The sequence below is a fragment of the Phyllostomus hastatus genome, unplaced genomic scaffold, assembly GCF_019186645.2.
Source record: "Phyllostomus hastatus isolate PE091 unplaced genomic scaffold, TTU_PhHast_1.1 phas_contig_40, whole genome shotgun sequence".
Classification (NCBI taxonomy): Eukaryota; Metazoa; Chordata; class Mammalia; order Chiroptera; family Phyllostomidae; genus Phyllostomus; species Phyllostomus hastatus.
Window position 1 is genome coordinate 74,744,577 of NW_025333872.1, and position 122,117 is coordinate 74,866,693.

Below are 122,117 nucleotides of genomic sequence, written 5' to 3' on the forward strand. Positions count from 1 at the left end.
AAAAAGAAAACTTGTCAAATTATGAACATTGTAAAGTGCAAGTACTTTACATTTGGGGGTGATGAGAGGCAACCACACATTGATGCTTCTCTCCCTCTCTTTCTCTATCCCTCCCCTTGTTTCTAAAAATAAATAAGTAAAATCTTTAAAAAAATAAGAAAATGAGGAGAGTATACATTTAACATTTGACACAAATGTTAAACACCCATGGGTGTAGCAGAGCTGGAATTACTACTATGGTGAAAGCACATTTTTAATGTTAATTTTCCACTATGACATAAAGTGTATGTAAATATTAAAACTCCCTGGAATTTCTGTAAGGAGGCCCTTTGTTTTGTGTCTTTAGTATAAACCAAAAGGAGAGAAAGCATAGTTATCTACAATGTACCGGACATAAGCTTTCATATCTCTACAGTGTTGTTACTACACCTTGTTTCTTCTCTCTTGATTGTCCAATCACTAAAGGTCTGTGATCCTCCCAAAGAGTTAAAAGTCAGTCAGTGTAACTCCTACAGTTACTCCTTGCCAGACTAGAGAAAGGAAGGAGTTATCTGTCTCTGCTAAAATAGGTTTATGCAGCTGAAACCCAATGGATTCTCTGATGACTTTACAAGTGGAAGAAACTGTTAGGAAGACCACTGTTAAGAAATACAAAATAATTTGTATTGTAAGTACAGTTTATTTTTTATTTAACTTTATTGTAGCTTTGTGTCAAATGTTAAATGTATACTCTCCTCATATTTGTTTGTATTACTATTTAAATGTAAAGTTTTAAGTAATTGTGTTCAGTTTTATGACAACTCTAAGGCATTTAATAGTTTTATTCATATTTTACAAGTAAAAACATTTGAGAAACAACAGATGAATATTTGATCAAACTGAAAGTCAGGGTCTGTGCCAGAATACTTTGCAACATTTCTTTTCGTATGCCTATAATTACTTCCCAAGTCACATTTTTATTGCATGAATATTTTAAGACCAGAAACAGAAATTAAAACACTGTATCTTATATCCTTTGTTGGACTATTGATTTTATTCTGTTTTATTTCCCTCCTATAATTAATCTCTTTTGCCTGTTTTTTCTTCCTTATTCTTTCCTGTCCTAAAAACAAAACAAACAAACAAAAAACAACTACAAAAAAATCTTTTTCTTGATTTTATTACACTCTCTCTTTTGTTTCTACCATCAAACTTTCAGAGAGAGGGGAACACTTTCTATTGCTTTGGTTTTCTCACCATTCAGCCATTCCCTGTTGTCTAGTTCTGTTTTCACTGTACTCAAGTCACCCTTCAAAGCCAGTCCTCCCCCGTCCTGCTCCGGAGTCTCTATGACAATATATAGATGTTGCTCAGTATTTTCTCATTTTGAATTATTCTCTCTGTTTGCTTCTACAATGGCAATAAAATTCCCATTTTTATGACTTTTCTTCTTATTTGTATTCTCGGTTGATATCTTCTCAATTCACAGCAGTCTTTCATAGAGCCCCACCCAAAGATCTTCAGACAATCTCATCTTTTATCCTTTAAAGAGTCATATTCTGAACCAACAGTCCCATGTCCCTAGCTCTGACCTCTCCCTGAGTTTCTGCCACACAATTTCAAGTGCCTCCTCACTGGCTTCTCACCTAGTACCTCAAGCCAAAACGTACTGCATAATTTCCCCACACCTATCCTGCTGCTGTTTTCTCCCACATTCCTCACCTGAGTTAATGTTCCACCATTCTCTGTCACTCAAGCATCGTTTCTAGGAATAAATTAAACAATGTGTGTGAGCATTGAACCCAGTGATGATAGTGAAGTAAATCCTCAATATATTTTACTTGCTTATTATCCTTCTGGAACTTTGCAACAACGCTTTTAGCTCATATGCCATTCATTATATTTATCATATCTGATAAACTCAGGAGATTATAAACTTGGGAGCAAAACTTATGCATTGTTTATATACCTTTGTATCCTTCTAGTGGCTTATTAGTACATATAATAGAAGCTCAATGCTTTATAATCATAGTTGCAAAGGTACCCTAATGTTTCCAAATGTTAATATTTCATTAAAAAATTTTAAGGTATCTGTTGTGTTTCCAGCACTCTTTATTAAGCCAAGCCACAGCCCAGTGTTGGACTCTCAGTGAATGTTGGAGGCCCTTCTCCACTTTGTAGATAGCATGAGGTAGTTTGACATAAAGGCATCTCAGTATCAGGGTGCTTATTCAGAATTCCATATTTAGAGTAAATAATTACATGAGATTAAAAACTAACCTTCTTGCTCTCGAGGAACTTACAGAAGAATGCAGAGGGGAAGCCATAAATATATAGAGCAAGTACGAAGTCAGCTAGCTGTTGCTTATTTCTCCAGCAAGTTTGACCTGCCCAGGACTAAAGATGTTCACTGAAATATATCAACTTGTAAATCTGTGATGCATGAGGTTTACCATAGGAAAGTTTCCCAGTGTTTTATTTCTTTGTAGTATTCCTAGTCTTGTCACCAACGGCTTTTGAGTATCATAACAATGGACTAAGTGCTAATAATGTTATTAAATAAATGTTTCTGTTCACCTTTTCTCTCCATCCTTTGTACTAAATGACCACCTGCCAGAAGGTTACTGAACCTTGGGTGAACTTGAAGATTTCATATGAGAATTGTCTTCAGTAGACGCATTGTCTTCAGTAGACGTATTAATTTGTCGGTTGATTTTGATGTTGTGGGGTGTTTTTTCTTTCTTTTTTTTTCACGAAAGTGATTTGTAAAAGAAAAAAACTACAGCCAAGGTTACAGGAATTGTAAGGTACTTCCTACATGATCTGTGTATCCACTGCATTCATATTCCTTATGGCAATATACAGTATTCAGACTCTATCATCTAGTTTGCTTATCATTAGACTTGATGGATGGGGAAGAGGTGAGAGGGAAGAATTTTCTTTAATTATATCACAGCCTAACACTAGTCATAACGTAAAGTCCACTACGTTGAGGAGCTTTGTCAGCAGCGGTGATAATGAATGCTATACACAATCTTTGGTCACACAGCTTCCAAATTATGCTACATAATTTTTGTTATGCTAAATCAAAGCAGATTATATACCATCTTATTATGTGAACACTACATTTTTACTTATGTTAAATATTCTCATTGTCCTCTGATGGACAAAATGAGGTGGAGGGAGAACCTGCCCATAGGAATGAGGTTGTTAACGACTTCACAGTTTTAGAAGGTTTTTTTGTTTGCTTGTTTTTTAAGATAAATGGCCTTCAAACAGTTGTCTAGTTAAGAAAGAAAAATGAAGAAAAATGGGCAAAGGTTTCATGGTTTAATTCACTTAGTTTCATGTGTTTAATTCACTTTAGGGTTAAGTTAATGGGGCCGAATGTATTTAAATTTAAAGATTTGTAATAAATGTTATTTCTTCCCCAAACTTTCTTATTGTCTGGCATTAAATACAGTTATGTACTTCTGCCATTGTTGGGTCTGGTAATATGCATAACCAGAACACTGTGTGCCCTTAGAATTCACTGAGGGAAGCAGTTATCTGGATCTTTGTATATATAGTTTTAAATTGTAAAGGTCACTTTTCATTTTTTGTGGTAGGTTCTTCTCATTTTGTTGGTGGTTGTGACGCTTGGATTAGGCCTGGCACTTGGACTCAGGAAACCAGATGGGCAAGGTATATACCACTCAGCGTTTTCTCAAAACATTTCTTTGTTTCTTCTTTCTCCTCACTTTCACCTGTCCAAACGTGTACCACTTCTCACCCGAGTTTCCTCTCCTACAGGTGGCACCTTCCTTCTAGGTTCTCCTCCTAACTTCTCTTATCAGGAGACCAACCGGTGATTAGCATTGTTTACAGTCAGGCTGGACTTTCCTCTTCACCCTCGCCCCTCTGCTCCTTTGAGAGTCTTACACGTCACTCCAGTATTTTATCCTCACTTTTCCTTACCTTCCTAGAGAACTTTGATAACTGGATTAAAGATTCCTGACCCAACTCCTACTATAATCCTGAATATCTGATAATAAACTTGACCTCAGGTCTTTGTTGCTCCCTTCCCAGGACCTCCTGCTACCTCTCCTGCATCTTGACTTTGCCTGCGTATTGCGCTTTCCCTGAAATCTCGAGATTTGTTGGTTAGGCAGTGCCACATTCCTGAAATGTAGTGCAGAATAAAAGCTTCACAGTTTTTTTTTTTCCATAAGAAGCAAAGAAAAAAAAGGCGATACACTCCCAAAATATCAAAACAGCTCACATCTCTTTTGCCAGATCTCATTAGTAAGAACAGTAAATAACCCATTTACAAGTGGCTATGCATTGTTTTGGTACTTTTACTAACGGGAAGCATGAAGTCAAATGTTAGATAATTTATCCCCTTTTTAATTTTAATCTGGTTGATTAACTTCTACTATGACTCCTGTAGGGCAAGTCTTAGCACTTCTTTATGACCGAGATTCTTAGTGAGGTAAGCTGGCAATTTTCCACTTGTTTCCACTTGACAATGAACAGACACTCAGCACCCCTAGGGTAACATGAAAACACAGTGGAACTGAACAGGTGGACTTTGCCTGCCAAATTATTGGTTTTTTCTGGGTCACTTTCCTGTTGTGTTTCTGAACTACAATGCCAGTGTTCGATCTAACGAGTGTTGGCTGGCCATTTTGGTAGTTAATTCTGATGTGGGTGCACTCATGTGGGCATCATTTCTGCATGATTTTATCCCACAAAGCAGGAGGCACATACTAGTCTCTGAAGAAAACCTCCGGTTCTTTGACTTCCTTCTGATAGTGCTACACCTACTGGCTGGCTTCCAAAAGTAATTGTTCTGTATTCATTTCCTCCTCTCTCAGTCTGTCAGCCCTTACGTGGCATCATTTCCCCTCCCACCCCACCCCCCCCCAACCCCAGGGCACGGACATTCAACTTCAGCCCCTCTTCACCAGTGGGCTGACGATACCTATCCCCTCATTCACCCTCCACAACTGTCTCCTAGCCCTCAACCCTGGACCACTCTCACCATTCGTTGCTCCAATTAGCCCACTTTTTATGGGCAATATATTTTTTCCTGTGAATTTTTAAAGCAGTTTTTCTACTTTGCATTTGTTTGTGTTCTTACAAATTTAATGTTTTATGTGCATGTATTTTTTTTATTTATTCTTTAACAATTGAGCACTGACTATGGGCTAGATATTATTCTAATTAATATAATTCTAGATACTATTCTAATTAATATACCTCTAATACAGTCATAAAGAAATAAAAATCCTTCAGAGAGTTTATATTCTAGCAGGGAAGACAGACAATAAAAATATAAATAGGCAAAATATATATAATACTGTAGGAAAAGTGCTAAGGAATAATTCAAACTCTAAAAAGGAATATGGATTATTGAGTTAGGGTGAGATGGGGTGTATACGTGAAATAACTTTTGAGTAAACAGCTGAAGGAAATGAGCAAGAATAAGGATATTTTATATTTTATATAAGAGCATTCCAGGCAAAAGAAAATAACAAGGGCAAAGGCCTAAAGCTGGAGCTTGCCTGGCAAGTTTAACTTCAAGAACAGCAAGGAGAACATTGAACTAGAACTTGGGAGGATTTGAAGAAGGGTAGCCCAAATGAGATCAACCAAAGAGCAGCCAGGACAAAGAAAGATTGGTAGGTCAAAGTGTGGTCTTAGGTTTTCATTCTGAGTGTGATGGGAAGTGATCAGAGGTTTTAGGCAGAGGAATGACATGCTGTTCTTGCTTTTCAATATTACTACTTAGGCTGCTACATTATTAACAAATGGCAGAGTGAAACAATGAGAAGAGAGACCAATTAGGAAGTAAATGCAGTAACACAGATAAGTTTTGTGTCTCAGACTGGGATGATAGTGTGTAACTGGTGAGATATAGTTAGATTCTGATTATCTTTTGATGTGGTTGATTTTATTGACTGACTGGATATAGGGTGAGAAAGAGAGGACTCAGAAATGACTTTAACCCTGGCTGGTATGGCTCAGTTGGTTGGAGCACTGTCCCATACACCAAAAAATTGTGGGTTTGATTCCTGGTCAGGGCACATGTGAGGGGGGAACCCGCCAAAAGCGAGAATTTATTTATAAAAAATTGTGTACTTATTCTAACATGTTTAAACTTAAGTCACCTTCAAAGTAGTCTCCATTTGATACAATACATCCATCTAGATGTTTTTCCCACTGCTCAAAACAGTTTTTGAACTCGTTTATTTTGATGCCTTTTAGTGCTTCTTAAGTTTTTTGTTTCATCTCTTCCACATCGGCAAAACATTTCCCTTTGAGGTCTTTTTTTTTTAATCCAGGGAAACAAACAAAAAAAAAACAAATGAAAAGGTGGCTCAGGGTGAGATCCGGTGAATAGGGAGGTTGGGGCTCAGGGGTCAAACTGTTTTTAGTCAAAAACCGCTGAACACTCAGTAAAGTGTAGGCAGGTGCGCTCGTAAACCACTCGTCAGGAAAAGGGCAAACACATTGAAAGAGTCTTCAAAAAAAATCACTGAAGCCTGTTGTGGACTCTCACAACGCCAGTTGGTGCACTGATACAGATGGACTCCTAGAACGCTTGCCTAGTGGGAGAAGCCAGTACTACAAAGGGCCTGCCCTCCAGAAGATAACTCTATTTTTTGGCTCTGCCCTAGTACCTAGGTTGTAGGTTCAGTTTAGGTTCAGTCTCCCATGAGGGCGCTTATGGAAGGCAACTGATTGACATTTCTCTCTCTCTCTCTCTCTCTCTCTCTCTCTCTCTCTCTCTCTCTCCCTCTTTCTCCCCCCAACCCCCTTCCTGTCTCTCTAAAATCAATGAACACATTTAAAAAAATTTTTTTAAAGAATGGCCTCAAGATTTTTGGCATGAATGTCTGAAAATAATGGCACTTTCATAATTAGATTGGGGAAGATTGTAGAAGAAGCTGGTTTGGGGAGAATAATTAGGAGCTCAGTTTTGGATATGTTAAATTTGAAACATGTAGTAGATGTTCAGGTTGAGAAGTCAAGAAGATAGTTGGATATATGGGGCTGGCTTTAGGGGGGACGTCCTGGATGGATATACGCTGAAGGCCTTTTGTGTAAATGGTATATAAAGTTTTTTTCTTACTTTTTCGCTGAATGTTTTTAAACATTCATTTAAATTGCTATGCATGCATCTATTCATATGTATCTATCTGCTTACTACTTAGTATTCTTTGACTTATACCCAGCATGCCATTTGACCTATGCCCTCTCCCAGTGCTGGACACCCAGATTGGCTTTAATTTCTTAATATTACTTAAATTCTGCAGGTTCTCTATTGGACCTCTGTGAGGTTTGCTTTTTCATGAATTCTCAAGAATGGAATTCCGGGGCCTTAAGGTTTATATGTTAACTTGGGTAAATAGTCCCAGATGATTGCTTTCTAGCCTACCTTACCTTCACCATGCATCCCAGCCAACCCTCGGAATTATCTGGCTCTCTCATTTTGGGCAATGTAAAGGTGGACATAGAGTGATATTTTTTATTTTGATTTTTGTTTCTTTGTCTTGCTGCTCCAATCTGTGTTGGTTGCTCTCTCGGTTTGTGGTGTATTATGAGTGGTGTTTCCATATCCTCTCCATTGTACTGGATCTTATAATTTTTTGATCCCTCTCTCTTTTAACTTCCTCATTTTGCTGAAGAACACCCATCAGTAGCTTCCTAAATAGAATGCATACAACCTGTAACTTGAGTTCTTGCTGATCTCAAGACATTGTCATCATCCTAACCTAGCACTTGACTATTTGGCTCGATATTGAACTCTCAGATGAAAATAACTCCCCTCCAGAAACTTGAAGACATTAGTTTCCTGTCTTCTGGCTTTCAGTGTTGCTTTTAAGCAATTTGAAACTATACTGACTTGTGATCCTTTATAAATTATTCATGAACTTTCTTAGGAGATTTCAATATCTCTTTATTCCTATTGACCCCTTGGTGTGAGTTTTGCCCTGGGAAATTTGGTGGGCAATTTTGAAGTAATAGTTTATAATTTTCCATTCTGAGATTTTTAAAATAAAATATGATTTTTTAAAATAATATCATCTCCATATTCTTCATTTTCACTTTTTGGCACCACCTCATTTTATGGTCAACTAAGTAGTAGCCTTAATTACATCTGCAAAGTCGCTTTTGCCGTCTAAGGCAACATACTCATTGTCTCAGGAATTGGGGCATGGAATCTTTTTAGGGACCATAATTCTGCCTGCCACACTTTTCTATTCAAGTTTTTCTGTGACTGTCCCCATGTTTTTATTTCCAAGACCACCCTGAATGTTATTTCTTGTTTTTAAAACTGTATCTTTCTTTCTTATTTCCTGGTTGCAATATCTTCTCTTTTCTGAGGATCTCAATATTAGCTGTGCATGTGTGTGTATGAGTGTGTTTAACTCTTATGCTCCCTGCATTGTTTTCTTTCAACCAAGATTTTTCTTTTCCTCTATTTTTCTTGTTTGTTTTGGTCTTTGTCTTTTATGGTCTTTTTTTTTTTGGTCTTTGTCTTTTTATGCTCAAATATCTGGTAACTATCTATTCACATTGAAGAGTAAAGTTTGTTCATCTTTTCTCATCATAGCCATCCTCTATGTTTACTGTCTCTGTGACAAAATCTCCTCTTCCTAAATTGCTCCAGATGAGGACCCTTCTATTCTGCCTGGGCAGGTGGGGTGGATGTAGTCACTGATCCATATCCAGATTTTCAATCAGTTCCACTATATTTAGCTTTGGACTGTCGCTCTTACCCCCACCTAATAGTACCTGCTGTCTCCAAGTCTAGAACCTATCTGGGGTCTTGGAAAAAAATCGTTCATGACTTATCACTCATTACTTACCATTGCACCAAGAGATAATACAATAAAAATTCTCTATTTGTCTGTCTGATGTGCTACTAATGTGCTTCTGCCATCTAGCCGCGAGATTCCAAGAATTGGTTTCCTTATTTTCTTTACAGGCAGCTGCAGGAAAAAATGCTTTGATTCCTCATATACAGCACTGGATGGCTGCAGGTGTGATGTGGGATGTAAAGACCGAGGTGACTGCTGCTGGGATTTTGAAGACAACTGTGTGGAATCAAGTATGAATCCTGAGAATAAGTTTATTATCATGTTGGTTGTATTATCATTAATGCATGTCCAAATGCTCACCATACACCTTGTATACTTGTTTGCTAGGGCCACTGTAATGAAGCACCACAAACCGGGTGGCTTAAACAACAGAAATTCATTTTCTCACAGTTCTGGAGACTGAAAGTCCAAGATCTAGTGGTTGACATGGTTGGTTCATTAGTCATACTAGATTAGGGCCCACCCTAATGACTTCATGTTAACTGGATTATCTGCAAAGATTCTTTTCAAATAAGATCACATTCATAGTCATGGAGGCCAGAGCTTGGACTTTTGGGGGGTGATTGTCACAATTCAACCCATAACACCTTGTATAGAGGGTCTATTATTATCCTTTCTCCATTTGTAGTGATAAACACAGAGTCCAAACTTTAGTTAATGGAGGTTGAGGAATACATTTTCAGCAGATGAAATGCTGTATAGTTATATAAATTCCCATGGAGTTTTGCTGTGACTTAAGTTAATCATCATACTTAGTTTCATTTGCTGTCATTTTCAGATTTTAGTGTGCATAAGACTTACATGGAAAGCTGATGATTCTTGGTTATTCCATTGCCAGTGCTCCACAGAACACAACTTGAGAAAAACACTGTTCTCTAGGTAGAAGATGCAATTGCAATGTTTAATTTCCTAAGAAATCAGGGAAGGTGGAGGGGGGGTCTAGTGCTTCCAGGAGAGGGAGGATTAGAATCATGGAGCACCTGCCCTGGCTGGTGTGGCTCAGTGGATTGAGCACTGGTCTGTGAACTGAAAGGTAGCCTGTTTCATTCCCAGTCAGGGCACATGCCTGGGTTGTGGGCCAGGTCCCCAGCTAGGGGTGTGTGCGAGGCAACTGATCAGTGTCTCTCTCACACATTGATGTTTCCTTCCCTTTCTCCCTTCCTTCCCCCTCTTTGAAAGTAAGTGAATAAAATCTTAAAACAAAACAAAAATGATAGACCTCTTTATGTTTTCCTCTCTGAAAAAGAAGGGGAGGAATAACCTAGTATAGATTAGATTTGTATTCCTTTCACTTAATTCCCAAAGATCTTTTCTTTCTATGCAATAGGGAGTGGAGAACTCCGTGCTTAAGGAAGCACACAGCAATCACCTATTCAACATATTTGTCTAAGCTCAGGGCTGATGTTGATTTTAGCTATTGTTTCCTACCAGGTGTCACTAGGAAGCAGCCCCAGTCCAGCTTCATGTTGTTTTTAGCATTGACATATATTCATACTATCTCATATGTTAGTGCTTAGCCTGGGAGAACACTGGCAGTGTGATGAGGTGCTGATCTACCACTTCTGTCACTCTCAGCTTGGGAGGTCCCCTGACCTGTGTACGTTCTCACAGACCTGAGTATGTTCCTGTTACTTCTGTTGTCCCTGGCTCTTCCTTGCTGCCTGTCCTTAGACAAGGCTGGGAAAAGTTGCTCTCGGGTGCAACAGTCACTCAAGTGTTGCTAGTTCTTCATCATTGGTAGCTCCTATCTTTGGGTGCAGGTAGGGCCAGTGTTCAGATTTTCTCCAAACTCAGGTGTGCATGCTATGTAGGACCAGAGCTATGGCTTTTAAAGCTGCAGTTCTCTCTGCCACCCATGCCAAATGAAGAAAAGTGGTAGATTTCTTCTCATTTGTATTATGTATTTTCATATATTAATGCAGGTAAACCAAGAATTTGATTGTACAGTAGTACAAGGAGAAATGCAGGGAATTTATGAATTTTGGTATTGGATACTTAACATAAGTTAAATGTTCAAAACCGAATCATATAATTTTACAGCTCGAATATGGACATGCAGTAAATTTCGTTGTGGGGAGAAGAGACTAGAATCCAGCCTTTGCTCTTGCTCAGATGACTGTTTGCAGAGGAAGGACTGCTGTGTGGACTACAAGAGTGTTTGCCGAGGTAAGTGGAGGATGCCGATCCATTTCACCTCTTTAAGTTTAGTGACCCTAGAGCTGGTCTCGGCTACAAAAATTAAAACCAGACAGAGAAGGACCCCATATAGGACAAAAGACAAAATGTGTTTACTGTGGGAAGAAATGTGGTTTGTGCACTACAGAGGAAGCAAGCTCATAACATAATTCAAGCTCATAGGTATTGCAGGAGAGAAGAGAAAGATTCGAATTTCCTGTTTGTCTGAAAGGCAAAGTCTTTTTCCGTCCCATGACCATGCAAGACATACTTGTGGTTTGAGACACCAGCGGGAAGATCCAATGGATAAAACATCATGAAAGGTCATTTGGCCTAAATATCAGTTTGTCAAACCAATTTCATTGTTGAAACAACTGGGTCCTGAGTGGTTAAATTCCTTATTGAGGAGCCTCTGGAGCCAATGCAAAGTCAAGATTAGACTCCAGGTTATTCAGCTTCTGATTCCACTTGCATGCCACATTATAAATGATGTCAACTTAAAAAAAATCGCCAATCCCTTTGAACAGCTGGTAGGATTTACAAAAATGCGCATATACACATAACAAAAAATTGCCTCAAGCTACAAACCCTCTTTTCATAACACCAAACCCAACTCAGCTAACTAACTTACACTTTTGATATTTTTAGGCATAAAAAGAGTTTAGGTTGAATTCTGATTTTTTAAATAGGAGGAAAATGTTGAAGTAGAAACATTAACTATATAATCTCTTTAAAGAAAATAGGTACTAATAGATGAATCTGTTTTTACATAAAATGTAATTGAAAATTAGTTAAAAGGAGCAATCAGAAAGAAAAATATAATTGTTTGATATTTTGATAGAGTGAATATTGTACCATTAAAAATTCCTCTAAGTTTCCAAACGCAACTGTAGTTTCTGGTTTGCTTGTTTTTCTTCTAAGTTCAGTGACCACGTTGCCTCTGGGCTCTGTGTGCTCCCGCCTTCAACTCCAGTCTCGGAAATCTTAGCTTTTATCTCAAGACTATCCTCAGACCATATGGTAAATGTTTCCACTGAGTTCCTTGCACAACATTACATAATTTCAGAGAAACAAAAGTAATTGTCATCAGCAGTATTAAAGTTTACCATTACCACTAATTGGGTGCTTTGATAGTTACTAATTTTAATTTATTTTTAAAACAAAAGTAAGTGTTCTTCACTCTAAGGATTAACACATTATATTAAAAGATTTTAAATTATTTTTGCCAAAATTAGACCTTCAAACAATGACCTGAGGGGATTTTAATAATTTTTGTACATGAAACCAGCTGGTCAATTTTTTAAGTTTAGAAATTTAAAAAACCTTGTGATAAATTTCTAACGAACATGGAGAGAATAGAATGATGGTTTCCCATATGTTCATCACCTCATTTCAGCAATGATTAATTCCTGGCTGATCTTGTCTCATTGACACAGCATAATCTTCAAAAAGATAAAAACATGAATCTCATGGGAATGTCAAGTAAACATGTCAAAGATTTATAAACACATTAGTAAGATAACTGACTGGGATGTTCAGCTGCTCAGAGAGAATCATGGAGATGAAGTATATATGAGACTGCAAGAAGGTTGGCACAGAATGACTGAAACTAACTTTCTTTTTAAAAAATTTTATTTACTTATTTTTAGAGAGGGAAGGGAGGGAGAAAGAGAGAGAGAGAGAAACATCAATGTGCAGTTGTTGGGGGCTGTGGCCTGCAACCCAGGCATGTGCCCTGACTGGGAATCGAACCTGCGATGCTTTGGTTCGCAGCCCACGCTCAATCCACTGAGCTACGCCAGCCAGGGCTAAAAGTAACTTTTGATGGGACAGAATTGATCTGCATTTCTATAGGACAATTTATTTGTTATGAAACTATAATCAGTTATATTGCTATTAGTTTTCTACCAGTTAACTGCTACCCTTATTGAGTTGTAAAATGAATGGTAAAGGATAAGCAAGATAATGGTATATACTCCTAGGTAATTGGATAATCCATATATGGGCTTTTTTTAAGCCCATATATGGGACATTTCATTTCAATGTCCCAGTGTGACATTGAAATGAAATCTAGTGATCAGTTCTCTTTTTGCTTATTTTCAAGTTTTGAATCTTTTCTTAACAAAGCATACTTTTATTTCTCCCAACATCTCCCAAAATTTTAGATTATATTGAAGTAAATTCTAGAGTTTATATAATTCATCCATAAATATTTTCAGCATGCATATAAAAAACATGAGGATTTAACAAAATTACAACACCATCAACATATCTAAAATATAGTTAAAATCATGTCATCAAATATTCATTGTGTTCAATATTATGTTTTATAATATTTATTTAAAAGATTTTTGAAGTATGATCCAAATAGATTCCACCCATAGCAACTGGCTGATATATTTCAAGTCCTTTAAAAGTATGTTTGCACTTCTTTTTTTCCCGTAACAATGTACATTTTAGAGAAATGGGATTAGTTGTCTTGCAGAGGTTTGCAATCTGGGTGTGCAGATTGCATCCTCTCTGATATGTAGTTTGTCATCACCTACATCCCCTGAAAATTGGTAGTTCGAACCTGAGGACTGTTCAGATTCAGGTACAGTTTGTTTATTTTGCAAGTAGATGGGGGTGTTACTTTCATCAAGAGTCACATGTTGTCCACTTGTCTCTTTTGGGGGAGATATTAGCTATTGATGATCATTGCCTAGATCTATTAGGGTTTGCAAATGATGATGTTCATATTCTATCATTTATACTTTATTAATTAACTGGAGTGTTCTATAAACAGAAACATTTATGGATAAGAATTTTTTAGTTAAGATCTTAGAAATATGTTCAATTTTCCCCAATATATATCAATTATTATCATTAGCTGTTTCTTTTTTAAAAATGTCATCTTTCCTCTTTTTTAGATGGTATAGCTGTATTTGTTAAACTCCTTTTCTTCTAACAGAAAAATATTGTCCTTGAGGGTAAAAAAAATTATTAGTAAAAAATAAAGAAATTCTCCCTTTCCTAAAGCTAAAGGAATTCCATTTGTTTTTCTTGGTAAAGATGAGTTTCCTGGCATTCAGTTAGTGTAGATTATTGATCTATGCAAATCACCAGAGGCACTGAGCTTGCCAATATGTAAAATAGCACATAGCATGTTCTGGAAGAATCTTCTCATTGCAGTAACATGAACCGTAGTTTGGGAAGATCTTGCCCATTGAACATGTGTTTCTCCTCGTCTGTGGCGCCGCAGTCTAAAGATTCTGGTCTTCTGCTTTCCAGGAGAAACGCCCTGGGTCAAAGAAAACTGCAGCACACACCAGCAGCCTCAGTGTCCAGAAGGGTGAGAACGATATAGGAAATTTTATTCCTCTTGAACAGGTGGCACGTGAGAACGTGGGAAGTAGCTAAGAGGCAAGATGGAATTTCCTTCACTGTTTATATTCCAAAACAAAAAGGTTAACAAAAGATTAGATTCCTGGTGACTCAAACTATTAAGTGATTTCTGTTTGCTTTGCTGTTTACAAAGCACTTTTATATTAATTTATTATATTCGTGTCTTAAAAAAATGCCTTCAAAATTGGTTGAAGTATTTATATTAACATTTCCAAGGTCCTGCCTTAAAAGTATTTATACTAACATTTCCAAGGTCCTATGGTCAACACAGGAATTCAGATCTAAATGATCCCAGCCAGAACTCTTTTCTAATAACATCCTGACATGTCAGACTTATTCTTACCAAGGGAAGGGGAAGAGATTGTCCATGGAAGGCCTCACAGTGAAAGGTGGACATTGAAGAAGAGCTGAGGGGGACTTATTCTGGTGGGCATGGGTGATGAACCTGTGAGGTAACACCCTTCACTCCCACTCCTCCCACGCATCTCCTCCGTACAGTTAGGATGGCCGCTTCTCCAGCTGCCCAGGCCTGGCAACAACCTCCCCCTGCCCTCTCCCTGCCCTCTCCCCCGCATCATCTCCCAGGCAGGGTGTATTTCCCCTGTCCTCCAGTTGCCCCTTCTGCCTTTGACTACTGCACTCTTCTGGCCCAAGCAGTGGAAGGATGTCAGTGGGGTAGAAGAGGGAGAAAGGAATTTGGCAACAGGAAGACTTGGTGGAGGCATTTTAGATAGTTTTATCTCATTTTTAAAAAATGGATGTGGATACCACATTTTTGTACCATGCTACTTCTGTCTAGCCCAACCCTCAGATTCAGCTGCCCTCTTCAGCAGCTCCTGGGTGGAAGAGCAACACATTTAGAATAAAAAAGAGACTTGAGTTTAAGTCCTAAAATTTTTGTCTGTGGGAATTTGCGCTAGCCATTTTTCTGAGCTTCATCTATAAAATTGAAACAATAATAGTATAATAAAGTTCAGGTGATTTCATGGGAAAATTGTCAAGAAAATAATGTCCAGCCTATAAAAAAGTTGTATAAGTTTTTTGAGCCAAAAGTTTGAGGGTATGTCAGGAAGCAAAATTTCAATGGATTGAGAAAATGCTCTGGAGAAGGGTAATTTTGCAGCTTATTTTATACATTAGGATTGAAAGAGAAGCTGTAAGAAGAGTTCCATGAAATCCATGGGTGGTAGATTAAGAAGACAAGAGGTTTGGACAAAAAGCAGAATAAAGAAACACATACCTCTTTTACATTGGTGGGTACAGGGTGGTTGATAATTAGCATTTATGGCATAGAGTCGTGGTTTAATGGAACTAATAAGCCATGGAATAAGCCATAGTTTGGTTGCCTTGTGCTCTGGGGCCTGCGGTTGTGTCTTCAAAGAGTCTAGAAAAGAAAATTACTCTGAGAGGGTTCACTTAAGGTAAAGGCTGACCCTTGCTAAAGGCCTGCAGTGTGACTAGCTGGTTAGACCTGCCCAGCTGGGAATTAGTGATCAGCCCACCCCGTGTGGTCGCTTTGGTCACTGAGCTTGTCCGTCTGCCATATGCCCCGCCCCAACCCCCGTAGCTTGTCAGGTTTATTACATAGCTCCTTTTTTTGTTCGTAGAATGGATCAACATCTTGATCTCACAGGTGTTTGATCCTGTTTTTAAGCTGCAAGGTGATTTTGATGGCATCTTTCTAAATAAAATTTTTTTAATTAGCATTACACCAATGTACATATGCCACTGTAATCTCTTGATGAATTTTCTACACATTGTAATTGAAACAGTCCCAATTTTTAATTTTTACTTTTGAAGTATAATTCATAGTTATTGAAATGCACACATCTATGTGTACAGTATAATGAGATTTAGAAATTTAGAAACTTGTGAAACCCACAAATATAGAATATTTCCAAGATATAGAATAATTTTTTTACCCAGAAAGATGTTTTATGTTTTAATTTCTATTGCCATAGATTCCTATTCTTAAACTTCATATCAATGGAAATATATATTTTCTTGTGTTTTGTGTGTGTGTGTGTGTTTTTCTTAACCCAGTATTGTTGAGATTCCTAAACAGTGTTGCATGTGTCATGTCTCTTACATGAGCCTCTGCACAGCATCTTTTCCTTGATTCAGACATTGCTCCCATGCTCTTTCTTTCCCAGAGATTTTATTTGTTTGTTTTTAGAGAGAGGGAAAGAGAGGGAGAAAGATCGGTTGCCTCTCACATGCCCCCACCAGGGCCCTGGCCCGCTAGTCGGGCATGTGCCCCGACCTGGTAGGCAACTGGCAACCTTTCGGTTTGTGGGATGATGCCCAACCCACTGAGCCACACCAGTCAGGGTAGTCCCACGTTCTTTTCATATTCTTTCTGTTTGTTCTTTAGGGCTTGGTTCACATATCATACCCCTGGAGAGCCTATTCTCACCTTATACAGCTTAAATTTGACACCCTTTTATGTAGTAGAATAGCTCTTTGTACTCAAATCTAGTCCCTAGCCACTCCTGTTTACTTATCAGTTTCATTCCCTAGATGAGAGCTGTAACTCCTTTGTACCTTTATTCTTAGTCTAAATGAATTATTCTACAATAAATCATATTCTGGTAAAGCAAATGGACAGACTTGTCCTCCAGACTCTTTCCCACAGTTTCTTTTACAATGTGAAATTAGATGGCAATGCTGATATTTTTTCCTAGGTTTACTCAAGCACATTAAAAGAAACTGAAATTCTTTTGCTTTCTTTTGTTTTTTTTTTTATATACTTTAAATTTTACCCACTTAACTATCCCTAGGGATGGACAAAAGATAGGTAGCAATGTTTTCCAACCTCTCACTGAAAAAAAAAAAAAAGTGGACATTTCAGTGATGAGCGTGGAGCGCCCCTCTGTGGGACAGCGTGAGCACTACAATTTATTTCTCAACAGGCAGGTCCATTGCTGTTGCTCCTTTGAAAACCTTGTAGTTTTTTGCCTTTGGTCATTTTTAGGTCGGATGCTACTTTTTCATTGACTTCTGGGATTTGCATCTCATTTCTTTCCTGTCAATTATCTGGGTTTCAGGGAGTCTCATTTGGTTGCCACAACTTTTCTTGTCACAACAGCACATGCACATGATTTCATGTATGAGGAAAATGTGGCACATTGCTGGGTTCTTGTTTTGGCCTTCACAGACTATGGCCCTGTGAAGGTTCAACCCAAGTTGAGTGGAAAAGGCTGTTTCTCTCTGGCCTGCCAACTACCTTATTAAGACACACAGCTTTGTGTTGTTGTTGAAATGATTTTTTCTTATTTTTAGCTGGTATCAGCATTCAGAATTTTCTTTATGATAGTATTGGGTGTTTGTCAGAATATTTAAAGACTTATTCCAACAAAATTTCTTGAAAAAGTATGTTTTGTTCAAAATTTCAAACTCTGAATCCAGAGTTGAAAATTACTTCCACTTACTCACTTGTATGCATTTTATTTGCAATTTTAAACAAGTTTACTGTGTTCATAATTGCTATTCATAAGAGCCTTGACTTGGAAAGCACTTAAAGTCCCATTAATAGTAGAGTGAATAAGTTGTTTATGCATTCATTGCAATACTAGATAGCCATGAGAAAAACTACATGCAACAAGATGGATAAATCTCAAACATAATGTTAAGTAAAAAAAGCCAGACACAACAAAATACATACTAAATGATTTTGTTTGTATGTAAGTATTGTATATAAACAGGTACAACTAATATAAGCTGTTGGAATTTAAGATACTGATCACTTACCCTTGGTGGAGGGGTAGTCTGTGACTAGAAGAGAATAGAAAGGAAGAATTCTAGGGTGCTGGTAATATTCAGTTTCTTGTTCTAAGTGATGGCTGCACAGTGGAGTTCAGTTTGAAAAAAATTTATGAAACTATACATCTGTAAAATGTTTTTGTGACTTATGGTCAAGATAGAGGCATAGGCAAAGATGGCTTGCCTCTTCGCACAACCACAACAAAATTACAACTACATATAGAAAATCATTGCTCAGAATGGACAGAAATTGAGTTAAATGGAAGTTTGATAACTACAGAATTAAAGAAACCACATCCATCCAGACTGGTAGGAGGGGCATCGATGTGGAACAGGCTGGTCCCACACCCACATGTGGTGGATAAAGATTCAGGAGGGATATTTCGGGAGCAAGGAGTTCCAGGCCCACACCAGGACCTCCAACCCAGGGTTCCAGTGCTAGGAAGATTAGTCCCCACAATTTATGCCTGCAAAAACCAGTGAGGATTGAGTTGGTAGAAGAAACTTCTATACCCCCAAACAGTTCCTTGTAAAGAACCCACATATGGACTTACCTACTCAGACTTACTCCCTTTGGGCTGCGGCACAAGGGAAGCAGCTTGAGGGGCACCAGTGGTGTGTAGGAGGAGGCTGAGGTGTCTGGCATCAAAGCAAGGAGAGGCCATTGTCTCTTTTCTAGGCCCTCCCCTCACAGAGCTGGCAAACTGATGCCATGTCTAAGATACTATCAACCTGGCTAATACTCTTTGACCTGCCTTGGAGGTCCCCAGAGACTCTGTCCCACCCAAATTACTGGTCCACTCAAGCTGCTTTTCCATATGAACAAACAAGCAGCAGCTGACCTCAGTGAGCCCCAGGCCCAGAACTAGTAGTCGAGATTCACAGCTTGGCTTCATCTGGATGTCTCCAAGCCCAGTGCAAGTAGCAGCCATCTCAGATGGCTTTATAACTCAGGCAGGGTGGCCCCAGGCAAAACACAGGTGGAGGCTGACCTTGAGGTTTCCTGCACCACTCAGGAAACTCCAGTGCCAATGTACCCAATGGATAGCTACAGACCTTGTTGGAGCACCAAGACCCTGTTCCTGCACAGCCAATCCTCCACAGAGGGTAGAAGTTGGTGGTAAGTGGTCACAGCCAATCCTTGTAGCTGACTAGCCTGGATAAACCCCTCCCATTGATCTGCCAACAACAATTAAGCCTCCACTATGAGAGGAAGGTATACTCAGCCCACACGAAGGGCACGCCTCGAGTAACCAGCTTGGTTGATAGGGGAGGCTATGCCACTGGACTCTACAGGACACCTACTATATTAGGCCATACTACCAAGGCACAGAGTCAAAGCAGCTCTACCTAATACATAGAAACAAACACAGGGAGGCTGCCAAAATGAGGAGACAAAGAAACATGGCCCAGATGAAAGGACAGATGAAAACTCCAGAAAGAGCTAAATGAAATGGAGATAAGCAATCTATTAGATGCAGAGTTCAAAACACTGGGTATAAGAAAGCTCAAGGAACTTAGTGAGGATATTAACAGCATAAAAAAGATCCAGTTAGAAATGAAGGGTATACTAATTGAATCAAGAACAATTTAGAGGGAAGTAACAATAGAGTGGATGAAGCCGGGATTCAAGTCAATGATACGGAACATACGGAAACAAAAAACAGCCAATCAGAGGAAGAAGAAAAGAGAATCCAAGAAAAAAGCTAGGATAGTATAAGCAGACAGTGGGACAACTTTAAGTAATCCAGTATTTGCTTCAAGGGGGTGCCAGAAAGAGAAGAGAAAGAGCAAGAAATTGGAAATCTATTTGAAAAAATAATGAAAGAAAACTTCCCTAATTTGGTGAAGGAAATAGACATGCAAGTCCAGGAAGTACAGAGAGTCCCAAACTAGATGGATGCAAAGAGGCCCACCCCAAGACACATCATAATTAAAGTGCCAAAGGTTAAAGATAAAGAGAGGAGGGGGATGTGGGAGAAAGGGTGGAAGGTGAGGGGATTAAGAAGTACAAATAAGTAGTTATAGAAAGCCATGGGGGGGTGCTGAATGGAGGGGAACAAAGGGAGAAAAATCTGGACAACTATAATAGCATAATCAGTACAACATAATTTTAAAAGTGTGTATATGAAATAGAAGAAAATTTTAAAAGTAAACAATACTGAATTAAAAAAAGAGACTGTGTTTGGATCTAATGCAAAAGTTATCTTCTATCATTTTAACTTAAATGCCTAAGAAGAGATTGCAATGTTTTTGAGGTTAATATCAATCTCTTGAGATATTAGAATAGTCAAAATGTAGAACTTTAGAATAAAATAAAACACTTCATAAACTACCATTTTTAAATTTCATATCATAATTATATACAAAAGACAGTAGACTGCTTGGAACTTTTATATTTTTTATAATTTTTGAGTTTGAGCATTACATTCAGTAATCATTGCTTTTGTCTCCTTAGCCAAAGCCAGGACCATGAAAGGTCTGCAATGTAGACCCCGTTTCTGGTCAGGGTTTGTTAATGCTTTGCTTGCATGTTGGTGACCTCTCTTATAAAACTACATTTAGTTAGTTCCATGTATATCTACCATTGTAAAATACTAAATATATTTGAGGTAATGCAATGCATCAATGTCAATGAGCTATGTTGTAATGATTTTGAAGTATTGGATGAGTGGGTTGGCATCAAGTTTTGGGAGATTAACTACTTAAGATTAAATAAATAGTAAGGAATAAAGCTGGGAATTGAACTTAAGTCTTTCTGAGGCCAACACCCTTCCCTTTTCTTCATAACACACTTCCTTGTCATAATCTTTCCAGGCTAGAGAAATTTCATACATGGTATACCTGGGTGTCATAGACAGACAATGCCAAGGACTAAGTAGTAGAAATAAAGAAAGTTAGCCAAACTTATTTAAACTCAAGAACTCAAAGGGTAGTAGATGTCAGAATTGAAAGGCCCAGATAATTATTTAATACTTGTGTTTTTTTTTAAAATTGTCCATTTTATTAGATTACTAAAATACTGGAAGTACTGATTGTTGTGGGGAATAACCATTTTAAAAATAGAAAGGAAAACTTGACCTAAAACTAATTTTTCTTTGAATTTTTTTTTAATTTAGAGAATTGTAAATAGTATATACACAATATATAATTTTTTACAAGCAAAATAATGAACTAATGTTTTGTTTTCATTTTTAGATTTGACCTGCCACCAGTTATTTTGTTTTCCATGGATGGATTTAGAGCTGAATATTTACAGACATGGAGTACTCTGATGCCTCACATTAATAAGATGAGTAAGTCTCCTACAACCAGAGGCATGCAGATGGTAATGACACCTAGTTAGTCAGTCTCTAGATGGTGCACCTCTCTTTCCTGACCTTTAGTGTTGGCGTATCATCTTAGCCTATGCTCTTTCAAGATCCCGATGACTTTACTAGATGATATCTATTTTCATACTTGTTGTCTCCTCCTTCCTATCTGTAGCATGTTCGTCTCTCTCTCTTTCTCTCTCTCTCTCGACTTGTTTTGTATTTGAATATATCCTCTACTTGAAGGAAACTTGTTTACGTATATTGTCTCAACAGTGGCATTTGTCAGACCTGGGTTCTGGGTCTTGGCAAGGTAGATATGACCTACCTGGGACAGGCTCCTGAAGAGGCCTGAGTAGACTGGATGGGGCCTGCACATACCAGTACTCCAGCAGGTGAACAGTCCAGTATCTATGTCCAGTTCTGGAGTCAAAGTACCTGGAACCTGGCTCTACCACTTACGAGTTGTGAGACCATGGGCATGTTTGTCTCACCTGTTGGTGCCTTCGTGTCTTCATCTGTAAAACGGTCACTTCCTACCTGATAGCAAGACTGTGAGAATATATACATAGTGTTCACTGGATGATTTTAAGTTATCATTATAATTATTTTATTATCATCTTTATTATGATAGTTTACTTCCTTGTTAGGGCACTTGGCCTTCATACAATTTATAAAGTTAATAGTAAAAAGAAATTGAGTACGAAAGACACAGGAACTAAGAAGTTTTAGAGTGTTGGCTCCAGAGGCCATGCTTTTCACTGCTCTCCAATAACTGTCTTTCTTTTCCCTTCTATAAGCCTCCCGTCCTCCCTTTTTTTCACTTTTAAAGTCCTCAAGTTTTTTTTTTTTTAAGATTTTATTTATTTATTTTTAGAGAGGGAAGGGAGGGAGATAGAGAGAGAGAAACATCAATGTGTGGTTGCTGGGGGTTATGGCCTGCAACCCAGGCATGTGCCCTGACTGGGAATCGAACCTGTGACACTTTGGTTCGCAGCCCACACTCAATCCACTGAGCTATGCCAGCCAGGAAAAGTCCTCAAGTTTTATGACAGTTTTACTGGTTTCCTGTTTTATGTTTCTCCAAATTAAAAAATTGGATGTAAGAAAGGTCTGACCCTGAGTAAATCAGTTACTCTTTCTAGGCCTCAGTTTCCTCATTTGTAAAATGAGGAATTAGATATAATGATTTCTGTTGCTAATTGCAGCTCCAAAATTTCATAACTGTAGACACATAAACTTCTAACCCTATAACACAAGGTGCTTTGTCTCTTCAGGTTCTCACTCTCTGAGGCAGATCTTTAGCAAAGTGATTGAGTTTGGGGCTCTGGTAGAACTGGCTCAAAGTTCAGGACTGGTCACATATTACTGTGTTACTTTGGCCTGGAAACTTAACTAATACTTCTCAGTTTCTATTTTCTTATCTGAATTTCCCTTAGTGATCTAGACATCAAATTCTTTGTCCAAAAGGGAATTTAACTAGCCAGTCTGAACTGAGCCCCTTTGCAGTGGAATTATTTTATTTTCTCATGCCACTGACAATTAGAAATAAGGCCAATGAAATGCTGAGCCATTGAGAGCTTTGCCCTAAGGTCTAAAATATTTTTTTTAAGTCATCCGGACAACATCATGTGTGAATACATCACTCATTAGGTATACCAAGGCAAAATGTACTGTTAGTTTCTTGGAGGCCCAATTAAGAGTGAGATTAGGACCTCCCCAGAATGGTAGGCTTGAGGTGAAGTATGTGACAGCAGGTATCGCTTTAAGTCTAGAATCTCACCTCTAGTGTCCCATTAAGCTGCCTGGATCAGGCGGGGCTACAGCGGTTGTGGAAACTGAGCATGAAGTAACAGCATGGCTCAGTGAGTCAGATCACTGAGCTGTGGTATGAGATTACAAAGGGGACACTCAGGACTCAGCTTTAGTGAGGTGAGGCCATTGTCTCGTCTCACTGTGAGTGGAAACAAAAGGCCAGGCCCAAAATCAGAATGTCAAGTGATTTGGCTTGAACTGGAAGTCAGACTTCCTGGAAAGGTAGGTAGGAAACCAGGGCTAGAGAAGACTATTAGTAACAAGTAGATCTGGCAGGTAACATGGGTTTTGAAGATTAGGATTAACACCGTTGACATTCATAAATAGTAGAACACAAACTCTCCACAATGGATGCCCTTTTCTGTCTGCCTTCTGCCTTCCTCTTATTCTTATTTTAAATTTTTTATTGTGATAAGAACATTTATAGTATAGTTTAATATCAGGTAACTTGAGTCCCCAACTTTGTTCTTCTTTCTCTGTTGCTGTGCAGGGCCTTCTGTGGTTCCATATAATTTTTTGAAATATTTGTTCTAGTTCTGTGAAATATGACATTGGAATCTTGATAGGAGTTGCACTGAATCTATAGATTGCTTTGGTAGAATGGGTGCTTAATGATGTTAATTCTTCCTGTCCATGAATAAGGTACATGCTTCCACTTATTTGTATCTTCTTCAATTTCTTTCTCCAGTGTCTTATAATTTTCCAAGCACAGGTCTTTTACATTCTTGGTTAGGGGTATTTTGAGGTATTTTATTCTTTTTGAGAAATTGTGAATGGGCTTGTTTTCTTAATTTCTCTTTCTGTTAGTTCACTATTGACATATAATAATGCAACTGATTTTTGAATATTACTTTTGTATCCTGCTATTTCACTGAATTCATTTATCAGTTCTAGTAGTTTCTTGGTGGAATCTTTGGTGTTCTCTATGTACAGTATCATGTCATTTGCAAATAAAGACAGTTTTAATTCTTCTTTTCCAATTTGGATGCCTTTTCTTCTTCTTCTCTTATTGCTATGGCTAGGGTTTCCAGTACCCTGTTGAATAAGAAGGGTGAAAGCAGGCATCCCTGTCTTTTTCCTGATCTTAAGGGGAATGCTTTTAGTTTTTGCATATTAAGTATGATGCTTGTAGTGGGTTTTTCATATATGGCATTTTTAACATCGAGGTATCTTCTTTCTATTCCCACTTTGCTGTGTGTTTTTATAAATGGATGCTCGATGTTATTAAATGACTTTTAGCATCTATTGATATGATCATGTGGTTTTTATCTTTCATATCTTTTGTTTTTGTGGTGAATCACACTTACTGATTTGAGAATGTTGTACCAACATTGCATTCCTAGAATAAATCCCACTTGATCATGGTATATGATCTTCTTCATGTATTGCTGTATTTGGTTTGCTAATATTTTGTTGAGGATTTTAGCATTTATGGTCATCTACAATATTGACTTGTATTTTTCTTTTTTGGTATTATCTTTATCTGGTTTTGGAATTAGGATAATGCTGGCCTTGTAAAATAAGCTTGGCAGCTTCCTCTCCTCTTAAAATTTTGGAAATAGTTTGAGAAGGAGAGTCATTAGTTCTTTCTGGAATGTTTGGTAAAATTCAACTGTGAAGCCATCTATACGGTCCTGGGCTTTTGTTTTTTGGGAGTTTTTTTATTACTATTTCAATTTCACTTGATGTAATCTGTCTATTCAGATTATCTGATTCTTCCTGACTTAATTTTGGAAGATTATGTGTTTCTAGGAATTTATCCATTTTGTCCAGGTTGTCCAATGTGTTGCATATAGCTGTTCATAATGTTTTCTTACTATCCTTTGTATTTCTTTGGTGTCAGTTGTTATTTCTTGTCTTTCATTTCAAGCAACCCAAGTGTCCATCAGTAGATGAATGAATAAAACAACTATGGAACATTCACACAATGGAATACTACTCAGCCATATAAAAGGAGAAAAATTTACCCTTTTCAACTGCATGGATGGATGTAGAAAACATTATGCTAAGTGACATAAGGCAGTCAGAGAATGACAGATACATGATTTCAATTATATGTGGAATCTAATGAAAAAACTAAAATAACTAGCAAAATAGAGACAGACTCATAGACAGAGAGCAGGGTAACAGCTAAGGGTCAGGGGAAGGTTAGGATGTGGAGGGATTAAGCAAAAAAGAAAAAGGACTCATGGACATGGACAACAGTGTGGTGATTGCAGGGGGCAGGGAGCATAAGGGGATTAAATGGTAATGGAAAAAACAATAAAAATTTAAAAAGAATAAAGTATAAAAGGCAATAAATGCAAAAAAGAATATTTAATATGAAATCTACCCTCTTAACAGATTTCAAGTGTCTAGTGCAGTATTGTTATATATAGGCACAGCATTATACAGCAGGTCTTTGGAATTTATTCATCTCGTGTAACCAAAAGTTTATACTTGCTGGTTAGCAGCTCTCCATTTGTTGTCCCCGCCAACCCAGCCCCTGACAATCTTCATTCTGTTCTTTGCTTCTATGAGTTTGACTATTTTAGGTACCTCATATAAGTGGTATCATGCAGTATTTTCCTGTGACAGATTTATTTCACTCAAATGTCCTCAAGTTTCATATATGTGGTTGCATATTGTCGGATTTTCTTTCTAAAATAATAAAATTCTGTTGTTATATATATAGTAATATATATGTTATATATATATATATCCCACTTTATACAAGTGGTGTATATAATATACTACTTTCTTAAAAAATCCATTTTTTTGTTTGTTTTGTAATCCATATTTTAGTTGATAAACATTTAGGGTGTTTCCATCTTAGCTTTTATAAATAGTGCTGCATTGAACATGGGAGTGTCAATATTTTTTTGAGATTCTGATCTCAGTTCTTTTTAATAAATACCCAGAATTGGGATTGCTGGATCATGTGGTAGCTGCATTTTTAATTATTAGGGGAAATTTCATACTTTTCCCACAGAGACTGCACTATTTTGCATTCTTATCAACAGTACGCAAAGTTTGCAATTTCTCCACATCCTCATCAAAATTCTCTACATTTATCCAAAAACACTCTTTCAAAAAAATAATAGCTATCTTAACAGGCATGACGTAATATCTCTCTGTGGTACTGATTTGTGTTTCCCTGATGTTCAGTGACATTGATCATTGACCATCTTTTTTTTCACCTTAGGCCATTTGGATGCCTTTGCAAAAATACCTATTCATGTCTTAGCCTATATTTAAAAAAATATTTTATTTATTTATTTTGAGAGAGAGGAGAAGGGAAGGAGAAAGAGAGGTAGAGAAACAGCAATGTATGGCCTCTTGTGTGCCCCCTACTGGGGATCTGGCCTACAACCCAGACATGTGCCCTGACTGGGAATAGAACTGGTGACCCTTTGGTTCGCAGGCCCGTGATCTCTCCACTGAGCTACACCAGCCAGGGTTGATAAACTTTTAAAAATGCATTAAAAGCTGTATAGTAAAAAACAACCAACCAACCAACCAAGCAAAAAATTTGTCTTTTTCGTATCTTCCTAGATTTTCTCTGGAGAGGCAACTACTCTCATTCATGTATTGTGTCCTTCCAGAATTATTCTATTCAGTCATAATTTAGATCTCTAACATCTGGAAGAAACAGTGGTAGATCCTGTTTTCTGTGAGTTGTGCTCTAACAGCTCCAGTTCAAAGGCAGGTGGTCCGAAATGGTAGTCTGAGCCTGCAGAGTCAGCAGGGCTGTCTTGTGTGAGACATGTGATTAGGGAGGTGTCATGTTTTCACATTACTAGTAGCTTAGTTTGCATTATGTTTAATACTCTGTTCCTTTAGGCATTTAAGAATTTGACTGTGTCACTCATGTCTCAAGGAAATAAAAACAGAAACTGACTTTATCTTTCTGTTTATTGTTTGATTTTTTCCCACTTCTTTTACTTATATAAATGGATTTTTAAAATTTCATTTCCTTATTATGTGATTTCTTAACAATATTAAATGTGTCTTGACTGGGGGCAAGATTTATTTATTGGCAGTATTAACTAAGAAAACAAAAACAAAATGTATTTTAATCTTTAGTGAGACTTTATGTGTCAGTTCCTGGACCAGGCCTCCGACTTACATGCCTCAGAACCACTTGGGGTGCTTGTTAAAAATGCAGATTTGTTTGAGCTCTCTTTTCCTCACTTTCCACGCAGCCCCTCATCCCCACCAGTCCTATATGATAGACTTGATAGAGATCCCAAGAAGGTTCTGAAGGAAGAAACTCCTGGATCATAATGAAAACACTGAACTCGAGGCTGGGAGGGAGAATAACTCCAAACGTATTTGAGAAAACATTTGTTATTTCAGACTTAAAGTTTGTTACTTTCTGGACAACAGTCATTTTCACTTTTCGTTTTAACCTAAATAGAATTGGTAATGGTGAAGCTTTTGTTTAGAGTTCATGTCAACAGGAATAGTATGAAAAACTTCTTGTACTCCACTGCTGCAGAGGAAATAGCAATGTTCTGATGGGTCTGACTTCCTTAAACAAGGATATTGCACAGGCAGAAAACAGCACAACAATTGAAAACCAAATTAACGCCATGCTTTGTGGAAAACGGATTACAGGAAACTTCATTCATCAAATGGAAACTGGGCTGAAAATGATAAACAGCAAAATTAGCTCATTTTGCAAACATTCCTACATGACACAGGCTTATGCATTTGTACCAGTCCAGTTTCTTTTTAGTTACCTTGTAGTTGTGGTGACTTCTGTTATAGTGGATACTTTATGTACAAGAACTATTACCTGAGATACAAAGGTTATATAAAAATTCTAATGCAATGGCCTGGGTTAGAAAGAGGGGAGCAACAAAAGCACACAACGCTGACTGTGGCTGCTTTAGGGTATGTTAAACGCTCAGGGGTTAGTAAACCGTGGCCCGTGGCCCAAATCCAGCCTACCCTGCTCCTTTTTGTATGACTTGCTAAGTGCTAAGAATTGTTTTACATTCCTAAATAGGAAAAAAGAAGAGAATACTTTTTGACACATAACAATTGTGTTTAGTTTAAATTTGAAAAACCGTAAGTAAAGTTTTACTGGAACACAGCCGTGCTCATCTGTTCATGTGTTGTACGGGGCTGCTTTGGGTTTCTGAGGCAGAGTGTGAGCTGTTGCAACAGAGATTGCAGGGACTTGCAGAGCCTAACATATTTATTATCTGGCTCTTTCTGGAAAAATTACTTTGCGGACACTTACCTTAGCTCATTCTTCTCCTAAAAACTGACATTCCTTAGAGTTGAGGAATTCTAGGTGTCAGAATTTTAACCTCTTTTCATCTTCAATCCACTCTTTAGTTAGTTTTCTATTTCTCTGGGAAAGTTTTATGTTCAGATTTTTAGTTACCCAAAAAACTTTGGAGGCAGTAAAAACTTTAATTCCTCACTATATTTTGTTGCAGAAACATGTGGAATTCATTCAAAATACCTGAGACCTATGTATCCAACCAAGACCTTCCCGAATCATTACACCGTTGTCACGGTAGGTACTTGGCTCAGGGAAAGAGTGACAGGCCACAGACAGGCAGCTGGCCATGCCCCCAGACATGCTTAAGGCAGGGACTGGCGGAGCCCCATGGCACACGTTTTACCAGCACATGTGGCAGTAGTTCGTGGCTTAATTCAAGTTAGGGGGTGTCAGTGTGAGGCCCATGCAGTGCTGGGAGGTGACAGCAATGGATGATGTTCAGACATCACCAGGTTAATTCACCTTTGTCATAGGCCATTATGAGGTCTTTGCTTCGTAAATGAACTGATGCTGGCTATTTCTCTTTAGATTAAGCATGTAAAGCAAATAAATTCTCCTTAATGTATGAAAAGTTATAAGTGGAATGATCAGAATAAACTCAAAGGAAAATTAAGTTATGTAACCTTCGTAGGTTTAGAACACTTCTTAAGGAGGTCTCTGCCTCAGCCTTTATTGACAAAGGCCTAGCTGTGCCTTTATTACTTTGCATTTAGTCTTCTATTGCTGTAGAACAGTAGCTATAACTCATTTAAATTTTAACCCTTAACTAATTGTATATGTATATATGTGCGTGTGTATATAAATAGATATACACATTTATACATACATGTATTTGCAGAACCTGTGTTTGTAGATTCACCTACTTGCTAAAATTTGTTTGCAGCCCCAAAGCCAATACTTGTGATACAGTCACAGTCACTTGAGAACATTCACAGAGCAGAAAACACTGGAGTCGCGCGGCTCACATGTTCCCAGCTGAGGTCTCACAAGGGGACACTCTGCCTTCTGGTTTGAGCTCTCAAACTGTAAATGAGGTTTTCATAGTCTGCTGTTTATTAAGTGCTGTGTTTTCTGCATGTTTGTGCTGTTTGTTGGTGATTTTGCTGTTTAAAATGTCCTTCAGGTGTAGTGCTGGAATGCTGTCCAGGGTTCCTAAGAATAAGAAGGCCGTGATTCATCTTACAGGGAAACCATATATGTTACATGAGCTTCTTTCAGGCCTGAGTTATCATGAACCAATAATATATATTAAATAATGTACCTTTAAACAGAAATACACATAAAACAAGATTCTGTATCGAAGAGTAGACCAGAGTCTCACAGGCACCGAACCCTGTGTCTGCCCGAGAGCGATGGTAGAGCTGTGCGGTGGTGGCAACAACTTTATAGAACTTAACTACCATGATAACAAGAACTGACTGTGTGTGTACATAAAAACATAAGTATGCACACGTAAGATGTAATACATGCACACGTCTGTATAGAAGGGAAGATGGATAGAGACCTGGCAGGCTCTCACTTGCTGTGCTACTAACACACCTGAACCCATTTCACCAGGAAATTTGATACTTAAATGTTTCTATGTAGTAAATTTCTTGATATTATTGCTAACATAACCAGTGCCCAATCTTTATTATAATATAGGAAACCTCAGTTAACAAAGAGTTATAATCACACAAGGGTTATTTTAACACCATCAGCACAAGCCATCTATGTAATATTCATTAGCTGCTGTGTGCCATGGTGGAACTCAATACACATACACACACACATGTATTTGGGTTCAGATTCAGGGGTTTTATACTGAAATGTGTATGACATTCTTCCAGGATATGTTGTAGATCTATGCTATTTCTTTTTTATTTATTTATTTATTTATTTATTTTTAGAGAGGGAAGGGAGGGGGAGAGAGAGAGAGAGAGAGAGAGAGAAACATCAATGTGCGGTTGCTGGGGGTTCTGGCCTGCAACCCAGGAATGTACCCTGGCTGGGAATCGAACCTGGGACACTTTGGTTCCCAGCCCGCGCTCAATCCACTGAGCTACACCAGCCAGGGCTGATTTATGCTATTTCAATTTAATGTTTTAGTAATATATTTTTTTACCTTAAATCCTTTTTTTTGAAATTATTATTTTAGGGCTTATATCCAGAATCACATGGCATCATCGACAATAATATGTATGATGTAAACCTCAACAAGAATTTTTCACTCTCTTCAGCGGAGAAAAATAACCCAGCGTGGTGGCAAGGGCAGCCGGTATGTAGCATTCCGCTTATGGTGCCTAAGTAAGGGCATTTCCCAGCGTGGCAGTGGGTCCCTCTTTTCTCTGCCCTGAGTTTTTCATTATCTTTCTAAGTCTAAGCACTGGGGGTAGGAAGGCATTTAACCACTATTTATGATCTTTTAAATATTTACGATTGTTCAAGTAATGACCTGTTGAATGTTGGATGTTGTATTATAAACATAGCAATCTGGAAGTTACTTGGAAAGATTATCTGTTATTTTTTTTCCTTATTCTGTTTTGTAATTTTTTAAAAGGGAACGAGAAGCTATTATTTACCAAGTTGAAAAAAAATGATCTTCTTTCTTACCACCTTACTACAATTTTAATTTTTCAGGTGGATCCCTGGATAATTATATTTTTTAACTGCTATAAAGACACATTTTTAAAAATTTAAATACATTTTAATACTTAAATAAATTGTGAAACTGTTAATATCATTTACTTTCTAATAAGTGGCACTGTTTCTACCCAAACTGATTATTCCCTTGGCTTCTACTTAAATTTCCTCTCCTTGTAGATCTGGCTGACCGCAATGTATCAAGGCTTAAAAGCTGCCACCTACTTCTGGCCAGGATCAGACGTGGCTATAAATGGCTCTTTTCCTGCCAAACATGTGCCTTACAACAGGTAGTGAAGCACTTACAGATCTGACCCCATCACAACAAGAATGATTAGGACTTTTTTCTTTTTTGCTTTAATCTTGATGGTAATTCTATTCTTTCAGTTTTGGGGCCCAAACTCTTGAAGTCGTTATTGATCCCTCCTCTTGCACCCCTCCTCCATCTTTCAGTAGTGCTTGTAGCTCTAATTCCAAGTATGTGCTGAGAACTTCCTATTACCTCCAGCATTAACACCTGGTTTGAGCTATTATTGCCTTTCGCCTGAATGACTTTGGTCACCTCTTCATATGTCTCCCTGCTTTTATATTTGTCCCCTAGAACCTATTCTCAATCTACCACCTTGAATGATTCCTTAAAAAAAAAAAAAGAAAATAATCAGGTCCAATTATAACTGTCCTTTGCATCCAAAACTTCAATGACCCTTGTTTCACTCAGAGTAAAATCCTGCAAGGCCCTGTGTGGTATGACCCTCTTTGTCCCCCACCCTGCCTCCCAGGCCTCCTCTCTCACTGCTTCCTTGGGCACTTACTCCACACGCCGACCTTTGCAGGGGGCCTAATTCACCAGGCTTGCTTCTGCTGCTGGGCTTCTGACCTGGCTGTTCCCTCTGTCCCAGACAATCTCACTCCTTGCATTGGTGTAGCCTGTTCCCTCACCTCCTTTGGGCCATTGCTCTAAAATTACCTTCTCAATTTTGTCTTAGCCTGTTCACACTAAGATTTTAAATTCCAAACCACCCCACCCAACTTTCTCAGGGTCTCTTTCTCTGCTCATCTCTCTCTCTTTTGAATAACATTTTATTTTTAGTATATAATGTAATTCATATATTAGGTTTATTATTTATTATTTGTCTTTCAAGAGAATATAATCCCTAGGTAGAACAGCATTCTTGTTTGCTCACTGATAAATTCTGTTCAAAATGAACAAATAGTGTTTGTTCACTAGAAGCATCATATATAAGTGCACAAATGAATAAAATAAATAAAATAAAGAAATTACATGAATAGATAATAATTATTGGTTTTTTATTTTAGTTGGGGAAAATTGAAGGAGACAGATGAGAAGGAAAGGAAACTATATTTCATTTATAGTGAAGCAAGTGTATCTCTACTCAAGTGTTAAAATCAGGAATCCCTTTAAGTACTACTGAACTCTTTTCAGTATTTTGGCAATGTTTAAACACAGAAAGGATATCTGAAAATACCCACCTGCCTTTCTGAGTAAGAATCTAATGGAATTATTTTCAATTTGATTAATTAAAAATGTGATCTATTCTGCTTTGCAGTAGCGTACCATATGAACAGAGGATCTCCACCTTGTTGGGATGGCTGGACCTGCCCAAAGCTGAAAGGTAACGTCAGAGAAGTGCAGGCACAGTGGGCTATTCGTGGGCATAAAAGGAAATTATTTCTTTACTTGAGGTGATCATTTTGGACAAAGAAATTTGACATTTCCTCTTAATCGGTACTTTTTACAAATTATTCCTGAGTGCAGTGGAGTTTTTGCTCTTGAGCGTGTGGTTGCCACGACGGGACCATGGAGACAGAGCAGAGGCCAATGTTACAGAACCAGATGTGGGCGGAGAGCGGAGCTGAGAGTAGATCTGAGACTCAGGGGTGAGGACGGGCTCGAGGAGCCCGCGGCACCAGAGCAAGGTCATGGCAGCAGGCTGGAGTCAGAGCATCCTGGAAGAGAGTGCCAGGTCAACAAGAGTGTCAGAAACCAGACACTTAAAGGCAAAACGAGAGTGGTAGAACAGAGCCAGCCAAAAGGAAGAATCCTGGAAATATAAAGGGCTAAGGCACACCAAGGGAGGTCTGAATGGCAAGAACAAAACAATTTTTGTTACTGAGCCAGTTAAATAAGAACACTTATTTTACTGCCGTTTAAATGGGGACTATCTCTGCTGGGGCCAAGAGGAATCTCTGGGTCTGGTTAAATAGGAGGAGGCCAGGGAAAAAGAGAAGAAACTGCCACAAGGTTCTAGATTTACATACTTCCTGAATCCAACTTACAGGTTTCTTCCAAATCAACAATGTCTTTCTCTGTTTCAATTTTACCCCCAGACCCAGTTTTTATACACTATATGTGGAAGAGCCTGATTCTTCAGGACATAAATTTGGACCAGTTAGTGCCCAAGTAAGTTTTTAAAAAATATATAAATATCAAATCATCCAGCCTCAACCCATAAAATAAAATGGTATCACTGTTATTTCATGTCATAAAAACATCAAGGCTAGATGCTGCATGTGCCGATCCAATGTGTCAGTGTAGCCCATTTCTCGTTAGGTCACCTGCAAGTCCATCGTGGGGAGCCCAGCTGTGTGTTCTTGCCCACCTTCATTTATAAGCTCCTTGTAATTGGACTTAATATATTGCCTCAGGCAGAGTTATTACCCTCCTGAACTCCCATTGTAATTGAAGGAGAGTGTTTAACATTAGTTTCTTCATTATCTAAACCATTCTGTAATGGTTTTACTACAGAAAATACAGTTCTTCAATGTTACTTAAAAAAAAAAATCTCTCTTCTAAAACCCACTGATGTAAAGCTGCGAAGGCCCTCATGAGTATGGCATTTCCCCACCCCATGGGAACTCACTTAATTATCTTCAACTGTCCTCAACTGGAACGCAAACATATTTATTCTGGCATCATGACTGGTTATTCATCAGAAATGCCTTTTCTTTTCCTTTCCATCAAACCAAAATGATTTCTAAATAAAGCCTGGCTCATTCTTTCCACCTTAACCCTTCCGTCTTTGTCCAATACCGCTCTAAACTGTAACACAGCATTTAAAACTTAATCAGGTTATTCTGACAGGGAATGGCTCACTCGTATGAGTGTCCAGTGTTTTGGCATTTCTGGGCCACACATTAAATACACAAACACTAACAAAAACTGATGAGCAAAAAAACGGTTTTAAGTAAATTTGCAGTTTTGTGTTGAGTTGCATTCATAGCCATCCTGGGCCGCATGTGGCCCATGGGCTGTGGGTTGGACACCCTGATGCATATTCACAATTTCCCCTTTCCTGTTTCAATTGTTATCCATATTTGTTATGATTAATCCCTTGACAGAGTATGCTATACATTTGTCTGATCACTATAGTTGATTCAGTATTAGGCACCATATCTTTTTCTTTTAATCAATGCTCTAATTTAGCACCCAAATAAATTTTAAGTGTATTTATGGAAAGTGATATAAAGAAAAAAACCAGGGTGCCTGGAGAGAACTTCGAGGGGGTTCTAAACTAGTTGGGTCAGATGAGGGCTGGGGCTGGTTAGAAAGTTCTCTGAATAACAAAAAGAAAAAAGTTCACAAGCAGCTGCATCAAGGGTGGAGGCTGAGCACATCAAAGGATCACACAGAATGAACAAAGGGACAGACAGATGCAAGGACAGATGGCTAGACAAGTAGACACAATGACAATGGTGAGAATAATAACAGCAGCTAGCCCCATTGGGCTAGAGCTGGGTTGGCTGGAGAGTTCATGTTCGGTAAGGTGTGCCGTCCGTGGTGTGTATTTTCTGTGAAGACTCTGTGCTTAGGGAGCCTGTGATGAGTTTGGTTGCCCAGTCCCTCCCCTGCAGGAGCACACGCTGTCCTGGGGAGGCAGTCACGTGCCCAGATGATTTCAAAACTGTGGGGAGTCCGACAGTAACAGAATGCCCAGGTGCTGAGAGAGTACAGAGGTGGAGGGCCCTTGGTGTACAAGGGAGTGAGCAGGGTGACTCTGTGAAAGGGGACATAATTATGCTATGACAACTAACGGAAACTGTGACTCTCACTGGCGAACCAGAGTGTACGGTGAACCCTAAGAATGAGGGTCAGGAAAACATCTTGGAAGTTGGTAGATTTAGCAGTAGATAAGGATGGTTTCAGTTCAAGTGCTGCACTGTCCTTTATTAGTGGTGGAGCCATGAACATATTCCTGAACTTCTTTAAACTTCCAACATCCTGGCCTCCACCACTGGAAGTTCTGAGAGCACCGCCCATGAATGTTTGCTGTGAGGATTTCATGAGATAAAGCACTAGGGCTCTTAACAGAAATTGGCTAGTAGAATTCTTTCTCGAAAAAGAAAAAAAGGTAATCATTGTTATAATAGTACTAAGAAAGATTAAACATTTCCCCCTCTTCATGAGGGCTGGTATACTTTCTTATCCACTGAAAAAAATTTAAAAAGGGATGCCAGTTAAAATTTATTCATTTAAAACTTAAGTCAGTTTCATGTGCTATATTGCTAAAATGTAGACAAATTTAAAAGCACTAAAGGATATTGACAATGAAATAAAAATAAACTCCAGTTCACTATTCAAGACAACCACTGTTAATAACATATAATTTGATATATTTCCTTCTCCTTTTCTGTTCGTGTGTGCTTACTAAGGAATGCTAAATATATTTAAAAACGAAGTCGGGCTTATGCAATATATATGCAATATATATTGCAATATATATGCAATATATGCAATATTATGCAATATATATTAGTGTGTATACAGTTTGGTTTTACTTTTTTATGTTTGACATTGTGTTGCAAGCCTCTTCTTATGCCACTGTTCTTTTAAAAGTGTTTTTTAATGGCTGTCAAGTATGCCTTCTCAAAGATGCGGCAAAACTTACGTTTTTGTATTTAAATTCTAAATAAATATTATGATGAACGTCTTTGTATGTAAATTGTACTCAAAGTGTTTATTTAGGACAAGTGCCCAGAAGTGGAATTATTAAGTTATTGGATGTGCTCCTTTTAACTCTCTGATTAACTCATGGTCTTGTTGTTACACAGCCCTGCGGAAGGAGGGTGAGCATTTTAGTTCCCATAGGAATTTCTGTGGATTCCCCTCCCCAACACTGGGCACTACCATGAAAACTCTGCAACTGAGTAATGTTTGCTGAGGCTGAACATTCTTCTCAGATATTTACTGGACAGTAGTTTATCTTTCTTCTTAGGAAGATACCACATTTTGCCGTGTATAATGCACATTTTTCTGCCCAATTTTTGAGGGAAAAATAAGGCTATGCATTCATTATACATGGGTAGTACCTGAAATACCTTGTATCTGTTCTCATGTTTTATAATTATTTGTTACATAAAATTTCTTGTACCATAATATGTTCAAAAATAAATGCTAAAGTTCCTTTGTAATACAAAAAACGAGTATCTGTAAATAAATAAAAATAGAATTAAAAAATTAAAATGAAAGATATTTTTCCTAAAGGATTAGGCCAAAAATGTGGGTGTGCATTGCATGGGTGTGCGTTATACATGGCAAAATACTGTTACTTTAAATTAAATGTTTTGTCTACAGAAATTTAGAGAATTGGTATTTGGTAAACATCTCTGATGTCCTACTTAAAGTACCAGCAATTTCAGAAAAGAAGATATGTTTAATTTTCACTTGATTAGACAATGATTTGGTTAATTAAACCCTAATTCATGAAGACGATCTTAACTTCAATTTGTTTTCCGTAGGTAATTCAAGCCTTACAGTCAGTCGATAATGCTTTTGGAATGTTGATGGAAGGGCTAAAGCAGCGGAACTTAGACAACTGTGTCAATATAATCCTTTTGGCTGACCATGGTATGCTTCAAAAAGTTGTGTTTTATCACTGATTATCTCTTACAGAAAGAATAGTGATATCTTCAAAGTCTGTACTTCCAGACCTAGAAGCAGCTGAATAAGCAAAGAATGAGTTTTGGGTAGACAGTAATGAATAGAGCACTAAAATTTAAATTTCTAGTTTAAATTTTATCTAAATTTTATTAAATTTTACCTATCAGTGGGTGATTTCTTCATATAGGTTGGCTATCACTTATATATACTGGCCGATCTTACCGTGCCCTGCAGATTTTTTTTTAAGTTATGTGAATAGAGTGCTATAAAGTCTTTGTCACTTCACATTTGTCTCCTTGAGGTTAACTCTTCATTTCAGTTAACCTGCGTGTTAAATGACAAGGAACAGCCCTGACCCATGTGGCTTGGCTGGGCGTCATCCCGCAAACCAAAAGGTTGTTGGTTTGATTCCTGGTCAGGACACATACCTGGGCTGCAGGTTCAGTCCCCAGTCAGGGTGTGTGTGGGAGGCAGCCAATCGATGTTTCTCTCCCTTCTTTCTCCCTCTCCTCCTCTCTCTCTCTCTCTCTCAAAAAAGACAAGGAACAGCTGCCACACCCTCTGCCACCTCACACAATTTTAAAGTACTCATTCAACAAATAATTTGTTAAGGGCTTACTTAATACCGAGTACTTTACTAACAATGTGTGTTAGAAAGTACACAAAGCAGAAACAGGCTTCTTCTGAATGGATGGTCAAAACCATCCTCTCTGCAGGATATTCAGTGTGCTCCAAGGGCTGCGAAGGACCCAGGTATGGGGCGAGAAGAGGAAAGGAGCATATCTGAAGGACTTTTGTTTGCATTTTAGAATGTCAAGTAATATGAAACATAGTGACTTATTAAAAAGTTTATAAAAAGATTCCCTAATATTCAGCCTATTGTTTTAAAATTTAAAAAATATTTCAATGCATATTTTGTTAAAAGAAATTATAAAATATAAATATAAATATAGAAGATAAAATATTAATACTTAAAATTTAGATGTAGTTTGAAGAATCTTCAAATAAAATGGTTTAATTACCACATTGTTTTTAGAGCACATGCTTCTTAGGTAAATTAAATGATACAACTTATAGAAAGTAAATACCTTCCAGCCCTTATCTCCTCATGTATTGTTTCATAAAAATGCATGTTATTTTTTGTTTTAAAATATAATGTGTTACCTTGGGTGCAAGTCAGATATTATAAAATCTAACTCACTTCTTACAGAGGATTTTCTTCGAAATTACTTTAATTGATCCACACGGAACAAATGATCTGTTTATAGTTTCCGTCTAGTGTTGTCTTATAAACATGACCCTTCTCTTCCACTGCCAGGATTTCAGGGTCTGCTGTTCAGAGTAAAGTAATCTGGTAATTGTACAGGTTCTCAGTAAACTTGGTTTGAAATCTGTAACATAAAAAGTCTTTTGTTTGACCGGATTAAAGATAACCAATTGTTAACATCTATATACTTACAGTGAATAATATATATAATATGTATTACATATAATATACATATGTGTACATATTTTAAATTTCAGGAATGGCTCAGACTTACTGTGACCAGGTGGAATATATGACTGATTACTTTCCCCGAGTAAACTTCTACATGTTTCAAGGGCCTGCTCCCCGAATCAGGGCTCGTAATATACCTGACGAATTTTACAGCTGTAAGTATGAAGACACCCATATAGGAAAAAAGAAAAAGGTAAAACTGAGAGTAAATAACCCTAGGCCCCTATTCTGAAGATGTAGGGAGTACTAGGCCCCCTCTTGTGATTTCTTGGGAAGAACAGATGGAAGCAAATGAGAAAGTCCCATATGTAAATTCATCCAGACTATAAAGGCTATGGTAATGCCTAATATCTTTAGGTTAAAATATATTCTACTCCATCCTTAAATGCTAAAATACTTCTTTGCTTGAAATAATTTTATTTAATTTTACCAAATCATAATTATTATGTTAGGTGAACGTGATAACCACTACACTACAGAAACCTGGCTCAAATCATAATTATTATGAATGTATGTGTCAAATTCACCTGAGTTGTTCACACTTTTTGCAGTTGTCAAGTATCAATTGTAATGTGATTTATATTTTTTCTTTTGAAACAGTTGATTCTGAAGAAATTGTTAGGAACCTCAGTGTAAGTACACAGTCTCCTTGATACATCTATTTAAGTAAATGTAATGTTCTCAACCTGGGTCTCAGGAAATTTATATTCTATATTTGTGAGTATAAGCCACTTGTAATTTATTTTTTAAACCTTCTGTCATATGCATATTGGTTGCTTTGATCTTAGTTGTTTTCATTCTGGAGTCGATGCCACCACAGGAAATTAGTTTGGGGTTAACTGTGGCACTGACTGACTCCTAGTTTTCACTGAATGGGCTGCGGTTTCATTCAAAGCGGCCATGCTAATGAGCTTCGGGCAGGACCACCTTTCATATTTTTTTGTGTGTGTGACTTAATACCAGGATCACAGAGTCTGACAGATCTTTTTGTACAGGTCAGAAAAATCACCTTTCCCTTCCAAGTATAATTGCAACTGCTTTTTATTGGCTCTTCCCACACCCCAGACCGTGAGACAATGAGCAGGGCAAACTCCAGACAGCTTAAAGCAATCTGAATTTTTTAAGATGGAGTTCACTGCACCTGGAAAGACCTCAAACTAGTCTCATGTGGTAGTTTTAATATTTAAATCATATTCACAAATTATATCTACAATATCAATATAGTCCAGCTACTATATTCATGAGTTTACCATTGCTTGGGATGGGGCTAGATTATTTATTTATTTATTTGTAAAGATTTTTAAATTTACTTTTAGAGAGAGGGAAAGGGAAGGAGAAAGAGAAGGAGAGAAGTGTCAATGTGTGGTTCCCTCTCATGTGCCCCCTACTGGGGACCTGGCCCAAAACCCAGGCATGTGTCCTGACTGGGAAAAGAACCAGAGACCCTTTGGTTTGCAGGCCCATGCTCAAAACACTGAGCTATTCCAGCCAGGTTTAGATTTTTTTTAAGTATAGGTGATATGCAATTATAGTAAAAACCACTAGGATGAAATGTGAATGATTAAAGATATGCTTAGTGAAGAATAAACTTACAATAACCTGAGACCATTGCAAGTTTGAAGTAGGAGTAACCATTAGGGAAGAAATCCTGAGTGTTAAGCAGTCCTTTTTGCTTTTACACCTTCTAATAATCCGATCTGGAGTAAGAATGCTAGACTCTCTCACCCCCTACTGGTAGAAGTTGTACATGCAGTGTGTTTGTGCTGATTGGATGGGTAGTTAGGTATTTTCAATTTGTGGATTCTCTAAACACATGCACTGTTTTCCCTTTTATCCCTTACCTCATGACCTATATCGCTGAAGTCCTGCTGGTGACATGAGGAAGGGAAAAATCTCAAATAATGCCACTGGTACGGGGGATCGAATGCCATAGGCTTTGGAAATCCATTACGAGGCCTCACAGATGTGGACTGGGTCTGGAGCTACAGAGCCCCCCAAAATGGACCACTATTACACAAAGTAGTCCGTTATTTCTGGGAAAATATTTCCTGTAGTAGTACAATATCCCCAGGGCTGCAGTTCTTGGGCCTACTGTGAGCTTGTATCGGAAAAACATCACCAAATACAAACTGGCAACTCATGCACATTCCACAGCATTCTGACTGCATGACAGACAACAGCATCAACTTCTTTCTTAGGGTAAAATAACCAGAATTTTATCTCAACTCTAGTGTCTTTGTATCAAATTCTCAAGCACCAAAAGTAATCATGTACTTTTTCAGGGGTTAGCAGCATAATTCAACTTTTCTCTGGATTTACTCTGTCTACACAATCATCTGGCTAGGAAAGTATGGCTTGTCAAATGAAATTGGCTTAAGAAGGAAGTAATGATAAATAATAAAATGGTAGAAAAATACGCCTAGAAAAGACAACAAACTAAGCAAGAAAAAAGTAGGCAGAAATAATCTGTGCGATAAATATTTTTCTCTTTCCCCTTTCATTCTATAACATACTTTATTTTCCTACTCTCTATAATATATTTCTTTAGTAGTGACACAGACTTGAAATATTTATGATATTATTGGTGCTTAAAACAAATGAGAAAATCGGGGAATAGAAAAAAATTACTTCCCCATGTCTGCGTAAGAAATCTCCAAACTGACACTGGAGCCAAAACTGACAATTGCCAAAAAGCAAAATCTCAAATGCTTTGGAGAATAACAGTGTTGGCAGCTTCTCTCAAGCATTCGAAATTAAGAAGGGATTTACGGAAGATTACATGAGGGTGGGAGGAAAGCAAGGCAGGAATTGGATTAGGATAGTTAACAAGGTTCTGTGCTCTCTTGAGGGTGGTTTTGTTTATTTGAAAGATAAGTTAACATAGACACACAAGAACAATGGACAGGTCTTGAGTGAAACACCTTTCACTAAAGAAGTTATATGCCTGGGGAGAGAATACCCACCAAGAGCTTCCCAGTGAGGAATTTATGATCAGATCACCCTGTGAGATTACTTTTCGCAGAACTCCCTTTTCATTCATACCCATATTCTTACCTGTATTACCTTCCTCTTCTCAAAAAGGTAATGTGGGAGAAAAATATCTTTCATAGTCTAAATTCTCATTTCTTCATTTTTTTACATGAATATATAACAGTTTGATTTTTGTTTTTACAGATTTAAAATATGCCATCTAGATACAGCAGTAATATTAAAGAAACAATATTTCTCTTTAGTTGGTGAGAAATCCATAATAAATTAGAAATAGAGAGACTAATAGATTTCAAAAACTACTGACTTGATTTGAAATTAAGAAAATGTAGGATTATTTAAAGTATAAATTGAGTCAATAGTGAAGGGATTTTTTTGGTGCAAGTGGAGTGATTTTTAAAATTTTCACTCATTCTGCTAATGTATAGTATATATTTTTCATATATAATTTAGACTCAAAAGTACCATTCTAAATCTAGACTTATATCTATTTTATCTCAAAATAGGAAAACAACAAGGGAAATTTATGGTGGGTAAAGATATATACACACACACATAGGAATAAAAACTTAGAACATTAAATAATATAATTTACATCATATTTTCAATCACAACCTAAATATTGTTGCAATAATAAAAATAACATAATTAGGGAATGAGACCACATCAATAATAGATTTAATATTCCTATTGCAGTAGCTAAGCTTAAATCTTATTTTTAAAAAGTGCTTAACAAGCTGTCTTAGGAAGCAAAACTGTTGAATTACCTTTCAGAGTTTATATGTCATAAAGAAATAATTTACCTGCCACAAACAAGTGCTTGTGAGAACAGGGAGAAAGGGGAACTTTCATTCTGGTAGGAATGCAGAATGGTGTAGTCACTATGGGCAACAGCATGAAAGTTCCTCAAAACATTAAAAATAGAACTGTCTTATGACCCAGCAATTCCACTTCTGGGAATATATATGAAGAAATCCAAAACACTGGAATGAGAGAATATATGTTCTCCTGTGTTCATTGCAGTGTTATTTACAATAGGCAAGATTTGGGAGCAACCTAAGTGCCTATAAATAAATGAATGGATAAAAAATGGTGGTACAAATATATACATATAATGGGATATTACACAGCCATAAAAAGGAATGAAATATTAACCATTTTCGACAGCATGGATGGACCTAGAGGGTATTATGCTAAGTAAAATAAATCAAAGGAAAACAAATACCATATGATCTCACTTATATGTGGAATCTAAAAAGCAAAACAGAAATGGGCTCGTATGTACAGAGAACAGACTGATGATTGCCAGAGGGGAGTAGATTTGGGGGCAGTTCGGTGAAAAAAGGTGATGGGATTAAGAATTACAGATTGGTAGTTGCGAGGTAGTCATGGGGATGTAGAGGACAGCGTAGGGAATGCAGTCAGTATTGTAATAACAGGTCCAGTGCCAGGTGGGCACTTTGAACACCGGGGGATCACGTCGTAAGTATATGGTTGTCTAACTGCTGACCTGCACACCTGAAACTAATACAAAGTGACACTGAATGTAAACTGCAATTGAAAAATAAAACTGAAAAAAAAATGTATCTGTTTTTCAGTGCCGAAAACCTGATCAGCATTTCACACCTTATTTGACTCCTGATTTGCCAAAACGACTACACTTTGCCAAAAATGTCAGAATTGACAAAGCTCATCTTTTGATGGATCGACAGTGGGTGGCTGTGAGGTCTGTGTGCCTTTTCACTTGTAATACTTTCAGCAGCCATCTTTTACTATCAATTTACTTGACCTTCCTCTGCTATTGCTATCAAATGAATTTTTTTGAGCATGATATTTTCTTGACTTTTTATGTGCTACCCAGCACTTCTGTATTTGAAATGAGTGTTACTCGATGGCTGATTTTAGCTTCCTGGTCTCCATGATGTAGCTGAGAGTGAGGAAGAATGCTGAGACGGTTTGTCGACTCTCTCCCAGAGACTGTCAGTACCAGCACCTTCTATTTTTCTTTTTTTTTTTTTTTTGGTTTAAAGGTAGACTTAACTGGGAAAAGTTAGTGTAAAAACATTAAATTCATAAAATTTAAATAAGACAGTAAAATTATACCTTGTAGTCATAATAATCGCTATGTTAATCACAGATAAGCTAAAGTCTAAATTATTGCCTGAGCAAACACTATTTTGTTAGGCTTCTTTTGCAAGCCCAAGGCAGGAAACATTGCAGTTATTAGAAGGGGGCCCAATGGTGTATTTGCATTCGTGCTAAGGAAAGGGAAAAAATCATGTTCTGATTACGGCATCACAACATCTAGCCTGAAAAAAAAGCAACTTTATTAGTATGTCCTGTAGCAGAGTACATTAGTAATTGTAACCATGCATTAAAATTCTCATTTCATGTCATAAAAGAGAGTAATCAGTTTTCTTATCCAAACAGCTGTGGTCTCCTTTGGGCAGCAGACAGGATATAAAAGTGATATCAGTTGTCTTCCAGGCTGGCTCTTTAAGATCTTTGGCAGCTTTGTGGTTTTTACAAAAAGAGCATATTTGTGGTTCTAAGGCCAAGCCAACAAATTGGTTGTCACTTTTTTTTTCTAGCTATATTTGTAATTCATGTTGATGATGGAGCATTTGCAAAATATAAGTGTGTGTAAGAAAAATAAAAATGACTCTGAATCACTGCATCCCCAAATAACCAATTAATTCATTGATTTAACAAGACATTATTGATGCTTGCTGCATGCCAGACCCTGTTCCCAGCATTTGAGATGCAGAAATGATTCCTGCCCTCCTTGCCAAATGCAGAAGATCATCAGCCAGTAAACAAAATTTATTTGTTTTCTAGTAGTTTAGTGTTTCCTATTTTAAAGTTTCATTCCAGTATTTTCCGCATGTGCGTAAGTGGATATAAATAGAATGAGGATCACAGTATGGTTTCTGGCCTTGTTTCTCTGCTACATAAAGCCAGGGAAATACATAAGGCAGTGGGAATACAGCAGCTGAAAGGTACATTTAACAAAGAAAGAGGAGCTGGAGGTAGACGAAGGAATTGTGCTCTCATATAAGTGAACCGGTGATTCGGCCATGCCTATTTCATAAGGTACTAGGAAAGCCAAGCAGGTACATTGGTAGACCACAGAGTGTGCAGTTTCACATCTGGTCACTAGATGGCACTGGCTTCTCTTCTGGAGATCGCAGTTTCATGACTTGTGTGCATCATTGGGGTATTCCGTGGCTCAGAATGGCATTCTCTAAAAGGTTAAATTATGTGAACAAAATTAAGCTTTACTAATATTAAACAAGTAGGATTGTTAGTAGTTTATGTATGTAATATATAAGTAAATATATGTCCAAATGTGGGTGAGTTCTCCAAATAGTTATTGTCAGGAGTATGAGATCAAAGAAGTTAGGGGGCCACCGGTACAAACGAGAAGATTTCCATCACCCACAACATGACCTACGGGTTAGAGAAAAAGAGTCCAGCCACCAGAATACCTCTGGGTTGCCCGCATTAACACACAGTCTCAAATGATGAGCTTTGTACATTTGATAGCTGGCAGTGAGATGTTAAAAGAACAAAAGCAGCCAGAATTCAATGCCTGGCTCTGCACCTAGCTTGCGGTGAGAAGTAGGACTGATTACTGTTCCAGGGCTTCGTTTTTCTCATCTGTAATGCAAGATGAGCCTGGTTGTATTTCTCTTGCTATTAACATACAAAGTAAACTAGCTTACTTCGTAGGAAGGCTGAGTACAGCCCTAAGCAGAACAACGGAGGGGTCTCATGTGAAGAAGTCCTCGGGTCAGTCTATGTCCAACTCTTCGCTCCTGAGTCTCAGGCTAGGTATTTTCTAAGTTGAAGCATGCTGTCTTTAGTTACAGTGTTCAATACTTGACAACTAGATTAGATTCCCATTTCAAAATCATTGCAAATTTCATCATTTTAGTGTACTCTATTTTCTTCTCCTTCTTCATCCTTGTTTTGCCTCAAATATGTTAGATCTTATTATTTTGGCAAAACCCAATTACTTTTAACACTATAGTTGAAGTGTTGTAAAAGTGCCCTTTCAGACAAACATGAATAACAACATTTTATTTTATTGGAAATAAGCTTTATACTCATTAGAAGCTGCCAAATACATCCCAGGTACCTTTCTAAGAAATGGAAATAGACACAGGTCCCACCGTAAAGATCTTAGCCCAGGTGGGGAGGCAGACAGCAGTTGCCATCGGATGTAACAACTGCACACTTGGATCAAGTATAAGGCACAGGTGTGGTCAGAGAGTTTCAGAGAATGCTTCCTGGTAAGCATGATTCCTGCTGTTTTCAAGATGCGGGATCAGTTAGGCCTAATGCTGCCACACACAGCACATCTGCCCTGTGTAGCTATGCAAGTTGTACATGGTAATGGGGACTCAGCCAAGAAAGTGAGTGAGTGGGAGCAGAAAGGCAACCCTCTCTCAGCTCACCAAGCCCTGACATTGGCTGCACTCGCAGGAGAAAAGGAAGTGTTTCTCTTTGCTGGGAGGCATCATCTGCTTGCCAAGACTTGAGCACTGCCAGGTTGTGTCTTCTCAGAGGTGCTGCTTTCTCTAAATGCTCCTCCCAGAGCAGTAGGGCACCTTTTGACAGCCAGGAGCAGCCCTGGGAAAAGATATGGCAGAAAGGAAGAGTCAGGTTTCTTGGCAGAATAACTAGATTCCAGCAATTGCCAAGTAATCCTCTATTGCTAGAGCACTGGGTGAGTGAAGCTGCCTTCTGCATGAAAGACCTTCTCTGTCAAGACAAAGGATTGTGACTTTGATCCAGAGTAAAGTAGGAGACCACTGGTAAATACAAGGTGGCTGGAGGTGGATATAGTGGGATTTGCATTTCAGAGAGCTCACCCCAGCTCCCATATGGAGGAGGAAGGTCAAGTGAGTGGCAGGGAGGCTAGTTAGGAAGATGCGTAGGGATCCATCCTTCAGGGTTATGACAGCCCCAAGGGTGGCTGTGGAGCAGTGGGGGAATGATGGTAAGACTAGCCAGGTAGCACACTGTCAAGAAAAGGATTGTAATGAACTCATAAGTCAGATTTGTCAGGGGTGCACTGGTTCAACATGTTCTGTCCACATTTGTATTCGTTAAAACACAAATTCCATTTCCAGCAGCGATAGTGTTAAATAGTATTGGGTGTGTGTGTATGAGTGTGTGTATGTGTGCGTGTGTTTTATAGGAAGATTCTGAAGTTCCAAGTCAGATAACCAATTAGGAAATTAGTTCAGATCAGAGATGATGAGGATCCAGGTTAGAATGGTGGCAGTAGAAGAGCAAAGCAAGGGAAAATGTGCAAGATACGGCAGAGCAAGGTGGGAGCTGGCAGCTGATGGGCATTTGGAAAGAAGTCTTGTTTGCCTCTCATTTGTGTCAGAGCCCAGCTGGGGCAGAGAGACCCAGCCCTGATCCTGACTTTATTAATTAGACATGAAGAACGTTAAAAAAATTGTTCCAAAGATTTCATATAGTACTTGGAAGTTGAGCTAAATTATGACAGATAAAATCAACTCATCTTTTCCAAATGACAGCTTCCATTTTTCCATATGTAATTTCCAGAGCCAAAGTAATAGTTGGAAACATAAGCAGAGCGATTTGGAAGAGCAAGTTTCTAAAGTTTTCACTTGCAATGGGAAGTAGAGCTTTGTCAAACAATATTTTTATCTTTTGGTTCCAAATAAAGATTTGAAATACTAAACTTTTTTCATTAAGTTGGGTTAGGAGTAATATTTTTAAAAAGTGCAGATTTTTCTGAAAATAGAAAGATAAGTAAAAATCAGTTTTAGAAAATTTTACCAATGCATGGCTCAAAACACCTTTTTCTTTTTTTACCATTGCTCTTAGTATTTTTTTAAATTTTTTGTTGTTCAGTTACTGTTGTCCTGCCTTTCTCCCCATTGCTCACCCCCACCCTGTCCCTCCACTCTCACAGTCAATCCCCCTCCAATTCTCCTTGCCTGTGAGTCCTCTATTTGTGTTCCCTTTCTTATTCCCTTTTCCTTTTGCCCCCATTATCCCCCTCCCTCCTCCCCTCTGGTCAGTGTCAATTTGTTCTTTATTATCAAGTCTCTATTTCTATTTTGGTCATTTGTTGGTTTTTTAAATTATGTTCCACTTATAGGTGAGATCATATGGTGTTTGTCTTTCACCAACTGGCTTATTTCACTTAACATAATGCTCTCGAGTTCCATCTGTGCTGTGGTGAAAGGTAGGATAGGAATTCCTTCTTTCTTTCTGCTGTGAAGTATTTCATTGTGTAAATGTACCACAGTTTTTTGATCCATTCATTTATTGATGGGCATTAAGGCTGTTTCCAGCACTTGACTATTGTAAATAAGGCTGCTATGAACATTGGGGTGCATATGTTCTTTTAAATTGGTGATTCAGGATTCTTAGGGTACAGTCCCAGTAGCACGATTACTGGATTTAAAGGCAGTTCCATCTTTAGTTTTTTGAGGAAATTCCATACTGTTTTCCACAGTGGCTGCACCAGTCTGCATTCCCACCAACAGTGCACTAGGGTTCCCTTTTCTCCACATCCTCACCAACACTTGTTGGTTGATTTATTAATAGTGGCCATTTTGACTGGTGTGAAGTGGTATCTCATTGTGGTTTTAATTTCTATCTTTCTAATGGCTAGTGATGTTGAGCTTTTTTTCATGTGTCTATGGGCCATCTGTGTGTCCTACTTGGAGAAGTGTCTGTTCAGATCCTTTGCCCATTTTTTAATTGGATTTTTTGTCTTCTTGGTGCAGAGTCATGTGAGTTCTTTATATATTTTGGAGATCAAACCCTTGTCTGAGGTATCATTGGCAAATATGTTTTCCCATATGGTTGGTTCCCTTTTCATTTTGTTGATGTTTTCTTTAGCCATGCAGAAGCTTTTTAGTTTGCTGTAGTACCATCTGTTTATTTTTTCCTTTATGTCCCTTGCCCTAGGGGATGTCTTGATGAAGGTATTACTGGTGGGATATCTGAGTTTTCTGCCTATGTTTTTTCTAGGATGTTTATGGTATCACAACTCATATTTAAGTCTTTTATCCATCTTGAGTTTACATTGGTGTATGGTGTAAGTTGGTGGTCTGGTTTTATTGTTTTGCGTGTACCAGTCCAGATCTCCCAACACCATTTATTGAAGAGACTATTTTTACTCCATTTTATGTTCTTACCCCTTTTTTCAAATATTAATTGACAGTAGAGACTTGGGTTTATTTCTGGGCTCTCTATTTTGTTCTATTGGTCTATGTGGCCTTGTAATATAGTTTGATATCAGGTATTATGATTCCTCCTACTTTGTTCTTCTTTCTCAGAATGGCTGAGGCTATTTGGGGTCATTTATGGTTCCATATAAATTTTTGAAATTTTTTTTTATGTATCCGTGAAATAAGTCATTGGTATTTTGATAGAGATTGCATTGAATCTGTAGGTTGCTTTGGATAGTGTGGACATTTTAATGATGTTAATTCTTCCAATGCATGAACATGTTATCTGCTTCCATTTATTTGTGTCTTTCTTAATTTCTTTCTTCAGTGTTGTGTAGTTTTCTGAGTACAGGTGTTTTACTTCCTTGGTTAAGTTTACTCCTAAATGCTGTATTTTTCTATGGTACTTCCTCAGAAAACTAAAAATGGATCTGCCTTTGACCCAGCAATTCCACTGCTGGGACTATATCCTAAGAACACTAAAACACCAATACAAAAGAACCTTTGCACTCCGATGTTCATAGCAGCACAGTTTACAATAGCCAAGTGCTGGAAGCAACCTAGATGCCCATCAGTAAATGAATGGATCAAAAAACTATGGTACATTTACACAATGGAATTCTATGCAGCAGAAAGAAAGAAGGAGCTCCTACCCTTTGGAACAGCTTGGATGGAGCTGGAAAGCATTATGCTAAGTGAAATAAGCCAGGTAGTGAAAGACAAATACCATATGATTTCACCTTTAACAGGAACCTAATCAACAAAATAAAGAAACAAGCAAAATATAACCAAAGACTGAAATAGAGGACAGGCTGACAGTGACCAGAGGGGAGAGAAGACGGAATTTCAGGGGAGAATGGGAAGGGTTTACAGGAACAAATTTAAAGGGCACAGGGACAAAAACTAGGGGGAGAGTGGTAATGGGAGGGAAGTAGGGAAGGATGGGTGGGTGGGCTGGAATGGGAGTAAAAGGGAGAAAACTGTACTTGAACAATGATTAAAATAAAAAAATAAAAATAAATAAAAAAAGAAAAAAACTCTAACGTAAAAAAATACTGTATTTTTCTTCTTGCTATAGTAAATTTTTTTTGATAATTTCTGTTTCTGATATTTTATTGTTGGTGTACAAAATGCCTTTGATTTCTGAATGTTGACTTTGTATCCTACTCTCTTGCCAAATTCATTTATTAGGTCAGGTATTTCTTGGGTGGAGTCTATAGGGTTCTCTGTGTATACTGTCATCTGGAAACAGTGACAGCTTTACTTTTTCCTTTCCAGTTTGGATGCCTTTTATTTCTTTTTCTTGTTTGATCACTGTGGCTGCAACATCCAATACTATATTGAATAGAAGTGGTGAAAGTGGACATCCTTGTCAAAAGACTTTTTCTTCCTTTCATTAATGAATACTCTAGCTTCCCACAGAGAATTAAAAGCTTAATTATTCCTGATTAGATAGTTTCAGTAATCTTGGGGAACTAAATATCTATGCAGTAAGGATAAAAATAGTTTTAAACAACATTTACCTTATGGTAACAATTTTATTGACAGTAACTAAAATAAGGGCATGACTGGGCACTTTAGGGTCATCAAATGTGAGCCCCCTGTAAATAGGACTCTTCTTCCTTCCCCATTCCTGGCAGGACTTAGCCTCTTTTTTCTTTTCGCTACTAGATAGAGTTCAGTGTTGTGATTTATTTTTTTTATCTTATGATTTAATTTTATTTAAGCTGAGTAAGAGTTACTTATGACTTTTTTAAAGGTTGATTTTTTTAAGACACAAATTAAAGTCCTGCTCTCAGTTGAGCCTATAGTTCAGGACGAAATAGAAATAGTGTGTGCATGTGTGTTTGTCTTAGAGAATGGGATGTGGGGAGTGGAGAAGCAAATGAGAGAAACCTTTTAAGGCCAACCTTTAGAAACTTTAGAAATAAGAGTCTCTCTCTCTCTCTCTCACTCTCTCTCTCTCCTTTAGAGATCTAATTTGAACCAGTGTAACATTGTTGCTTTAAAAAAATCAAGGTTCATTGATTGCTATTTTCAGTGCAAAACCCAACTATATATAAAATTACTGATACTGCTCAATTCAAAGACTGAAATATGAAAAATAAGCAAAAAACAAAGTAATTATATTTGAAAAATCACTCAAGTTATAGAGCAGCAGTGTATGGAGGAAAATCCCAAAAGTTAAAAATAAACTCTGAATTTACAGAATATGCTGGCTTGTTCCTTTCAAGTATTATAATTAACTTGCCTTGAGTATTTTTACTTATATTTTTATATACTTTTCCTAGACATCTCTGCCATAAAATAGAAATCTCTATTTTTCCAGTTAAAAAAAATTATTTCTAGCCCTGGCTGGCGTAGCTCAGTGGATTGAGTACCGGCTGGGAACCAAAGTGTCCCAGGTTTGATTCCCAGCCAGGGTACATTCCTGGGTTGCTAGGCCATAACCCCCAGCAACCGCACATTGATGTTTCTCTCTCTCTCTATCTCCCTCCCTTCCCTCTCTAAAAATAAATAAATAAAATATTTTAAAAAATTATTTCTAAGGCAAAGTAACATATTAATCAAACTATTCTTAATAACACAGACATTAACATGTAGATGTACAGGTAAGCATGAAGACAAATTCTTTTTTTTTAACCCATGCCTTTGTTATTATGCTTTCATCAATGTCTAAGAATCAAAGGCTTTTGACTTCTCTTTGTAGATCTTGGAATTCTCCTTCCTTCTCTTCTGTCATTCTGTTTGTTCCTCTGGGCTTATGAATTTGAGTATGAGAATAACTATATGTATGCTGTTGTTGACTGAACAATTTACTTATGTGAAAGCAGAAGCTACATAAAAACATAAAGATCCACTAAATCTAAGTTTGTGATAAGATCTCATATAAATAGATTGATCAGAGTGTAATAATATTATTTCTTTATAGGAGTAAATCCAGTTCGACTTGTGGAGGAGGTAACCATGGTTTTGACAATAAGTTTAAGGCTATGGAGGTAACTTACTGCTTTTTTTTTAACCAATATTTATTGAGCTCCTACTTCCTGATAGGCAATGTTCAGGACTTTTGGCTACATCTGCAAACAAAACATAAAGATGCCTGCCCTCACGCAGGTTTCTTTCTAACAGGGGGGTGTAGACAACTGGCACCATAAAGGAATATATTCTTTGGTGTGTTAGTGGATGAGTGCTTTGGAAATAAAACAAAGTAAAGCGGGGTAGGTGAAAAACGGGGTGTTTCAAGGTACCACGAGGTCAATATGAAACTTTACATAAGGTGGAGAGGATAAGATTTATTGAGCTGATATTTGAGAAGAGACTTTAAAAAGGTGAAAGGAACAAGCTTTCAGATAGTCAGGGGACAAGTGTCCCAGGCAGAGGAAACAGCCAGTGCAAAGGCGGGAGCGGGGAATGTGCTGCTGAAGGTGTTGGGTCGAGAGCCTCCGCAGAGTCCCGGAAGGCTGTTGAATTGCGGCTGCCGCCGACTGCCAGGGAGGGAGTGAGAGCGCAGCTGGACACGTACCATTCAGAATAGTCATTAGACATGTATATGGGACGTTATATAGGCAATTAAAGAGAGAGCCTGTCCAGAGAAGAAAAACTGAATTTTAAGTATATACATTATTTTAAAGATATGTGACTAGATAAGATCCTCAGAGATTAAGTGTAGGAAGAGAGGAGGACCAAGAACTGAGCCCTCAGCACCTTTTCTTGAAGAGGCTGGGAGGAAAACAGTTAAGGAAAAGCCAGTGGGGAAGGAAGAAAACCAGGAGCATGAGGTGTTTCAGAAGCCCAGGGAAAAAACTATTTGGAGCAGTCCATGAGTAATGGTTGCCAGTGTTCCCCCCAGGTAAAGCTTTATGATGTTTGCAACCTGATTGTCTTATCGAATTTCACTTGTAACACACAAACACACACACACATATCACATATGGTGCACATGCATGCACACACACTTCTTTCCAGATAGAGAAAAATGTGTTAGGCTTTTTATCAATATACTGCCTCTTAACATTGTCATAATGAGTTATATGTCTTGGTAAGTATTTTTAAAAATCTCTGGAGATAGACAGCTTTTCTATTAATTAAGGTACTATTTGATAAATAAGTTGATTACTGCAAGGAAAACCTATGCTTCCAATTCTTTGATGATTATCTTGGGAGATATATATATATATATATCCCTCTGACCAGAAAAGAATTGTTTCTTTATGTTTGATACTTCTCTACTAGTTATTTGCAATCTAAAACAATTAGGTCTGTTAGAAATAACATAATTAAGTTAAGATTAATTAACAGAAGTAAAAATATTTAAATCTTTTTATCCTAAAAATTAAAAGGGATAGATATTTGAGAAGTCAGTGGGTCAGTACAGGTTGTGCAAAAATTTTAATGCTCAGTAACTTCAACATTTTTGTCAAGTATTAACATATCTGAGCAAAGAGAGGAAAGCAATACAAAAATATATATGATGGTATATAATGAATTTCTAATTTATATTGTCCAGATATTATAGAATTGTGCTAACTTTGGTTGTCCAATGTTGCTTATATTCTCCTAATCTGTTGACGAATGAGGTGCTGCAAACTTGGGTATATTTAGAAAAAGTAAACACAGTCTGGATTATATTTGACTGGAATTGGTACAATATCACAGGAGAAATAGATGTGAAGGTCACTTTCAAGTCTGAAAAGAAATCCTTACGGAGGACTAAATACAAATAGGAGGGCTGTTATGGAAAGAAAGTCGTGTCACTTGCAACATCTGTTCTTGAGCTTAGAGGGCCATTAGTAATAGCCGGATTATTGCTGCCTAGGCCATCTTTCTGGCACATGGACCCAGTTTTAAAGAGAAGACCGAAGTTGAGCCGTTTGACAATATTGAAGTCTACAACCTAATGTGTGGTAAGTATGTTTACATGAATTCAGCAGCAAAATGTGTATATAATTTAATAAATTTTGAAATTGGTGCTAAATTGAGTTCCAGAGGTAGAAGCTCTCACTGAGATGGAAAGTGAAAAAGATGAGGAAGAATTATTTATGATTCAGAATTATTTATTTCTGAGAGTGAATTTGTTTTTATTTTTCTAGTAATGCTAAACATTAGATCTCAGGAGACCAGTTTTTCTATTAGTTAGACACTATATGAAAATTTAATTTAACAAAACTTAGATAAATAAAATTACACTTGCAACTTTTCAAAGCAAGAATAATACACCTAGAAACACAAGTATTCCCTTATAATTACAGAGAGAAAGCTTCTGGCATAAAGAATGGTAAGAAAGTCCTATTTGGATAGATATTTGTTATTACTCCCAATAGTATAAACATTAAATAATTAGAGGTTTAGGGAATCTAACCCACCTTTCTGTTCACATGCTTGTCTGAGACCATTCTATTAACGAAGTATTTATGTAGGCAAGGCAATGAGTTAGCTGTAGGAATTTACACATAAATATGGTCACAGTTGTCACTCTTAATCCTGCCTAGGCCTATGGTAATTGAATATGATTTAGAAATTTAAAAAGTATCTATTTAAAAATAATATGTTGTTGCCTTAACAATTTAAACTTTTGGTTCCCAAGCTGAGTTTTTGGTCAGGGCTCCTGGCCCTTTGTGGGTAGGACTCTAGTTCTTGTTAGGTCATGCCCAGCAGGAGCCACTTACAAGGCTGTGTTTGTGAAAACATTTGTGTATTTTGCTTTTATAGGAAAAAAACAGAGAAAGTCCTCCTAGAATTAAGCAAACTTCACTAGTTTAATTTTTAAAAAGTACCTGTCCTTAGAGAATTTTCACATTATTAAGTAAATACACTAGAAGTAAGATTATTTAACTTTTTAAAACTTATTTGAGCAAAAGTACAGCTTTCTGTGCTAGAAAGTCATAATATGCTTAAGGAACAAAGTGATCATTGTAGCGATGATGCTATTCTTTGGAGAAAGGGAGGCAGTTCCTGCAGCCCACCCACAACAACTGGCCGTATTGTCTAGAGAGACTAAGTGATAGGAACTCTCAGGGAAGAAAGTCAGTAAACTGATTGGCATATGCGGTTGGCGGCTGCATCGCAGCAGAATTTATTAAAGGAAGTGAACAGCGGGCGTTTGTTTTCTTCCATCTCCTACCCGGATGTTGTTGCCTTCCAATTTAAATCTACTTTGAACTTATTTTCTAAAACAGATCTTCTACACATTCAACCAGCACCAAACAATGGTACCCATGGTAGTTTAAACCATCTTCTGAAGGTGCCTTTTTATGAGCCATCCCACGCAGAGGAAGTGTCCAAGCTTTCTGTGTGTGGCTTTACTGTTCCGCTGCCCACAGACACTCTAGACTGTTCCTGCCCTCAGCTACAAAGTGTGAGTAGTAACTTATGTAACTATAAGAATGTAAACAGTGAGCGAATCTATAAGCAAGGTAGCTAACGACCAGTTTTGTGTATTAGCCTAGATATTTACTAAATAAGTGTTCATGGGTTCATCCAGAAATGAGAGATACATCATAAGATTAAGTATGTGAATTTGCTTTGTAAACTGGAAAGCGCTGTTTGGAAATTGTTAATTCTTTTATGAACTAACTGTCCTTAACCATTTAAAACAAAGAGTAGAATCTCTTTTTGTTTTCCCTCATAAACTATCTGTCTTACAGCATAAGAATCAGATGGCCGTGGATGGTTACTTAGAGCAGAAATAACTGGGAGGGAGGGTTCAGGGATTGTGATCTGGTGTCAGGCACAGTCACTAGGTTGGGTGCTGTGGAGCCTACTCAGCAAAAGCCCAGCATTCCTTAGGTAACAATGAAAGATCTCCTCCAGGCAATGCTTGGAGCCTGGATGATAAACAGTACTGGGAAGTTCATTGGAGTGAGTAGGGTAACTTGCAGAGTTCAGGGGCAAAGACCTTGAACTTTCTGCAAAGTGCGTTTCCAGTGTGAGGAGGGGCCCCCCAACGGCAAGTAGTCAGCACAGGAGCCCAAAGTGCAAGCACGGAGCCTGCCTGTGAGAATTACAGCACGTGGATGGGTCTGGGATTTCAGAATGGAGTTGGAGTCCAGTTATCAGGGGTCTGTGACGCTCCAACTAGTGTCAAGGAGCACTCAACGCCAAGTCCCAGATGTGGTTGTGGAGCTGAATAAACTGCCTGTGCCTTCAGGTGGGAACTATTCCTGATAGCCAGGAGTCAGTGAAGTCTTCGCATTCTGTAATCCTCAGAATAACATTACACCACATAAATAAATAAATGCATAAATAACCAACAAAAAGGGGCTTCAAGGGACAAAAGCCCAGTCAAGCTTCCCAATTAAAAGCAAACACACAGCAAAGATCAGAGTAAGAGTGCCAATTTCCTACCTACTGTTCCAGATAACCTCATCAGAACCGCCATTTAAAATAATAATAATGAAACATTACAAAGTGAGTGCTTTAGTCCTCGTTTTAAAGACAGTGAGGGCTCAGAGAAGTGAGATAAATTATCCAAGGTCACAGAAGCTTTTTCTACCTACCTGTGAGGCCAGTTCTCCTCGATCAGGAATGCCCTTTGCTATTCCGAGTGTGGTCCCAGGGTCAGCACCTGCATCACTTGCTGGCTGGTTAGAGATTGAGGATCTCAGGCCCACTGGGCTCAGGCTTGGTGAATCATAATCGTACTTTAATAAGGCCCTCTTGTGAGCTGTATGCAGATTAAAGTTTGGGAAGCTTTGGGGTGTTTTTGTCCCAATATAGTAGTGGATTCCAGGGGTGGTCAGGATGCTTTGCCCCTTATCAGTTATATCACTGCAAACTCCCACACAAAAGTATTCCAAGGAATAGCGCTATATTTCTGAGTGGTGGCAGAACTGGAACTTAAACTCAAACTAGTCTGGCTTCTTTGTTCAATAGTAAAACATTCACATGAGTACTATAGAAATAATCTTGATCACCTTTTAAAACATGTTACTGCCTCGACTTACTTCCTCCCCTCTCCCACATTATCTTGCAGAATGCTGCTGTAGAACAGGTCAATCAAATGCTAAATCTCAATCAAGATGAAAGTAAGTCAATGGAATACATGTTAAGTCCTTGATGTTTAGATATAACAAAATGCAATATTGCCTTTTTGGAATTCTTCAAAATAAGCTCACAGGGACTTTTGCTCATAAAGACTTTATTGCTGATGTAAGGAGGAGAAACAAATAAGCCCAGAGCTATTAACAATGATAGCAAGCGTGGGGTAGTTGCAGTGGTTCTGGGAACATTACAGACGCCCTGAAAAGGCAGCGCATAGTCCACAGGCCCCTATTCCCCTTCTCAGAGGAACCAACCAAACTGCCTGGGTTTAGTCCTGCTTGTGCTGCTTCCTGGCTGTGTCACCTGGGCCAAATTACTGAACCTCTCTGTTCCTCAGTCTCCTCATCTATAGCAAAGATATCCACCTCATGCAGTAATAAAGATTAAAAGTATTAATCCATGGAAAGAATTTACAATAGTGCCTGACCTAAAGCAGTATTTTATTACGCATTATCTTTTAAGTATTCTTGTATTAGACTCACTAGGCCCATTTCATCATTTATAAAGTGAAGAAGTCTGCTCTGCAGAGTTGGTATGAAGATGAAATGAGTTAACACATGTGTGCGCTTAGAGTAGTGCCTGGCACACGATAAGAGCTCAGTAAGTGTGTTTGCTGTTTGATGCTCTGTTGAGTGCTATTCCATGGCATAAACACCCCACAGGTTTTTAACTATCGATAATTGATGAATGTTTAGATTATAATGGCAAATAAATGAAAATAAATACATTAGGACATACCTATTATAAAATTCCATTATCTTTTCTATGACAATTATTAAAGTAGATTGTTCTTGTTACAAAGTTTGTACTTTTGATTTGAGGTTTTAGTTCTTCAAATATGTCCCATGAGCTGTTAACTGCTCAGCTAAATTATGTATCTAAGTCTTAGTTTTGTGATCTGTAGAATGGAACAATAACATCTGTCTCATAGAGTTGTTTTAAGTATTAAAAGAGTTTAAATATGTAAAATATTTATCAGAGTACCTGGCATGTAATAAGTCATCTGAGAATGGTAGTTATTATGCATAGAAGAATTTCTTAACTTCACAAACATTTTAGTTTTGTTGTTTTTATTTTAGTAACAGCTACAGAGAAGCTAAATTTGCCATATGGGAGGCCCAGGGTCATGCAGAAGAACAAGGAACACTGTCTCCTTTATCACAGGGAGTATATCAGTGGATTTGGAAAAGCTTTCAGGATGCCCATGTGGAGCTCGTATACGGTCCCCAAACCTGTAAGTTCCCGTGTCCATTGGTCTAACCAAGTTGGAAAAAAATTGTAGTTCTCTAATATCCTATGGTTTGAATTTTGATTTTTGGTAGAGGCCCCAAAGGGATCTCACTGGCCTGTGTCTTATAAGACAATGCCCCAGGTGTTGCTTAAAGGCATATTTAGGTGCTGCGTGGGTGCAAAGGAAGAACACATCGTGTTGTGCCTGGGGAAATGTTCCCAGGCCAGTTGGCCAATTGGTAAGGCAGTTAGGAAAGAAGATTTTAAACCAAGGCAACAGGAAGTGCAGAGACACACTATTCATTTGGTATATTTTAAGTACAGGGTGGGGCAAAGTAGTTTACAGTTGTTTATATGGGAAAATAATATAATAATTAATAAATAAGAATATAAGAATAAACTGTGTTTTGTGTACTCGTAAGTGTAAACCTACTTTTGCTCCACCCTGTATATGGTAGGTGTACCTAGAAGGTGATTAACTAGATTATAATGACCTTTGCATTTATTTGATTATTTAACAAATACTTTACTACTTGCTGTGTACTATGGTAGGCACAAGGAACACAGTGTGGATAACAGGCAATTCTTCCCTGGAGGATCTAGTGCTCTAGTAGGTCAGGTTAGGCCTGCACGTACAGGTGTGCTATGCCACAGATCTCTCCAGCCAAGGTTGAGAATCCAGTGGTTTAAATCCTCTTCTGTCTTCACTCTCTAACTTTGCTCTTTTTCAGTTAAAGGACAGGGACATTTGGCTACCATAAGAAAGAAAATACTAGATTTCTACCTCACACCATACACTAAATTAAATTGCTGGTAGATTTATAGACCTAAATGTGAACAGCAAATCTATTTTCCTTTGTGTATATCTTTATAACCTTGAGATAGAGAAGGGTTTCTTAAGATACATAACAACAACAACAAAAACAACCCAGAGACAATGGATTAATTTGACTATACTAATGAGTGACAAAAAGACAAAGTTATTGATGCGACAATGAAGAAACAAGATGATGATCCATAATAATAATTAGGATCTAGAATGGTTAATAAATTTCTACCAATGAACAAGAGAAATGATAACTATCTCAGTTAATAAAGGAGCAAAGGCTATGAGCCAAGCAACTGAACGCCATTAGCAATCAGAGAAATGTAAATTAAGTCAAATGTCAGAATCTGCCAAAAATGTAGTTCCAACACTCTTTTAGGGCAGGTGTGGTTTCATTTAATATATCCCAGCACACTGGAGTTGCTGAATACATATTTAAGGAGTGAACACATTGAGAAATTAATCTCAACTACTATTTTAAAGACTTAAAGACAAAGCAGTACTTTCAACAGTAATCAGGAAGCTGTTTTTTTATAGAGAAATGCTTAGTATTTTTTGATTGAAAGATTCTGATGACAAACCTCAACATGTTACTGTTCTTTTATGGAAAGGAAATGATTGGTTGTATCTGGTTTATTTACTCTCATTCCAATTCAGGATTTTTGGAGAAAATGAGCGTGGTTTCCCACTACTAGTAAGAGCTTTTGTGTGTTCTGAAAGCCACCTGTGCTGCTGACAATGGTTTGATTGTGGTCAGTGGAAGAAGATCACTAATGTTGATTTCCAATGTGGGCAAATGTTTTACAGTTACCTGAGTTCATATGAATGGTTAATGGTGAAGGGGTTTGGGATTGGCCTCTCTAAGATATACTGATTTAGATGCAAATTATTTTGAGCTGAAGACAATAGAGACCCTGTAGGCTCATGAGAAATGTTTAGCTCTCCCTTAAAGAACTTAAATTAGGGGTGCTGCCCATAATAAGAGTTGTCACCAGAAATAACTTTTTATGACTTCTCTATAGAGCAGGGGAAACTTGTAATTACTGAACATCTGTTCTTACCATCCTGCAAATGACCTCCCTCCCCTATTAAACCCCAAGGGGGCTTATCTCATCCTTAGTTCAGAATGCCATATATATCTCATTTTTCCTTTCTGACTCTGAACCTAAAAAAATCCCAGAATTTATTTATAAAAAATTGTGTATTTATACTTATATGTTTAAACTTCAGTCACCTTCCAAGTACTCTCCATTTGATGCAATACACCTATCAAGACACTTTTTCCATTGCTCAAAACAGTTTTTGAACTTATCGATATTGATACCTTTTAATGCTTCTACTGGTTTTTGTTTCACCCCTTCCACACCAGCAAAATGTTTCCCTTTGAGGATTTTTTTCATCCTGGGAAACAAACAAAAAAAAGTCACTCAGAGTGATTGAGTGAACAGGGAGGGTGGGGCATGGGGGTCATGATGCTTCTGGTCAAAAGCTGCTGAACACTAGCGTGGTGTGGGCATATGTTTTTGTAAATCACCCATCATGACATGGGAAAACATGTTCAATCTTCAGAAAAATTCACTAAAGCTGAACACATCCTCTCACAACAACACCAGCTGGTGCATTGATACAGATGGGTTCCTGGAACACTCACCTAGTGGGGGAAGCCTGTATTACAAGGGGCTGACCCTCCAGAAAATAATTCTATTTTGGGGGGGGTCCCCCTAGTATGTGGTGTTCTCACAAGTATGTAACTAAATTTGGTTATCTTCTCTAGTAAATCTGTCTCATGTAGCTTTAATTATTAGAGCAGCTAAAAGACCCTAGAAGGGGAGAGGAAGGTTTCTCCCTGACAATGGAAACCTCACTTTCTTAATATGCACAATAGTCAGCTGTTCGTGATTTTCTTCAATGTATTGTGAAACATACTGGGAAGCACATTACGAAACAACAATATGAAGTTATTTATTCCTTAAAATAATATCTATTTGTTTTAGCTTTTGAGAGGGGCAGTATATTCAAAGCCAGTCTTACTACTCAGTTCTGTATTTTGAAAAGTCCAGGTACCAGGGATCATGTGGAATGTTTATGGTTTTAATACTTTCCCCTGCTGTCCTGCATTCCTGAATTTCTATGAGTTTTAGAGGAAACCAAGGGCGGAGAGATTTTAAGTGGACTCAGACTAGTTTTGTACAATTCTTTTTTGTTATTGTTTTAAAACTGGCTTCTTTGTTACCAAAAGTTCCTGTCCACAGAACTACTTGTGTCTTTCTCCCTACATGTGACAGGATGGAATTCTAGCAATTTTCTGCTTTCTAATTCAGAAATTACGCTGTTAGTATGTTGTGGCTCAAGAAAATTACATACAAGGATGTTTTGAGATTCACATAAAAATGTTGTAAATCAACTCTGTGTTTGAAAAATCAGACTTTAAATAAGCACTTTTTGGAACATGGGTCTAACTGGCTTATGCCTTTAAGTTTTGTGGAGCTTTAGTTTTTTGGTGATTTTGGTGGGTTTTTCTTTCTTTTTCTTTTTTCTGTTTTTCCAATTAAAATCTTTTTTTTTCTTTTTTTTAAATTATTGTTTTTCAATTACAGTTGTCCTAATTTTCCACCAGTTACTCTCCTCCACCCTACGTACCCTCATGTCCCAAGTGGGTCTTCCTAATTTTTTTGTTGTTGTTCTTGTTATCTCAGAAGCAGTTCTGGGAAAATTGTGATTTGATGTCATGGTTCTATAGCTGCTCCAAAACCAAGGTTATCAAGATTGTATTAAGATTGATCGGGCTGTACATGCATGTTGCTTCTGGGCCACCTCAGTGGGAAGATGTGAGCTGTTTTTTTCTGTGGCTAGGTGAAAAATTGAAAATAACAGAAAGAATTATGATTGTTATTTAGAATCTATACTTTATAAATTTAATGTAAAATCAAAGGATTTTTTCAGAGAAGAAAATCTAACACACTTTAAGAAAAGTATCCCTTTCATATTATTTATTTATTTATTTATTTAAAGGTTTTATTTATTTATTTTTAGAGAGAGGGGAAGGGAGGGAGGAAGAGAAGGAGAGAAACATTGAACGGTTGCCTCTCACACACCCTGACCAGGGACCTAGCCTGCAACCCAGGCATGTGCCCCAAGAGAGAATCAAATCAGCAACCCTTTGGTTTGTAGTCTGTCACTCAATCCACTGAAACACACCCGCCAGGGCATTTTTGTTTATTTTTTATTTACAGTTGTCCTATTTTTTTCTTCCTTTTACTCCCCTCCACTCTGCCCTCCCCCACCAGCATTCCCCCCTTTAGTTCATGTCCATGGGTTGTACATATACCTTCTTTGACTTCTCCACTTCCTATACTATTCTTAACCTCCCCTGTCTCTTTTGTACCTACAATTTATGCTTCTTATTCCCTGTACCTTTTCCCCCATTCTCCCCACTCTCTCTCCCCCAGTGATAACTGTCCAGGTGATCTCCATTTCTCTGGTTCTGTTCCTGTTCTAGTTGTTTGCTTAGTTTGTTTTTGTTTTGTTGTTGATAGTTGTGAGTTTGTTGTCATTTTACTGTTCATAGTTTTTGATCTTCTTCTTTTCCTTAGACAGGTCCCTTTAACATTTCATATAATAAGGGCTTGGTGATGATGAATTCCTTGAACTTGACCTTATCTGGGAAGCACTTTATCTGCCCTTTCATTCTAAATGAAAGCTTTGCTAGATAGAGTAATCTTGGATGTAGGTCCTTGCCTTTCATGACTTTGAATACTTCTCTCCAGCCCCTTCTTGCCTGCATGGTTTCTTTTGAGAAATCAGCTGACAGTCCAATGGGAACTCCTTTATAGGTAACTATCTCTTTTTCTCTTGTTGCTCTTAAGAATCTCTCCTTATCTTTAATCTTGGGTAATGTGATTATGATGTGCCTTGCTGTGTGCTTCCTTGGGTCCAACTTCTTTGGGACTCTTTGAGCTTCCTGGACTTCCTGGAAGTGTATTTCCTTTGCCAGATTGGAGACATCCTCATTCATTATTTTTTCAAATAAGTTTCCCATTTCTTGCTCTTCCTCTTCTTCTTCTGGCACCCCGTGATTAGGATGTTGGAATGTTTAAAGTTGTCCTGGAGGTTTCTAAGCCTCTACTCATTTTTTGAATTCTTGTTTCTTCATTCTGTTCTGGTTGAATGTTTATTTCTTTCTTTTGTTCCAAATTCTTCATTTGAGTCCTGGTTTCCTTCAGAGCATCTTTATTTATATTTGTACAAATGTCTCATATCATTGATTTTTTTTTGTTTCTAAAGTTTTTAGCTCCAAAAAGTTATTATCTAATTGTGTTTTGTAAGGTTTTAAAAACTAGGGGCATTATTGTGTGTTGTAAATGTTTTTATGTTTAACTGTAAGAAATATTTTCCCTATAGAAAAAAATTACATCACATGACCAGAAAAATATCTCAAAATGCATATAGTTTTATTATCCTACCATAAGGTGGGATTATAACTATCCAATCTTTAATAGCCTTTAGCTTTTACATTTGGTCTACAGGTCAAGAGAGTCCATAACTTCACTATAAATAATTATATTCCCTGTTCCAGTTTTATTTCATCCCCAGGCCAACTAGCAATGAGAGCATCTCACTTGTCCTGTGTATGTTCATTATTTACTTCTCTTGAAGAATTGTGAGAGTTAGAGAGTTCAGATCTTACCCATGTCTAAGTTCCATTTATTTTTTTCTTGATTTTCTATCCCCTGGCTTAAAAAACTTTAAGGAATTCTGAAAAGATAGCAAGACTGTTTATGCAAAGCTGTTTATGTATGTGCAGGGGGTGGGGGTATAGAGTAGGCAGGTGGCCCAGAACTCAGAAAAGACATGACCTAACCCCCCCTCCATCCTTCTAGATGATAATCTTACCTTTGTAAAGAAGTCCACATCTTGTCTTTCTTAACCTTGATGTGTTTATTATACTTAAGGGTGTAAGTCTGGTATGTAAGAAACAAGATTTTCAGTTAGCACAAAACACGTAACCTCCTTTTTTAGTACTTTCTGGCTAATACCATCCTGGTCCATTTCCCCAGTCTAAAGTCTATGCCACTGTGAGAAATTAGTAAACATTTTGCTCAACTAATTGTTTGAGGCCAACTTTACAGCCACAGTCCGGTGGTCTCTGGTTGTGAGCTCATACTGAAGGACGAGGCGCTGAGCTGCATGGCTGGGGCTTGTCAGCTGGCAGGCTTTGCTAGAGGTCAGTCAGGATGAGACACAGACATTGTATGGGGGGTTCTCACATGTCAGTATCTAGTTTTCATTTCAAGCTGGTTTGTTTTCTAAAAATGGACACTTCTAATCTGATCTGTGGTATAAGATTGGCAGGCTACGGGGACAATGAGATTGGGGGCGATCTCAGATTTTTATATAATTCCATTGTCTTCAGTATGGTGCACCTGTTGTCCGGGGTGTCTTGTGTCCTTTAGTCTGATCATCCTTCTGGTTCAACCTCGCCAGTGAGTGAAGGTCCTGTTTAACCTGTATTACAGACGTTCAGCCTATCCTTTCCAGCCCTATATACATCCCCTGTCCTTAAGAGACGTCAGGCTCTACCTTGGGGTCCTGTCGTAGGAGTCGGCTTCTTTGTGCTTTCCCCAACCATATACTTTTAGTTGTAAGCATTCTCTGGTCTTCTCAGTCAGGTTACACCTGTAAACAAATATGTTTATCTGACTTCCACTTCTGAAAGTTTCTCATCAGCCCTTACCTTTATCATTCCTGTGTTTTTAATAAGATTTCAGAAGGAAGCAGAGGTAAGGGTTCAAAGAAGTTGAGAGGTCTATTCACCTTCACTGTAGTGTTTTCCATCCGCACTGTTGCAGTACGTTTAGGGGGCCCATGCTCTGCTTGGCTTTCCCTAGACTTCCTTGTCTTCATCTCCTACATATTCTGTATCTCACGATGGTATTCTCGGTCTATGAATACAGCACAAGTGTATGTTGCCTTCTCCTTTGTGAACTAATCTTTTATATTTACTTATATATTTTCCCCAGCTTTATTCGGGTATAACTGGCTTATAACATGTACAAGTTTAAAGTGTTCAATGTGAATATTTGATAAAATGATTATCACACACAGACCTAATTTTTGCTTTTAGTGCAATGCAGTAAATAGAAGAAGACATTGTAATGTAATATTCCTTTCTGTAAGTTATAAAATTTGTTAAGAAATATATATATTGTAGGCAGCTGAGGGCATATAAATAAAAATTTCTGAATAAAAAAATATGAACGAATACCCAATATTCCTTACTCATGATTATATGCTAATCAAAATATAATAATAATTTAATACTATATTATCTTAAATGGTGGGGTTAGATAGCACATTTATAGGATGCCTACTAGTTAATAAATTATGGTGTTAGTTTTAAAATAGAATTACAAAAAATTATTTTTTAAATTCTTATATTTCATGATGAATGAAGCACAGCAAAAATTTATTGACATCCCCAAATAAGTAAATTTAGACAACTTACAGTTTCTTTCAATTAATCTTAAGTTCATTAGAAGTTCTTGCCCGACTGAAGAAAAATATCCTTAGTTTGATATGTATTTTTTAAATTTATATTTTATTTTCAACTTTTATTTGCAAGTACAGTATAAACCACCACCTAAAGTTAGATCCTAAAAGGATTTTTTTTTTTTAGCAGCAACTCCCACAATTCTTCTGCTCTCAATTCAGGTTTTATACTGCAAATATTTCTTTCCAAGGTGTATTTGATTTGCTCTCCTGGTGTCCCTAACCAGAATGGAACCACAGAAGAAAACATTGCTGAAGACATCCATTTTCATTGCTTGCGTAGATCTGATTCACTAAGAAAATAGGAAAAGGTTAAATGAAAAACATTCTAGGGAAGTTACAAACCATATAAGGTGATGGGTGAGCCACAACTGTGGGCGTAATTTTTTTTTCTTTTCTCTCTTTCAACAGGGAGACACATCGCCTCTTCCTCCCACTGTCCCAGACTGTCTGCGAGCTGATGTCAGGGTTGCTCCTTCTGAGAGCCAAAAATGTTCCTTCTATTTACCACCCCAGAATATCACCCACGGCTTCCTCTATCCTCCTGGTTAGTATAACTCTTTTTTAGAGCAGCAGCTTAGAAAGCTCTCATCAGCTGGATGTGGGCATGTGCCTTAAACATATACTCGCCAGCGAAACTATCTGCTTGGGCTGAACTAGCTGGCCAGCAGGCTTCCAGTGGTTGTGGGCTGGCCTGAAGCAGTGTGACAGCTATAATAAAGACTAATAAATTTTGCAGCGGGAACCAAACATCAGCTCTAATCTGGCCCAGATGTTCAGAAAGTTCGGCAGGTTTAAGTTTAATTTTAAAACTGACTATTCTTTGGAGAGGGTCATGATCATCTGCAAAAAAACCCAAAAAAAACATTTTTTCTGGCTGCTGCCCATATGAGGACAATATCGAAGATGCAGCTGTGCGCATGAAGAGAAATCCAGCTGGAATTCAGGCCTCTCACTCACGCTGTGTATCCACAGATTTTAAACTGTGGATTAAGCAGCCAAATGAACTTTAAGTTGTTTTTAGAAAGCATCTCTAATGGGAACATGCAGAAGCCACTGTGATTTTTCTGAAACTCATCTCTCTTGCCTGTTAAGCAGGAAGAGCCATTTTCATTAACTCACCTGTGAGATTTTCAGCAATTTCAGCTTCTGAGAATGGGTTAACTCCTGATGTTTGGCTTCGTTTTTCTGGAAGCCATGACCAAAAAGGTCAATTTAGAGATTTACAATTTAAAGATTCTGAGATTTACAGTTGGAGCAGTGGGGAGGAAGGCTTAATGACAGCAAATAACATTACGTGTTATGCTTTTATAAACTTCTACATGAGAAGTTCACTTCTAAGAAAACTTATATTACTACATTAAACTACATTAGAAATAAACTTTTAAGTTTACATTAGCATTACTTGTAAATAGGATGAATTGATATATCTTATTAAAATATATATCTAGAGACTATTGGAGCTACCAAACTTATGCAAACCTTAAATACTTGTGGCAACTTATTAATAAACAATTTTAAATTGCCATGTAAAATTGTGTATGTTAAGCCATAGCATGTTGGTTGGTACATATATATGTTTGCCTCAACAAAGGAATAAAATTATAACTAAAGAGCTTGTCTTAAAACATTAAGGATAAAATGAAATTTTCTTCTAACTTTCCACTATATATCCTATTAAAAATTTCATCATAAACTAATTCTTGTTTTTCCTCTGAAAAATGAGTAGTGTTATATTGTCCCCCACCCCAATTTTGCGGGCTTAGCTTGAAGAGTAGAAAAGCCTTTCAGGGGATCTAAGGACCGTGAATATCAGGTGGCATCTGAAGTTAAAAACCAACAACTTCTATTTTCCTTGCCTTTTGGGACCCACCCATTAATGTTTCATTTAAGTTTTAGTTAAGATACCCAAGGGCAGTTTAAATATAAACAAGTATTATAATACACATCTGTGGGCTTACATACAGCTCTTAATCCTCACAGCACTCCCATGAGATAGAGGCCACGAGACGAACAAAGCAGAGGGCCATGGCCCTTTGCTCAGTGGGTCGGCTGGCAGGCAGGAGCTGGGGTTCCAGAGCACACACATCCAGCACTCGGTATGCGGCACGGCACATCTGTGAGTCTTCAGCACCGAGCATCTGCAGTGTCATCAGCAGTCCTCATTGAGTTAAAACTTGCTTTCTCCAGAAAATGTTATTTTGGAAGAATTTTTTTAGAATAGCATTACTATTCTGTAGACATTCAACAACTATGTGTCCATATTGCTGTCATACTTATTTCCTAGAGTTGAAGTAACAGACTGGTGGCCTTAAAACAGGAGGTAAGTGTTCTCTCACAGTTCTGGAGGCCAGAAGGCAGAAACCATGATGTTGGCAGGGCCATGCTCCCTCTGAAGGAGACCATGCAGAGGGGAATTCTTTACCTCTTCCAGCTCCTGGGGGCTCCAGGTGTTTTATGGCTCGCAGCCACATCACTCTGATCTCTGCCTAACGCTGCCTGCATTCCTGATGGCCCCTATTGTAGAGTACTTAGTATTTTTGTTACTACTATTAATTTGCATTAGTATACAATGGTAATTTTCCTATTATGTAGTATGTCATATTTTCTCTTATAGCTATGTTTAATAAACTTTATTTATTTTTCAGCAAACAATAGAACTTCTGAGAGTCGATATGATGCTTTGGTTACAAGTAATTTGGTCCCTATGTATGAAGCATTCAAAAGTAAGTATATATTTAGATTATTAATTTAAAAATACCTATGTGACTCTATATTCTTACTAACTAAACACATCTTTTTTGTAAATTGTTCCTACTGAGTCATCTCATTTTAATGTTTTAAACACAGGAAAAGGAAAGATTGCAGACATAATTACTTTTTAACTGACTTCACCTTTCAGCGACTTGTTTCTAGAATTTTGATCATTTGTTTTTTATCCTATCTTAACTGTAAAGAGCTATTCAAAAAATAAAATTTTACTGATACTCACCATAAGTAAATGAAAGGTGTTTATCCCTAGAGTCATAAGGCCGTATGTATGGTCTGACTTTTTTTTTTTTATATATTCACTGTTCTGAAAGTAACAGCCCTGGGGAGAAATTTGGAGACATCTTTCATTGTAGTTTCAAGACTGCAGTACATTCACAATAGAAAGCTACTATCAGTGTGGTTATTCATTTTTGTTGCATCGGTTATTTTGCAGAATTACCCAGTTACCACTGATAATTATTGAAGCAGAATTTGATGCTATTTAAATGTACCTGTCTATAATAAAAAATATTTCCATGTTCCATAGGAGTACATATTTTTAACACCTTATTTTTTTCTTTTTAGAAATTTGGGATTATTTCCACAGTGTTCTTCTTGTAGCACATGCCATGGAAAGGAATGGAGTAAATGTTGTCAGTGGGCCAGTGTTTGATTATAATTATGATGGTCATTTTGATGATCCAAGTGAAATTACGAAGTAAGTAATTTGCAACCAAATGGAATTTTTGGTTAGCAATTAGGTACCATGAGGGGAAGCCTCAATATTTTAAATAAAAGCTCAGTATTTGAAATATTACATAGTATATTTATATAAAGGTGTCATTTTTGACTTTTTTAACTAGTCACTCTAAATATTTAGCAAAAATTTTATATGCCAAAATTTAAACTAATGGGTGAAGAAAATAATGATGTCTAGGAAAGGTTTAGCAAAATTATATTAGGAAAATTTCTAAACTAATGGGCAAAGGAAAAATGTAATTTTGTAAAGGTTAAAGAGATGAGGAAGACACTGTACTATTAATAAGTATATAACCAGTCTGGCAATAAATAAAAAAAAACCAGTAGTGATAATTTATATTATTGTCTAATAGTGGATGATTCATAAAAGTATCTCTCAAGAGAGAGTGTAGGCTTCATGTCAAAAACTAGTCCTTTACTACATTTTTGTACTAAACCTAGTCATAACAGGTTGCTAGGAATTACTTTTGAACACAGCACACAGGAATAGAGAGATTTAGAAGTATCATCCATTATTTCTCTTTATTATCAAAATGTGTAAAGGGCCAAACAAATAATTGTGTTGTCTAAGCCTAGATTACACAATTAAAACAATAATTCCTACCTATACCTTCTGATAAAGTAACATATATAACTACTAAGTGTGTGGCCCTTCTCTGTTTTGTCTGCCCTGTCCTTATTGCAGTGTTTATTAGTCCTATATTCCACCATTTAATAATTCCGCAAACACTTTGATAGCACCTTTCTACTTGTAGGTACTTTTCTAAGCACTTACATATATTTCATTTAATCTACAAAACATCCCTATGTTAGATTCCATTAACCCCATTCAGAGACGAAGAAGCTGAAGGACAGAAAGATTAGGTAATTTGCCTGCATTCTGCATCCAATGAGCAGTAAAGCCAGATGGTCTATTGCAGGGTCCATGCAGAAATTACTATATATATTACTATATATATAGTAATATACATAATATATTACTACATATACGAGCTTGCATATATTCCTTTTAGAGGACTTGTACTGATAGCTTAACTTTATTCTGCACTTAAAACTTTCAAAAGCAATTTCATGTTTGTTATTTGAAAATAAGGACTGCCATATCAGTTTTATAGATTTGCCCCCATGTCTACACTATGAAGTTGGTACACAGGATCAACTCCATGTTAAATCGAGTAAACTTAGTAAGTCCCAGAATATTCGAGGATTAGAACACATCCGAACATCCAGTGGGAGTGCACAGTTAGATTCGGAATATGGGCTTCTTTCTCAGCCCCTGTTCTTAGAAAATGTCACTCTGAAGTACAAAGTAAGCAAAACTGGAAAACAGGAGGCATAGTAGCATGCTCTACTTTCCTTTGTATTCTAACATTTCCCCATAATGTTTAAATAACCAAGTGTGGACTCCTGTAAATCTCTGGCTCACTGACATCTAAAAGTTTGTGATACATTTTTGTACTTTCTATTATATTATCCTTTTACCTTGGCATTCCTTTAAAAATATATAAAAACATTGATAATCTTTAGAAGTAAATATATAATAACATCAAATCTTTTCAATTATGTTTTTAGATACGTGGTCAACAACAGCGTTCCCTATCCCGACACACTACTTTGTGGTGCTGACTAGTTGTAAAGATAAGAGCTACACCCCTGATGCCTGCCCTGGGTGGCTGGACGTCCTCCCCTTCATCATCCCTCACCGCCCCACCAACATGGAGAGCTGCCCTGTGAGTATGCCCCCGGGGAGTCCTTGGGACTTGAGAAAATGATTAGTCAGAGCTCATCTGGGCTCTCGTAACAGTGGCTCTGACTTCAACAATATAATTTTTAGGTGTTTCATGGGTAGAGTTGTACTAAAAATAAAAATAACGTCATTTGAAAACTTTTTTGTAGACTATTGATCTTTATATAATTAATAATAATTTAAACATATATGTGCCTCCATGAACAGGTGTTTATATATACATATCTTATGCACTTTATTTGTACATTTTATTCATGCTTACTAATAAGAGAAAAAGTGGCATCTCATTAATATTTTGATTCTGGACACAAAATTTAAGGTTTGAAATATGAAAACTTCATCAACTTGAAACATGAGGTCTAAAATTAAATATACATATATATAGAAATATAAATATACAAAATAAGTTAAAGCAACATTACTTTTCTAACATGCATTAGTCCACTTCAAAGTCTTTTGGATCAAAGCAAATTATATGTAAATAGTTACTTCAACTTGGATATAAGTTCTTTATACAAGAAAATATGTAACCTGATAATTGGGTTTTACTGAAGTTAACAACAAATATATTGAGCACTCACTAAGTACACAATTATAGTAGAAATTTTTTAGAATGCACAAAGGAGGAAGACATTGTCTCTGTCCTCAAAGAGTTCACATATAACTTTGATGTATACATGAGATACATAAATAAAATAGAAACAAATATAAATAAAATATACCCATGGAAAATTAATATGAATGAAATATGGACATGTAAATGAGTCAGTTGATTATAGAAGAATTATTTTTTTCAAATTAAATAGTAAATGGAGTCATCAAGTTAGGATTACTTGCCAAATAAAGGTTTAGTGTTTCAAATTCACAACACATTTGGCTGGAGTAATCAAAAAAGTTTACATAAAATGTGGGGAGAGTAGGGCCCCGAAGGATGGGCAGAATTTGAACAGATTAAGAGGATTAGGAAGAATCTTTCAAAGAGAAAGTGAAGAATGGAGAGGATTTGGTAATAATTTATTGGATGCAAGAGCAAAAGGAAAAAGGAGGGAGACTTAAAGGTGAATCAGAGGTATTGAATGTAGATTATTAGGAAAAATAAAGAGCAGCTAGGAATGAGAACTGTTTGGGCAGGTAGATAGGATAATTAAGTTCAGGGATGTCCAGTTTGTAGAAATGGAAAATCCCATTGGTTGTTAGAGGCTGGCAATTAAAGCTTAGGTGTTGGGCCAGATTGGGATTCATTTCTGTTCTTTTAGGTGTTTACCACATGACTGCCTTCATATGTACATTAGACATGAATTCCATCAAAAGGGGCTCACAGTCTTGCACTTAGAAGCCTGACAAATCAGAAGAGAGAAGTGGCACAGAGTGGGACAGACCGAATTGCTATAAGGTTTCAAAGGAAAAACACTTCCTGGTAGGGCAGGTGACATTTTACAGGGTCTGGAAGATAGGATTTCAAGTTGAGTGTTTGAATGGTCTTTTAGTGACTAACGACAGAGGACAAAGGTTAGAAGCCACACAATGGGTCACTCACAGTCCTAGAGTGAGTGAGAAAGACTTTCTGGAAAAAATGCTCTCAGAAATGCAGTGTAGTTGAATCTCTTTCTACTTTTCTCATCAGAATATTATTTAGTCAAGATAAGGGTAAGCCATCACTTTTCACTTCCTCTTCTGGTGGCAGACATTGGTGACTAATAGAAAGATGGTGGTGCTTTTTACCCCTGAATCAGGAGTAGTTGTTCATCACAGGGCTTCTAGGTGGCCACTATGGAGTGATTAGATGGGTGTGCAAAAAAAGAAAGTATTTGCTATTTCTGGTCTAGGCCTTTATTGTCTTCTATTGGTACTTCCGAAGATGAATCTTAAGTAGCTTAATTGTCTTCTGCCCTCCCTCCTTCTCTTTACCTATGTACAGTACTACCAACTTACTTAAAATTCAGTTTTTTATTATCATGTATTTTCTTATCCACAAACTTTGATTATTTACCTCAAATTAAAAAAAAAACACAAATGAACACAAATCTCCCAGCCTGTACACATTTTACCTTCAGTTGACCCTTCCAGACCCAAGTTCTGGGCCAGCAAAAGTCCTTAAACTTTCTTAAACTTGTCTTGAGTTTCCCTAATTTGGCATCATTGCTCATGCTCTTCTCTCCTCTAGAATGCCTTTTTTTTCCTGCTAAAAATTCCATTTATACTTCAAGGTTCAGTACAAAAGGTACAAGGCCTTCCCTGATCATCCAATGTGGAGGTGATCTCAAAATTAATATGGTATCATCTCTATTGAGTAGAACATCATCACTAATGAACTTGACATTATCTAAAATTTTAAGGAATTTGCCACATAGTAATAAGAATATAAAGCTATAAAGGTATTTATGAGACATAGGATGAGTATAAAGCAAACTTAAACCAAACTATTATAATAAGACAAATTGTGAAATTAATAGATATGGCTGTCAATTAAGTAGGGGGAGGGAAGAGGCAAGATGAGAGAGTGTCTAAGCTGACTGAAAATTTAGGCATGACTGGCCGGGAAACATATAAGACAATCAGCTGTTTTGGGAAGAATGAATTGCTCTTGATAGCCTTCAGACTGAGGCAACCACTTGGCTATGGAGGAAGATACAGGAGAAACAGGAGAGAACACAACTTAAGTGAATGGGTTTTGGAGTTGCAAAGCCTGGGCTCAGTCATTGACTTGGCCTCTTTGGGTAAAAAATTGAATGCCATTCCCCTCAATTGAGTTAAAAAATTTGCCTCCCTCATGACGTTGCCTTGAGGATTGAATACTTCACATACAATCCTAAGAATTCTCAATAAATAGTAAGCAAGTGGTGGTCATTATAAAGCAATCACTTCTTATGATGAAGTAAACATCCCGAAATCAGCATGAAGTGAAATTGTATACAGGTAAAATCCTCTATAATAAATCACCCTGAAAGTACAGTGCATTTGCAAACTATACCTTAATAAGTCCAAATCAGCCAATATTGCCTCTAGCATTGGAACAGGTAATTGAGCTTTAAGCACCTAATGAAATAGTTGGCTTGCTTTAAGGAGCACATTGTATAAAATGTCACACTTGGAATGTTTATTCTAATCACTTAATCTGCAGAGGTATTCCCACTATCAGAAATTTAAGGGGACAGATGCCAGTTGTAGAAATGATAGATTCACAGTTCCACCTCACACTTGACCTGGGGGACTAGATCATATTACTTCACTTATTTCTTTCTTCCTGTGTCCCTTTCATCTTTTCTGCCCTCCTTTCCCTTTTTCTTTTTCCCTCAATTTTGTATTATTAAATTTCTATCAGATAAAAGAAGAGTTTTCCACAAGTTTAAGTGATTATCATCACCGTGAGTTACTCAGCAGATATCACACAATACATGTATGAAACTTGAAAGAAAAATCAGCACTGTCAAGACAGATTTGGTGTTAAACCATGGAAGTTAAATAAAATCAAATTGAGGGAAATATCTGCACTTCCAGAATGGAAAAAACTAGAATTGGTTGAGGAAAAAGGTGTCATCAAACAAATAGAGCTATGAAAATAGAAGAAGGAACTTTAGGAAGCTTAGGTGATCAACAATTGAAAGATCTTTTTAAAAATCCACTCAATTAGGTGCCCCTTGACAAAGCAGTTTCACAAGTGTGGTAGCAGCAGTAACCAGCCTGGAAGTGATTAAGGAGAGAGAGAGAGCAAGAAAGTGGGTGGGGAAGAAAAATACTACAACTGATATTGCCTCAAAAAACTAACAAGGAGTTGTATTTGTGGAGTATTAAATACTTCTGTTTATGTAACCATTCCAATACACATACAATCAAATACATGTATTGATTATATGTACTAGTCAAAAGCATGTATTTAAATACCTTTCATAAAATCTGTACATTTGCAAGGCTGCTATTCTGTTGGGATGCACTGGGACAGCTCGAGTGTGTCTATACCTGGGTGTGTTCTGGTTAGTTGGTGCTGGTGAACTTGATGGTATTAACGAGTCTGAGTATTGCCCTTGCCTAGGTGTAGTTTTGTGTTATACTTTAAGACCACTTAATTAGAACTTTAAAAGAGTGTAGACTGTCAGGTGTTCGGTAAACATTTAGTTGGAAGGATACCAAATAAGTCAGGAGAGAGAGGAGTAATATGAACCCAGTGGGAGAAAACTTTATGAAAATAATCAAAATATTAAATGCTGCTGAAATGTGAAATAGTAAAAGGTGGGAAAAAAGAATGACTTAGAACCCCAATGGAAATATGAGCTTGAATTGGCACATTGCATATTTATTTTAATAAATTAACTCAATTATGAATCTCACACTGAAGAAGAGAAATTATTCAGTGGTTAGGAACAAAAAGTAATTTCCTCTTACACTTCCTTTGGCTGAAATAGCAGCTACCTATTTTAAGCATGCATGATTAAAAAGCAAGTATACCACGGCATGAAAGTTGAATGAGAGTTATGAAAACACACTCATCTAATTAAACAGACTTTTAAGCATTCTTACTTCTAAAAATTTAACTGAAAATCATCAATATGATATGAACATTAGAAAATCAATAAAGAATACAAAATTTCATAGAAATCCATGACTCTGAATTACTGAACTTATACAGTAAAACAAAACAAAACAAAACAAAAACAAACCCTATTAAAAGTCAAATAGCCAAGAAATATCTGAAAAGATACCTACTTGTAGTAACACGGGGATGAAACATTACTTCACACCATGGTTTGGGAAGGATGTGGGAAAACATGGGCTGGTTCTCCACCGCCAGTGGAAATGCCACTTGGCCTAAACACCTCGAGGAGTGCTAGGTTTACATTTGTAAAGCTGCATGGACTCTCTGATGCAGAAATTCCACCTATATGTGCTAGAAACTCATGTTCTGGAACACCGGAGGCATGCGCCTAGTCATTCATTACAGTATTATATATAATGCCAAAAATACTATCAATATGTCAATAAAAAAAAACTGTGTAACCATAATACAGAGCTAAAAACAGATGATTTAACTAGACCAAGATATATCACTATGAATAGATCACAAACATAATATTGAGTGAAAAAGTAAATATCGAATACCACTTACAATATCATTTCTGTACATTTGAAAACTCAAATCAGTAGCACGTATTGTCTACTGATGTGCAGTAAGTTTAAAAACACAGGCTGGACTCACACTGACTCATGAAATCATGAGTGTGGAGAGGAGGAACACTGGGGACTTAATTTCATCTGTGCTATTTCACTCTTAAAAAATTTACATATGAAGTGGGTATAAAAATGGCTCAACTTTGATGACTTTTTGGTGGTCTGTATTTATTATACTTTGTACTGATGTTTTTGTTTTTTATTTCAATAAACAACATAATTTCGCTGTATGAAATTAAGATTTAAGGTAGTAAAAACCACTCGAACAAATATCAAATTATGACATTGCACACCTGAAACTACTAGAAGGTTGTACGTCATTTACACCAAAATTTTTAAAAACCAAAACAAAATTCGTGGAAGAAGGGCAGTTTCTAACACAAGACCTTTCTATTAATGAAAAAGTGTGCCCCGTGGAAAATAGTGTTCTGTTTCTCTCTTGTAGGGACAAAAACCAGAAGCTGTTTGGATCGAAGAACGGCTGAAAGCGCACGTTGCGCGCGTCCGCGACGTGGAACTTCTTACAGGGCTCGACTTTTATCAGGAGAAAGCACAGCCTGTCTCCGAAATTTTGCAACTAAAGACATATTTACCCATATTTGAAACCATTATTTAACTAAATATATTAACAATTTTGGCAAAATGTTAATAATTTTTTCTGTTGAAGAATCATAAAATAAAGTTTTCTATTTTTCCCTAAACCCTCTGAAAAGTTGATTTACAGAAACGAGTGGAAGGCTAGGCTCGGCCCACGCGCTGTCGTCTCCCGACCCTGGTGTGGATGACAACGTTGGGTGGGCAGAGACAGGGATTAACGGTAAACAGCGAAAGGGAGATAAAATTTTGATTTCGTGCCCTTTTTGTACAGCTTAAAATAAAAAAAATCCTCTGCCTATTCATCACTTTAATATTTCAAGATGTGGTTATTGACCAAAGATATCATAATACTTTTTAAAGGAGTAATACCATTGGTCAGCTTTTTGGATTACCAGACTCGCAATGTTCCAGAGTCTTCTCTGCTCTAAAGACCAGTTCTTCCAGGGGACACAGGCTCTGCTGTGGTGAAGAACCTTGTGCCTGAGCTTCAAAAGAAAAAGCAAACTATTTCTATCAAGATTTCAATTGATTTATGGTCATTAATTATAAATAATGGAGATGTTAGCTTAATGCCATTGGATTTTTATAAAGCATATTTTATTCATTTGTAAGATTTAGTTTTAAAATTTATGCAGTGTGTAAAAAAAGAAGAGACAAAAAATAAAATGAAATTTATGCAGTAAAAAGTATACAATACAGAGAGGTTGAAAGACAAGGCACAAATTGGAATCTATCTCCACCTGTATGGTAAACTGTTAATAGTCTGTGTAGATAAAATCCCTCCAAGCAGTGTTCCCCTGGCCCACTGAGGTCTGGACACATACCACCACCTGGAATTTAGAGCCCACTGTGGGGAGACAAATGGAGGATGGTTACAACCCTGAACTAATTTAACTCTGGATGCCCTCATGGCTACTGAGTTTCTCTGAAAGGGACTAAATTATTTTCTACAGTATTTTCTTTCTTTTTTAAAATATATTTTATTGATAATGGTATTACAGTTGTCCCATTTTCCCCCCTTCACTCCCCTCCACCCTGTACACCCTCTCCCATCCACATTCCCCCCTTTAGTTCATGTCCATGTGTCATACTTATAAGTTCTTTAGCTTCTACATTTCCCATACTATTCTTACCCTCCCCCTATCTATTTTCAACCTACAGTCTATGCTACTTATTCTCTGTACCTTTTCCCCCTCTCTCCTCCTCCCACTCCCCTGTTGCTAACCCTCCATGTGATCTCCATTCCTGTTCTGGTTGTCTGCTTAGTCTCTTTTGGTTTTGCTTTAGGTGTGGTTGTTAATAATTGTGGGTTTGCTGTCCTTGTACTACACATGTTTTTTCTTTATCTTCTTTTCTTAGATAAGTCCCTTTAACATTTCATAAAATAAGGGCTTCGTGATGATGAACTCCTTTAACTTGACCTTATCTGAGAAGCACTTTATCTGCCCCTCCATTCTAAATGAAAGCTTGGCTGGATAGAGTAATCTGGGATACAGGTCCTTGTCTTTCATGACTTGGAATATTCTTTCCAGCCCCTTCTTGTCTGTAAGGTCTCTTTTGAGAAATCAGCTGACAGTCTGATGGGAACTCCTTTGCGGGTTACTGTCCCCTTATCTCGCTGCTTCTAGGATTCTCTCCTTCACTTTTACCTTGGCTAATGTAATTATGATGTGCCTTGGTGTGTTTCTTCTTGGGTCAACTTCTTTGGGGCTCTCTGAGCTTCCTGGATTTCCTGGAAGTCTATTTCCTTTGCCAGAATGGGGAAGTTCTCCTTTATTATTTGTTCAAATACATGTTCAATCTGTTGCTTTTCCTTTTCCCCTTCTGGTACCCCTATAATTCGGATGTTGGCATGTTTAAAGATGTCCTGGAGGTTCCTAAGCTTCTCCTCATTTTTTTGAATTCTTATTTCTCCATTCTTTCCTGTTTGGTTGTTTTTTTCTTCCTTCTGGTCCACTCTATTGTTTTGAGTCCCAGTTTCCTTTCCATCACTATTTGTTCTCCGTGCATCTTCCTTCATCTCTTTTATGGTAACCTGCATTTTTTTCATTTAATTTGCACCCAAAATCAACCAATTCTATGAGCTTTCTGATCACCAGTGTTTTGAACTGTGCATCTGACAGATTGGCTATCTCTTAGTCGCTCAAAAGGATGAGTCCTGGGGCACTGATCTGTTCTTCTGTTTGAGAAATGTCTCTCTCTCTCCTTTTTTTTGGTCGCTCCTGTTACAGTGAGGGGCGGAGCCTTAGGTGTTCACCGGGGCTGGGCACCCCAGTTGTTGGATTGTGACGTATGTGGGGGGGGGCAGGAGGGAACAATGGTGGTAGCTCCATTCTCTTGGGACCTCAGTCCCTTCCCTGGGATCCTGGGTAGCGCACTCTGCCCTGGTCCACAGTCGCTGCCTCACTGGGTCCACCAGCTGCTGCTTGCGTACTCAGGGTCCACCTGCTGTGATCTTGTGCGCCCCAGATGCCTTATGCGCTCCCAGTTGCCTTATGCACCCACTGCTCTCTGCTCTCTGCGCCTCGACCTGTGCTGCGACCCGAGCCCGGGTGCTCCTCTCCGTCCCTCCTACTGGTCTGGATGAATGGGTCTACTTCAACTTCTTGGCTGTCCGACTTCCATTCAGATAAATTCTCTGTCAGTTCTGAGTGTTATTCTGCCTCTAAATTGTCGTTGTTCTAATCTTGGTTGTGCGTGGAGGTACGGTGTGTCCACCTATGCCTCCATCTTGCCAGAAGTCTCCCACCCTTTTATTTTCTATAGTATTTTCAAATGGTTACCAAACACAAATAAAAATTTCAGTCAGAGAAAAATTAAAGTTTATTTTTTGCATAGGTATTGTATGACACTCTATTTCCCTTTTATAGACTCATTGTCCCATCAAAAAGAAATATGGCAAAGCACAGCCTATGGAATATAGTCAGTAATATTGCAAAAACAATGTATGGTGTTAAATGGATACTGGATTTAATGGGGTAATTATTTAGTAAGTTATGTATTGTCCAATCACTGGGTTGTACACCTGAAACTAATATAAAACCGTGCCTCAACTATAATTAAAAAATAAAAAAAATATTTAAAGTAAAAAAAAATAAAGCTGCATATGTAAAATTATTCTGAAGGAAGGACACAGGTCATGGAATCACACTTTCATTCTGGGACCTGAAACAGAATCATTCATTGCATTAAGTTTTCTTTTCTCTTTGATCTTTTGTAATGTGCAACTGCTCCTCAGCTTTTACCAAATAATGTTGACATTTTTGAAGAACACAGGTAATTTATTTTGTGGACTGTTCCTCAGTCTGGGTTTGTTTGACATTTCTTCGTGATTGGATCTATGTGTTGCATTTTTTATGGGAATACTACATCAGTGACACAGCGGGCTCAGTGCTTTGTATCTAGAAGCACCAAATGTTCATTTGTGCCATTATTATTGAGGCCAGATCTGATCACTTGGTTAAGTTGGTGCTCACCAAGCTTCTCTTCTGTAAAGGTTGTATTTTTCCCTTGACAATTTATAAGTTACTTCTGGGGTGGGGGTGGGGCGGTAGTTGAGACCCTGATTAAGTATCTTGATTCTCATTAAATTTTTACCCACTGGCTTTAGTACCCATTAATAATTCTTCCCTGATTCAATTTTTACTGTGAGAGTTGCAAAGGGTGATTTTTAAAGCTGCCATTATTCTTTCTATATTTATTTCCATTCTACTGTAAGAAGAAGCCTTCCCTTCTTACTTTTGTTTATTTGTTAGTTAGCTGTGTGAATATCAGTGAACTGAAATACACTATAATCATTCTTTATTTTGGTACTTAAATTGCCCCAGATGGACCTGTGGGAGCTTCTTTAGGTGAGCTCTTGGGTCCTTTTGATATATGCTCATTATTTTTTTAGCACTTCCTTACTTTTTGGTTCCAAAAAAAATGTTTTAGGCTCATTTTGCACTTTCCCTACGCTAACTGTGATTGTCCACTTCTCTGAGGACTTCTGGTTCTAATTAGTGGGAGCTGGTGCCCTAATCACTTCTGGGGTTATTGCATCCAGGACCCTTTAGACAACAAAAATACATCTGTATCTATATCTCTTTGTCTGTGGCTTTATCTCTATAAGTACATGTATAAGAAGTGATGAGCTAAACTGCTATCCAATACTGCATGGCTCTTTCTAACTTTTTCTATTTCATAATTCTGTCTTTATTATCCAATATTGAGAAATTTGGTTCCCAACATCATCTACATATTTCCTCATTTGCTCAATCCTACAGTATAGGAATGTAGGAGTTGCCAACAAATACCACTGAGAGAAACACATCTACTAAGTAGAATTCAAGAAATACATCCAGTTCTTTGTGTCTAGATTAAGAATTTATAGTGAGAATTCCATGTTCCAAAATTAAAGGACATAGAGGGTATTATGCTAAGGGTAATAAGTCAGACACAGAGAGACAAATACCATATGATTTCACTTATAAGTGGTATCTAAAACAACAAAATAGGGGGTAAAGGGGCAGAGGGATTGAGCAAAAAGGAAAAAGGCTCATGGACATGACAACAGTGCAGTGATGACTGGGGAGAGTGGGATATAACAGGACTAAGTGGTAATGGAAAAAATACAACAAAGATTAAATTAAAAAAATAAAAAGCAAAATAAATAAACAAAATTGAAACACTCATAAATGCAGAGGACATTTTATGGGGGTGTGGTTTGGGGAGATGGGTAGAAAAGGGAACAGATTAAGAAGTACAAAATGGTAGTTGCAAGATAGTAATGGGAATGTAAAATATAGAAATATAGTCAATATTGTATTAACTATATATATCATGTCAGATGGGTATTCAATTTATCAGAGTGATCACTTAATAAGCTATATAAATGTCCAATCACTATGTTGTATACCTGCAACTAATATAATACTGCATGTCAACTGTAATTGAAAAATAAAAAATATTTTTAAAATACTTAGATTAATTTTTTCTCCCTTCAGTGTCATTTCTTTATACCATTTAGAGGTTTTCCCATCCTTGTTGAGTCTATTTTCTTTTTATGAGCATGTAGAATATTAATATGGTTCCAAAGGTAATAGCAGACAAAAAAAGGCACTCAGAAGTAGTGTCCGCCCTTTCTCCACCGTCATTTTCCATTTACCCTGTATTGACAACTGATGTCATTAATTTCTGATTTACCATGCCTGTAATTATTTTGAAAAATAAAAACATACTTAAATCTGTTTCTTTTCTTACAAAAAGAGAGATACTTTTTTTCTTTAACTTGACACCCTGCCTTGGAAATCACTCATATATATAAGTTTAGATAGATCTCCCTCATCCTATTCATTACTGCACAGGACACCATATGACTGTACCACAGTTCTTTTAAAGGCTTTTTTAAAAGAGAAGTTTTAGGTTTATAATAAAATTCAGAGGAAAAAACAGAGATTTGTTATATACCCTTCACCCCTACACATGCATAGCCTCCCCATTAACAACATTACTTACCTGAATGGTCATTTTTTTCCAAGGATGAACCTACATAGACACATCATAATCATCCAAAGTCCATAGTTTGCCTAAGAGTTCATTCTTTGTGTTGTACATTCAATGATTTTGGTTATGCACCAATACAGTATTATATGGAACATTTTCACTTTCTTAAAAATCCTTTGTGCTCTGCCTGTTCATCTCTCTCTCTCCCACTACCTTCCACTACCTCTGACCACTGACAATCACTGTATTGTTGTCTCCATACCATTTCCAGAATGTCATATAGTTGGAATCATAGAATATATAGCCTTCTGATATTGGCTTCTTTCATGTACTAATATACATTTAAAGTTCTTCTGTGACTTTCTATGGCTTGATAGCTCTTTTTTAACGTGCTCAATGATAGTCCATTATTGGCTTTAACCTACTGATGGACATCTTGGTTGCTTCCAAGTTTTGCCAATTATGATAAACTTGCTATTAACATCCATCCATTGTGAATAAAGTTGCTATTAACATGTAAATGTTTTTGTGTGGGCGTAAGTTTTCAGCTCCTTTTGGGTAAATACCAAAGAGCATGGTTGCTGAATGATATGGTAAGGGTGTGTTCGGTTTTGTAAGAAAGTGTCAAACTGTCTTCCAAGGTGGCTGTACCATTTTCATTCCCACCAGCAATGAATGAGAGTTCCTGTTGCTACATATACTCATTAGCATTTGGTGTTGTCAGTGTTTGGATTTTGGTTATCCCAATAGTTGCGAAGTGGCATCTCGTTGTTGTTTGCATTTGCATTTCCCCGATGTTATATAGTGTGGAGAACCTTTCATATGTTTGTTCAGTATCTGTATATCTTCTCTGGTGAGGTGTCTGTTAAGGTGTTTGGTCCATTTTTAAATCAGATTCTTTTCTTACTGTTGAGTCTTTTTCATTGTTGACACTATTACAGATGTCCCCATTCTGCCCCCTTCCCTCTGGCCATCGCCCCACTGTTGTCTGTGTCAATGGATTATGCATATATGTTTGTTGGAGTTTTAATAATTCTTTGTATTTTTAAAAAATTTCTAACCACATCTGGATTTTTATTCAGGAAACTGCCCTTCATATTGCCATTTATGAACAAGAGAAGAACGATTCCGAATAAGAGGATTAATTTTAGTTTAGTATGTTAAACTTAAGAAACAATAACCACTCAGTACCAGGTCTGTGCTAAGGCTTTGGCTTTCAGTGGTTTGGCCATCCATCTCATGTTGGTTTGTTTGCATGTTTTGGATAACCATCCTTTGTAAGATGTACATTTTGCAAATATTTCTCCCAGTTTGTGACTTGTCTTCTAAGTCTCTTGATATTGAGCAGAAGTTTTAATATGAATGAAATCCAGCTTATCAATTATTTCTTTCATGGATTGGGCCTTTGGTATTGTACCTAAAACTCATCACTGAATTATCACCTAGATTTTTTCCTATGTTATCTTCTAGAATTTCATAATTTTGAATTTTATACTTATGTCCATGACCCATTTTGAGTTCATTTTTGTTAATAGCGTAGGCTCTGTACCTAGATTTTATTTTATTTTTTGCTTATAGTTGTCCAGTTCTTCCAACATCATTTGTTGAAAAGCTACCTTTCCTCCATTGTATTGCTTGTGCTCCTTTGTCCAAGATCAGTTGACCATATTTACGTGAGTCTATTTATGGGTTGTCTATCCTATTCCATTGATCTATTTGTTTATTCTTTCATCAGTACTTCTCTGTGTTGATTATCATAGCTTTATAGTAAGTAAGGAAGTCAGGTAGCATTAGTCCTCCAAAAATGTTCTCTTTCAATATCATGTTCACTGTTCTGGATCTTCTGCTTTTCTATATAAACTTAGAATCAGTTCATTAATATTCAGAAAAGAATTTCCCAGGATTTTGATTGAGATTGCATTTAATGTATAGATCAAATTGGGAAGTACTAACATCCCAACAATATTGTCTTCCTATCCATAAACATGGAATATCTCTCTTCTTATTTAGTTCTTATTTTAATTTGCTCATCTGTTTTGTAGTTTTCCTCATTTAGATCTTGCACATATTCTGTTAGATTTATACCTAAACATTTTATTTTGGGAAGTGGTAATGTAATGGTGTTGTGTTTTTAATTTCAAATTCCAATTGTAAATTGATCTTGCAACTTGCAACCTTGCCGTAGTCACTTAGTTCCAGGAGGTTTTTTCTGTTGTTGATTCTGTCAGATTTTCTACATGAACAATCATGCCATCTGCAAACAAAGACATTTTTATCTCTTCCTTTCTAATCTGTATGCTTTTTAATTTCCTTTTCTTGTCTTATTACATTAGCTAAAACTTCAAACATGATGATGTAAAAAAGGGGTGAGGCCTGGCTAGTGTGGCTCAGTGGATTGAGTGTCAGCCTGTGAACCAAAGGTTACCAGTTTGATTCTCAGTCAGGGCACATGCCTGGGTTTCACAACAGGCCCCTGGTAGGGGGCAAGCTAGAGGCAACCACACATTGATGTTTCTCTGCCTCTCTTTCCCCCTCCCTTCTCCTTTGTATAAAAATAAAAATAAATAAATAAATAGATAGATAAAATATTTTTAATAAAAAGAAGGGTAGGAGGGAATAGCCTTTCCTTATACTTAATTTTAGTGGGGAAAATGTTAATTTCTTACCATGAAGTATGATGTTAGCTATAGCTGTTTTGTAGATATTCTTTAGCAAGTGGAAAAATACCTCTATTCTTAGTTAAGTGAGTTTTTTGAAATCATGATTGGATATTTAATTTGTTAAATGCTTTTTGTTCATCTTTTTTCCCATTGTTAAATCACTTTTATTTTGCAATTACAGTTGACATACACTCTTATATTAGTTTCAGGTTACACCCGGTTGATTACCCATTCTATAACTTACTTAGTGATCATCCCTACAAATCAGCCATCTGATACCAAACAAAGTTATTAGAATATTATTGACTATATTCCCTATTCTGTACTTTTCATTGTCATGTAAAATATTCTGTAACTACCAATTTGTACTTCTTAATCCCTTCACATTTTTCACCTACCCTCCTAACCCTCTCCCATCTGGTAACAGTCAAAATGTTGTCTGTATCAGTGAGTCTGCTACTGTTCTGCTTATCTGTTTATTTTGAATGTTAGATTCAATTGTTGATAGATATGTATTTATTGCCACTTTGTTTTTCACATTTTAAAAATATTTTTATTTTTTTTCTTAAAGAAGGTCCTTTAACATTTCATAACACTGGTTTGATGGTGATGAACTCCTTTAGTTTTTTTCTTGTCTGGGAAGTTCTTTATATTTCCTTTGATTCTAAATGATGGCTTTGCTGGGTAGAGTAATCTTGGTTGTAAGTCCTCGTTTTTCATCACTTTGAATATGTCTTGCCAGTCTCTTCTGACCTGCAAAGTTTTTGTTGAGAAATCAGCTGACAGTCTTCCCTTGTAGGCAACTAATTGCTTTTTTTCTTGCTGCATTTAAGATTCTCCCTTTGTCTTTAAGCTTACATTTTCATTATGATGTATGTTGACATGGACCTCTTTAACTTAATCTTGTTTGGGACTCTCTGCACTTCCTGGACTTATATGTCTATTTCCTTCACCAGGTTAAGGAAGTTTTCTGTCATTATATTTTCAAACAGGTTTTCAATTTCTTACTTTCTCTTTTTTTTCTGGCACACCCATGGTGCAAATGTTGGTACGCTTAAAGTTGTCCCAGAGGCTCCTTATATCATCCTCATTTTTTAAAACTCCCTTTTCTTTTTTTTTTAAGATTTTATTTATTTTATTTTTAGAGAGGGAAGGGAGGGTGAGAGAGAGAGAGAGAGAGAGCAAGAGAGAGAGAGAGAGAAACATCAATGTGTGGTTGCTGGGGGTCATGGCCTACAACCCAGGCATGTACCCTGACTGGGAATCGAACCTACGACACTTTGGATCACAGCCCGGGCTCAATCCACTGAGCTATGCCAGCCAGGGCCAAACTTCCTTTTCTTTTTCATTGGTTAGAGAGAGAGAGAGCAAGCAACATCAGTTGGTTGCTTCCCATATGTTCCCATATGTTCCCCAACTGGGCATTTGACCTGTAACCTAGGTAGGTACCCTAACCAGGGATTGAACCCACAACATTTTGGTTTATGAAACAATCCCCCAACTAACTGGGCCACATTGACCAGAACTCTATTTGCTGTTCTGACTGGGTGTTTTTTGCTTTCTTATATTCCAAATCACTAATTTGAATCTCAGCTTCATCTACCCTATTGTTGATTCCTTGTAAATTATTCTTCATTTCCCTTAGTGTATCCTTCCTTTCTTTCTTTTTTATTTTTTTAGATTTGAAGGTTTTATTTATTTATTTTCTTACTTACTTACTTAGAGGGGAAGGGAGGCATAAAGAGGAGATGTGTGAGAGACACATTGATCAGTTGCCTCTTGCACACCCCATCTGGGGGCCTGGCCTGCAACCCAGGCATGCAGTCTGACTGGCGATTATAATAGCAACCTTTTGGTTCATAGGTCAGCACTCAATCCACTGAGCCAGACCAGCAGGGGCTATCCTTCCTTTCTTACTGGTCCTTTTTTATGCTGTTGAGGTTCTCACTGAGTTCATTGAGCATCCTTATAACCAGTGTTTTTAACTCTGTATCTAGTAGATTGCTTGTCTCCTTTTTGTTTAGTTTTTTTTCTCTGGGATTTTGTTCTGCTCTTTCATTTGAGACATGTTTCTTTATCTCTTTATTCTGATAGCCTTCTTGTGTTATTTCTATGTATTAGGTAGAGCTGCTATGTCTTCCAGGCTTGGCAGAGTGGCCTAATGTAGTAAGTGTTCAATAGGGTCGAGTGGCATGGCTTCCTCCATCATCTAAGCTGGGTACTCGAGGTGCACCCATGTGGGCTATATATACCCTCTTATTGTAGTTGAGCTTTGATGGCTATTGGCACATTGCATCTATTGACATAATTATGTAGTTTTCTTTTCTTAGGCTAGTGGTGTAATGGATGGTATATATACACACACACAATATAAATTATTACACATAATTCCACTAACCAATGATTATAACTATTAAACCCTATTAGCTGATGGCCCTTGGGAATAGCTCTCCTTTGAATGTAATATTAGAACATGAGATTTGGGGAAATGTCAATACATGTTACTTTGGTTCAAATTCAAAAATTTTCCCCCTCAATGGAACTTCACATTTTTCAGGAAAATTCTTGTATTTGGGGGATTTGTAAAACCATTTCCATCAGAAAGTATAACTTATTGGAACAAATAAGAAAATGAGTGCTTGGAATTTCAATAAATGCCTTGATTTTTTTTTTTTTACAAATTTGTACCCAAAACATGTGTAGCTAAGAATTAATGGAGCCTCATGTGGCTGATGAATAATCATCACCCCAGTCTTAATTTAGTTGTTTACTTTTGAACAATAAAATTATATCATCTCAGATAATATAATATTTTTATTCTTCTGACATTGAAATATCTGATCAATTAAACTTTTGACAAGTGTTTTTATATATTGATACATGATAAATTGAATGTAACAGCACTATTTTTAAATAAAGAGAACAACATATTGTTGCTATTTTTAGTTTTTATATTTTTGTAGGCAGGCATATAAGAGGGACATTTTTGTGAGTTCCAATGTTATTGAGCCAAAGATTACAATTAATTTTTATTTGTAGAAAGAGAACTTTCCAATCAAATTGAGGTCAGCTAAGGCCTTGGGAGCAGACTTGGGAAGAAGGGAAATTCTAAATGTTGGCTTATTTTGCAGACTTAGTTAAAATTCTGGAAATTTATTTCCTCAATCCATTTTTAAAAAACAAACTTTCAGGGTTTTTAGTACTAGTTAGAATTAAGGCAGCTCAGTGTCTGTTGTAGGGAATATCAGAAACAAATGAGTTTTCTGGGCAAGGAGAAGCAGATGGGTGGAAATGAATGGGAACAAGAGGTGCACCTATTGATGTTCCAATGCTTCCTCCTTAGCCAATAATTCAACTGGAATTTAGTATAAGAATGTCCATCAGCGTTTGATCATCTTGGAATAAGTAAATGGAACTTCTAGGAGTCTGTGTTTCTGCTTATAGATTGGGCTGATCTTGATCCTACAAATCTCATCTGGTTTTGGCACTAGAGTTTATTTCCAAATTACATCTGGGTTCTTTGAAAATCCTCTTGCCCTAGGGAAATCTCTTTCCGTCCTCCACCTCCATCCCGCCCCTGCATCACCACTACCCCACCACGGCTACTTGTCATCTATTTACTTTGGGAGGGCTGGGCATGGGAATGGAAACAGGACACAAACTGAAGCAGTTTTCAAAAACACAAACAAGGTGGTTGGAAGACACGACTTCCTTTTTACACAGCACCCTCGGCAGACCACAATCACTCCCTCAATCAGTGGATTCACGCTTGGACAAACTTCCAGACAGGAACAAACCTCAGCCTTCCAATGACAGGGAATTTGTGCTGTTCTGACTTGTCCCAAATCTAGTGTAAACATAGCTGGAGGACACTGGATTTAGAGCTAGGCTGGCTCTGTTATCCTAAGATATTCATGTACCTAAATGTGTAAATGAAAGACTCATATGTCTAGAAGAAATCTAGAGAAGCCGGCTAAACCATCTCTTAAGTTCACTCTATTAAAGAATATTTATATCTCTAAGGGATGAATGAACAAAGATCTTAAACATTAAGGTCTTTATGAAGACCTTATCTTCATAAGGTCTTTATGAAGACCGTATCTTAATGAATCATCTTTTTTCATTTGAGTGTTATGGGTAATAATAAATTGATAAAAAACGTGAGTTCTGATAAAATTGGAAACCAAGATTTAAACCCTGGCTTTTTAGCTGTGGAAAACCAAAGCAGCTTTCTTCAACTCTACAACTCAGTTTTCTCATCTGTGTAAGGGGGATCACTTAGTACCTGCCTCATGTAATTGTGGAGACTCAGTAAGTTACCAGATATAGAACATGTACAACACATGGTAGATGTGTTGTACATCCCAGTAAGTTACCAGATATGGAACATGTACAACACAGACTGTAACATGGTAGCACTGCCCTCTTTCAGTCATCTGGAAAGCACTCTTTCTGAACCTACCAGACAATTGTTTCTGCTTTGCTTTGGGTTAGGCTGTCTCAGTGATTCAAATTTGTGACTTGTGTCAGGGTGATCTTTTCCCTGTGATTTGGAGGATTGATTCCTGTATTTCCTGCCAGGGTGAGTTAGTCACATCAGTATCATCCTCCATCATGGTTTGTGGTTGTCCCCATCATTAAATTTGGCCTGCCTCTATTACAATCCCTGTTCATTGGTTAGGTTCAAGAATATTTTTATAAGTTATGGCCACATTAGCAATTTAGGAGGAAAAAAGGAACCAAGGCATGGTTAATCCTGTTTCTCTGGATCAGATCAACTGGACTTAGCAATAGATTCATATTCTCCCTATCTTTCAGGATCTCATTTCAGAAAATGGTTTTATTCTGCAGAGATTTCATCCATTATCACCTCAGATTCTGACTTCAGTGTCCTGGAGCATTTAAACAAAATTTTGCACAAATCAAGAACAGAAATTTAGAATCAGACTTTAGTTCATCATTTTGATACTAAATGTCTTCCTTTCTTACTGCTCCTTTCAATCTGAAACCAACTGCCTTTTCCTATTCAATCAGCAACATGTATTGACTATTCAAAATCTTATTAAATGTATTTACTCAACTTATGATCAGGAGGTCCTACAACATTCCAGGTATTGTTCTAGGGGTTTTGGATAATCGTGAACAAACTCAACAAAGATCTCTGCCATTCAGAAATGTATATTCTTGTGGGAAAGATAGAATAAAAGACAGATACAACAAATAAAATTAAATTCTATGTGTTAAAAAGTGGTAAATGTTATGGAAGAAAATGAAGTAGAGTAAAAAAGATGAGGGCAATGGCTTATAGGGATTAGGGGGCACACTGAAAAAAATATGAAACAGGGTGGTCAAGTTAAGCCTCCTTGAGATCTGAGCAAAGACATGGAGGAGATGAGAAGTCAACCAGGCAGATATATGGAAGCAACCATGGCACACGTCTGGTGTGTTCAAACAGCAGTAGAAAACCAGCATGCCTCATACCTCTCATGACCTTAACCTGGGATCCATCTGAAGAATAAAAAAGTAGCCTGGCTGGTGTGGCTCAGTGGCTTGAGTCCCAGCCTGTGAATCAAAGGGTCACTGGTTTGATTCCTAGTCAGGGCACATGCCTAGGTTGCTGGCCAGGTCTCCAGTAGGGGGCACATGAGAGGCAACCACACATTGATGTTTAAAAAAAAAGTAGATAAGGGAAAAATTTTTTTAAGGTGCAACTAACTCAAAGAAGTGGCCAATAGTTTTCTTTGTTGTTGTGTTTCACAGGTACTCTGAGTCACCCTGTTCTAGATTACAATATCTTTGTAGGCAGCAAAGAATGATAAAGGGGATATGTCAAGTTCTAGCTGGCAATAACAAGTATAATTCTGCATTTTATTCTAGCCAAATTATAATATTAAGATAAGTCGTTCTTATAACTCAAGAACTGTTAAACATTGACAGTTTCATGTAGTTTAACTTACACCCCATTTTGGTAACATTAAAATAACACAAAGTGTGTTGATTGCCAGAGACATACTTTGACATTGCCGTATTTTTGTCTTTTGTCATGTAGTTATAATTGCTTTGTGAAGGATTTTTCAATTTATACTATATATCAAACACTTTCACTTATCTCTTTATTTAACTCACAATCTGATACAGATTTGATTATTCCCAATTCACATATGGCAAGCCTCAGAGAAAAAGAGTTTGAATTATTTAAATATGATCACAAAGTTACCAGAGTGCAGAGATGAGGTAGTGCACATTCTTTAACTCCTAATCCAGTGCTCATTCTGGTTCCCCACAGCTACAGCCTATCAATTAGTCAATATATTGAAGGGGGCAAGAATATCAAAATTCAGGTCTTGCCTTCGAGGAACCTCTATAATCCAGCTAAAGCAGTCGTGTGAATCCTGTGGAGTCTTAGTTTCCAGATGTGATAGTTAATTTAATGTATTAGCTTGGTTGGACCTATTCTGTGGAGGTGTTTTACATGAAATTTGTATTTAAATTGGTGGACTTTGAGAAAGGCAGATTGTCCTCCAAAATGCAGGTGGGCCTCATTCAATCGGTTGAAGATCTAACTAGAACAAAAGGCTGGCCTCCTCAAGCAAGAGGGAATTTTACAGCAGAATGCCGATTTCATCTGCAACATCAGCCCTTTTGATCTGAACTACATATTGGTTCCTCCCTGGAAGGGGCCAACATGTATATGTATATGTATATGTATATGTATATGTATATGTGTACACATATAATAACTATATATAATGTATACATATAATAATGTATTAGTTTTATCTCCCTGGAAAACCTTGACTAATAGATCCGGGGTGTTCCATTACAAAAGGATTTATGTTTGGAAGTTCTAAACATTATTCGTTCATTGGAAATATTTATAGTGCATGTTAAGATATCTAAGGCCCTGAGAATTACTTGCTTTTTGGTTAAAAAAAGACTTTAAATTTAATTAAAAACAAAACATACCAGCAACCTGTGGATATAGTCCTAGTGTTCTAAAGAATACAGTTTTGTAAATGTGGAGGAAGGGAGCCAATCTGTACAAACTACTGCCGCCCAGAAGGACCAGCCAAGTGCTTCAGGGAAAGCGCAGGGGAGAGGGAGTGCAGCCCAGTGGTTAAACACAGGGCTCTCCTATCGTTCCGCATACACTTTGTGTGGTTCATTTTCATGGGAAGAATGAGATCATTTAATAACTTGGTAAGGAATAAGTGACATAACCCATAAAACATGCTTAGAAAAGTGAAAAATACTGCTTTTACTAATATAATGTTACTTGCTCTGAAAATTACTGTGAGCTCATATAGCTCCATGTGAAAGAACTTAGACTAGTCTTAAAAATTAAACTATAGGAAAATAATGCATTTTATCAAAAATATAAACAATACACAGTTTCTACATTATAATTATTTGAACCACAATGGGTGGTACTATTATAAGATGCATTATAGATTCAGTTACATTGTTAGCAAGAGACTAGTAAAAAACTGGCTGATGAATTTTTGTTTTTGTTTTGTACCTTAACTTCAGAACTTCTGTCAACATCATTGCTCTTAAAAGTAATGTTGGTGTGTAAATTTTATCACAATTACTTATTTAGATGCCTGTGAGCAATTTGAGGGGAGGGGCCTTGTCTTATTCACCTTTGTACAAGTAACTACCAGTGTGTTTGATTGAGAAGCAGCTTAGTAAATGTTAAGTAAACTTAACTGTTCCCATTTAAGCTTCTGATAGAAAAGCATTACAAGTTTCAGCTATTCTGAACTATGCTTGGAGGGACTGTATATGTCAGGATGCTATAACATGATTTGTTGTGCCATATATTTAAATCTGAGTGAGAGCAAATTCTGCTCCATTTTAATCTTTTTTCTAATTCATTCAATTCTTTTCCTGGGATCTCAAGAGATGCTAGTTGCCTGAGACCTGTGGGTTAAACTTTAAGGATAAGATGCTGATAATGGAGGAAGGGTCAGCAGAAGGAGAGCCTGGGGTGATTCGGGTTGGGCACTCCTCCTTCACAGATCTGCGGTGGGAAACACATGTTCAGAAGATACATCTAGGACAGCTGTGGGATCTGGCCACCTCGGACAGGGTGGGTAACTTAGCTTTGAAAAGCAATGGCAAATGAAGAAGTCAAATATTAAAAGCTAAAATTGCAACTGTCTTTATTTTAAAATAAGAATAACCTAGATAATATGCAAGCCTAAATGTTGAAACGCCCAAACAGCAAGGATGAAAGTGGAAAAATTACATGCTTATGTTTCAAAAAGCAGCAAGAGAAAAACAGTACACCACACCATAAGACTGGAAACCAGTTGTCTGGAGGTTTTAGCAGTGCCAATGAGTAGAAAAATTTTCCATATAATTTCAATAACCAAGTAGAGTCAGAGTGACTCAAGACATGTCTGGCATTTAGACTTATTTGATGGAAACTTTGTAGGCTGGCCTTTCCTCTTTCCCCACTCTGACTTCACAAGCCAGAACCCACATACTTGGAAAGAGTAACTGGGCGACACTAAATGGTTGCTGAGTGATGGTGTAAATAGTTGGGGAAAAGCTTGAGTTTGGATCTATGACAGCTATCAAGGTAAGTCTTCTTGCTCTCCTATTACAGACAGCTTCATATATGAATAGGACACATGACTATGGAAGGAAGGTAGAATTTTGCTATGAGTTTCCAATGCAGATTCATCTTCATCAGCCAAATGTGTTGTACAAAGTCTAGAAATTTTTTTTAGGTTTTCATGAGAAGTTTTTTCTTTTAAACAAAATACTTAAGACTCCACGTGTTCCCAGGAGCCACTGCAAGGTGCTTTATGAGATGACAGACAGGAGAGAACCCCTGAATAGAGGGAACTTAAGTCGAAGAGCAGCAGGCCTGTCACCAGGGGCTCCGGAGCTGGCCAGCTCGTTTCCATCAGAAGCCAAAGCTCGGGCCAAAGACAGGTTGAGAGCAGAATTGAGAGGGGCCATGTCACAATTTTTTATACTCATCGATGTGGTAAAAATATTCTTTTCTTAGCTGCAGAATTTCACCACGATCACCACCATCACCACCACCACACATATACCTGTTTGGTGGCGTGAATATTTTGATAAACTACTTGAGATGAAGCATAAGACACCCACAGGCCAGAATTAACTAATAGAAATTATTGGTCTGTTCTTTTATTGCAACGGTGATGGCTGTTGCTTGTGAAGGTTATTGCCTGGGTATCTTTTTGGTAACTGAAGAATTCAAGCCAAAAGCTAGATTTGAATGTTAGAAAAAGAGAGGATTTTTCTATTGGTAGACAAGAGAAGGGGCTGGGGGGCAAACAGCGAAGATTAGCTTTTATTAAGTTTTTTTTAGGTTATATGTGACGTAATTTCTTTTCCTTACTTCCCCTAGAAATCGTCAGAAAAATTGGTATTACTCAAGAATATATTGTATTCTTGGGTTTTATTTGGAGGTGTGGCAAAAGTTGAGTTTGGCTTCAGAGTAGGCACAGGCAGAGGAAAACAGCCACCATGGAATTTCAGGCACATGTGGGTTGCCTAGACTATCAGGTAGTGATCCAACTCCTAATTAGAAATGCCATTATAGTCATCAGTTTATCTGCTGTTAATACTTTCCTTCCAAATTTAGACTGTTGAATAAAAAAGATGATTGCTTTCTTAGGTGAAAAGTATTTTCTTTCATATATACTTTATGATTATATCTGTATGTCACTAATGAAAATTTTGACACATGTTAAACTCCTAATGAAGAAAATAGGACCCATTTTGCAATGGGTATTTTGGACCATTCAGTTAACAGGAAAATTTTGGGTGTAAAGAGAGATGACTTGATACACCCTTGCACTGAATTTAAAATATTGTGTTTAAAACTAAAAACCATTTTTTATTTTTTCTTGTTAAAAAGCTATAAATGTTTACTATAAACAGAGAACACAGATAGGCAAAAGAGATAACACTCAAAATATTACCAAGCAGAGGAAATCACTGCTAATGTCTGGATACATACCCATCTAGTGCTGCTTGTACAGGGTTATACACTGTACATTGATTTCTCTGTCTCCCCTATCCAAGTACTGTGTGCTACGTGTTCTATGTACACTATTTCACTAAACCTCTTTCAACACTGTTAGGTATTGCTATTTTACACATACGGAAACATTGGCTATATTGCCTTTGGGAGTCCTTCATAGAGCAGTCTTCTTATTTCTCCACAGCCAGTGACAAATTACCTAGGTAAGCTCCATTGTCATGTATGTTACAGCGCTCACCATACACTAGACTAAATTAAAGAGTTTCACAAGGATATTTCAGTAATATAAAGAAATCTAGACCAAAGCCAAATTTCTTAACCTACTAAGGAAAGAATTCAGAAATATCTAATGTTCAAGAATTCTCTTTTTACTGACTGTAATGCAGGAGAACACATCTCATACTTGGCTAGTTTTCAAATACGAGTATGAGTTAGAATTGCTGGAAAACAAACAAACAAAAAAAAAATGGAGTCATCGTAAATAAAATACCCAAGGTGGTTGTGTTTGAACATTATATATTTTAGTGTGTTTATTAAAATATTTAGCCTTACTCTAATTATTTATGATAATTATGGTTTAAAAAATGAATGTAGGTGATAATATGCCGAAGTGAAAATATCTTATGCTACTAAAAATATACAACTCTTTCCAGCTTTAACAAGTTATGTACTAGTTTATCATGTTTAAATTTCTTAACAGACACACTGCATATTTGGGAAAAGTGAAAACATTCCAAATGAAATTGTTAAAGGCAAAATTTATGAAATATGAGTCACTTGCCAGACTTCCAAGAAAGCAATACTCCTGGGTTTCCTTACACACGGTGATTCACTCTTCCAGGATGTTTAAGCAGATGTCCTGGAAGGTGAGTGGCAAAAAAGAGAAATCAAGAGCAAGAGCGAGAATTAAAGAATAGACTGTGTCTTATTTTACACATTGGTGTTTCTCACCTAAATGCCTATCCTTCGTATTTTCACTTTTAGCGGGGGCAGGGGAGGGACTACTTGATCTTTTGTTTTTTCATTTCTATATGATTGTGGTAATTCACTTGGACATGGAAGTTATTGGAAACTACTAGGACCACTGAGGGGATGAATCTTTTTAAGTAACTAAATTTTTCATGTGCTGCGAGGTTTACCTCTAGGAAACAGTATTTAAAACCATCTAACCATACTTGATCAATTGCTTTATAAAGTGTTTTACAGACTTTCATAGCCCTTTAAACAGGTTGTTCTAAATGTAGCCAAATATTTTCCTAAAGACATTGTTCATTTTCATGTATATAAGTGCACTCTGCCCATTGGTTGGGGTGTTTGTTTTTGTTGGTTTTTTTTTTTTTTGATGTTTTGTGCTTGCTCTTCATTTGTGTTTTCCATGGCTGCCCCCTACTCCCATGTTCCCTCCAGCCTCACACTTACCGTGTTCTCTCATTGGTCTCAGGTGGTTGAGCATCACTTTTCTCTCTGCTGTTGTGTGATGGCTTAGACCAGCCCTGCCTGCCCCCTTTCTCATTTGCATATCAGAGATTGTGTTATGAGCTGAATTGTGTTCTCTCCAAAACTGATACATTGAATTCTAATCTTTAATACTTCAGAATGTAATGCTGTTTGGAAACAGAGTATTTGCAGGTGTAATCAAGTTAAAATAAGGTTATTGGGGCCTTGATTCAATATGACTAGTGTTCTGGTAAGAGAAAATTTGGAGACAGACAGTTACAGAGGGAAGACGATGTGAAGATACAGGGAAGAGACGACCATCTACAAACTGAGGAGAGAGACCTGGAACCACGGCTCTCAGAAGAAACCAGCCCTGTTAACAGTTTATCTAAGACTTCTAGTGTCCAGAACTGTAAGAAAAATAATTTCTTTTTATTTAATCACCCATTCTGCACTACTTTTTATGGCACCTAGCCAACTAATACCAGTTGGCTTAAAAGTCATATAACTGAATCAGTTAATACCATAAAAAACTACCTATATATACATTTTGAAAGAGCCCAAGGATATTATTGCCCACAGTAACTCTTGAGCTTTATGATATGAATATTGGCTATTCAGAGGTCTTGTCCTTCTATGCTGCCCTCTTAGATGTGAGTACTCATTCAATTACTTTTTCAATCAGTGAGTATTTATTGAGCCTTTTCAATGTACCAAACGTTGTGCTAGATGGGACACAATGTGTTAGTGTAGCCCTCAGGAAGCTTACAGTTTCAGAGAGGAAAATAGTCATGTAAGAGACCAGTTGCAGTAAAGCACTACAGGTGCAGAAGATGTTGGTGAGGTTCAAAGGAATAAGTGATTTAGTTTACCTAAAATCTCTTTATAGAGACAGTAATTCTTGAGAACTTAGAAGGAAAAAGAAGACATTATACTTGGGCGTGCTATGGACTGAACTGCATCTCCCCCAAATTCCTAATGGAAGGCCTCATCCCCAGTGTGATCGTATTTGGATGTGGGGCCTTTGGGAGATATTAGGTTTAAATGAGGTCAGGAGCATGAGACCCTCATGATGGGATTCGTGCTTGTATAAGAAGAGACACTAGAGAACTTGCTCATTCTCTCTCTCTCTCTCTCTCATACACACACACACATACACACATGAAGATTCAAAGAGAAGGCCTCTATCTATGACCTTAATCATGGACTTCTAACCTCCAGAACTGTGAGAAAATAAATTGCTATTGTTTAAACCATACAGTCTATAGTATTTTGTTAATGTCACTCTGGTCTGACTAAAACAGGGTGTGAAGCACAGGGCTTAAGCACAGACTCAAAAGAAACTCATGGCTAGAAGACTTAACTATTTATTCATTAATTCATTGGTCCATTCCCTTACTCATTTGTCCTATTAATATATAACAAACACCAACTGTGTGTCAGAAACTGTATTAAACTTTGGGAGTTTAGTAGTGAACAAAGTCTTTGCTCTCATGGAACTTACATCCTAATGAAAAGATAGATAATAAACTAATAACTTAATACACAAGATACTTTCAGATTGTGAAAGTGTGATCAAGAAAAGGAACAAGAATCAGATGAAATTCAAACTTACCTGGGCATTCTGTATTTTTATTTGCTGAATTTGGAGACATTAGGTGGAAAGCACAAGAGCAAAGGCGAGGCAGCTACCGTAATTGCTCAGAGCGAGAAAATAAAGTCCTGAAAAGGTAGGAGAGTGGAAGATTGAGTGGAAGAGAAGGATGTAATGGTTGATTACTCTGGAAGGGTGCAGGTCATGGACGCTGATGTAAAGGAAGGAGTCAAGAGTGACCCTCAGTTTCTGAATTGAGTGGAAACCTTGCCTGTCTCTTAGAGACACAAAAGAAAGAGCATATTTGGGGGAAGACAGGGATTAGGGTCCAGAAATTCTGACTTTAAAATGTCAGTGGGCTACTCAGATGAAAATATACAGCAGGTGGTTGGAATTACAGATCTGGAAGTCAAAAAAATCCTGGGTAGAGAATGCTGGGCTGCTGACTCGTGAGTCACCAGCACATTGTTCTCTGATAATGATCGCAGAGAAGCTACACGTTAGGGTGAGAAGGAGGCCAGGAGAGACCTTATAATTCTGACATTTAAAGAACAAGGAACAGAAGAGGAACAAAGAGGAAGATGAGTGAGTGAATATGGTGACACCAAAGAAAAGGAAAGTTCAGAAACGAAGGTAGTGACTTCCAATTTCAGGGGATAAGAAGGACCAGCTAACCTGAAAACATCCTTGCTAAGTAATACCTACATTTACTGGAGAACAGATGACAAAATGCTTTAAGTGTGTAGCCAAGTTTGCAAAAAGTAAGAGGCAGTCTCGTAGTCTACATACAAAGAGAGAACTCAACACCTGAGTGGTCAGCAAGCAAACTTGCGCTGTCTCAGCCCCGGGAGTTTACCATTCTGAGGGGAAGTTCCTATGAAGGGGTAGGAGATGAGATCTTATAATTTAAAAACATTAGAAATGACCTACATAAAGAGGCAACTGTGCAAACAAATTCCAGTATGTACATACAATGACATACTACTAGTAATGCAGTTACAGTTACAACTACGTGTATCATCATGAGTAAATCTGAAATGTAATGTTGAAAGAAAAAAGAAATCTCAGAATGATACTCCAGTGTTTCATTTAAAGAACAATTTAAAAGTAGGAAGAATTAAATAGTTAATTAATACATGCATACTAAGTAATAAAAATGTAAACTATCTATGATATAGTCATGGTAATGTTTACCTCCAGTGACAGAGAGACAGAAAAAGGGTTAAAGAGAGATGTCCAAGAGCTTCTATGGTTTTTATAATGTTGTATGCCTTTAATAAAAGGAAAAATTGGTGTAAAATGTGAAGATTTGTCAGAGGTAAGTAGTTAGTATAAGGATCCCTGGGGTATGCTGGAAATATCATATTTTAATAAATAAGAGAAGAATGTGAGATATCAGCTACAAGCAAGATTATAGAGTGTAGGTGTGTACGTGCGTGCACACATGGGTGTGCATGGGTGTGCTTGCATGCATGTGTGTTGAGAGAGACTGAAAGTATTTCTGGAGTTGTATAGAATTTGCCAGTATTACTGGAAAGGCACTGGGCTGGAGTGGGTCTGCCTTGGGCCAGCCTATAGTGTGTAGGTTCTTGACTTCATGAATTTATTAAATCTGGGGACAGTGAAACAAGGAAGGGCTTAGGACAGAAGAAGCAATAGGAGAGAGCCTAGATGGGGCTGCCTTAGCTCGCTGAGAAGTCAGAGAAAACAGGGCCTTAGAGACTGCTTCAGGGGGTTAATTTAACCCTGGTTGAGATACCCACTACCCATTGGTCCCTGGATGCAATTCTCATGGGTCTCTTAGAATTTAGGACATGCATGCCTGTCAGGGAAGGAGAGGGGGAAGGGAAAAGTGTGGGCATTCACCTGGGAGGAAGAGCGCAGCTGGGTCCTTTGTCTTGAAGGGTTCTTTTTCTTAAATGATTTCATTTATTTATTTTTTAATTTTAATTTCATTTTTTTAAAGATTGTATTTATTTTTTTTAAAGATTTTTATTTATTTTATTTTTAGAGAGGGAAGGAAGGGAGATAGAGAGATTGAGAGAGAGAGAGAGAGACATCAATGTGCAGTTGCTGGGGGTTCTGGCCTGCAACCCAGGAATGTACCCTGGCTGGGAATCGAACCTGGGACACTTTGGTTCCCAGCTCGGGCTCAATCCACTGAGCTATGCCAGCCAGGTAAAGATTGTATTTATTTATTAACAGAAGGAAAGGGAGAGAGAGAGGGAAACATCAATGTGTGGTTGCCTCTAGTGCGCCCTCTACTGGGACCTGGCCCAGCAACCCAGGCATGTGCATTGACTGAGAATCAAATGGGAGACCCTTTGATTCACAGCCCACACTCATTCCACTAAGCTACACCAGCCAAGGGCTTATTTTTAAATTTTTAGAGGGAGGGAAGGGGAAGGGAAGAAGAAAGGGAGAGAATCATTGACTGGTTGTCTTTCATATGTGCCCCAACTGGGGACTGAATCTGAAACCCAGGCATGTGCCCTGATGGGGAATTGAACGGGGGACCCTTAGCTTTATGGGAGGAGGCCCAATCAACTGGGTCAAACTAGTCAGGTGCACTTGAAGGTTTTTAAAGCCTCAAGGTTTAGGCAAGTTCTTAGAGGAGGATCTTAATAGACTATTTGTCAGCTTTATGCTGATGTGCCAAAATGGGATTTATTTCCTTCACTTCATCTGTTCTTGGGTGTGGTTGGCACACTTGGCAATAATTGAACTTCTGCCTTCTATCTTCCTGAGTCAGGCGATTCAAGTTGTTCACCCTCTGGTTGGGGAGGAGAAGAGTAAACCATTTACTTGTAATTGTCCTTGGTCAAGAAAGACAGGATTTTACAATCATTTACTAGAATCATTTTACGTGTTTACTAGATGGCTGTAAACTGCTTGGCCATTTAACTATCTGTCTCAGTTTTCTGTTCCACTTGTCCTGGCTTACTAGTCTGTCTCAGCAGGGCAGGTTCACACATACAGGTGAACATATGAATGAACAGATAAAAGATGGCCTTAACTCTCTCTGTCAACTCCCAAGAGAAAAGAAGCCAAAAGGCTTGAGATGTGGTGAAATGTAAGAATCAGTTCTGTGGGGTATGGAAGAGGAAACTGGCTAGAGGTGAGCCAGTCAGCCAATCAATTGATCAGGGGTCTTGAGTTCTGAAAAGTGAGCTCACCAGATGGTTGAATTCAAAATATGTGAAATGTTATGCTGTGTGTCAATGTGAAAACACCCAAACATCCTGTAAGAATTTTTATGAGTTTGTTTGAGCCAAACTGACAACAATTGACAGGAAACAAAACCAGAACAAATTGAGAAAATGCTGCGGCAAATCGCAGTTTTGAACCTTATTTTATACATTCAGAAGAAGAGGCATAAAGGGTTATGTGAAATCCACTGGTGATAGATTAGAGAGGTGGCAGAAGGCAATGCAGCAAAACCTCTGGGGCTGGATTAAAAAGTAAAATGACAGACACATAGGTGGGTACAGGATAGTTAACAGTCAACAATTAACATGATAACAATAACAATGAAGGGCTTTGTGGTCTCTGCTTGGTGGTGTGATTGTGCCCCAGGGTTTTGGGAAAAGGGAAGTTACCTGGACATTCCAAAATTAGGCTATCATAGATTTAAATAGAAAATAATCTCATTTAAGGTAAAGATTGGCTTTTGTTAGGCAAGATTTTAGCCCAGGACAGGACTACCTCTCATAAATTGCTTTTAGTTAAAAGGTTTTAATTTCAGACCACCCCATGTGATTACTTTTGAGTGTGTAAGGCTGCCACACAGGCCCCCCCAGAGCTTGTCAGGTTTAGTATGCGGGTCCCTTTTGTCCGTGTGTGTGTGTCGGGGGGAAGGGATACTTCTCTAACTACCTGTGTCTTCTCATACATCAGTGCACTTCACATTTCTGCTTGGTTTCGACGCCTGTTGCAAGCTTGCAAGCTCGTGGAGACCAGGAGACAGGACGGAGTGGGGACACAGTTAGAGCAGGGCGTTCCTGTCTGGCCTTTCTTCTCTATACAATCAAGAGGGATTGTAAGCCATTAACAAACCATTTAGCTTTTCTAAGCCTCATGCCTTCTAAGTTTTATGTTTGGGGAGTTGAATTATGTGTCACAGGGCTTTGGGAAGTAGAAGGCCTAAATGATCCAATTTTGACTTATTAAAGAACAAGTTGAATGTGCCCAAGAAAAGAAACAGTTAAAATTAATAAATGGTAAATGAAACCAGGGCTAAATCAGATACAGGGAATGTGTTGTTATCTAAAATTATTTTAGTTACTTTAAGTATGAAGTAGCTTATTACGGACAAAGGTCGGTTTTCGTTGCTTTTCCTGTGGCAATACTGGGAAAATGGTGCTGTCTGTTTGAATGGAAGATTGAGTGTTTACTCTCCTAACATGTGGGAGCAGCTGGGGGTGCTCAAGGTTGGATCAGAGATATTCCCCCATGGGCAACCTTGCTTTGTGGTTAGACACTCAAGTTACTTACTCTCTTTATGTAAAAATGAGGATAAGAGTGGTACCTGAGAATTAAATAACTTGAGATTTATAAAGCACTTAGAGTGGCTGGCACATGTAAGTGCTGTGTAAGTGTGAGATTCATAAGTAAGTTCTGCGCCACTGAAGCTCCCACCTGCTGCAGCAGGCCTCGGCTCTGTTTTCTCACGGGCGGGGCGGGGTGCGCTGCAGCGATCCCTTCTCAGGGGGCCCCTGGGACTCTCCCCTGTTCTGTGATAATCATCTACCCCTGCTGCTGTCTCATTTTACAAGTTTGGGATGGCAACAACACAGCGACAATCATTTACATTATCTTAGGGCCCTGTGAAGGCCCTCAGGGGAGGGGCCTCCTGACAAAGCAGTGATTTGGCCTTTTCCCTCTCATAATTTTGGGGCTTACTGGTTTGCTATATTAAAGGCTTAATGGTACTTTCAAACACTGATTGTGAAATTGTTGTTGGATAATCTTTCTGAAAGGCAGTGTCTCAGAAACCTTAAGAAATGTGCTGGTTTCAGTTTTAGCCATTTATTTTGAGGTAAAAATTGGCAAGTGCTCAAAAATGTATGAATGATTCTATTGTATTGTTGCTTAATGTGATGTTGAAAAGTAAGGAACTAACTACACGTTTGCCAATACTAAACTGATTAATAAATGATGGCATGTTTATATATTTCAATCTATATAGGGCAGTAAGAGTTTTTAAATAAAAAGTTATTCATGGTATATTGTTGTATAAAAACCAAGTTACAAAACTGTATAGAGAATTTGATTTCATTTTTTTAAAAAGAGAGAACTTTTATATGTTTATATTTAAATAGAAAAAACTTCAAAGAATCCAGATGAACTTTATGGTAATTATTTCTGGATAGTGGTATTTTGAGCAGTTTTAATTTACTTATTTTCTCTCTTTTTTGAGATTTTATTTATTTAATTTTAGAGAGACAGGAAGGAAGGGAGTAAGAGGGAGAGAAACATCAATGTGTGGTTGTCTCTCCTACACCCCCTACTGGGGACCTGGCCTGCAACCCAGGCATGTGCCCTGACTGGGAACTGAACCAGTGACCTTTTGGTTTGCCGGTCGGCACTCAATCATCTGAGCTACACCAGCTGGGCACCTATTACCTTTTTGTTTATATTTGTTGTTAGATAGCTGAAGTGGCTAAGAAAGGACTGAGAGATAAAAAGGTCCAATTAAGGGCTTTTATTAGTGGTGGGATTCTGATCAGGTGGACTGAATCCAAGCAGACTACAGTGGCAAGGAAAGGGTAGAAGAGTTTTGAAGGGAGTGTAGCAGACCTCTGGGGAGGGCAGGTCACCCTGCTGATTTGCCCCAGGTGTCCTGGGTATAGGTGTTTGCAAGACAATGTCCTCTGATCAGGGATGGCTGATTCTGAGACAGAAATTGGGGAGATTTATGGGTCTTGTTTCTGGGAAAAGCTCGAGGGGAGGGGCAGTGAGGATTCAACAGGTTTCCAGCAAGATGACTGCAGCCAAGCCTCAGTTGCTTCTGATAATGAGGAGTCTCGTGGTCAGGTAGGCTAAAGCCTGTGACGCAGCGTGACTTCTTTGTTCCAGCACAGGCGGTGGCTTAGGCCCTCCACGTCCCAGTACATTTTAACCTTTCTAAATTTTCTCCAGTGATCATGAATAGAATGCATAAGGGCAAAAAAAAAAAGGGGGGGGGAGTATTTTAAAGAGGCATTTCATCAGTTTGGGTAGTTTTTGTCACCCAGTTATTTGGAAAGAGAGTTTCCATGCATTCCAAGAGAGCTGTAGGGGAGGCAAATCTTCCTTTTACTTCCTGAATTTGGTGGCTGAGCCTAGGAATTACATGGACAGAAGACAGATTATCAGAAGAAGAGCATGCACATTTAATTTAATATTTGTATGCATACATGGTACTCTTCACAATAAAAATGAGGGCCAGAAGAAGCTATGAAGCCCCACAGCTTACACATTTTTTTAAAACAAAGCATGCAGGGAGGTGATAAGACAAAGAGGTTGGGCTAGGGGCAATAAACTGTAAAACAGTAACTAGGAAATAGTGGTGGAAACTAATGGAAGTCAGAGGTTGTTTTAGCAGGTTCGTTTGTACACAGGTTTTTGGTGATAAGAATGTTGTTCTTTTTTGCCTGGTGCAGAGAGGGCACCTTTCTCATGAGAAATTCTATGGCCTAGTTTTAGGTATAAAGGGAGAGGTCAGAGAACCCTTCCTACATCTCCCATTTTTTCCACTACCTTCAGTTCAAAATAATCAGTACGCCAAAGCAGCATATTTTGGGTTGTGTGTTCGACCCCTTCGGGGCCACGGCTGGCCTTAGGAAAGTCATGTTTTTCTCCTGACTCTACTGGTGAGGTCACTTGCCTATAGACTGAGCGAAAGCAGATGGTGTAAACAGGAATGCTGAGAAGTGGTTGGAGGACATTAACTCTTCCTGCCTCCCTCCCCTTCCTCCTCACCTCACCTATTCTCAGTGGGAAAGAGGATCTCTCTTGCACGAGGTCAGAAGTGCTTCACTATCTAGGGTCTCAAAGGGGGAAAAAAAGGAGATAACAATCCTATCTCGACCTAGTAATCAATGGTGAGCTTCTAAACCACAAGGGCTCTCCTTTGTTAAACTAATTATCTCGGTTGAAAGTATATCTTGAGTTACTCCCAAAAGACAAGTCTCCACGAGGAGGAAAAGATTGGAAGCTGGCTAACAACTCCTAGCGGTGATGCCAACAGGTCTAAGGCTGTTCTCAGGCTTTCCTGGCAGATTTCCAAAGCCCAGAAATCTGAAAAGTCTAAGTCAGAAAGGACAGAGAAAGACGGGATTCTCTCCTTCCATGCATGTGTGCGGCCTCCCTGGAGCTCTTCTTCCAGGCTGAGGCTGCGGCCTCTGCTGAGGGCCCACCGGCCAGTGGGACTGCCTGCACGCCTAAGGCTCACTGTGTCTCCTGCCATGGGGTTCTTTTTATTTCTTTTAAAATATTTTTTTATTTTTCAATTAGAGTTGATTTGCAATATTATATTGGTTTCAGGTGTACAACCCAGTGCTTATTTATGTAACTTGTACAGTGATCCCCCCAGTAAGTCCAGTGCGTATCTGACTCATGCACAGTTATTAGAATATTACTGACTACAGTCCCCATGCTGTTCTTCACATCCCCATGACTAGTCTGGAACTACCAATTTGAACTTCTTAATTCTTTCACCTTTTCACCCATTATCCGCCCCCCGTCCCCAAGCAACCGTCCCATGCGGCATCCGTCAACATGTTCTGCCAGGGGGTTCTTTTTGTTTGTAGTGGCCAGAGCATCCAGGTGCCACTGGCTTGTTTCCTGCCTGGGATTTCCCTTTCCATTCGAGGACTTCAGGGCAAATTCAGGTGTCTGTGGACCCACCCCAGGGGGAGAGGAATGTGGTTGGGAGACGCATTTTTAGTGTGATAGTGGAGATCCACAGCTCTGGGCCTGTTTCAGCAGGATTTCTAAGCCTCAGTCTCTGCCTTGGTAAAATGAGAATAAAAATAGTGCCCACTTCAAGAAGTTACTGTGAGGATTAAATTTAATTGTGTCCTTAAATACAGGCATATAGTAAGTATTTAATAAACATCAACATGAGTAAAGAATAGGTTTGGGGGAGTTAAGGATTTGATTCTGGTCTGAGAGGCGGTGGAAGGGCAGATTGGACTGAGTTTATGGCTGGGATTCATTGAGTTGGGGAATGTGACTACCCCTTCCTCCAGTGGAGCCATCTGGGCAGTTACTTGTCAGTAACAGTACTTTCTATGCCCTAACCCCAAGCCATAGTATTTAACACAGCACTACCGCTCATGAAGGTGATGTGTTGGATGTCTGTCTTCTTAAATTTATGCCATTAACCACAGAATCTCAGATGTGCCTTCATCTGCTGGGAACATTACCAGACAAAAAGACATGCTTCTCATGCTGTCGGTTTCCTTGCAAAGTGGACACCAGGAAGCTCAGAAGATCCAAGTTATTTGAGAAGAGTAGGAAACAGTGAACTGTTAAACACAAAAAATAAAGAAAAACCACCAACTGTACTTAAACTGATCACTGCAGCTGGCAACAGCACATTGAAAGTCAGTTGCAAAATGTGATTGCTTTCAAAGAACCTTTTCATATATTTTCTGAGGTCTTTCTGAAAGGATTCCTTTCTTCACGAATGTGGCTATTGAGGAGGGCGTCTGTAAACCAAGATGAGTTTGAAGGTAGGCATGGTTCTTAAAGGAACGGAAGCCTGATTCAGACATGGTTATTGAACTGGAGTCACCCAACTGACTCTGCTACTCAGGCGTACCGATTTTTGTCTTTTTCCAAGCAGACCCCACGTCTCATATTCCTAAAGTCCCACTAGGGGAATCGGTGGGCAGCTCTGGGTGCATGGGCTCGTTCTACCTGCACATCAGCACACTTTTCTGTGGGATGGGGCTGCTACGCTGACACGCCGGGCTGCACTCTCGGTGTCCTTTCAGTTACACAGCCCCTTGTGATCACTGGAAGGGTTTCTCAACCTCCACCCCTTAGTCAAACAACCACCCGAAAGACAGAGTACTTGTTTTCTCTTCCAAATCTTCACCGATCTTAACCTCTCAGAACTTTTACGATGACCTTCAGTTGATATGAGAGCAGTATTCAGGGCCTGGGAAAATACAGAGGCCATGTCTTTCAGTGTTCCTGGTACGCCTGGGGAGAAACGTGTCTGTGTGCCTCAGAGACCAGACACTTTAGAGCTAAATGTGAGTATTAAGTGAGGATACCGCACCACAGAGCGCCTGACTCAGAGATGCGTCACAAATGGTCAGCCTTTTCCTCCTTTTCCACCCCACTCTGCAGCACCCATTCATTAACAGAGGGAGCTTTATGTGTCCCCAAAATCTTTATTTCTCTCCGGGCAAACCCCTGTTTTTTCTTGCAGTTGCTCCTCAGACAACAGGGTCTGTGTATCTCCTCAGGATCTTTGTATCGTCCTCAGCTTAACATTCCTTTTCATTTCAATTGTGGTGTGTGGAACTAAGTCAATACTTCGGGTGAGGTGGCTTTCACAGAAGGGAATGGCCTTTATAGCATCCTCTCTGAACATGATTTCTCGCACATATGAGACGGAACACAACCTCTTGGTTCACCCTCTTGGTTCACTCAATGTGCCATTGATCTATATCAACGTACACTTTCGTACAGATTACACCATTCTTTTGTCAGGGACCCCTGCCATGCAATCAGCGGAGAAGATACCTACTTTCTTAGTATTCCCTGAAAGGTTTTGTCAGGTACTTCCTGGAGATCCAGCTGCACTCTGACTATGGCATATCAGGCACATGGAAGACACTCAATAAGCGACTTCTGCATGAATGAATGAACCTGCCCTTCATGAACTGAATTGGCTCTTCTTACTCCCTGAGACTGGTTTTAACATATGTCCTTTAAAGCCAAGCCGTGGCTTATGCAATTTACTGTAGGAACATACAAATGTAGCAGCCCTATGGTCATCTGCTGCCCCTCAGTAAATATATTGCAGTCCGCCTGTCAGAAGTAATTGGAAATAGCTCAGAAATCTTCAGAGCCATGTCCCTGCGTGTACACCACTTTAATTTGTGGGGATGAACTCTTCAGGGTGGCCTCCCTCTGTCTCACTGTCTCACCCACCTTGTGTCGTTATATCCTCTCACTGAGGTTTGTTCCACCGTTCTTGGTCTGAAGTGCATTCTTCCTGAAAGAAAACTGAGAAGCAAAATCAATCACATTTTTTATTCCTGCTTTTTCTCTGTCTTTTGTCAATATTAAAATATTTGCTGCAAGAGATGAGCCTGCTTCTTTAGTCTTCTAACTTTGCATACTATTAATGGGACCATTTTGTTATTCTGGGGTGTTCATGATTTAAGAAACCCTGGCATTAGACGATTGTGTGTTTCAGTTGCTGCTGTATTCCAGTAGCTACCTGAACTGCTGAAGTTCTCACAGAGAAAGCTGGAAGAACTTATGCTCTTAATGAGCCTTAACATTTTCAGTAGTACAGAGAGTGCTAAAGTGAACGAATATTTTTAAGTGTTCAAGCTCTAGTTATGTCTTATAGAACACTAAAAGAATACAACATTATATTTTGAACTATTTTGTATAAGAATATCATGATGACTATTGGGGTAGATGATTGGCTAACCACTAAGCTGTGCACCTGAAACCAATGCAAAATAAAATTGAAAGAAAAGGAAATAAAAATACTGTGATATCAGTAATAACTACACCTATAAAACCCGTGTCACACTGGGTGCTTCAAGAAGAATTGTTACAATGATTTGATTGTTAACATTTGCACAGCTTGGGAAACTAAAGCTTCAGAGTATGGCTCTCACGCAGCCAGAAGGTGCAGAGCCGGTACTGGAGCTCACGTTTGCCCGCTCAAAGCCTGCAGTCCTCCCTGTGCTCCCCTGCCTACTGACTTCCCGTCATCTGTTTGAAGAGTATGTACTGAGTGCCTGCTATGTATGCCAGGCAAGGTTCTAAGTGTTTAGGGAACACCTGTGAGTTAAAGCAAGCTTCCTGCCCTTCAGAGTTTTAGATTCCAGTGGGAGAGACAGACCAAAGAAAACAGCACTTCATTTCTTGGAGACCTGTCTGGATTTCTCACACTGAGATAAGGGAGAGACAAGCGCTGCGTGTGCTCACTCTCACAGGACCATTAGGCTCTTGGGAGTGGCTCAGTTCATTTAGCTCATTTCAGTAATTTTTCTCCAAGCACGCAATTCTGACCTTCTTGGGGCAAGCCGGATTCAGATGTGGAAAAAGTGTGATAATGTGTCTGCATCTACTTTCATCTACTTTTACAAGGTTTTAGGTCGATTGCTGGGCCTGTAAAATCTGAATAAGCCAAGGTGTCCTATGGCTTTCCTGCCATACACCCTGCTCCTTAAGGGGGCACATCCCTCAGCCATCAGAGAACTCCCTTAGAGAATAAACTAGACTAAGTATCACAGACCGATCTAATGATATTAGTCTGCTTGTTGCTTCTTAAGATTGAACAATGGTGGGGGGATTGCCTGAGGGAGTGGAGGGTGCTAGGTAGGTAGGGGATTGGGGGAGGGGAGGAAAATCAGGACAACTGTAATAGCATAATCAATAAAATATAATTAAAAAAATAATACCATTAGCTCTGGCTGGTGTGGTTCAGTGGATTGAGTGCTGGCCTGAGAGCCAAAGGGTCGCCAGTTTGATTCTCAGTCAGGGCACATACCTGGGTTGCAGGCCAGGTCCTCAGTTGGGGGTTCACAAGAGGCAACCACACACTGATGTTTCTCTCCCTCTTTCCCCCTCCTTTCCCCTCTCTCTATAAATAAATAAATAAATAAATAAATAAATAAATAAATACATAAAATCTTTAAATAGAACATAAAAAATGTATTATGTTTAAATTAGAGGATATTTTCCTTTTTCTCAACTTAGTCTTACCTTAATAAGAGATGAACTCTGATATCACAATTTTGTGTGTAGAAAATTAAATAGTGTTTCTTTTTTATATACCAACAGTTGAGTATATCTTTTTATAAATCCTAATTGTATACTGCCAAGGTGTAATGTGTTATTAAATGCCAACATTTCTGAACCTAAAAAGAAAAGATTTGAGTATATTTTCCCAGTTTTCCATACCTCCCTCTGCAGCATAAATGAAAATATGTGCCTTTAGCTGTTACAGGTAGCAACACTATACATATTTCTAAACTCTCTAAGCATCATATTTTTACCTACAAAATGGTATAATAACAGCAAGAACAATAATAAAATGCAATGGTATAATTGCATTTTGGTGAATAAAGTGTTAATACAGATGGTCCTCAATTTATGATGAGGTTATATCTTTATAAATCCATCACGAGTTGAAATATCATAAGTCAAAAATGCATTCAATACCAAACACCACAGCCTAGCCTAGCCTATCTTAACATGCTCAGAACATTTACACTGACCTGCAGTTGGGCAAAATCATCTAACACGAAGCCTGTTTTATAATCAGTGTTGAATAGCTCATGTAGTTTATGCAAAACCATGAGGCACCATATCGGAAAAAACACTGGCAGCAGAACACACAGGCAGGGGTGTCCAACCTGCGGCCCGTGAGCCGCATGTGGCCCAGCATGGCTATGGATGCGGCCCACACAAAATTGTCAATGTGCTTAAAGCCTTTCTTTTGCTCACCAGTTTTCATTAGTGTTTGTGTACTTAATGTGTGGCCCAAGACAACTCCTCTTCTTCCAGAGTGGCCCGAAGATGCCAAAAGGCTGGACACCCTGTTCAGAGTATCCTTCGTTTACCCTCCTGACTGTGTGGCTGGCGGGGATCTGTTGCTCGCTGCCACTGCCCAGCATCAGGCCACATATTGCTTGACTGAGAAAAGACCAGAACTCAGAATTCGATGTGTGGTTTCTGCTGAGTGCATATCACTTTAGCACCACTGTAAAGTCAAAAGTAAGTTGAACTATCATAAGTCAGGAACTGTCTATAGAGGTAAATAAAGTATTAGGCCAATCAAAGGCATTCCTAATATAGTAATTATGTAATTCCAGCATCTGCTGGTTCCTGGTGGGATGCTGGAATCTGGAGGCTTTGGTTTCTTTTTCTTTTTAAAATAAGATTTTATTTATTTATTTTTAGAGAGGGGGAAGGGAGGGAAAAAGAGGGAGAGAAACATCAATGTGTGTTTGCCTCTTGTGTGCCCCTGGTCGGCAACCCAGGCTTGTACCCTTATTGGGAATTGAACCAGGGACTATTTGGTTTACAAGCCAGCACTCAGTCCACTGAGCCACACCAGCCAGGGCTGGAGGCTTTAGTTTCTGACATCAGAGTCTATGTCAGTGAGTACATAGAAGGGAGGGGGTCACTCTTGCCTGACACTTTCAGATCTGTCCTTCCTAGGGCTGGGGATCCTCAGGACTCTCAAATATTGATCTATGTACAATAGGTGCTTTATTTAAAAATATTTTATCTATCTATTTATTTTTAGAGAGAGGGGAAGAGAGGGAGAGGAACATCAATGTGAGGGAGAAACATCGACCAGCTGCTTCTTGAATGCACCCAGACCAGGGACCAAGCCTGCAACCCCAGCATGTGCCCTGACCTGGAACCAAATGGGTGACCCTTCACTTCCTGGGATGAGTCCCAACCAACTGAGCCACACTGGCTAGGATGGTGCTCCATCTTTGATTACAGAATATAGAGACCATAAAATCTTTAGACTTCACTCTTCTGGAATCACCATTGATGAAGAGGAAATGTATTAAATATTCAATAACTCTTAGACATAGAAATCAAGCCAATTCATCACCCTCTGGCTTAGTGAGTGGTAAACTGACTTTCATTTTTGTTTCTCTATAAGAAATAACAAGGTTACATGATTATATATATGCATTTATATTTACTGATATTTCTAGCATATACGATTTTAACTTTGTTTATGCGTTCTTTGAGAACTAGTAGTGCATTCTCATTAGCAGAGCCATATTCCAAGTATTGGAGACTCAGAAACTATTAATCATGAAAAATTCTTTCTGGTTGCAGTAATGAAGTCTAGTATCAATGTATTTTTCCATGGTTACTTAGCAAAACACTTCAGCAAGCCCACATTGACAAGCATGACCTAGGTTTCCCCTTCCCTTCTTCCTTCCTGCTTTTCTCTCAGGAGACTGGTAAAGAAGAAAATTGCTCTTTCTGGGATGGCCACCCTCTCTGTATCCAAACTCTCATCCAGAGCTCCGCCCACTCCTTCGCCAGGCACATAGCTTCAGCTTCACGTGGGACCCCTGGGCATTGGGTTCACAGTTTCTCCAGGAAAGCTGACCAAGGAAAAGAAGCGGCAAACACAGGCCATCTGTGCTCTGGGCCAAGGCTGATGGAGGCTGGATTTCTCTCCTTTTCACCCTGGGAAGCCAGTGGTCTTGTTGACATCCACTCTTAGTACAGATCCTGGCTTTGGCATGAAAATCAGGCAAATCCGCACAAGGAACAGAAAGAACAAAAAAGTATGAACAGCATTTCAACATTTCAAAATCTGTTCCTCCCTTAGAAAACCAAATAAGCAACACATGGTTTGAAATTTCAAAATAAGCATTTTTATTTGGTTTTCCAAATACAAAATAGTATCACAATATTGATATTTTTTTCGAAACACACATGTGTCCTTGAAAGTCTAATGCACCACACAAGGTCTTTGAGCCGGAGTATGGATGCTCTCACCAGGGGTCCTAGTCCCCCTGGGGCTTGGAGGTGGGGTGTGGAGAGCCTCTGGAATCACCCAGTTCCCTGCTCAGCAGAGGGCTCACCTTTAAAACAACTCCTGGTATTCTGATTCTACTAGAGCATGCAGCACGCCACACAAGGGAAAGGATTTGGCAGTTATCCCAGCAATCTGATTACAGGGAACAGCCAACTGAAGTAACTCAACCTGAGAAATATATTTTCTTTCTTCCCTTCCAGTGTGTCTGATGTTTTTGAAATAAAGTGGATGATTCCCACATTTAAGGCTTGTACACAGATTGATCTTAATACCGGTGAAAAATTTAGCAACACGGTATGCTATGCAAGCCGCATATTTTTTATGAAATTAATTATTTTTTCATTGTAAGCTTGTTATTGCAGGAGAATCATTTTCTTAAAGGGCTGTTTCTTTAACAGGGTAGTATGTTTCAAGGACTTCTTTCTGCCATTAGTCAGAGAGTAATCTATTATCAGCAAAACCTTCACTTATTCATGATAATAATAGTGTAACTTTGTGTTGTTATGTCTAATTACATTATGGATATTATATAATGATAACACTTCTTTGGAAAGAAAATAAACAGAAGATATTGAGGGCTGGGAAAGAGGACCAAGGGCTATTCAGAATCTTCCTTATGAAAGGATCCTTGAATGGTGTTAATTATCTGAATGTTGATGTCACTTTGGAATAACAGACTGAAAAGAGTGACAATAGGCCAAGGGATAGCCAAAAAAGAAAGAAAGAAAGAAAAAGGAAAAAAAAAGAATGCTAAGCAGCAAACAAATCTTACTTGATCTCTTTAGGAATAAAGATCATGATGGGGAAGGAAGGAAAGACAGATCTGTTTGCCTCAGCACACACAAAAAAGACACTGATTTTTCTTTATAAACTCACACTTTACTTTGAAATAAAGGGTCCTTTTCTCATATAGAGTTCTGTATATTTAGAAATTTACTTTGGATCCTCAATGTCTACAAATTTATACAAAGAATGTCCTTTGGAACAATTAAAAAAAAAAACCAGTTTGCCTTCTCTGAGGTTATAATCTGTACATTTTTTTTTCAGGGTAAAAAAAAATTATTTTTCAATAGTCATGGTAGAAAATTAGAAATGAACATTAATTTAAACATACAATGTTTATAATTTATGTTTGCCAACACTTAATTAGTTTGAAACATTAAAAAATAAAAATCCTAGGAATTTTAGAAGAAACAAAGCACCACTGCACTGTGGCAGATGCACCCTGTATGAAAAAACAGTTTGCCTCCAGTTTGCAGCTATTCCATAGTGATTACGACTGGAGCATCCTCACCAGCCCAATGGCATCTGAAAAAGTTACAAAGGCTTTCATGTCCAGAATGTTAATTAATATCTTGAACAGCCTTTTTTTTTTGTTCTGGGGATTGGCAGGGCTGATAATATTATTATCCTCATTATTAAAATGTGGAAAGTGAAAAGAAGTTAACCTACTTGGCTAGGGTGGTCCAACCATGAAATAGAGAAACTAGGAGTTTAACAAAGGTGTACTAATTCCAGAGCTTTTTCTCTCTACTAAATGTTTCTTCAACTAACTTTATTCACAAACATCTGTAGACTCACCTCCCTCAACACCCAAATAAATTACATTTTGGTGCAGCCCAGCTGGGACTCAAAGATACTGGAAACAACCCAATCATGCACTTCCTTCCTGCCATCTCTTCCCTTTCTCTTCACCTACTCTGCAAAAAATAAAAATAAAAAATCAATCTCCCATTAAAATATCCACAATGAAAGGAGGAAGTTGTATGAATAACTATATCCTAAGAAGCAGATTTTTTCAAATGTTGGAGTCAGAGGAACAATTATTTTTAATAAGTTTTGTGATCACCCTGAGATTCCATATAAACTGATAGACGTATAAATGCTTAGGATGTCTTCAGCACATCATAGAAATGATATAAAGAAAGCAAAACAATATAAAATTATGTGCAATATCTACACAGGAATTCAAGCATCCTGACTCAGCAGTAACTTTCTTGAAGTGGAGTCAAATGGTCAAAAATATAGCTTCATGTTCTTCCCAAAGATGACCAGAAGAATTAAACAACAACTTTTAATACAATGTACCTGCATTCTGATTTGGATCTATGCCTCCTCTCTCTGAAGCATTTCTCTCACTGTCCTTCAAAAGCTATCAGTTTCTCTGATGGAAACAGGATTCCAACAAGCAGAGAGGCGCATTCTTCCTTTTTAGAGACTAGCATTCCCAACTAGAAGACGATGCTGAGGCCTTGCAAACAGACACATATCTACCTCAAGATGTAACTCTCCCTGCCCTCCACTCCCTCACACCTGCCAGCCACACCAATAACTAGGGTCAAGTCACAACTTGGGGAAATGTTATCCAGCAGATGTAGAATCTAGCTAACATGTATTGGCTGTTTCTAAGAGAACTTTTGGCCAAATCAAGTGGGATGGCATATATAATATTTAATATAGTAAAATAAGAGTTTATTGATATAGGAACCCCCTCTCTTGACACAGGACTTGAATGTTGCATGGGTCACTGGCCAGCCATGACCACAGAACGCTGTGGATGGCTCGACGATAAACACGCGAGAAAAAACACATGCACAGAGACAAACTAGTTTCTGTGGGGAAGTAGGGATGAAATGGCCACCCCCCCTAGTGGGGAGCGTGCTGATTTACAGTCCATACCTGCTTTTATTGGGCTCATTCTGCATAATAATTCAGGTAACCATAGAAAACAAAGAACTCTGCCGGGTCTATTGAGTCGGAGGTCAAAGAGCTGTAAGACTGAGGAACAAAATAACTTCCTCCTAAGACCCTTCTCATTCAACTGAGAGCATTCTAAACAAAGAAGGTTTCACAGTAATTTGCATGTTCTTTCTTAGGCCTAATCACCCCGGGGAATCCGCCCTTTTCAGCACAGAGCTGCACCATCCTGTCATTGTTTCAGGCTTAGGTGGAGCAAGGGAACTAAGGCAACCGGGAGACAAGGAGGTTTTTTTCCCAGACGCTGAGAACTCAGGCTATGTCAAAGCCGAGGAGCGAGGGTCTGTCACCCCCTTTTGCTGCAGCCCCCCAAGTCCTTCTTTTGGGGGGCCTCCCAAAGTGATCGTGCCTGTCTTAGGTCGTTCCCCCGTGGGGAATCTTACCCGTCTTTGGCTAACCGACCAAGCTTTTTGGGGTTCAGTTATGAATAAAGCAGCAGAAGCAACATTCCTGCCAGGGAGATAAGCTTTTGTCTCCTTGCTGGCTTATGGTTCCAAGGGCGTTCCCTTAGCCTTAGCCTAGGTGGCGGTTTCAGCTTCTTATACCAGTCAGGGCGGTTCCCAACACTTGAAGTGGCAGAGTCCACTGAAGATGGTATTAATACATTGCTAGCCCTAGGCTGGCTTTGGAAACTGGGAAAATAATAACTCACATGCACTTAAGTAGAAATTCCGGAAGTCCATGATGAAAGGCTGAGCAAGGAATCAAAAGGCTCACAGAAGTGGGCATGCTAGCGTGAACATGCTATGTAAGGCCTGAAAGCCCACCAGCTGTGGGAGAGCCCAGAAAAATGCAGTTAGCTGAACCCATAAGGAACGCACTGCGGAGGGTGTGCCGCTGTTGTACAGGGCTCCGTGACACTCTTTTCTGGAGGCCAAGGCTGAGACTAGGAGCAACTTTATAGATCTGGGCTTCTGGACAGCCACAAGGAAAATGGAAGCCCGATGATAGTATTTCACCTTCAAAAGCAAGGCGGGTGCGATTATCACAATGAACAGCATCATAGGAGAAGCAAATAGAAGAGCCTGGGCCGCCAGGAGCTATGTGGACGGTTAATGGAGCATGATGTTCCTAGGGCAAGAAAGCTGGGCTGAGAAATGCAAAAAAAAAGAAAAAAGAAAACCATTACAGTGAGGTACCAAAACAAAATTCAAACCTCATAATGAAGGATTTAAAAGCATGGGCCCTGGCCTCCAAAGCTCGTGTGGCTGACTGGTTGTGTCACCCTGGGCAAATTTGTTCATCTCTATTTGCCCCAGCTTTCTCATATATAAAATGGTAATGATGACAGCAGTACTTATCTCTTACAGTTTTGTGAGAATTGCATGACTTAATGTTTGTAACCTGTTTAGAACAACCCCAGAGTTGAGTAGGCACCAGCGTAGGATGGCTATTATTATTGCCGTATTGAGAGGTTGAGGGTAAGGACAGGACCACTCATGCATGCATTGCGTGTGGGAGAGTGAATTCATTTATTCTATGTAGGAGGCATTTTCCAGAGTCCTTAGAAACAGAAATAAGTGAAAAGCCAGTATTTCCATGTATAAGGATACCTCATACAAGCATAGTCACACATGTGAGAAATGCGGTACATACAAAGGTATTCATTGTATGCAACATCTTGGTAACATGATTAGAAACAACCTAGTTGGTTTAAAAATGTGGTTTCTTGGTACAACGTAATACTGTAAAACTATTGCAAACTTTTAGTTTCCTCACCAGTAAATAGAGTTGATGAGACCTGCCTCTCCCATGTGGGTGGTGGCAGCTCAGCTTTCTAGCTGCTGCTGGTTTGCAAACAGTGAAGAGAAGTGGAGTAATCACAGAGCATCTGTGAATTGCATAGCACCGTGCCTCCCTTACTCTTAATGCTGCAAAAGTGATATTTAGTATTTTTTTACTATTTGTCATCATTTACTGTCTCCATGTCACTTTGCAACAAGGTATCTGGGATTGTTTGTATCAGTGTCCTTTAGAGGTACAATTGTCTTTAAGCCTTTGTGTCTCAGCTGCTCGCCTGAAGGGTCTGTCAGCAGCTGCTGTTTCCCAATTCGTGGCTTACTGACTGAGAGCAGGAGAGCATGATTCAGTGAATCCCTAATGTCCTTTTTGTCTCCACTTGGGGATTCTTGTGTTTACAATAATACAGCAGCTGCTAGAGACGAGGGCTGCCCATTCCGTTCATATGGCAGCCTCTGTTCCAGGCGGTTCCTCTGCTTCCTTGTGGAAAGACGGACGATGGCCGAAACGTTGTGACCCACAGTGTCCACATCCCCTTGTTTGGGAAAACACATAATAATTTACTAAAATGAAATTTTAGTACATTTTGCAATTTGCAACACCATATTTATGAGGTTTAAGTATGTCTATTCTGAAGAAAGTGTAAAACTAACTAAAGTGAATCTTTATGCTGCATTTTCCAGTTTGCCAAGCACATGTTCCTATGAAATGTCCTTGTAAGTTTAACTTTATATGATTGAGGAGAAAAAGCACAAGGCATTCAATTTCCTATTGTAACCTACTGTAGGTCACTTGTTACTTACAGTGTCTCACAACTCAAATTAAAACAAAATCAAATCAAATAAAAACTATCTTACTGATTTTCTTTCTCAACATCATTCTCTGACCTGCTTTCTTTCTGAATCTCTTTTTATATTTACTGTGACACTCCTTATTTTCAAAATATGCATTTTAACATAGGTTCAAATGTATACTTTATTTAATTTATCATCTATCTTCTTATTTTTTAAATGTATATACCTGAATTACATTTCAAATATATATTATTGTTTTAGTCCCTTTGAAAAAATGTTTTAACTTGTCCATTCAAGTGTTCCTTGAGATCTGGATCCTAAAATTATTTCTGACAATGTTGGTGTGAGGGCATCTTGAATTGCTCTCATGTATAAAAGAGAACCCCTAAAACTGGTGGGTTAAGAACTGATAGTCTCCAGTTTGTGCCTCATGGCCAATCTATTTAATTTCTTCCTATATACAGATCTTACACAACCAACAAAAGCCATCTTTCAAAATCATCTGGGTCTGTGGTCTTACTTCCACTTCCTCTAGTTAAGCCCTACTTACTTCTTAAATCTTGGCTTAAGCATCATTTCCTTAGGGAATTCTTCTCTGGCCACTTCCTACCCCGACCACAAATTGGTTCAGACACTCCAGTCATACATTCCAGCCTCTCATACTTTTTCACTGTAGTATTTATTATAATTCTCAGCACTTATTTGATTAATTTTGGTCTCCCTTCTCTTGACTGTTAAACTCCTTAAGGAGACTGATATTCTTTTACCCTTGTAGACTGAGCCTAAAATAATGCTTGGCTCACTGTAAAGATTCAACATATATTTAATGAACAAATGAATAAATAAGGGGGTTAAAAACATGGGTGAATGACTAAGGTCCACAGAACCATGACCAATACACTAAAAAAATGACAGTTAATATTATTATTGTGAGTTTCCATCCAGATCAAATCAATTTGCTGAGTATTTCAGTTTGTTGAAGACCTGATTTTGGCTTCAGAAACCAAAAGTTATGTGCTCCTTCAAACATGCTGTTTCCTGTGGTTGAATTATTTTCCATAGTTGTATAATAGACAGATATGTAGATAGAGAAGGATAAACATCTGTGTGTGCATGTGAATGTATAGCAATAAAGAATATATCAATAATTTTTAGATACTTGAAATAATCTTTTTTATGACTGCATTTTTCTACATGTGTATTCTACTTTAGCAAAGAGAAAAGAAGTATATATATGCCAACTCTGATGGGAAACTCTGTTGGGATCATGTGGATATGAAGGAGGAGGCTCTTCAACGACTGGAGACTCTGTTGCAGCTTTTACCCCCTCCGCCTCCAGGCCTCACCTATGCACGGAAGCATACATGCTGTTAGGTCATACATGACTAAGGTCAAGGTGGACAGCCACCTCCTGCTTAACCATCCCAGGACCTTCACTGTCTGTGGCCAAGCCCCACTATGCCATCCTCCTCACTGACTTTTTTAAAAATTATTATATTGTTGTTCACTTATAGTTTTCTGCATTTTCCCCCCACCACTACCCCCAACCCCAGTCAAACCCACCTCCCTCCCTTGCTCCCACCCTCCCCCCTTGGCTTTGTCCACGTGTCCTTTATAGTAGCTCCTGAAAACCCTTCCCTCCCCATCTCCTCTGGCTATTGTTAGAAATAGTCTTTTTTTTTTTAATTTGGCAATCATGCATATTGAAACATATATTTACTTTGATTTTAATTTTATTAAAACAGTTAAATTTTCAGTGTAAGTTTTACCAGTTCTTATCAGGATTTCCACAATCAAAAAATACATAACTGAGAGTAAACAAAGTTAATTATTCACACATTTTTTGAAACTTTGATTTTCTTCATTTTAATTTGAACACTTTAATAAAATTTGCAAGTTCAAGACTTTCATTTTCCTTTAGAAAAAATATGATAATCCCAACAATATGGGGATTTATGGACAATTAGTTTTTGTTATAATAAAGTTAATTTCAATTTTGATTCTCAATGTATTGATAGCAAGAACTCAGAATTACTTGATTTTAGATCCACATGAAAGTTCAAGACTTGTGAATAATTACTAATCCATTTATCTTACATTTAATTTTTTAAAATAAGTTTACTTAGAACTCTAGATAATAAAAATATTTTGAAAGCATTTTCACCTCTAAAATCATTTTCTAAACAGAATATTTACACATAGCAATACTTCTGTAAACTTTTCTCTTAGACCCAGAATATCACAACTTATCCTATTTTTTTTATTAAATTTACTAAGGTCACGTTGGTTAATAAGGTATATAGGTTTTAAGTGTACATTTCTATGATACATGATCTGTATATTGCATTGTGTGCCTACCACCCAAAGTTAAATCATCTTCTGCCACCATATATTTGATCCTCTCTACTTGTTACAATACTACTTCTCTACCTTCCCTCTCGTAACAATCATACTGTTGTCTGTGTCTGTGAGTTTTTGTTTGTTTGTTTTTCTTGTTTATTCATTTGTTGCTTTCAATTTTACAGCCCACCTATGAGTGAAATCACATGGTTCTTAGCTTTTCTGCCTGACCTATATGGCTTAGCATGATGTTCTCAAGGTCCATCCATGTTGTTACAAATGGCATTATTTCATCTTTTCCTATGGCTGAGTAGCATTCCATTATATACGAGTGTATGTACCACATCTTCTTTATCCAATCATCATCTATTGAAGGATACTTCGGTTGTTTCCATATCTTGGCCACTGTAGAAGTGTTATGTCTTCTTCATGTGTTAGTCTTTTTGTACATAAGGAAAGAAACCCACTAAAATTAGATCATGGCAGAAAAGAAGGAGCACTCTTTTAAGAATACAACAGGTAAAATCCAAAGACGGTAAGCAAAATATATCTGAGCCACACAAGTCCTGGGCTGGGATGCTGAAAATCAATAGGTCACTCACGTTCACTCCCAACACTGCTTCTCTCTAAGTGCCTGCCCCACACCTCCCTTGAAGTCTACAACGGATTCCTTTGCCGATTCACCTTGCACAAGTCCAATGTGGTCTCTTTCACTCACTTTCTAAAGCTGCATCATGGCTTTTCAGCTGTCGTGCAAAATTTTCTAGTGACAGCAAGCCTCATAGCTCAAGCCAGAGTTAACTGCAGTCACAGCACCACCAGTGGATGGGCTGGATTTCTGTTAGGCATCTGATGAAATCAGTTGTGACCACGTAGAGGGCAGGGCCATTCCTGGGGTATGTGGGGCTGCCTCTCAGAGAGGTAGGTTTTCTAAAGCGGACTGCAGGAGGTGTGAGCACTGATGGCCATATGGACTATGACCTTCCACTTGGGGACTGGTACATTTCTGTGGGCTTCCATCACCATGGGATACACTTTCACAGTTCTCAACATACTGTATTGCAATTAAATGCTAATATTCTTGTCCCTCCCACTGGGCTAGGAGCTTTTTGTGAAGATGGATTATTCTTGTTTTTCTCCTTTATCTCCAGTATTTCTAGTACAGTATACAGTAGGTAATCAATAAGTGTGTGTTCAGAGGGCTAGTGTATTAGCATTCAGTATAAATATTTTCAATCTATCTTTCATACTAAATATATTATTTTGGTAATTATATGTAACTAATGAAATATATTATGATAATTTCTTTTTCTTTTTACCCTTTAAATATGTGCATTTTATTGTATGGTAATTATAATATCTTCATTTCTTATATCTTAGTTCTGGAGTCCTAGAGTCCTAAGTCCTTGTTTTATTTTCTCCACAAAAAATGGAGATGATTTAGAGGAAAAAATGCTATATTTTATAAGAATTAAGTAAATGGAAAATTACAGATGCATATACAGCCTCTAGAGCAGGACCTAGAGTTCCTTATTAAAAGAGTGATTACTAAAAAATCACTTTTTAAAAAAAGCTAAAATTCAACAGAGGAATTAACATAGCATAATACAAAAGAGTTTTAAGATAAAATTAAAGAAGTAAAGGAGGAACAGAGGACAAATGAAAAAGCTAACAGACATGAAGCAGATAGAAAACAGCAGCAGAGTGACAGGTGTAAATGCAGATCATCAGCAACTCCGGGCTCTGTGCAAAGTGAGGTCTCAGAGATGGCAGGGAGGGGCAGAGGCTGCAGACAACGGAAGAGTGAGGGACTGGCAGCCGCTGCCTTGAGATGGGGTATATGTGTTCCATGTTTCCCACAGTTTCTACTATTCTCAATGGCATCTTACACTTCTGGGTTCACGTGACGCAATTTGGATCCGACTGAAGACAAGGTGTCTGTCTGCCATCCCAGGCGGGTAAGCATTCCTTCCTGCCCCCACCGGCTCTCCCCATGTAGACCCATATCCAGCTGCAGTGCGCAAACCTTCCCCAGAATT

General features: G+C 38.0%; 1 protein-coding gene across 1 annotated transcript; it reads left to right on the forward strand.

Moving 5' to 3' along the window:
• The first annotated feature begins 538 nt into the window (after nucleotides 1–538).
• ENPP3 (ectonucleotide pyrophosphatase/phosphodiesterase 3) lies at nucleotides 539–76,804 on the forward strand. The gene is given in 26 exon segments (XM_045843237.1): nucleotides 539–667; nucleotides 3,588–3,663; nucleotides 8,957–9,079; nucleotides 10,890–11,015; nucleotides 14,295–14,355; nucleotides 21,369–21,466; nucleotides 28,729–28,808; nucleotides 30,712–30,831; nucleotides 31,377–31,486; nucleotides 32,765–32,830; nucleotides 33,546–33,618; nucleotides 36,954–37,062; nucleotides 38,620–38,748; nucleotides 39,194–39,225; nucleotides 43,180–43,307; nucleotides 51,740–51,806; nucleotides 53,627–53,714; nucleotides 54,987–55,165; nucleotides 56,783–56,834; nucleotides 57,930–58,084; nucleotides 65,867–66,002; nucleotides 68,104–68,181; nucleotides 68,792–68,924; nucleotides 70,538–70,559; nucleotides 70,561–70,695; nucleotides 76,321–76,804. Coding segments are annotated over 26 exon segments (2,625 nt in total). The 5' UTR covers nucleotides 539–589; the 3' UTR covers nucleotides 76,492–76,804.
• The last annotated feature ends 45,313 nt before the right edge of the window (nucleotides 76,805–122,117 follow it).